Here is a 121896-nt window from a genome sequence, read left to right as displayed (position 1 = left end):
CTTTGTCAGGTATGACCAGAGATGATCTTACCTACTTTAAAATGAAAAACAAAGAAAAGGCAAAGAATAAATCAAATACACGCAAAGTCTAGGACTTTGAAGATAAGAAGTTGAGCAAAATCACAGAACTTGTAACAGAAGCAGAGAAATACATTTTTTTCCCTAATTCCTAACTTGGACACTGGTAACAGGGATGGGAGTAAAACAAGCAAAGGAAGTATTCATTCTCTCCCTTACTCAAGACAAGAGCATTCCCCAGAGCAGAATCAAAAGATAAATGTTCTTTGGTTTATGATGATTTCAGAAGAGAACTTAGCCCTCATTTCATCATTTATGAAAGAGTTCAGCTTTTTCTGTCAACTAAGAAAAACTTAATGGATCACAGCATCACCTATGTACATCTAGAAGCAAAAGTTTCTCCTGATTAAAAATGCTTTTAAAAGCTTTCTAACATATTTACATACCCAAATAATTTGTTACTAATAATTCACAAGGAATATCATTTTATTACTGTAATCACAAAATCATAATTTCTGTACAGGAATGTATAAGTGAACATTAATCAATGCATTGATAATTCACTTCATAAAGAGGGTGAACACACTACAGAATGTAAAGAAAAAATATTGTAAAATTTTCTGGCCTTGCAGTGCACTTTTTAGTGCAAGTATTTAAGACACAATAGTGTTCAATTCAGCAAAGTACTGCAGAACGTCATGCCACAGTCCGCTTAATTCCAAGAGGGTCAGGACATGCAGCTTGTAATAAAATGTCAGAGTATATATATATATATATATACACACACATATATATGTATATAAAAAAACCACATGTAATTCATAAAATATAGAGTGGTTTATTTAGATGGTTTTAAATGATTTCACTGCGGAATTCAGCATAACTGGAACAAACATCCAAGATCTTCGTAACAGAAATCTTCTTGCTAGGCAATGGCTTTGGCTTCAGGCAGGAATGCCTCCCAGTATTTTATCAGCTGCGGATCATAACCAGATATTCTAATTATCTTTTTGTGACTTACATGCATATATACCATACAGCATTTTTTAAAAAACCTAACAATGAATAACATTTACTAAAGTCTAGTTCTATGAGGGATTATTTAAACTTTTAATTCTGAAGTCTGTCAATGTAATTCAAGTATAAATTACTTAAAATGTTAATTACTAAAGGCTAATTTCAGTTTTTGATGTAAATGATAAAATTTTTTTAAAAAAACTTCACAACTTAAGATCTTCTTTATTTATGCAAAACTCTGTAAGCAGACTGTTAATGTAAATTAAGCGAGAATACCTTAAATAAAACTGCAATGAACTTTTCCAATTTAAAGTGATAACATATTCTAATTCAGCAAAACACAATGGCAAAAAGGTGGAAGAAAAAAGTATTAGGCAAGAAACGGACATGTGTTTGAGAGTAAAAGGAATCTGCTGCCAGTTTCTTCCGTAGTCCACAGAATTAATCAAAGTAAAGTTACATTTAAAACAATTCCTTTAAAAACGAATTCACATAAATTATCTTATGAAGTATTTAAAGACTAAATATAATTTTAAGGTATAATGTCATCTCTCAATTAAAAATCAATCTATTACATATTATATAAGCAACTTCCTAATCCACATATTTTAAAGCTGGATAAAGAAATTCTTCAGTTCATGACATCAAATAATCTGATTACTCAAATTTATATTATCTTATTACAGATTTTAATTAAAATCTGTGGTCTTCTGTTCTCTAGTTAAGGAAACAAATACCATCTGTGGCAGACCATTACCACCTACTACACACAAAATAAAATAAAAATCACAACAATAAAAAACCCCACCCCCAAGCTTAAAAAAAGCCAGTTTTTAAGTTCTGTTATGGAAGAGAACTTATTATAAGAATTTACTCAAACAGGTGTGATCACTAGGGAAATAAAACCTAGGAAGACTGAAAAAGGGAAACGCTGTTCAGCAAGTTTCTCCTCACCTTAATCTGGGAAAAATGTATCTCAACTGGAGTTTAGGAGTAAAGGCAAAAACGACCTGAAAGTTTCCAATTTAACTACCATGTTTTCCTCTGTGGTCATCAGTTTTTTTTCTACTCTGTTCCTTATTCCTCCATTAAATTTAAAAACTCTCTTTCACTGCTATCTTTAAAATGAAAAAGTATACCAAAAGTAAGTTCTAGAAGAAGTTTGTATGTTATAAAATAAGATATAAAAAAATTAGCTTACCTGTTGTTGTGTTTGTACTAATGATTCTAAGTACTTGATAATAACAGTTTTAAAATCTTTCACCCGTTCTTTCTGTAGTACAATAAAGAAGAAAGTCCATCAGTACAAAACTAAGTTTGATTTTACTACAAAATCATAGCACACTAGGACCATGTCATTATACTCGCCTCAAATCTTCCCACTTCTTTTCGAATTGTCTTAGAAATCTGTTCAAAATCTCTTTCTCCTTGTTGTACTTTTGCCTCCCACTAATAGAAACAAACAAAAATGCACAGATTTTTAATTCTTGTAAGGAAAATAGTATAGAACTAGCTGTCACGATCACTCACTTAATTTAATTTCTGTCAACCCTAAGGAAGCTCCATAAGGGCAAAGCCCAATTCAGGATCATTCAAACTTTTTTTTTTTTTTTTAAAGATTTTATTTATTTATCAGAGAGAGAAGGGGAGAGAGCGAGCACAGGCAGACAGACTGGCAGGCAGAGGCAGAGGGAGAAGCAGGCTCCCTGTTGAGCAAGGAGCCCTATGTGGGACTCGATCCCAGGAAGCTGGGATCATGACCTGAGCCGAAGGCAGCTGCTTAACCAACTGAGCCACCCAGGCGTCCCCAGGATCATTCAAACTTTTATCTAACTTTTCAATACTAGAAATGCCTATCAGCTTAATTTTCATTAATATTTCACTGTCAGACACATACTCAAGATTAGGATATTCTAGTACTTAATCAATTATAATCCTCAGAGCTTAATTAAATATGACTAAGACAGATGAAAAGATTTTTGAATATAAAATTCACTATCAACTTTGCAGTGTTGGGTAGTTTTATCATTTCTTTCTGATATCATTGTTTCATAATGTATCAACAACATTCTGCCAAGTTCAAGAATACATGTTCACCACAATTTATATGCCCATGGAAATACTTTAAATTAAGAAAACCGTACAACAAACATTTAAAAACAATTTTTATATTAAATGCTCAGATTAAAAAAAAAAAAACGTGGAATTATGGTCTACTGAAGACCTACTGGTAAACATTAAGTTCAGTACAGAAACAACAAAACATTATGATTAGTGACCAATGGAGTAGCTAAAATAAAATAACTGAAGACTTAAAGCAATGAAATGATATTTTCCCACTATGTAACCAAAACAGTGGTACATACTCTTCAAAGAGCAGGTACATTTACTTTTAGTAATATAAAGGTTATCCTACCTCTTCAATTTCCTTATTGAAGCATGGCAAAAAAAGTGTATAAATTATAATAAACTTATATAAATTTACTAAAATACCATATATAGTACATATATATGGGGGATAATGTTGCTTGGAAAGCTAGATGTGGGTAAGTCTATGCTCTAAAGCTATTCTTAGACATAAAATAAGCAACTGAAATCAAACTGACCATCTCAAAAGAAATTATTAAAGGTTAATTTAAATCTTTTCCTTGTGTGCTTCTTTATCCATTCCATAATCATGTGGAAATACCAAAGGGCTCTGGAGATTTTAATGATGATCAAAATGTTAAAGTAATTCCAACACAGTTCATTAAATTATGGAAAAATGACTAGTGTTGAATGGTTCAGAAAAAAATTTATGAAAAATTATGCATATATGAATGACTCATGAAAAATTTGAGTAAAGTGGTAAGTAAAGCATTTTATATTAATCACCTCTCTTATTTCATTTTTAGCTTGCTGTATTTTATCTGGTTTGTTAGCAACCATCATTTTTGCCTCAGTTTCACGTTTTTTGAGCAAAGTAATTTGAGCGTCTTCCCATTTCTGCCAGCACTTCATTCGATGGTCAAACACACCCTGTAAGTGAAGGACATAATGTTAGTAAATGACAGTAACACTGAAATACTTTCAAAACACGAGAAGTGCTGTGATACTACTGAAAACAAACACAAAAAAGCAAGTACTTAACACACTAATCTCAGATATTGGGATAATGAAAATAAACATGCTGATATAAAAGAAACATCCATTTTCATTTGCTCAAAAACAAAAATTAAAAAAGGCTCCTATGACTAGATAAAACAGAACAGCTCTGAATAAACAAACAAAAACCACATACAAGGGGCGCCTGGGTGGCTCAGATGTTTGGACATCTGCCTTCGGCTTGGGTCGTGATCCCGGGGTCCTGGGATTGACTCCTGCACTGGGCTCCTTGCTCTGTGGGGAACCTGCTTTCCCCTCTCCCTCTACTGCTTCCCCTGCTTTTGCTCTTTCACTCACTCACTCTCTCTCAAATAAATAAATAAAATCTTTAAAAACAAAAAACAAAACCCATATACAAGATGCATTTCACTAGCCTTTTGGGTTTTATATTTGACTAACAAGATTCCTAACAGAGTTTTATCCTTTCAACAAAGATTTCTTTAATAAGAAAAAGCCAGTATCATACCTATATTCTAAATTTTCCTACTTAGTAATACTAAAAGCAGATTTAAATGTTGGAAATAAGTCAGAAATTATTAAAATAAAATGAGAAAAACCCATAAACAAGAGGAAGTGAAGACCAAAAGCAAATAAAACAAAGGCAAAGTAATTAAGAATAGTATAACACAATTAAAAAAAAAAAAAGAAAAGCAAAGAAAGAAAAGAAAAAAGGAGAGATAGTCCTACACAAAAATAAACAGGGCAAACAAGTAGGGGTATTTGTGCATGGCTTTACTGTGTGTACACGTACACACACACACACACACACACACACCCCTATCTAGTAGGCAGGACCAAATGAAGAATTGGACAAAAAGACCATAACAGACCAAGTCAACCAAATCCACCAGTGCTTTCAAGGGGTTTGGTAGAACAAGAGGAGGTTGATGGAAGCCAAGAAATGAATTATGACCATTAGAGTAATTCGAATCTCAGGAGAAAAGGGGATGGACAGGATGGGAGAAACCCCATAGTAATTCCTTTCCTAATTTGATGCTGGGGATACATGTGTGTTCTGTCAGCATTTGCTAACTGAACACATGAAGCAAGTGTTAATAAACTAGGTGAAGCAGAAAGCACTACACCAGAGTTATTTTCATTATTCCAAAAAGAACTTTTTAGACCAAGAAACAGTAAATAAATACATGTCCTAATAAGAGAAAAGCATGCAGATAATTTGTTTTTAAAACGCAGGCTTTTGGGGCACCTGGGTGGCTCAGTAGGTTAAGCGTCTGCCTTTGGCTCAGGTCACGATCTCAGGGTCCTGGGTTGCCCACACTGGGCTCCCTGCTCAGCAAGCGGTCTGCTTTTCCCTCCCCCTCCCCCAACTCATGCTCTCGCTCTCTCTTCCTTGCTTACTCTCTCATATGAAACAAGTAAAATCTTTAAAAACAATGTAGACTTTGGAACAGATCAAATTTGGATTCAAATCCTAGCTTCGTCACTCTATGAGCATGGATAAATTAACTTCTATAAGCCACCGTTTTCCCATCAAAAAGGAAGAAAATGAGATCTATATTAGTGGCCATGAAATAAAATGAAAAAAAATGTAGCACATGAAATGCATCTTGTATGTGGGTTTTGTTTTTTGTTTTTAAAGATTTTATTTATTTATTTGAGAGAGAGTGAGTGAGTAAAAGAGCAAAAGCAGGGGAAGCAGTAGAGGGAGAGGGAAAAGCAGGCTCCCCACATAGCAAGGAGCCCCGTGGGGGAAGTCGATCCCAGGACCCTGGGATCATGACCCAAGCCGAAGGCAGATGCCTAAACATCCATCTAGTGGATGTTTAATAATTAGCAGGTACTATTACAGATGACTTCTAAACACACACATTATCAATTAGAGTTGATAAATTCAAGATTTATATTAAAAGTGCAAATAATAACAGCTTAGTAACATGGATAAAAAACAGTATCAGACTGCATATTTATATCATATTGCATATTTTAAAAATGTAGGCAACTGCACTGAAAACTTCAAATCCACCAGAAACAAAAGTATTTTTTTCCAAAGACTGTGCATATTTCATAATAACCATGATAAAAAGATATACTGGTCAAACTGATAAATCAAAACACTTTTATCTACTGGTACTTAAATCCACTTTGTTAGTTTTCATTTGTCGTCTCACATAACTTCTCTTCTCACATTACTAAGTACATCTTACTGTCTCCTTTGTCGGTTTTCTTAGAGTCATGAGGTAACATCTTCCTCAAGACCTTTCTTATTACAAGTTAATTTTGCTTCAGCCAAGTTAATTTGGGACAAAAATCACAAACATAACAAAAACAGCCACCATAACTAGATTGTGAAAGTCACTCGCATTTAGAACAAATCCTCACTCCTCACCCCTTCCACACACACACATATACAACACCAAAAAATAATTTAAATTCCTAATCTTTAGGGGAAGAGGGCCGTATCAGCTCCTCATTTATAAGACTCCTCTGTAATAACAATTTGATTACTAAAATATGTACCAGTACAAAAAGGTAACCATAATGCCCTCTAATTTTAATATCTGCTTAAGTTCTCAATATATATAAACTGGCTTTTTTGGTGATACACTAATTGAAACTAATTTGCTCCCTGTCCAATTTAGTAACTCCTAAGATTCCAGAATTATCACATGTTTATTATGGCAAAGATGTAGGAGTTATAAAGACAAAATTACTAAAGTCAGGTTATTTCAGAAAGAAAAAATTCATCTTAGCTCTGTAAGAAATAACTTTTTCATTTGTTTTCCTACCCTTGGAACACATAAACACACATACAAAAGAATCAAAAGCATACTTTATCTAAAAATGCTACCTTAAAGATCAATAAGTCATAACTGTATTTCAAGATGCTAGTCTGCTCTAAGAGGAGCCACTCCTCTAAGAGGGACAAACTTACACTGAGGACACACTTTGGACCTCCCCCGCCCCTGCCAATTTATGTTACACATTTGTATACAAACTGGTCTAGTTTAGACAAGGCTGCAGTTGTGAAACATTTTCCCTGGCCTATCAAGACACTACGACTGTAATTTTAATTAATATTACACTGCAATTCAGTGAATCTGAAAGTATGTTGCTCAGGCTCCTGGAGTCACGAAAGGATGCTGATTACTTACAGCTGAACAATGAGGCTTTTCAACTTCTTGGGAAACCCATCTACGGGGTTGGTTTAAAAACGTATTTGATATATTTTATAAATTCAGATTCCCTGCAAGAATTCTTTTTATCAAGAGTTCTAGTGCTAAACACATTGAAAACCATTATTGTCAACCCCTCTCCCTACTTTAGTGATTCACAGGAGGCAAATACATGAGAATGCAGGCAACGAGTTTACTATTTAATAGTGCTAGTCAAAAAATGGAGTCCTGGAAATGAGAGGCCATGTTCTGTACAAAGAGGAAAATAGGTGTTTCCTGTATATAAGGCCAGGCCTAGGTAATACTGTAAATGGCTGAAATTTATCTTTCTTCAGGGTCCAAATTTCAAAGGGTCTTAGTTCCTTCCCCGCTTTGGCCCTATACTCTAATTCTCAATACTCTAAGTTTCAAATTTATCATCAGAAAACTATTTTTGGATACATGGATGATGCAGATGGTTGAGCATCCGACTGGGTTTCAGCTCAGGTCATCTCAACAAGGTTGTGAGATCGAGCCCTGCATCAGACTCTATACTCAGCGAGTAGTCTGCTTGAGTTTCTCTCCCTCTTCCTCTGCACACCACCCCCCCACACCTGGTGCTTGGGCATATGCTTGCTCTTGCAAATAAGTATTTTTTTAAAAAAGTAAAGTATGTTTGATATGATTAAAAACAAAAGAGCTAAGTAGTAGTAAAGAGCTTTAAGAAATATGTAAGACAAAACACAAGAGAAAATTGGACAAAGGACATGAAGAGTTCACATATACACACACACACAAAATACAAATGGCTTATCATCTACACAGATGCTTAAATTCAAACTACCCAAAGAAATGTATGCTTATACAAAAAAAATACCTTCATCATTGGGTGAGAGAAGAAGCAACATGTATGCTGATGGGAGTACAAAGAAGTATAATCTCTTTGGACAGTAATATGAGAGTATCTATTGAAATTTAAAATTCATATACCCTTTGGCCAAGTGACTCCACTTCTGGGTATTTTATGCCCAAAGAGTTATTTTCAAAGAACAGTATTTACAACTAGACTGATTAAATAATGTAAAGTACTTTAATATGCTATCTAAAACCATGTAAACATAAAAAGAATTTAACATCTCAACATATCCCAACATGGACACCTCTAAAATATAAAGGATCAAAAAAGTAGGCAAAGTACAGTGCATATAGTATGTTCCTTCTTCAAGAAGGAAGAGATGGAGGGAGGGAGGGAGGAAGAGAAAGAGAGAAATGGGAAGAAAAAAAGAGCCTTCATACGTGCATAGCTAATTCTGTAAAGACACACAAGAATGTAACAGCATCTGACAAAGGAAAGAGAGTCTAGCAGTCTTGGGTAGAGAACTTGAACTTTTTGGGCTGTTGGATTTATTATGTCCATGTATCACTTTTTCAAACACAAACGAATCAGTTTAAAACAAAAACCAAACCAAATGTAAAGAGCATAAAAATTCCCTGTCACACTATTCCGTAACTTCTCAACTCCTTGGTGCAGCTGACCTGGGTTGGTTTCAGCAGAAAACACAAAGCCAACATGAAAAGAGCTCAGTCAACCTCAAGGTATAGCTTGAGCACAGCTCTTTAGCTTTTTTTTTAGTCAATGAATCACTAGTTCAGGTCTTTCCAAACTCTGTTCCATTCATGTAAAAAGATATTAAATGGAAAACAACTCCTGTTTGTATGAATTTGGAAGTCTCTAGATTAAACAAAGTTAAATGTTTTATTTTTTACTGAGAGTTCTGAGCATTTTAATGCTCTGTGAATCAGTAAGACAGGGATACTGTACATTATCTCCCAAACTCAGTTGATTGTGGTACTTCTTTTAGTGTCACTGTTACTCTGGGAAACATAAATCCAAGGGTAATTTCAGAAAATGTAAAAATACACAGCAAGATTTAGGCAGCACGAGGCCTGCCCAGGTCGGGGCTCACCACCCAGGACGCTAGCAGGCCATTCCCACCATGGAGTGTCCTCCTAGGTTAGCTCTTCTCAGCTGGCACTTCCCACAGACACTGCCCAGCTTGCCTTTGTAGACCCACAGTTATTTTGAAAGGCACTCAAACTTTTTTACAGCAGCCCTCATGATAGTGCAAATTCTGGAATGAGGCTGAGAGCGGGCAGGAGAGAAGCAGGAACCATTATTTGTGAACTGGATTTTTGTTTATCACAAGCTGCTGATATATAGCCAAGTATAATCTAATAACTGTTATCTATATTAACTTCTTCCTTTACAATATTTTATTTACTTGACAGAGAGAGAGAAGCACAAGCAGGGGGAGCAACAGAGGGAGAGGGAGAAGCAGGCTCCCCACTAGCCAGATGTGGGACTAGACCCTAGGACCTTGGGATCATGATTTTTTTGAAGGCAGAGGCTTAACTGACTGAGCCACCCAGGTACCTCTATATTAACTTCTTCAAATAACTGAAAAGAAAAGTTAACCATCAGGAATATAAAGAGTAACATCTAACAGTAAATACAGGCAAAACTGGTAATCTACCAAACCCAAGGTATCACCATTCTGAAGTGCTAAGAACCCTCTAGCAATAATTGTTACAATTAGCTTGAGAAAAAGATCATAAATGAATATGCAGTGTATCAATGTTCTGACTACAGATGAATACTAACTTGATCACAGACTTTAGTTGAAAAAATTCTGCATAAGAAAGCAAGAACAAGGTCTCATTAACTTTCAGTAAAAGGTGAATTCCCAATTCCTCCACCCAATGATGATTAATGCTCATAACAATAATTAAAAGATGCAACAAGACCTTAAAGTACCTTCTGAAACACAGAATAAAGTAATACTTGGTTTAACTGTCTGATTGCTGGAGATACTTACAAAGTACCAATTTTTACTAGTTAACTCGATTACTCTCCCAATTCTCAGAAACTGAACTGTTTATTCTTAAACATTACCACTAGAGAACACAATTTATTATCTAATCTAGTCCCATTCCATCTATAAATACACAGTAAATACACCCTTCCGTGTATGCACAGAATGTCTGCTTATAGTCCAAATACATGCTAAAAGCCACCATTAAAACATACTTGTGCACCAATCACCTCTGGTTTTGTTTTGCTTCCTATTATACCTTTACTAAGAGCCCATGGCTAGTTTCAGTTCATGCTACAATGAACAATAAATGCTACCACCTAGCTGTAAACTTATATATGTAAATATGAAAGTAAATGTTACCAGTTTTATCTTATTTGGCATTTCCTGGATCTCTTAAAAACATCAATTATATCCACTACACTGTCCAAGTCATAGTAGAAGAAAACATCTGGCTATGAATCATCATTTTGAACCCATTATATGTACTGGTAGAATACAGAACTTAAACACTTAAATACATGCCTTACAGCTAAGCAAACCACGGAAGTGAGAAGAACTCAAGGGAAGATTGCAAATAAAGCTTACTTTCACTGCAGCAATAAGACGAATGTAGTCACTAAGTAGTTCTGAAAACATGTAAAAGTCAGCAAAAGCTTGTTCTTGATGTAACTGGTCTATCTTCTCCTCTACCTCTGCAAGCTGAGACAAAGCTCTAGATAAAGCAGTGTGGTCCTCAGAGTTACCTAACATGGCAGCACTTTTCGCAAAGGCAGCTGTGTTGGCTGAAAGTTCTGAAACAGAAAGTATTCACTTTTAGTGTTCTCTAGTAAAGTTTTTAAATATTGCTGTGGTTTTTCCACCTTTCCCCTAAATTTTATCAGTTCCTATATCATTCAAATAATTATTTTAAAATAATTAACATAAAACACCCAGTCATTAAAATGCCTTTGGCATAAATGCCAAGTGCTCAGAGCTCTACTTAGAGTTAAGAAGAACATTAAAGAAAAACTAAGAAGAACTACTGCCTATATTCCCAGGGAAGGAACGATGTTTAATAATTTAATATCACAATCTGCCTCCCCTTTCTTTCTAAAGGGCTCACTGCTTTTACGTATTCTTGCAAAAGATCAGATTTATTTTTAATATGGAATGCAACAGGAACACTTACAATCAATTTATACTACATTTTTTGGTCTTTAAACATTTATTTGAAATTGAAAATGTCTATAATTTTTAATGAAAATATCATTTAGCTAACAAGACTAAGCCAGGTAAGTTATACATACAATTCATGGAAATCTCATTTTTTTTTTTGTATGTACAACAATGCTTAAACATTATGCTCAGTAGAAATACTAAAAATATCTGCAAGATTTTTGAACATTATCATTTCAGACACTTTGAATAAAGAAAAACAGATGTTTACAGAATATATAATGTCAATGACTAATAATACACTGCTCAGAAACTGACATTGCCTAGAAACTGCTCTGCATTACATAAAATTCTCTAAGAACCATAAAGCAATTCCCTAAGAGACAGTACAAATGGCAAAAGCTGTTATAAACTACTTTCAATAATGAGTGCACTGATGTATTTCTCTAATTGTTTTTACTAAAATGGATTACTGATAATGGCAGTAAATTACTTATTAAGTATTTTAGAAACCTAACATTAAGATCCTTGTATTCTTAAAAAAACAAACGTTTCATGGCAGAATTTATAAAATCACAACTTAAATTTTCTATCAGTTTTTTCAAACTTGTCCTCCCCAGACTTTCCAATATAGTTGTTCAAAAACGAAGAAAATAATTCAGAGTATTCTATGAAATACAGGTACACAAAAAAATTTTAAAGATAAATTTCAAATATCAATTTTTTAATTTGATATTTTTAATTATATCAGTTACTAATAAGACATCTTCATTAAACTCTAAGTATGCTTAACAGAGTTAAATGAACAACAGTTTTAACCTGAAATTCAAAATATATTTTTACAAGCTCAGGATTTTTCTATTTCTCAACTACAAGTGAGGCTAAAGTAGAACAAAAAAAAAACATTAACAAGATTCAAATAGAAAACCTTCTCTTAAACTTTTGCTCTCACTCTTCTATAGAAAACTTGGAATGTTCATTTTAATAAAATTTAAATAAAATATTTGAATTAACTTACAGTGTTAAACACATAAAAAACAAGGCAAACACACCTTTTCTATGACAGACCAAGGCTTCGACACTAGCATGAAGTTTCCTAAGTTGCTGATCCAGATTTTCAAATTGTTGCTGCTTTTCTTCAAACCACTAAGAAAAAAAATGAAAAATGGAGCTAATTTAGCAAGAACAAACCACTGTAAATTAGGTTACCAATAGCAAGGCACATTCCTTGTTTTAAAGCAACAAATTAACCATGTATAACCATGGTAGTCAACTGATGTGGCTGAGAACTAAACTCAATAAGCAAATTAATATCCTATTTTCTACTTGTACAGCTTTAAAATGCAATTGTTGGGCTCATTAATTCATCTCATTATTCAAGTCGAAAAATCAGCTCTTACTGCATCCGATTCATTCATCTTGATTGTCATTTTGTTGACAGCGTCGGCAGCCTTGTTCACCATCCTCAATATTCCTGCTCCACTCAGAGCCTGTGTGTTAACTGCTCTAGGCAGCTGGAATTGAATGACAAATAAGGGCAAACAAACCGGTTAAAAGGCTGGAGGTTTAACTGGGCACAAAAGGGACTGCACACCCCCACCAAAAAAAAAAAAAAAAGAAGGAAAAAAGGCGGTTGTATTTTCTTCACTCTCATACGTTTCAATAGTGAGATCTAATTTCTCAAATATACCACTTGTACACTCTCAAAGGAAAACTTAAAAAATAGACTTTCCATTTGCTTTTCTTCTGCACGTTTACATTTAGATGGAACAACACTCTGTTTGTCAAAATATATTAAGAAATTGCCAACTACCTTAACACTGGCCACCTGTTCGCTTGCAGAAATAAACTTGTTTATAAGAAAAGAAGAAAGTCTTGAGAAAAATCTCCTTAGGCTCAGTCAGGACAGTGTGATTTTGTATTTTTCAAAAATTCTGGGATTCAACTAAATTTTTTTTAAATTCAAAGGGTAGTAATTAAAATTCTAAACTGTGACAAGCCCCAAATGTACCAAGCAGCTCAAATATAAGGGGAAGCACAGTGATAATTTAAGCTCTTTCAAGTCACAAATCTGCATTTCAGAACCTCAGTAAGAATATTAGAATGTAGACAAATGAACACACTCAAATGTCTCTAAAAGAAGGCCCAAATAAACTTATTTCAACTTAATGCCTAAAGCAACAACTTGGGCACTGAGAATTAAACTACTTATAAGTCATTCTTCTAAATGTGGTTTAAAATTTTTGAAAAAGAAATTGATCATCCTACAATTATCAATGCAAAGAAGATATTTTGGTAGTAATTTAAATAATTAAAGCTAATTAAAATACTAAGCCAAAAAAAATCATTTTATTCCATTTACCAATCCAACTATTTACTGGACATATATTTTTACAAAAGTTAATAACAAACACAAATAATGAGAACATTCATATCATATAAAAATTTAAAGTAGAAATAATACCTCTGAACTTTCCAGGAATTGCCTTAAATCAGGATCCTGTAGTAAAGTTGGATGCTTTACTGTTCTTTGAAGATACCTAGATTTAAGAATAACATAAATAATAATAAAAATTAGGTAAAACAATATCCTCAGTCTGCCTTCACATTAATTTATTTTTAGACTCTTAAAAGCAATTTAAGGATTAAAAAGCTTTTTATCTTTTGCAAATTCGTAATTATGTAAAAAGAAACAGTAGGTCATGGAGGTGGGGGACATAGGAGGGTGATTAACTTACCAAACTTCACACTGCAAAGTATTAGAGTTGTAAAAGGGTACATGAATTTGTTGAATAATTTTATCTTTGAGTGGCATCACCATGTTTCCAGCTATTATTTCAGAGTTCCAACAAACATATCACTATACATATTTCAATCAACTATTTTTGATTATTCTTATTATTACCAAAACACAGAAGAGACTACCAATTTTTTTGTCAGGAGACTTAAATTATCAAATCAGCTTTGATCCTTTTTTGACAGTGGCTAAATTTTCTTTAATATTCTACTTTTAAAAGGTTTTTGCTAAAAATTTGACTCCTTTTTTTAATATGACACCACATAAAATAAAAATGATAAGGGAAACATCATTATTAATCACTATTAGCCCAACTTCAGTAGTTTTCCTATAGTAGAAAATGGAAAAGGCCAAATTTCCATCATCCATAAAAAATTAACATTCTTTCATAAAAAGAAAAAAGGCCCACCACTTAATGATTCTTGATTACTTATCTAATCCTATTTCAAAAAATACCATTCTTTCCTTAATGACTACATTTCAATTACAGAACTTTACTTCATTTAATGTACCTTTTTTTCTGTGGTACAAATATAAGCAGTAATTTCTTCAATCTCATTGTAAGATTATGAAATATGCCTAAAGTTTCTGAAAAACATTTGACTTCTATAAAGTCAAATTCTATACAATGGTTAAGATGAATATTTTATCACGGTTTACACGTTAACTTCTGTTTTTATATATTTAAATAAATTAAACTTCAAGTCATTAGCCCACACACAAAAACATTATCACAGAAATAGAGCATTTAATAGATACGTGCAAGACAACTACACTGGGGCTTAAAATAAACAACTACCTATATTACCAGGCTAAAAATGAGATGCAACAGGAACACTAATTTTGTGTTAAAGAAATGTTGGTATCTTCCCACTGGAACTTTACTTACAATTTTAAGATCCAAGTTCTCCAGTACTATTATTTACTTGTGTAGACTGCATACAGCTAAGAGCAGTTTGTGTAAGCTATTTGTCGTAGAAGACAAAACATGTCATACCCAAACATGGAACAATCCCAGTATTTCAAACCTAAATGTAATTACCTAAAATGACTTATATTCTAAAACAGCTTTCCAAAGTGAGTTCTGTGGAATACTAGTCTTATGCAGTATTCCAGGAAAAACAATGTTTCTACAATCAAGACAGCCTGGAATATACTAAATACATACCCCTCTGAGTTATAATGGACAGTAGCATTTTTTTTTAAGATTTTATTTATTTATTTGATAGACAGAGATCACAAGTAGGCAGAGAGGCAGGCAGAGAGAGAGGAAGGGAGGCAGGCTCCCTGCCGAGCAGAGGGCCAGATGCAGGGCTCAATCCCAGGACTCTGGGATCATTATTTGAGCCTAAGGCAGAGGCTTTAACCCACTAACCCAGCCACCCAGGTACCCCTGGACAGTAGCATGTTAAGTAGTGTGAGAAGTCCTGCAGGAAATAAACCTGGTTTAACTTTGTTAAACCATATGTTAACAAGACTCAACAGTCTACAGTGTTTCCTTTTTTCACCCTACCACATACTAGTATTCTGAGGAATCATTTTGGAAAATAGTATTCTAGAAAAAAGACAAAATTTTACTTCTTAAGGGTTACACAGAACAAAGAGGAAATAACCATTTCTTTAAAAGTACTAAATTTACATCAAAATTAAGAACAGAAACATAGAAGATTTTTTGTTCCAGAGAAAATTACCTTTTAATATTTTTTTTCTAGGAGTGTGAGTATCTACACACACACAAACTCAGATACTTTGGTTTTCACAAAAATATTACAGTTATGCTTGTAGTTGTGTATCCTTTTACACAAAACAGTATGTTGTAGATACCTTTCTTTAGCATTAAATATTGTTCTCTAATGCCATTTTCATTTACCACATGAATTCTATTATATAAATGTACTATAATGTCATTATTTTTTAATACCACAATGACCATTACTTGCTTATAATCTGCAAAGTGTGACAGTAGTCACATTCAATGGAACTTTAGTCTTCAAAGCGGTTGTACCTAATGTGTCTACTTTGCTTTCCTCAATTTCACATTTTAAATGAAAATTCCCTTTTTTAGGGTGCCTCAGTGGCTGAGTCATTAAGCATCTGCCTTCGTCTCAGGTCATGATCCCAGGGTCCTGGGATTGAATCCCACATTAGGCTCCCTGCTCGGCGGGAAGCCTGTTTCTCCCTCTCCTACTTCCCCTGCTTGTGTTCCCTCTCTCTCTCTCTGTGTCTCTCTCTCAAATAAATAATAAATAAAATCTTAAAAAAAAAAAAATAAAATTCTAAAATTCTTTAGAAAGTGGTGTGTTTTAAAATCTGACAATTAAAGGAAGAGATTTGCATTTTTTTTTCTTCCTTCAAATCAATCTTAGTATCATTATCAATTTCTGCATTTCTTACAGGCCATGAAACTATCCTTTATCTTCATAATCCTTATGTTCATATATTATGACATATGTGTATTTTTTCACTTACGTGTATCTTTTCATGTTTTTCATTAAGTTAATTCTAATTCCATTATAGTCTACTTACATACAGTGTTATAATACTTACAGGTGTACAATACAATGATTTGACAATTCTCTACATTACCCAGTGTTCATCATAGTTAAGTGTCCTCTGTAATTTCCATCACCTATTTCACCCATTCCCCTACCTACCAGCCTACTCTGCTAACCATCAGTTAACACAGAGTACAACAGTCTCAGGTATCCAATTCAGTGATTCAGTACTTCCATACTCATCAGGACTAGTGCACTGCCCGATTTCCATCACCTATTTAATCCATCAGCCCACCCACAACCCCTCTGGTATCCATCAGTTTGTTCTCTACAGAATCTGTTTCTTAGTTAAATTAGTTCTCTCATTTTCCTCCCCCTGTTTGTTTCTTAAGTTCCACATAAAGTGAAATCATGTCTTTCTCTGACTTATTTTGCTTAGCGAAATACTCTCTGGTTCAGTCCACATCACTGCAAATGGCAAGATTTCATTTTTTTAATAGCTCAGTAATATTCCATTTTATACACACACACACACATCCCTTCTTTATCCATTCATCTATCCATAGTTACTTGGGCTAATTCCATAATGTGGCTACTGTAAATAATGCTGCAATAAACATAAGGGTACATGCATCCCTCTGAATTAGTGTTTTTGTATTCTTTGGGCAAACACCCAACAGTGCAATTCCTAGATCATAGGGTAGTTCTATTTTTAACTCTTTGAGGAAACTTTGCACTGTTTTCCAGAGTGGTTGTACCAGTTTGCATTCCTACCAACAGTGTAAGAGTGTTCCTTTTTCTTCACATTCTTGTCCACACTTGTTTCTTGTGTTTTTTATTTTAGCCATTCTAACAGGTTTGAGGTGGTATCTCGCTATAGTTTTAATCTGCAATTACCTGGTAATGAGTGATACTGCACAAAAGATACATTTTCAAATTAATGAGTATTTGTAAATACTCACCAATTCAGTATTAAGGTCAGAGAGGTTATAGATATATAAAGGATGGATGCAGAACAGAGAGAGGAAAATAGAGGAAGAACACATGAAAAGAGGCATGGGGCGGAAGAGGAAGAAAGAAATGGAAGACATAAAGGAAATGATGAAATGTTAGTATCACACTCAACAAGAGGTAATCAGTTTATTATTGGTCTTCTCTTACTAAAATACAGTTTCTGCTGATACACTGAGTGTTCAGGACAGAAAGTGAAAATAAGACAAAATAAATCAGGCTATACAAAATTCAGAGGAAGAAAGTTAAAAATATTTCTCCTGCTTGAAACATGTGCTAACAATGAGATAACAGAAAGGCAGAAAGAGCCTGATCTTTGATGACATTCATTTGTTCATTCACCAAATATTTATTAAGCATCTACTACATGTCACTTTCTGTCCTGAACACTCAGTGTATCAGCAGAAACTGTATTTTAGTAAGAGAAGACCGATAATAAACTATAAATACAATAAACACATAAATTATATACTATGTGACAAGTTGGCAAACGCTGTGGGAAAAAAAAAGGATAGAACAATAGAGCAAATATGATCAAGTATATAAGGTATAGTTGGTGGCAAGTGAAAGAGAAGAGGTTAAGAATGGAGGCAACCATCAGAAAAGACTTCACTGGAAAGAGGATACTTGAATACCTGAACTTAAAAGAGATAAAGGAATCAGCCATGCAGATACCTGGGAACAAAAGCTTTTCTGGCAGTGGGAGAGGCCAGTGAGAAAACTAATAAGGTGGGAAAATGCCTAGAATCTTTAAGGAGCTGCAAAACATCAGCATGGCCTGGAGCAGAGTGTTCAAGGAGGTAACAGAGTGAGCAATGCATGTCACATGTCCCGTAAAGTTCTATAGGCAATTGTAAGGATTCTGGCTTTTACGGAGTGAAATGGGGAGGGCGATATATTATCTGATTTGTATTTCAAAACGATGACTCTGATTGCTGTATTAAAAGAACAGAGGTTCAAGGATGGAAACAAAGAGGCCAATTAGGAGTTCACTGAAGTTAATTCCAGCATTTGGATTAGTACTGTATTGGTTGAGAAATGGTTGTAATACAGATAGTGGAAAGAAGCAACAAGACTTCCTGATGAACTGGCTAATACTAAATATTTCCTTATATGAAAGAGTAGAGTAATTAACCTATGCTAACTGTTTAAGCCAAGCCAGTTGAATTTTTCCGTGCTTGCAGTGAACGCAATCCTGATACATTATAAGACAAGTAAAAACATATTCAAGTTCAGTAACTTGCCCCAAGTCACACAGATAGTGTATAGCGTGTAGTGGAGTATAGGATCAACAAAAAAAGGATTCTACAACTCTTTCATGCCACTCTATACTTCTTTGCATATATCTGTAGAACTGGGTCCTCACCTATGAAATAAACTCAATATGGTCTTAAGGTAAAATGTGAAGCCCTCTCCAGAAAACCAAGAGAGATCTTATGGACACTCTTCCTAGTAGTTTCTGGTTACTTTAGTAAGTCTAACTTTCTTAACCATTCCCCCTTCTCTTCCAGTATTTTAATACTAGATGGTCATCCTTTCACTCAAGACAGTCATCTAGATTTTCTGAGTGAAACGAACAAATGAATACATAAACTGGTATAGCATACACAAAGAGAAATACTTCCCTGACCCACTAGATTCAACTAGGTTGGGTATTCCACAGATAAGCCCGTTTTCTTTTAAAATTTTCTTTTAAATTTTAAGATATGCCACAGAAAATGCTTTAGAAGAAGCATTCCAATCTCTCTGCTTCTAGACCTTTACACTTACATTTTAAGTCATAATTTTTAATGTAAAATAAATTTCTCCCTCATATTACACCGTTCCCATTATTATTTTTTTTAACCTGCAAAGTCAACTAAAGTGGCATTTAACAAGTAACAAGTAACTGAAGAAACTACTCAAATATCCAGCAGGTCAAGTCTCAGTATTTCCTTACAACTCTCCTCAATGTTTCCTACTACATGATGTTATGGTAAATACTATGCAATGCATTCAAGTTGCAAGAAAGGTGAATGTAGAACCAAATTATATGTCCTTGGTACAATAAATCTTCATTAAGTTCCTTATCAAGCATGCCATCTGAAATATTTCAAATTTACTCATAGAAAAATAGGACTTGAAAGGTTTCTCAAAGGGTCATGGTTACACTTTCAGAAGAACTAAGCAAAATCAAAATGCAACATTATCTACCCTTTACTCTTAAAAACATTCAGTCTATGTGACCTCTTTCACAACATAAACAATTCTAATGCCTAACCTAAACTTCTCTTGATACAATTTAAGTCCTTTTCCTGAGTAACTGCAATCCTCACAGACATAATCTCATCTTTTAAGTCCTCTCTAACAGTAAGCTGCATATTTAGCTTTCTTATTATAAATTGTTCAAACCTGATTTTTCTGTGGCATTTTCTTAAAATGTATACAAATTATAACTAAAACCCAGAAATAAGATGCCTTAAAGAGTTTAAAAAATAATGTGTATTCTGGATATAAATACACTACTCCTTAAAATCTGTCTGACCTAACCATACCCACTGATATTAAGCAGAAAGAGAAAATAAAGAATAAGTAATTCAATTGAGATAAACAAATCTGACTAAAGTAAGAAACAAAAAAACCCTATGAAGTTAGAAAATTTGTATATCTAGGTGATTACCACCTTATGTTCTAAAAGCTGGACTTAAAGAGAGTTTCAAATTTATATTCTCAATTTTCAGCAAAGTAATTGAGGAATAAATGTTAAGATTCTGGGTTTAGGTTCCCTCTATTCATTTCTCTTTTTAGTCTGTGACACCCAAGTCTTCAAAACTACAGAAATGTGTCAAGTACTCTAAAGGAAGGTAGAGCAAATATATCAGATTTTAAGTATACAGTCAACTCAATAGATGACTAATACTACTATGCACTCAAGTCAAACAATTATACAAAATTAGAGGGAGCACAAACCCAATTTTTCATTGTGTTTAATAATGTTCATGAAGTAATAATTCAAAAGAAAAATTACTATAGATTACCTATAATAAGCCAAATTATCCAAGACAGAACTTGAATACAAGCAGAATTTCCTAAGAACCTACATCATACTAAATATTAAAAATCCAAATATTCTATCACTCTTTTCTTCCCATTCACAAGTGAATCTTTTTACAAGCTTGGCAGTTTCTTACTTTTCATGTGGATGACACCTATGACACATAAATTCTTTTCTTTCCTTTTTTAAAAAAAGATTTTAAGTAATCTCTAGACCCACATGGGGCTTGAACTGACAATCCCAAGATCAAGAGTTTCACGTTCTACTGAGCCAGCCAGGCACCGCATGATACCTCTATCTCTGACTAACTCATGCATTTACACTATTGCTTATGTCACAGCATACAAAAATAGGTATGATTTTATTAGATACACTATTGCTAAATATTAATCCACTATGAGGATTCATAAAAGCAGAACATAGTATTGTGTTGTTAAAAGAATTTTCTTAAAAGTCTAAAGCACTCTTAGTAAAGTCATGAAATGGTACTGTGAAAAAAATTAATTGTTAAAATACAGTGTGCCATATAATAGAATTAGACTCCTATTACTGAAGAAAAAACATGAGTTATAATGCACAGCTGTCCACAATTACCTTTCAAGAGCTGCTCTCCGTTTCTCTACAAATTCAGTGGATGAAGAATCTTCTTTACCCACTTTGACCTTGGTCATGCCTTTGAAAAAAATTGAATGACACTCATGATAATTTTATATTATTGTAAACATCTTTTATAGTCATTTCGGCATAATTTAAAATATATTTAATATTTGAACTTGACCAAAAAATGCTCCTAAATTTATCACTAGTATCCATACTTCTGAGGAATTAAAACTCATGATACACTAACATCTCAACTTGGTAAGTACTTACAACACAAAACTAGATAAAGCGGAGGGTGAGCTTTGTTTGCAGTCTTCACACCCGTTTGGGTTCCGCACCTGTTTGTTCGCTATACTCTTGGTAAATTAAAATGTGTTTGCATTTCAGTATGCACAGAGATTCACATTAGCAAGTTTAAGTTCGATTAATATTTTTTAAATATTTTATTTATTTATCTGACAGGCACAGAGAGAGCACAAACAGGGGGACAGGCAGAGGTAGAGAGAGAAGGCTCCCCGCTGAGCAAGGAGCCCTATACGGGGCTCAATCCTAGGATCCCAGAACTCTGAGACCATGATCTGAGCCAAAGACAGATAGATGCTTAACCAAATGAGCCACCCAGGCGTCCCTGTATTAATGTCTTCATTTCTTATAAGCAATAATTAAGGTTCTTTCATTTGGGGACTAGAAAAGTTAAGTGTAATCCATGAGTTTGGTATATGTTACACCAATGCAGAGTCTGAGAACAAGCTGTTAATCACTGCTGGTTCTGTGACACCTGAAAGAACAAATGCTTTCATATTTTAAGAAATAAAAATCATGTTAATTATTTCTGTAATGCAGATGATTTTTTTTCCTTGTTTGCTCTTTCAACATCAATTCTGTAGAAATGAAGTACTGACATAGGCTACAACATGAATGAACCTTAAAAATATGCTAAATGAGGTGTGCCTGGGTGGCTCAGTCAGCTAAGTATCTGTCTTCAGCTCAAGTCATGATCTCAGAGTTCTGGGATTAAGCCTTGCATCTCTCTGCTCAGTGGTGTCTCCTCCCTTTCCCTCTGCCCTCCCTGTGCTCGTGCCCTCTCTCACTCAAATAAATAAAATATTTTAAAAATGCAAATGACACTACAGACAAAGGGCTGATATCCAAGATCTATAAAGAACTCCTCAAACTCAACACACACAAAATAGGTAATTATGTCAAAAAATGGGCAGAAGACATGAACAGCCACTTCTTCAAAGACATACAAATGGCTAACAGACCCACAAAAAATGTTCATCATCATTAGCCATCAGGGAGATTTCAAGTCAAAACCACACTGAGATACCACCTTACACCAGTTAGAATGGCCAAAATTAACAAGACAGTAAACAACATGTGTTGGAGAGGATGTGGAGAAAGGGGAACCGTCTTACACTGTGGGTGGGAATGCAAGTTGGTGCAGCCACTTTGGAAAAACAGTGTGGAGATTCCTTAAGAAATTAAACATAGAGCTACCCTAGGACCCTGCAATTGCACTACTGGGTATTTGACCCCAAAGATACAGATGTAGTGAAAAAGGCCCATCTGCACCCCAATGTTCATAGCAGCAATGGCCACGGCCATGAAACTGTGCAAAGAACCAAGATGCCCTTCAACAGATGAATGGATAAGGAAGATTATCCATTCATCTTTCTCCATCAGAAAGGATGAATACCCAACTTCTGTATCAACATGGACGGGACTGGAGGAGATTATGCTAAGTGAAGTAAGTCAAGCAGAGAATCAATCATTGTATGGTTTCACTTACTTGTGGAGCATAAGGAATAACACAGAGGACATTGGGAGATGGAGACGAAAACTGAGTTGGGGGAAATAGGAGGGGGAGATGAATCGAAAGACTGTGGACTCTGAGAAACAAACCGAAGGTTTTGGAGGGGAGGAAGGTGGGGGATTGGGTGAGCCTGGTGGTTGGTATGGAACACTGGGTGTGGTACATAAACAATGACTTTTAGAACACTGGCAAAAAATTGTATTTTTAAAAAATCTTCAAAATATATGCTAAGTGGGCCCCTGGGTGGCTCAGTGGGTTAAGCCGCTGACTTTGGCTCGGGTCATGATCTCGGGGTCCTGGGATCGAGTCCCATATCGGGCTCTCTGCTCAGCAGGGAGCCTGCTTCCCTCTCTCTCTCTCTGCCTGTCTCTCTACCTACTTGTGATCTCTCTCTGTCAAATAAATAAATAAAACCTTTGGAAAAAAAAATATGCTAAGTGAAAGAAGTTTGTCACAAAGGCTCATTCATTGTCTAATTCCATTTATATGAAATGTTCAGAATAGGCACAACAATAGAGAAAGTAAATTAGTGATTGCATGGGGCTAGGGGTTTGGGGAAATCAGAGGATGATGTCTAAGAGGTAATAAAAGTATTCTAAAACCAACTGTGGTAGGGTGTACACAACTCTGAATATACTAAAAGCCTTATATAAAACACTGAATTATATACACTTTGTTATTATTATTATTTTTTAAGAAAGCTCTACACCCAACATAGGGCTTGAACTCACAACCCTGAGATAGAGTCACATGCTCTACCAACTGAGCCAACCAGATGCCTCGAATTACATACACTGTAAATGAGTAAATTATATGGCATATGGATTATATCGCAACAAAGCCATTAAAAATAAGATTACATATTTTATTCTTATTCAGGCTGGTACATCTGGTAAATAAACGTATCACTCAATAATGTTTTGTTTAACATAGTTCTTCTGAAATACAACTTTGAAAAAGAAAATCCAAGCACCTAAAATTATCTACTCTGAATGGACCAAAAGAAGTGGAGTGTTAATTATTACACATATTATTTCTCTGAAGATATTTTACCACCACGCAGTTCTTTGCATTTTTCCCTTTAAGGATCTTGTGCTCATGGTACTTTTCCCACAGGTAACCAATACAGGCCAAAGCGGCAAATAAAAAACACTCTGATCAGTTAACTCTTGCAACTTTTCAACTTTGTTTTTGCTCTTTTCTAAAAACTTAGTGAAATGGTGTTTTTTTACATTAACTAAACTTATAAAGGGGTAACAACTGAGAGCTAACGAAAGAGTCCTCTTCCTTTAGGGGTAGTTAAAACTTTTCAGCAATGAAGGCAAGTTACTCTTTTACTATTCCTTTTTTGCTATCCCACTTTAAATGTTCGTCACTTGAAAACCACTGCCTACATAATCAAAAAGGCCTCCCTTGTTTCAACAGTTTCTTAGACAACCTATTCATTTTGATTAAAAAACTGATGGTCAGTACAAAAAAAAGACTGCTTCTCTATTTGGTTGGCTGCCAGGAAGTTCACAGCTCATTTTTTAACCACGTTTAGTAATTGTTCAGACTGTATACATACACTGAAAAGAAAATGTTAAACTTGACTTCACCTTATTATTTGACTACGTTTATCTTTCCTGCGAATTTCTTTATTTTGATCTCTTTTTTCTTTTCTCTCTTTTTTTTTTGAACTGCACTATATGTAGTTGCCTCAAATCCTTTCTGCAATAAAGTGGTCTATCAAAAAATAATTTTGAAACAACTCAATCCACCTTAAGTGTACATTAGACAGGTCTACAATAACATAGCATTATATTATTTTTTTTTAATTGGAAAGTTTTCTATTTGGGATAAAAAATAAAAGCAAACCATAACTGTATTTTTAAAAATATCAAAATTAGAGGAGGAACAAAATAGTGATTAAAGGTGTTAAGTTCTAGAGTAAGATGGCCTGTTTTCAAAGTTCAGGCTCTACCTCTTAGTAGGTGAATGGAATGGGACATGTTATGTAACCTTGATGAATTTAGCTTCCTGACACCTATTAAATAAAGATAACAATAAGTTAACTTCATAAAATTTCTGTGACGATTAAATGACAGAATGCACATAAATTATTTAGTACACACCATAATACAGTAAACTCTCAATAAATGTTAATTATTCCTATAGTTTAATTGATAGCCTTACAATGTAATGGGCTATCTTGGCCATGTATGTGAGTAATTCAAACAAAATTGTGTCATTGTCCCTATTAACTCTCTGAAGCGTATCAGAAAAGGATGTGCTTAGGATTTAGTTTCTCACTTCTACTTTAACTTTACACATGCTACTTATTATATTGTAATAATTTGTGAAAGGCTGACTAAGGCAAAATATTAGTTTGAAATATAATAAACATGGGCATTAAAATTTACTTTTTTCAATTTCCTGTTTTGGGGGGGTGTTCACTGTTTGAGGACTAGGTTAGCATGTTAACAAAATGAGAAAAATATTTTTTCCCTCTTCTATATAAAAATAGTTATACAACTAAAGTCAAAGGAAAAAAGATAATCATTTGTGATACATGAAACTTAAGTTCCCTACACAGACAGAAGGATACCAAAAGATACCACTGCAAAAGTTTAGAAGAGAGAAGATTATTAACTAGGTCAGCAGTTCTCAAAGTATGGTCAGAATACCAGAAAGGTTTCTGAGACCCTTTTTGTACAGGTGTGGGGAAGTGTTCACCAAAGGCTATTTTCATAATAATATTAAACTACTGTTTTTTTTACTCTCTTTCATGAGAACTCAGTGGACATTTACCAACATGTGTACTATATACCAACAGAATGAATACAGAAACACACATGAGAACATACCTATTTTCTATCAAGCTGGAAATTAGAAATTTGGAAAACTATAAAAACTAAAACAAAAAGCAAGCCACTCCTAAACGTATTTTGTCTTACCAATATTGAGTTTATTATTATTTCACATTTTAAAAAAGTTTTTTAAAAATTTAATTAATTTAAGGAAACTACCACTAATGTAGGACTTGAGGTCACAACTGAGATTGAGTCATATGCTCTACCAACTGAGCCAGCCAGTGCCCCTATAAAGTATTTGATAATTAAAAAAAAAACCACAGAGAATATAACAAATGCATTTAAATGATCAGAATTCATTTTTATATTTTCTGAATAATCTTACATATAAAGACAAAGTATAGTAAATAAAAACTTGCAACAGAAAACACTGGGAAAGAAACTACAAAATTTTAAGAGATGACAGATGTCTTTTAATGGGACAATGGAGTCATCCTCTTTTGTAATTTTCTGCACATTCTTTTTAAAAATTTTAGAAGATTTATTTCTTTATTTTTAGAGAGAGAGAGAGTGTGTGTGAGCACACACAAGCTGGGGGAAGGGACAGAAGGAGAGGGAGGGAGAGAATCTCAAGCAGACTTCCCAATGAAAACACAGCTTGACTAGGGGCTTCATTTCATGACCTTGAGATCATGACCCGAGTTGAAACCAAGAATAGGAGCTTAAGCGACTGAGCCACCCAGGGGTATCCTCACACCCAGCACCCTTTTAAAAAATAAGCTCTATACCTAGTGTGGGTTTGAACTCACGACCCTGAGATTAAGAATCGCCTGCTCTACCAAATGAGCCAACCAGGTACTCCTTTCTGCAAATTCTTAATAAGCCTTTATTACATATGCAGGTAGATTTTTTTTTTTTTGAGATTTTCTTTTTTAAGGAATCTTTACACCCAATGTGGGGTCCAACTTATAACCCCAAGATCAAGAGCTGCATGCTCAAACTGACTGAGCCAGCCAGGCACTGCACAAGTAGAAATGTTTTTAAACATTAAATTAAAGATGAAATATACTAACATGATAGGTCTTAGAAGATCCAGACTGGATGGAATCTTCTTTTTGGACACTGAATTGAAAGTCAAATACCTCCAACCCTTAGACATTAATATGGTACTGATATTAAATATCTTTTGAGTGCTACTCAGTAGTAATATGACCCTAAAATGTTAGGGTGTTCAATTGCTTTCAACTTGATAAATTCTGTCCGAATATTTAACCTCATTAGATTATATAAATCAAATCCTAAATTGATCCTATATAAATCAAAATCCTACGATGTTAGAAAATACAACTATTAGCTTACACATTCCTTAGTTGATGAACGATTATCATAAATGGAATATTTATTAAACTCAGTATCGTTAGACATTATGAGTTATCACAATAATGAAAGATCATGATATTCTAATCTGTATAGTTAAACTACAGTAAAACTTGAACTAAGTAACAAGTTTCTTTTAGTCATTCATACTTACCTACTATACTCTTTTCTGGAGCTGGTGGCACAATATAACCAACATGTAAATACTTGCTTGCTAACTTGCTATGCAAACCAAGAAAGTCACTGAATCTTCTTTTCACAGAAAATTCACTCTTACTGAACATGGAAAGAGAGGTCTACAAGTGAAGAAGAGGTATTTCAGACTCTGAATACTGTCATTTTTTAGAAGTTAGTATCACACATAACTGTGAACATACATATATATATATATATATATATATATATATATATACACACTCACACTCTGGTTTACTTTGCAAAAGAATGTACAGTAGCTCACTAATGTGGTTGATATATTTCTAACTGAAAAAAACCTACAGTACCCTTGATTTTTGTTTTTTGTTTTTTTTTAACAGAAGCTTACAAGGACAAAATGTTTGCTTGATTCTATCCTTGACTCATCTCATCAACTCTAATTACATTTATGTTAATCACTCTTAAATCTTTTCCTCTGGTCCAGATCTCCTCTGAGCTTTAGTCCAAGTTATCAAAATGCCCAAGGTGCACTTGCACTTAAAATCTTGCTGCCACCTCAAACTCAACCACATCTCTTGCTGGAACATAACCTCCATGCAGGAAGGGCACTTGTCTACATTGTTTTCCTACTAAGCCCTGGTGCTTGGAACAGAGCTGGACCCCATGGTAAGTGTTTATCTGTTCAATGAATTAACAAATCTCACACCCATCCAAACTGTGCTGCTTTATCTCTGAGATCCCTCTAACAACCACAGAGATCCTCTAATCAGTGACTCAGGCATCTCTGCTTCACTCCTTACATCCAAGCCCTACTGATTCTACCTCCTCCTAAACAACTCAAGAAGCCATTATTCATTCCTTCCTTAGTATAAAATATTACTTCTCGCAGCTTGTACTGCTGTAGATCACTCTCGTTTCAAGATCTAAGGCCTACAATCCTTTAGGAATTGCAAAAGAATTATATGGAAATCCTGACCTCTACTTTGCATTCCCAACTTAGTAGTCAGAAAGATCTCTTTAAAACAAAAATCCAATTGTGCCACACTCTTGTTTGAATCTCTACAAACACTCTCCAATATATTCAGGATAAAGCCCAGACTCCTTAATGTGGCTGTTCATAATACAGGGAGGCCACCGCCAAACAATTTTCAGTAGGGACCACTTCCTGCAGATCCTGGAAAGCACAATGATTTCTTGACTCCTGGCCTTTGTAAAAGCAAACCCTTTTGCCTGGAAGTAGCGTTCTCCTCCTTTCTCCCTGTCCCGCCCCTCATGACTTTCGCCCACCTTTGTCTATATTAAGTCCCTGCCTGCATACAGTCACAGAACACTTTACCTCTACTTTAGAGAATTTACACTCAACAAACTGCTCATAACTCACTGTAACTACTTATTTGAAATCTCACTGGATGGTAACCTTTGTAAAGATAGGAAATCCTTAAACCTTAATCACTGTTGTAAGCTCATACTACACACGGTGAGGGCTCACTATTTTTTTAAAGGAGCAAAGACTCACCTTTGTTGTTACTCTATACGCCATGTAAGCATTCATGCCATCACCTATAAGAAAAGTCAAACAATACTACTAAAAATAATAAGCTTAACCACACACTCAAAAAGGCGACTATGTGAAGTAATATGCTGACCGACTTGTGATTGTCAATTCATAATGTGTACATCTATTAAATCATCACACTATGCATCTTATATATAAAATTATTTAATTATAAACTCAATAAAGCTGAAAAAGAAAACAAAAGAAAATGAGAAGCAAAAAAGCCCCAAACGCTTGAAAACAGAAGAACTATTTCAATATTTAACACTGCACTTGATAAAGAAAAACAGTATACTAACAAACAAGGTACTTATCAAAAAGAAGCAAATTTAAAATACAGTAAATATTGACCCACCAACTTTCTCTGGATCTGATACACCAATTTCTATATCAAAAACATCTCCATTTGCTTCTTCTTCAATCTAGAAAAGGTAATTTTTTTATGTTAAAGATTCCAATTTATGTAATTGCTATAACACTAATATTTTCAATTTTACCATCTATCTTTTATTAGGGTCGCTGTCATAACAATTTAAAAAGACACTCAGCACTCGGTTTCTGAAAAACAATAAAGCTTCCATATTTCCTTGACAACATTTAAACAAAAATAAAACTCGCACAGACAAGAGACAATAGGAAAAGGATCATCTGGAGAAGTTAAAGAAAATCTTGCGTTCTCACAACTCCTCAAATTTAGTTTTCTGTAGGAATACTGAGGAATTTTTTTGTTGTTGTTGCTATTCTCTAAACCGAGTCTTCATATTCAGATCATTAAATTAACACCTCCATTAATTTTAATATTAACATTCCAAAGTTGTAGCTCTACTCTTTAATGACCAGGAGGTAGCCATTATTTTTGCTGGTAGAACCCTATATATCTGTAGAAATAACTACACTTAGAATCTTTAGCACCATGATTTCTCCAATAACCTAATAAGCACATGCTGTTTTTGAAGCCAATGAAAGCATTATAAAGTTCATTGAAAAAAGCAGCAAGGAGGAAAAATGATAATCCTATGAGACTGCAGAGAAGCACTTTTTAATGCCATTATAAATAAGCAATCCCAGGAGCAGCTCTGCAGGAAAGTCTTGTTATTTTCAAGAAGAGAGCAAAGAAATTGTTAGAACTTGGAACTATTTTAGAGTAATATTAATAGCCTATGACTGCCTAAAAGAAAATGAATTTTTCTAACCACAATCTTTTCTTTGTAAATAACCTTTTTCTTGTATGGATTTTTAAGAAACTAAACCATATTTGAATTATAACATAAACTATATAAATCCTAAGTATACAGCTTAGTAACTTTCACAAACACCATCATTATTCACAGGAAGGCCCTCTTGTGCTTCCTCTCTGTTCACAAGCCATCCTATACCCTGCCAACATAACCACTAATATTTACTGCATGATTCATCAAAAAAAATTACTCAAAATGTTACTTTATTAAAGTTTTTAAAGAACTTTCATATATTTTTCTCATTTGACTAAAAGAAATATTGAGAGTCATAAATAAGCATCATGAGATCACAAATGATAAAATCCTTGATTTAAGGAGAAAGGTCACTGGGTTAAAATGTGATGAAGATAAAATTAGAAACCAAATCAGCTGACTTCTTAGTCCAATACCTTTCCCCCAAGGGCCTAAAGGCTTTGATTAGAGATGACTAATAGGAGAGTGATGCTGGGTAGGGGAACAAAAAGCTTTCTATTTACATATCAATTTAGAACAAACATTTTCCCATACCTCCTCCCTGGATCTATCGAAGATAACAGGAGCAGACATACTCTTGGATTCAATTCTCGGAGCAATGATTGTAGTAGGGGTCACAGGTGTGACTGCAGGAGAAGGTTCTGAAGACAGGATAGGTTCCCTTTCTGGACTATCCAGAGAAACTTCTTCTGTGGCTTCTAGATACAAAGTAAACAAGTTAGTTAAGGATACTGATAACAAACCCCAGTAATCTATCTGCAGTTAATGAGTTATGGAAAATATTTTTAGACTGCCCACAAAAAATATCAAAATAATGTTATTTAAAAATAATTACTATAAATAATTTAATGAATCCTTCCTTAGTTGTTCATCAATACTTTAAAACCAACAGTGAGGACTGTTGATTTTAGGAAGAATTAGAGAAAGTCAGCTTAATTATCTATACTAGTGGTCAGGATAAAGCTAGCAGGAAAGCAATGATGTGGATAATTCCACATTCATTTGTGCTGGGTTTGTAATATATCTTTTGCTTGGGGTAACTTACCTTTCAAAATTGTTTATTCAGGCTAACATTATGATTATTTTATACATACAAACACAAATTTTATGGCAATAGGCTGCCCAGAACTATCCCAGTTGGGATTAAAAATCTGTTATGGAAAATCCACAAAGTTAGTAATATAAAGCAATTAACTGCTAAATATTCCTTAATATTAGTTGAATACAGGAGTATGACACAAAGCAAACAGCTGCTTAAGTTTTAATTTAAAATGCTCATCCACTTGAAAAATTTAGTATTAAACATATTTAAAATGAAATCAAATCAATAAACTGATCGTCTACAAGCTATGTAACACTGTGCTAAATGCAATGGAGAAACACAAAGAAACATAAAATATCATACCTGCCCTCAGGGAGTTTATAATCTAGTTGGGAAAATAAGACACAAGCATGTGGAATGTTAAATAATAATAAAAGACAAATAATAGCCAAGAGAACAATAAAAAGAATGTTACAAGACATTTAACTGCTTTATGAACTACAGAACAAACAGTACAATTTGAGATGGGAGACGATACTTTAGGCTGGGGGAAATCAGCAATAGTTTATGAAACTGATCTGAGAGGATCTGAATGGGTAGACAAAAAATGGAGGAAGAATTCTAGAAAAATGAAACAACAGCACAAACAAAAAGCAAAACCAGAAAAATAAAAATTACATTCAGTGGCCATAAAGAAAACCACAGTTCTGCAGGATTATAGAACTGATAACAGGAAAAGAAAGGCAGGGCTATAAGGGAAACAGAATCAGACCGGTGGTTTCTAACCTGAGGTTCTTAGATTCCCAGAGGTTTGGGAAGGTAGTAATGGCAGTCAGTGATCCATTTTAATACCTCAAAAAGTATAGCAGTAACAACATATTTACCTGAAATAAGGTAAATAATGTTAACATTTTACATTTAAATGTAAACAGGTCAACATTTTATCAATCTACGCTCTTACTGGTTTTCTCATGAGATCTCCTTACTTGACATAGGTCTCTTTTTATTTTTATACTAAACCAGAAATCTTTCCAACTGTAGTAACCAGAGAAGAAAAACAGATGAAAGATATAAAATAGACAATTACACAATAAATGACCCTAATATAAAAAACTAAAAGCTTTCAGGCTGTTAAGACGGCAAGTATTTGTTTGTTTTTTAAAGAAATGAAATTAATGAGCAACATAAAATAAGAAAGCAGTGTATCAGAGGTAGGAGGTGTGAGAGCTATTATCTACAAACAAGCAAAACAACAAGGAGCAAACACAAAGAAATCTAAAATTCTCTAAGAGGTACGGTTACTGGCAACAGACCCAGAGACAAAGGGAAAGGCATATTAATTTGATTGATGTGTCAGGACAGATAATGTAACTTTTAAGTTTTCAATCCCATTTTAGTTCAGATACCAGATTTTGTGTTCTTTGCAAGGGCTCTGATAGGCTGTTTCATAAATAGTAGGAAATCTCAAAATAAAAAAAGCTAAATATGAATTAAGCTACTCTGGAGAAAAAAATGAAAATGGATATTAAGATTTAACATACAAATATACAGTCTGCCTTAAAGTCTTCTTATAACTTTTAGTTAAGTAAACGTACTACAAATTCAGAAATCTTAATTTAAACCAGACCTGAAAGTTCCAGGAGATGCCCCACAGGTTTTAACTATAAAGATGAACTTTTCCTTGGAAGAGATACTTGGAGGACAAGTATAAATTGATGATGTCAATGCCAGAGTAGAAATAGTTCACTCATTACATAAATACCAAAGAATTTTTTTAAACAAAGGACTATTCATTAAACTTATTATTTGCATTGTTTGCTGAAATGTGTAAGTGAAATAAGCTAAGGACCCTGGCAGAAACAAGTTTAAAAGTCCAGAACAATTTCAACACTGGCAGTCTGCTCACCCTCACTTACTCCTCTATGGTCGTTTCTTGGTGTACGGTAAAGCCTGGTGTGAAGGAGGTAACAAATAGTGGAGGGGCTGTGTAGTCAAGCTTACTTATGTGGTCAAGGCTCTCCAAGTAAGATGTCACACGCCAACTCTTTCTGATACGATGTCTCACAAAAGAGTTTCTGAAATGCTACCCAAAATGTACCAATACTCTATCTAATCTCTTCATGGTTTTAAAACCAAAATGGCTAGATCCTTAGAGGATATTGATATTCTCTCCTCTAATACAGGGGAAATAAATTAAGTACATGTCCTCATTACCTGAAAATTAGTCTTCACCATTCCTGATAACATATGCTACTCTTTATTTTGGTTTCTAAGAATCCTACTCCTCCACAGGAGGATGAATGATACAACTGCTTAAAGGCATTAAAATAAGAGGCAAGTGTAGTATTAATCCATTCACATACAAGTGACCAGATTAGGTCTTAGAACTACTAAAGATGTCATTTTGAAATGCACCTGGGTTTAATATAAAAGATCAAGCATAAAAGGTGCTTGAGTAGCTCTGTTGGTTAAGCATCTGACTGTTGATTTCAGCTCAGGTCATGATCTCAGGGTTGTAAGATGGAGTCCCCCCGCCCCCCACCCCCAGCAAGTTTCTATGTTTGTAGACAGCAAAGGAAACTGAAACAGATGACTATGTTTATTTTTTAATAATTTTATTTTTTCTCTCTCTTTTTTTTAAAGATTTTATTTATTTGTGAGAGAGTGAGTGTGAGCTTGAGTGGGAGGAATAGCAGAGAGAGGGAGAAAATCTTCAAGCAGACTCCCTGCTGAGTGTAGAGTCCGATGGGGGGTACAATCTCATGACCCTGAGATCATGACTGTGACCTGAATCAAAACCAAGAGCTGGATGCTTAACTGACTGAGTCACCCATGCAAACCGCCCCCCCTTTTACAAGATTTTATTTCTTTATTTGACAGACAGAGATCACAAGGAGGCAGACAGGCAGGCAAAGAGAGAGGGGGAAGCAGGCTCCTCACTGAGCAGAGAGCCCGATGTGGGACTTGATCCCAGGACCCGAGGATCATGACTTGAGCCGAAGCCAGAGGCTTTAACCCACTGAGCCACCAGGCGCACCGCCCCCCTCCACTTGTTAAAGCAAATACTAACACTGGTGACCATAACTGAATGACAGTATTTAGTATAGACTGCTAGGTAGAGTAAAACATGAAGACTTTTCTAATCAAGCCAAGTGGGCAAATATCTTTGTATAGTACTCACTTGGCAAACTGAATATTTGTGCATGCTACTGAAATCAACAACAAAACACTCACAACATTCTGTTGTTAGCTTTAGGATACTCCTTATATATTAATTCTGAGACTTCAAGATAAAAGGGTCTTTTATGAAATAGATAATCTGAAACTTCTACGTATTACTCTATACTATTATAGGATTGTACACAATTTTAGATTAGTACCCACTCAGGAGAGAAAGGACTCAGGTTGTCTTTTAGTTTAACACATAAATGCAATAAAAAAACTTTTAAGGGCTGCCTGGGAAAAAGTCCATAAAAGAAAACAAAAATGAATTTAATAACTTTGGTTAAACTATAAGTCGTTAGGTAACTACTAACTAAAAAATAAATGGGAAATACAATTAGAATTTGTACGGTATTTTAATTTTTCTGACAAGGTGAAATACATGAATTCATCTGTAGTAAAAACTTCTCATAAAATGAATCAAGCAGGAACTCACATGGACTTTTGTGATAGAGAATCGTATCTTCAAACACATTTATACAAAAAATAGAGAATGGTTCAAATATGCAACTACCATAAAAGCTGAAGACATACTACTGAATTTTAACGCAGTGAAAACCAGTTCAGGTAAATTAAGTTGTTAAGCAGACAAGGATTTACTACTTTAATTTTTTGAGTCATTAATTCTAAAAAGATTTGTTTCAATATCCAAACAACAATTTTTACCTAAGTTTTAATGTTAAAGTAGATGTAATTGTCTTGAAGAGAATGCTTTTTTTTTTTTTTTTAAAGGTAGGACTACACCAAGTTCTTCCCAGGAAAATAAATTCCTCAACAATCAATTTACTCACACAAAAGTAAGTCAAATACAACAGGTCATAAATACTGAAGTATTGTATTAAAACAAAGACATTTTAACAGATTTAAAAATCCAGAGCTTAATTTTGCTTGTGACACCTGTAAGGAATAAGATTACAATCCCTGGTATTACTCAAAATATGAATGCCATAACCACTAGTTTTTTTAAAGTAAGTACTGATCAAAACATGGAATTATAATATGTGACTTATTTTCAAATGCTTAGAACCAAAAAGGATCACGGGTTTCCTTCTCTCAACAGTTTATATTTTTCATAGTGATCTAACTGGAAATCTCCTGTCCTTCCAAGTTGCTAAGAAGAGCTACCACTCACACCTTACACAAAATTTCAGTTTTACTTTAGGAAATATCTTGTAACAGAATAGAGTGGACTATTCCTAAAAAAATAAAGATGTTCACAATTACCGGCAAAAAGGTCTTCTCTGTCATCATCTAGCACCACCGCTGCAGGTTTCGGGCCATTAGAGTTTGTACTGACATCTTCTGCATTAAAACTGGCTGGTTCTGGAGATGATGGACTCGACTGTTAAAAGAACAGTAACAGATGATGGATTAGTATGTTTAACTATTATAATTACATCTCTATACATTATAGAAACAGAAAATTCTTTTAATAAAAAGGGGAAAAAAGAACAAGAACAGCCACTCATAGTATCTCCTCTAAAGGTAAGAATAAACCAAAACCACATTTTTATTAATTTTCCTTCTTAACAAAAGTCACTTAAGAGTAAAAAAATCTTTTTCAGTCATCCCTTTGAAGATAATAATTTTGTCATGTTGTTATAATTAACAAAAATTTAATGCTTTACAGCCATATAAAATAACACTGATTATTTTATAAAAGTAAAAAAAAAAATCAGATCTTGAAAACATGTTGCAGGTATAAGAAGTTCAAAGTATTCCTTTACTGTAACTGAAAAGTTTAACAGTAGTTGAATTAACACTACAACTATTATAAAATTTCCATGGTTTAAAACTAAAAAAAATGCCCTCCTCCCCAACATTAACATTTCAACTGAACTTTCGGGCTGTTTTTTGTACTTCTTAAGCTTAAAGTGTAATGACCAACATAAGAGAACGAGACTATGAATCTTTTAGCTTTATTATAGTTTTCTTTTTCTTTCTTTTTTTTTTTTTTTTTTAAAGATTTTATTTATTTATCTGACAAAGAGAGATCACAAGTAGGCAGAGAGGCAGGGAGAGAGAGAGGAGGAAGCAGGCTCTCTGCCGAGCAGAGCAGAAAGCCTGATGCAGGGCTCGATCCCAGGACCCCGGGATCATGACCTGAGCCGAAGACAGAGGCTTTAACCCACTGAGCCACCCAGGCGCTCCTATTATAGTTTTCTTCTAATAGTTAAAACCAATCCTTAAAAAAAAAAATCATATAAAAATGACAGTGTGTATGTCAAAAGCATACAGCTAGGGATTTTTCGGAAACCAAAATGCCTGTGTAACCAGCATCCAGATCCAGAAAGATCATTATCATCAACCCCAGAAACTCTACTCTAATTCTTTATCCTCTCTCCACCAAAGCTTCTATCAGCATGCATCAGTTTTCCCTGTTTCTGTTCTTCACAAAAGTAGAATCATACAGAATACATTTTGTTTTTGTTCTTAATGTTATATATTCAAGATACGTCCATACTGTTGTGTGTACTAATGTATCACATATTCTTGTGGCTGCACAATATTCCATTGTGTAAATATACTTCAATCGATCCATTCTATTATTGATGGCTATTTGAGTTTTGTACCACTATCAGCAACACTGTATAAACTTCCTATTATATGTATCTTTTAATAAACATGTGAACAAATTTGTGTTTGGTATGTATGAGTAGAAAAACTAGATGACAGGGTAGGTGAACATTTTTGCTTTAGAAGATATCACTAAACAATCTTCTAAAGTGGCTGCCTATTTACACTCCTACCAACAACATATGAAAATACCAATTGCTCCACATGCTTGCCAACATTTTGAAAATATTCCATCTTTTCCAGTTTAGACATTATGGTGGTACACTTTAGAGTATCTAGTGGTTTCAATCTGTATTTCCCTGCCAAACAACGATGCTCAACAATTTCTCATGGCAAATGGCCGAAAGATTAACTATCCCCCCTTTTATTTATTAATTTTTAAAATTTTATTTATTTATTTGACAGATAGAGATCACAAGTAGGCAGAGAGGCAGGCAGAAAGAGGAGGAAGCAGGTTCCCTGCTGAGCAGAAAGCCCGATATGGGGCTGGCACCCAGAATGTGGGAGTCATGACCTGAGCCGAAGGCAGAGGCTAAACCACTGAGCCACCAAGGTGCCCCACTATCCCCTTTTTAAAAAAAGGTTTTATTCATTTATTTAGAGAGAGATCACACATGCATATAGATAGAGGGGGCAAGGGATAGAGGATCTCAAGCAGACTCCATGGAGCACAGAGCCCTGAGATCACGAACTGAGCCAAAACTAAAAGTTGGACACTTCACCAGCTAAGTCACCCAGGCACCCCTTGATAAGCGTCTTTTGTGAAAAGTCTGATCAAGTATTTTGCCCATTTTGCTATAGTTCTTAGTGACTTGTACAAATTATTTATGTATTCTGGAGCCAAGTTCTTTGCGAGATATGTAATTTCTCCCAATCAGTGGCTTGTGTTTCAACTTTTTTTTTTTTAAAAGGTTTTATTTTTTATTTATTTAACAGAGAGAGAAAGAGATCACAAGTAGGCAGAGAGGCAGGCAGAGAGAGAGAGGAGGAAGCAGGCTCCCCGCTGAGCAGAAAGCCTGATGTGGGGCTCGATCGCAGGACCCTGCAATCATTACCTGAGCCGGAGGCAGAGGCTTTAACCCACTGAGCCACCCAGGCGCCCCTCAACTTTCTTTTTTTTTTTAATTAAAACTTTTAATTTTAAGTAATCTCTATGCCCAATGTAAGGCTTGAATCTACAACCCTGAGATTAAGAGTCCCATGCTCCACTGACTGAGGCAGCCAGCTGCCCATCCCCAACCCACTGTCTTAATAGTGGACTTAGATGAACAGAAATTCTTAATTTTACTAAAGTAAATAATCAATCTTTCTTTTTATGATTAGTAAACTTTTTGTAGGATACTCTTTTTTTTTAAAAGATTTTATTTATTTATTTGAGAGAGAGAGAGGTCACAAGTAGGCAGAGAGATGGAAGCAGGCTCCCCACTGAGCAGAGAGCCCGATGCGGGCCTCGATCCCAAGACCCTGAGATCATGACCTGAGCCGAAGACAGAGACTTAACCCACTGAGCCACCCAGGTGCCCTGTAGGATACTCTTTTGAAGTCATTCCTAATTCTTAAGATTTTCTCATAAACTTTTTAAGTAATCTATCCCCTATGGCATAATGACATTTCTTAATAGCTCTCTCTCTCTCTCTCTTTTTAAAAATAGTTTCTTTATTTATTCGACAGAGAGACAGCCAGAGAGGGAACACAGGCAGGGGGAGTTGGGAGAGGGAGAAGTAGGCTTCCCGGCGAGCAGGGAGCCCAATGCAGGGCTTGATCCCAGGACATCATAATCTGAGCTGAAGGCAGACACTTAACCAACTGAACCACCCAGGCCCCTCTCAACACCTTTCAAAAAGTTTCAATTTTTTTTTTTTGAAACAAAAAGATTTTATCTATTTATTTGGGAGAGAGAGAAGAGTACAAGTGGGAGAGAATTTGAAGCAGACTTCACGCGGAGCACAGAGCCCGATGTGGGGCTCAAACTCACAACTGGGAGATCACACCCAAGCTGAAACCAAGTCCAACGCTCAACCACCTGAGCCACCCACTCCAGTTTCAATTCTTTATAGAATTTAAAGGAAAGGTGTTTGTTTTTTCTCTTTGGAGCCTCATTCCTACAGTCTCCAACTCTCACAAAGGTGGGCCTCCTAATTTACCATAGTAATTTCACTTGAAGAAATTTAAAAATAACTAAACTTATACATTTTTCTTCTGGAAGATCTTCCTGACAACCTCAACCTCACCTCTAGCTGAGTCTGGTTATGAGAATGGCCTACATGCTCCCACATTAGAGCTACTTCCCCTATCATAATTTCTCTTACCACACTGTAATTATTAACTGTTTATAAATTATAAACTCTATAAGGAAAGGAGACTATCTTTTTTTTTTTTTTTTTAGATTTTATTTATTTATTCGACAGACAGAAATCACAAGTAGGCGGAGAGGCAGGCAGAGAGAGAGAGGAGGAAGCAGGCTCCCCGCTGAACAGAGAGCCTGATGCGGGGCTTGATCCCAGAACCCTGGGATCATGACCTGAGCCGAAAAAGGCAGAGGCTTTAACCCACTGAGCCACCCATGCGCCCCGAGACTATCTTTTTTTGTTTACTAATTTTTTACTCCGTTCCGGGCCACAAACACTCAATGACTATCTATTAACTGAATTCCAAGAAAATAATTATGAATATGCCTAAGAATTGTTCCCAAGTTTGTCAATGAGATTATCTATAATACTGAAAAATTTGAAATAGCCTATAACACATCTACATGAAAATGGAGCAGAGTAGTTTCAACAACCATGCATGATAAAAACTCTAACCAAACTAAAAATACAGGGAAACGTTATCAAGTTAAGAAAGAATAGCTATAAAAACCTACATCAACTTTTTTTTTTTTTTTAAAGTACGTTCCACAGGATACCTGGGTGGCTCAGTGGGTTAAGTGACTGCTTTAGGCTCAGGTCATAATCCCAGAGTCCTAGGGCTGAGTCCACATCAGGGTCCTGAGCCTGCTTCTCCTCTGCTTGCCACTTCCGCTTTGTGTACCTGATTTCCCTCTCTGATAAAGAGAGAAAGAAAGAAATCTTTTAAAAAAAAGAAAAAAAAAGCTCCATGCTCAGTGTGGGGCCTGAACTCACAAGCCTGAGATCAAGAGTCACATGCTCTATGCACTGAACCAGTCAGGCATCCCCTACATCAAAGTTAATGGTTAGAAACTAGACGCTTTCCCACTAAGATCAGGAATAAAACAGGGACATCAGCCCTCACCACTGCTTTTCAACACTGTACTGAAAGTTCTACCCAATGTTGTAAGACAAGAAAAGGAAAATAAAGGTATACAAATTGGGGAGGAAAAAATAAAACTGCCTTTGTTCAGAAATTATATCAGTGTCTAAGTAGAAAATCCAAACAAAAATCCTCCCAGAACTACTAAGCACTTACAGCAGTGTAAAATTAGTACACAGAAAGTTAATCACTTTCCTACACAGCATCAATGAAAACAGAATTTCAAGTTCAAAACAGTAACATTTACATTGGCACCCCCAAAAATGAAATACTTAGGTATAATCTAAGAAAATATATATAAGATCTACATGAGAAAAAACTCTGATGAATAAACTCAATGAGCTAAATAAATGGAGAGATACTGCATGTTCATGAATAGGAAGACTAAATACTCTCAAGATGTCAGTTCTTCCCAACTTGATATAGAGATCTGATGCATTTGATGATGGAATTTTGATAATTCCAGAAAATTATTTTGTGGATATCAATAAAATCCTAAAGTTTATTCAGAGAGGCAAAAGACCCAGAATAGCCAAAAGAACACTGAGGAAAAAGAATAAAATTGGAGGACTGAAGCTACTTGACTTTAGCCTTATAGTAATCAACATAATGTGGTACTGGTGAAAATATAGATGAATCGAATAGAAAAGCCCCCAAATGGACCCATATAAATACAGTCAACAGATCTCTGACAAATAAACAAAGAGCATAATAGAGAAAAAAAAGAGTCTCTTCAGCATAAAGTGTTGGCCTAACTAGACACTTACATGCGAAAATATGAATCTGCACAGAGACTTTATACCCTTCACAGAAATCAACTCAAAGTGGATTACATACCTAAAAATTGAACACAAAAGTTTAAAATCCCTAGACGGTAACAGGAGAAAAATCTAGATGACCCTGGATTTGGCAGTTTTTAGATACATTAACAAAGGCACACTCCATTAAAGAAAGAATTGATAAACTTTATTAAAATTAAAATTTTCTGTGAAAAATATTGTCAAGAAAATTTTAAAAAGCCACAGACTGGAAGAAAAGTGAAAAGATGCCCCACAGCATTTATCATCAGGGAAAATGCAAATTAAAAAGGTTCCACAACACCTCACAATAGTGTATCTATACACATTAGAACGCTCAAAAATCTCTCATTGCCAACTTCCTCCACCTGAGTGGTATGGTATATTTGTTACAATATATGAGTCTACAATGACATATTGTAATTACCAAAGTTTATAGTATATGGTGTTTTATGTGCTGTGAGTTTGGAAACGTGTGTAATGACATGATGTGTATCCACCCTTGTGCTATTACATGAGGTAGTTTTACTGTCCAGAAATCACGTGTGCTCTGCTAATTCATCCCTCCTTCCCTTCTAACTTACTGATTTTTTTTTTTTTTACTGTCTTCACAGTTTTGCATTTTCCAGAATATCATATAGTTGGAATCTTATGATAAGTAATGTTTTTAGACTGGGTGCTTTAACTAGTAATACACATTTGAGTTTTCTGTGTCTTTTCATGGCTAGATAACACATTTCATTTTTTAGTGCTGAAGAACATTCCACTGACTTGAAGCACCGGTTTACTTACCCATTAACCTACGGAAGGACATCTTGGTTGCTTCCAAGTTTTGGTAGTTTTGAATAAAGCTGCTGTAAACATCGTGTGCTGTTTTTTGTGTGTACATGAATTTTCAGCTTCTCTGGATAAATACTAAAGAGAGTGAGTGATTAGCAGACTATGTAAGAGTTAAGTTATAAGAAACTGCCAATCTGTCTGCCAAACTAGCTGTACCATTTTGCATTCCCACCAGCAGTGAATGAGAGTTCCTTTTGCCGGCATTTGGTGGTGGTATACAGATACACTATCATACCTTTCTCTCCCACTGATTAGCACTAAAAGATCTGAACAGAATACAAAAAACAAAGACTTAAATTAAATAACGGCAGATAGATTGGGTAAGGAGACAAAATGTGAGGGTTAATTTTATGATTCTCCCCCCTTCTTTAATCTCTTTCAGCATTTCCTGAGAATGGCTCCAACTGTAGAACTAGACTAGTAGTGTGTGCAGCAACCACTCTGAGAAAAATCTTTATCTTTTAATTATAACACAAGGCCCCTGCTACCAAGAGTATGTTAGTGGAAAAATTTATTTTCTTCCTCTTCCTACCCCATTTTCTTTCCTGGCTCTTCCCTGAGGCTAAGTTCAGTGGCTAGATTCATGAAACCTGCAATGACGACAGCATTGACAGCTAAAATCCCAAGAGAAAATCTACTTTTCTGGCAAGCTGAACCAGGAAAAGAGGACCTACATACAAATGTGAAGAAGGGGGACAGAAATCGTCATTAGTATCTTCTCTCCTTTCTTTCACTGCTTTTCCCTAAGACTGACCTCAAGCTGAGTAAGAATATGTGCCCGGTGTAGGCAGGTACAACTCTGACAGAAAGCCACATTTCTAGGAAATAGCCTTAGAAAACAGAGGTCAATGTCTCTTTCCCAAAGACTTCATTTGTTTGGTGTCCATTCTTATAAAGACAATGTTTCCTCTGGAGCAAAGAATAGGCACACTTATTGCCTCTTTTAATGATCTGGGTTCCCTAAGCTCAGGTTCTATAGCTGCAACACAGACCAAAGGCAGATGTAATATTAATCTCCCCACTCCTATTCCTATCACACCACCCCATCAAGAAAGAGATAGGGGAAATTATCACAAACATGATACTCATGCTGCTTGCTATGTTTTAAGTGAAAGTGCTTAACCAAGTCTTCCAAGTTAATTTGTTAGCTTAGAAGGAACATACAATTTCAGACTCTACAATTCCTAACAAAAAAAAAGTCAGTGAACTTGAAGAAAAATCATTAGAAAATATACAATCTGAATAACAGAGGGAAACCAAAGGCAGGAACTGTGAGACAATTTTAAAAAGTCTAACACGGACCTCAAAAGACTCCTAGAGTAGAAGTACACAAAAATATTTCAATAAATGATAGCTAAAAGTCCCTTGGGGCACCTGGGTGGCTGGTTAAGCCTTTGCCTTCAGTCAGGTTATAATCCCAGGGTCCTGGATGGAGTCCTGCATCCCATCGAGCTCTCTGCTCAGCGGGGAGCCTGCTTCCCCCTCACTTTCTGCCTGCCCCTCCACCTACTTGTGATCTGTCAAATAAAATTTTTAAGAAGTCCCAAATTTGTTGAAATACCTAAATTTACAGATTTGAGACTTCAAAGAAAATCCTATCTAGCCACATCATAAAAAGCAGCTGAAAAAACAAAGAGTAAAAATAAAAAACTTATAGCAGCTAAAAAAAAAAAAATTACATTCAGGGAAACAATTACAAAGACTGTATATTTCTTATGAGAAATTATAGATGACAACAGTGGCACAGTATCTCTATAATGTTTTTAAAAAAAAAGTCAACATAATTCCTATATCCAGCAAAAATATCTTCCAGGAACAAAGATGGAATAAAGATATTCTCAAATGAAAGAATACTATAGGGCTCTATCATCACTAGGCCAGTTGTTTAAAAAAAAAAAAAAAAAAAAAAAAAAAAAAGGCGTAGTGGGGACCAAAAGACAATCTTAGCCTGAAGCTACATGATAAGAGTTAACATAAATTTGGGTCTTCAGGAATACAGTGAGAATCACAGAAAGAATTAACTAACTGGAGAAATATAACAGACCATTTTTCTTCTCTTACATTATTGAAAATGTGTATGACTAAGAAACCAATAATTACAACACTGTCTGGTAAGGTTTTCAATGTATGGAGATATATGTGAAAACTAAAAACATAGAGGAAGGTGAGGTAAATGGTTATAAGGATCTACATTTTATTTGTAGAGTATAATTTTAACTCTAATTAGATGATAAATTACTAGGTATGTATTTTATAATCCTTACAGTAACCACATACCTATATAAATATAAAATATAATATAGTTATAAAATATAGTTATATGTTATAAACAAATATATGTAAGTATATATATATTTATAAGAGGAAGGGAAGATAAAGCAAAAAAATCCAGTAGATAAATTAAAATTAAACACAGACATTAATACAAAAGAAGGAAAAAAGGGGAAATGGGAAAAACAGAAAACAAATATAATGGTAGATCTAATCCAGTTACACCAATAATTACATGAAACACACCAATTAGAAGGCAGAGGTAGCTAGATTAGATATAAAGATAGCAATACAGAACAATATGCTGCCTACAAAATATATATTTTAAAGACATAGATAGTTAACAGTAAAAGAATGGAAAAACTATGTCATGCAAACAATCAAAAAAGAGATGGAGTGCTACGTAATTATCAGATAAACTTCCAATAACGAGTATTATCAGCAATGAAGAGAGACGTCATATGATAAAAGCATCACCAATTTATGAAGAAATCATAACAATGTTAAGTCTGTGTCTAACAACAGAGCTTCAATATGAAGATGAAACTGAACTAAAAGTAATTAAATAACAAAAATCAACAATTATATTTGGAGACTTCATCACTCTTCTCTCAGTAATTGATAGAATAGACAGGTAACGCGATGCCTGGGTGACTCAGCTGGTTAGGCCACTGTCTTAGGCTCAGATCATGATTCCAGGGTCCTGGGATTGAGTCCCACATTGGACTCCTTGCTCGGCGGGGAGCCTGCTTCTCTCTCTGCCTCTGCCTGCCACCCTGCCTGCTTGTGTGTTCTCTCTCTCAATCTGACAAATAAATAAAATCTTAAAAAAAAAAAAAAAAAAAAAAAAAAAGAATAGACAGGTAGCAAGGCAAGATAGAGCAGACATGGAAAAACTTTTAACCAACTTGACTTAACATTTATACAACACTTCAAAAATAACATCAGATTATATACATTCATTTCAAAAACATACAAAATATTCACCGTAAGAGACCATATTCTGGGCCATGAGACAAATGTTGACACCTTTAAAAGTACTAAAATCACAAAACATTTTCTAACCATAATCAAATTTGAGTAGAAATAATAACAGAGACATATTGAGAAAATCCCCAAATTTTGGAAATTAACACATTTCTAAATAACCCACAGGTCAAACAGAACGTCAGAAGGGAAACCAGAGTGTAGTTTAAATTGAATGAAAACAAACACAGCACTAAAATTCGTGGGATATAGCTAAAGCTGTGCTTACAAAGAAATATATAGCTAATACTCAAAAACAAAACAAAACAAGCAAAAAAAAAAAAAAAAAAAAAACCAAGAAGTTTCAAATCAATGATTTAAGCCTCCACGAACAAGAGAAAAAAAATCAAGGAAAAGCGGATTCTTTGAAAAGATCCCAAGATATTCTCTAGAGAGACTAAAATAAATGAATAAATAAGTAAGCAGAGACATAAATTATCAATGCCAGGAGTGAAAAGGCAGGAGCAACACCCACAGACCTCACAAACATGGTCACAGGATAAAAAAGAGTATTATGAAAAACTTTATGCCCAAAAATTTCACAACTTAGACTGAATGGGCAAATTACTTAAAAACCCATACTACAGAAGTTCAACAAGAAATCACCTTGTATCTATTAAAGATAATGAATCTGAAGTTAAAAGTCTTCCAAAAACAAAACTACATGCTCAGATGATTTCACTAGTGAGTCCTATCAACCTTTAAAGAAGACAGTAAGACTAATTCCATTCAACCTCTTCCAGTACACAGAAGAGGAATGAACACTCTCCAATTCCCTTAATGAAACCAGTTATTTCCAGTACCAAAATCAAGGATATTGCACATAAAAGAAAATACTACACAAATATCTACTGTAACAGACATAGAAGCCTAAACGAAATACTAACAAACTGAATGCAGCAACATATAGAAAGGAAAATAAGTACATTTATGACTGTCATGGGCTTATCCCAAGAAGTCATGGTTTATTTAGTGTTTCAAATCAAGCAATATAATCCATGTTATCATTAAGAAAACTACACAATCATCTTAATAAACAGAAAAAGAATCTAGTATCTACCAGCCTCCATTCATGAATACAAAATACCAGAAAACTAAGAATAGAACTTCTTTAACCTGTTGGAGGACATCTACAAAAACAAAAACAAAACCCAAACCAAACTAAAACAAAACAAAAAAACCTAAGGGACACCTTTCTGCCTCAGTTGGTAGAACATGCGACATTGAATCTCAGTTTTGAGTTCAAGTCCCATGTTGGGTGAAGAGATTATTTAAACATAAAACCTTTAAAAATAAAAATAACTTAACAGATAACATCATATGTAGAGAGTATTTCCCTCTTAAGTTCATAAAAAGGAAGAAAATGGAACCACTTCTACCAATCCTATCCAATATTATACTGATGGTCTTAGCTACTACATTAAGGCATACAGTAAACAAAGAAATCAAACTCCAAACCACAAACAGTAGGATTAAATACATGAAAATCCCACGGACTCTCCAAAAAACCTACTAGAACTAATGAGCGTTTAGTACAGTTGCTGGATACAGGGTCAATATACCACCAACAAACAAATGTAAAAAGAAGCCATAAATATGAACTAATAAGTATGTGCTAGATTGGTATGCTGAAACACGGATGAAAAAAATCAAGTAAACAAGGAAAAAATGCAAAGAAATAGTAAACCTATGGCTTAGGGGCGCCTAGGTGGCTCAGTTGTTAGGCCTGTGCCTTTGGCTCAGGTCATGATCTGAGTGGGATCGAACCCTGCATCAGGCTCCCTGCTCTGCGGGATACCTGCTTCTCTCTCTCCCTTTACACACCCCCCCACCCCGCTTGTGTTTCCTCTCTGGCTGTGTGTCTCCCTCTGTCAAATAAATAAATAAAATCTTTTTTAAAAAAAAATTAGTAAACCTATGACTTAAAGGCTCAATATTGTTAATATGGTAATTCCCCACAGACTAATCTATGGACTCATCACAATACCACATCAAAATATGAGGTGGAAGTTTTGGTAGAATAAATTGATTCTAAACTTACATGGAAAGGCAAAAGAAGTAGAAATGAGAAAGCAATTTTGAAAAGAAAAAAAAAGTCAATGGACTCACTACTAATTTCAAGACTCAGTTACAGTAAGACAGCATACAACTGGTAAAGAGTCAGTAGATCAGTGAAATAGAATGGAGTCCAGAAACAGATGTATACACATATGCTCAACTGATCTTTAAAAAAGATAAAAAAAGATCAAAACCTTTAAAAAAGGCTCAAAGACAACTCATCAAGAAACTTTTCAATTCTAGCATAACTTGCCATAAAGCATATGAGATTCATTGACAATACTGAAAAAATTGAAAAATACAACGAAACAACTTGAAATAACATTTACAGAACATTCCACCCATCCACATCTGACTCTATATAACCTTCTGGAGTGCAAACATAATATTTACCACAAAGACCAGATTTTGATCCATAAAACAAACCTTAACGGGGTGATTATTTTTCAATAATTGGGTTGGAACAACTGGTTATCTATATGCAAAAAAACATAACTTGAATGCACATGTAAATTAACTGAATCCTAGGCCTAAATGTAAAAGCTAAAATTAATAAAGCTTCTAGAAGAAAACATAAAACCTTTGTAACCTTGGGTTAGCATTAAGAAATAATTTTACAAGTGAAATCTAACATACGATCAACAACCAAAGGGTAACTTGCACTTCATCTAGTAACAAACTTTTGGTCTGTAAAGGTGGTATTAACAGCATAAAAAGACAAGCCACAGTTTGGGTAAGCATATCTGCAAAACATACATCTGGCAAAGGATCTGTACTAAGAATACATGAGGAATTCTTAAAACTCAGTAAGGAGATCCAACTTTTTAAACAGGCAACAGATGTGAAAGGACATCACCAAAGATGATTTTCAGACAGTGAATATGCACATGAAGACCTCAACATCACTCATCATTACAGAATGTATATTAAAACTATAATGAGTTAACACTACAAACCTGTGAGAGGGCTAAAAATCATTGGTGTGCTGGTAAATGTTGAGAGAGGGAAAGAGAGAGAGACCATGTCTTTGAGAGAGAAGACTTCAACGTTATTTATTCAGAGAGAGTGAGCCAGTGAGTGAAGGGAGGGGCAGAAGCAGAGAGAATCCTGAAGCCGACTCCCCACTGAGTGCGGAGCCTGACACTGAGCTTGATCCCATGACCTGAGCCAAAATCAAGAGTCAGCTGTTTAACTAACTGAGCCACTCAGGCGACCCACCTTCATTTTTAATATAATTCATTTAAATATGTTTGTGGAACTTATTTTTAACAATGGCTGTGTTTAATAACCGGTTTCCAAATTCTTGACAATTTAACAATCACTTCTTTCAAGACAATGTAATCCCCCCTAAAGCTTACCACTACCTAAAATCAAAAAAGACACTAACAAGTGCACACAGGATGTCAACTAGTATTCTCATTCATTGCTATGGGAATGTAATAATACATCTGATTTGGAAGAGTCTGGCAGTTTCTTTCTTTGCTTTCTTTCCCTTCCTTCCTTGGATCTTTTATAATTTCATTAGATTTCAAAGATGGCATGCATAGAAACCTGACCAGAGACTAAAACAAATCTAGCTGCACAAAAGGTTCCCTGGGGCAAGCTTTCAATATCCAAACATTCAATAAAGTATGACTCTGGATAAGGGTAAAATTTCTGTATTAAAATAACTTATACGGGGTGCCTAGGTGGCTCAGTGGGTAAAGTCTCTGCCTTCGGCTCAGGTCATGATCTCAGGGTCCTGGGATTGAGTCCTGCATCGGGCTCTCTGCTCAGCAGGGAGCCTGCTTCCTCCTCTCTCTCTCTGCCTGCCTCTCTGCCTATTTGTGATCTGTCTGTCAAATAAATAAATAAATAGAAATCTTTAAAATAACTTTTACGATACCAGGAAATAGAGTGACATGCTTTTGTATTGAAGCATCATACTTTTTATAAAATAAAACCATAGATTAACGATTCTCAGACTTGGACAACAGTGTTCTAATGGATATGTTCTTGAGTTGTATTATTACTACAGCCATTAACTTATGGGACTAAAAGCAAGTGACTTCACCTCTTGCAAATCATTCTGGCACAAGTATAGAAGTTTCTTACAAATTCAAACGTATTTACCATACAACCCAACAATCCTACTTCCAAATATTCACCCACAAGAAATGAAAACTGTGTTCATACAAAAACCTGCACAAAAATGTTTATATTGGTTTTACTCATTAATGCTTGAAGCTGGAAACAACAGAACAGTCCTTCAACAACAAACAACTGTGATACACTTACAATGGAAAACTAAATTCAGCAATAAAAAAGTAATGAACTATTGATAACAGGAAACAACAGCTGAGTCTCAGATACTTTAGGCTAAATTAAAGAAGCTAGACTCAGAAAGTTTCACACTGTATGATTCCATGTAACTGAACAGTGGTTGCCAGCGATTAGGAATGGGAAGTGTTAACCAAGTGAGAGAATTTTTTTAGGTGATAAAAGTATTTTGTATCTTGATTAAGGTGAATTTTACTAAATTGAGGTTAATTTTGCTCCAAATAAAAACTACCATCGCAGAAGGGGAAAAAACAAAAACCAAAACCAAAAAAACCCGAAACAAAACCAAAAACCACAAATTCATTTCGTAGGAAAGTGGGTACTTGTAAAATTACACTAAAGGCCAATTTTATTCTTTTTAAGAAAAAGTCTACAGAAAAGTAACTCTATTTCAAGCAACTTCATTTAATAACATTTTTTAGAGGCACAAAAATAGTTCATTCTAAAATCCTCAAATTTAATGGTTTTTAAGGGCAAGTGGTCAACTAGAATGCTACTGCTTCAAAAAATGTTTAGTAATTTTCAGTGCACACCTCCTTTAAACTCCTGATCATAAAATATTTCTCTGAAACAAATGTAACTCACATTGGAATTTTTAAAAAAATGAGTACATTTAAAGTTGGAGGCCCACCCAGAGATCAGAAAACAGAATTAAGAAAACAACTTATGCACTATTACTACCTATTGCAAAAGCACAATACATACTAATTTAGTAGCTCTTCATCAAGAGTCCCTTGTCTTACTCTACTTCTTCTCTCCTCATAATTTCACCCAAGTTCAGGATATCAAAGATCATTTCTATGCAATTAAGTCTCTCCAGTCTTCCATACTATTTTTGTGCCATGTGCGCATTTCAATTACACATGTGTCACCTGGTATTGCAGGGGTCTGTTCACACAGCTATGTTTATTACAGACTCCTTTCCTATACTCCCTAGGGCAGGGACTAGATGTCCACAATCTGATTTAATGTAATGATTCAACAAATTCATGAGATTCCTAAATCAACATTTCTAGCTCATCCAGCATTTCTAACTGCTTGGCGTCCTCCTCATTGGTTTAATATAACCCTCAATGAAATGAAACTTAAAATTCCTTTGTCTAAGAATCACCTCAAGAGAGGGAGATATAAATGATGTCTTTAGATGTCTAACTTTTTAGCTACTGTTCCATCAATTTCCTTTTCTCCTTTATTATTTGTGCTTTCCTTCTTGACGTCTTTAACTTCAGGCTAAAAATAGCCTCCAACTCATCAACCTACCAGTAATACCTTCCACTCAAAATCACCTCTCAGACTGCTAGCACATTTATCTTCCCAGGTGATCATGGTAACAGCCATCAAAATCTTTCATAGATCTCACCAACCTACGTAACAAATTCCAAAGCCCTTCACAATCTCACCCATAGTAAACACATAACGCCCCATATTCAGCCACTCACACAACTTTTTATGGTTTCCTAGAAAATGGACTGACCCTCGAGTGAGACTTGCTATTCTCCCACTTTGAAACTACATCACCCCTTCAAGGTCTCTCTTAAATATCACCTTTTCAGTGAGCTTCTCCCAGCCAAGAGATGCATTTACTGTTCATCTACTATGTATCAGAAACACTGAAAGGAATTAGAATCTCCCCAATGTTTCATTGGTACTTCCACTGAAAACAAATGCATTTTCAGACCATATAATCACACCTGTATGAGTTTTCCGTACACCTCTTTCTTCTCCACTGGAGACTTTTTGTCCTCCAAGATTTGCAATAGTTCACTGATATTTGCACTACGATTATCACCTAAATGGTACCGCAGAGAGTAAATACCCAGGTATTTGCTGGAGTCAATGAAGTAAGATGTCTTCTGAGCACAATAGAGAAAAGATGTCTTCTGAGCACAACAGAATTTTAAGACCATCTAGATATTGAATATGAAATGCTCTATAATCTCTATCATATGACACAACTGACCAAACTATGGTCCTCATCTTAACTTCAACTGACCCTTGTATTTGAGGTTAGTACGAGAACCAGGTATGAACATCTATGGTCAAGCGATTTTCAATGGTGCCAAAACCACTCAAATGGGGAAAGGATAGTTTCTTCAACAAATGGAGCTCGGACAACTGAACTGCCACGTGCAAGAGTAAAGGTGGACCTTACTTCATGCCATATACAAAAACTAACTCAAATGATCAAAGACCCAAAAGTAAGAGCCAAATAAAAACATTCTCTTTAGAACACATACACGTAAATCTTCATGACCTTCGAGTTGGCAGGGGATTCTTAAACATGACAATGAAAGCATCAGAAACAAAATTTTAAAAATAATCTGGACCTTGCTAAATGATTTTAAAATTGTTAAGGGCACCATCAAGAACATAAAAAGAAACCCAGAGAATGGGAGAAAATATCTATGAATCATGCATGTAATAAGGAATGTATCTAGAATATATAAAGAATTCTTGTAACTCATTAATAAACCACTCAAGTAAAAAATGAGCAAAGAATCTGAATAGACACATCTCCAAAGAAGATATACAAATGGCCAAAAAGCATATAAAAGGACGTGCAATATCTTTAGTTATCAAAAAAATGCAATCAAAACCACACTAAGATACCACTTCATATTCGTTATGATGAACAGAACCAAAAAAAGTCATATTAACAGGTGTTGATGAGGGTATGAAGAAACTGGTACCCTTGCACATGGCCGGTAGAAATGTAAAACGGTGTGGCCACTTCTTTGGGAAACCAGTCTGGCTGTTATTCAAATGATTAAATGTAGTACAGTTACTATAGGACCCAGTAATTCTACTTGTACACAAACTTTTACTGCAGCATTACTCAAAGCAGCCAAAATGTAGAAACAATCCACATGTCCATCAATTGATGAACGGATAAACAAAATGTGGTACAGCCACGCAATGAGATATTATTCCATCCCATTCTATAAAAAGGACTTTGAAAACATTATGCTAAGTGAAAGGAGCCAATCATGAAAAACCACATATTATATGATTTCATTCATACAAAATCCAGAACAGGGAAGTCCACAGAGACAGAAAGTTAGTGGTTGTTGAAGGTTGGGACAGAGAGGCTTGGGGAATGGGGATGGGGGTCATAGTTAAAAAGTACGGGGTTTCATTTTGAGATGACGAAAATGTTCTAAAACTAACTGTGGTGATGGGTGCACATATCTGTGACTGTACTAGAAAACCATTAAATTGTACACATTAAATGAATGAATTGCATGGTATGTAGATTATACCTCAATACAGCTGTTTAAGATAGAGAACAAGGCATATAATATAAATTTCCCAACTTTATTTTTGTATTAAAGATTTTATTTATTTGAGAGAGCACGCATGAGAGAGCATGTGCACGCTCTACGAGGGGGGGGATGCACAGAGGGAGAGACAGACTCCCTCCTGAGCAGCGTTATCCAGGACCCTGGGATCAAGACCTGAGCCAAAGGAAGACACTTAAGTAACTGAGCCACCCGGACACCCCTTTATTATTTTCTTTAAGGTGTGATCTTACTACTCCATACTGCTCTAGGGCAAGTACCTTTTAAGCTTAGGGCTGTATCATTTAAGGAAAAAGCAGTATTCTTAAACATTAAAGCCTTGCCTCTCAGGTACCAAAAAGAACAAGTTTCACTAGATTCTTTCTCCTTCTCTTTCTCTTCCCAGCCCCCTATGCCAGCTCTGCCTACTTTTTGTTTCATAGTCACAACAATAACAAACACTAAGAGTTTTAAATATGTTTCATTCACTGAATTTGGCTTTATGTGACTGTTCTTAATTATGAAACGAAAGAAATCTAATACTATATTAAAAATATACACTAAGTTGTACAGTCATTACAAGCCTAACAATGATGACACTGAAAATGTCTATTATCTTATTTCACCTATATGGATTTCAATTGATTTTTTTCCCTCCAAATGTCCTCAAAGGAAAAAGTTTCTACATAAATGTATAATTTTTAAAACTCGGACTTACCTTTTCTTTAAAGACATTAATTTATATATCTTTCAATTTACAGCTTAGATAATAACTATTCAAAGCAGATGATCTACATCAGAATTATCTGGGGCTTGGGAATTTATTACTGTCTGTGGACCAGAAGCAATGTCATGAGGAGTCTGTTAGAAATGCATAATAACAGACTTTTCCCAGCTCTACAGAATCATAATTTGCACTTTAACAAGATCCCTAGGTAACTTATGTATAAACTCTGAAAAGCACTGATCTAGGGGCAACTGCATTTCAAACAAGAATCCCCTGGTTTCTCCAACACAGGAGGTTTGAGAAGCACTTCTAAAAAACAAAAGTGGAGTTACTGAAAAAGAAAATTCTCTTACAGCACTTTTGGTAAACTAAAAAAACAGTGCTATATATCCTTCCTGTAAGAGTTTGGAAAGCAAAAAACATTCTGAATTTATAAATCTCAGTTATACTACCTTAAAGTTAATAACCTGAATGAATCTATAACAAACAGGGTTTAGATGATCAATCAAAATCAAATTTACAACTTTCACTGTGTACTAACCAAGATAAATTGATTCATACTCAAAAGTTCTGTAGACTCTTATTGGGAAAAAAAAAAAAGGCAAAGACCCTATTAAAAAGACCCAACCAATTGGGAGGTAGATTATAGTTCCTTTTACTCAACTCCTAAAAGCCTCAATTAAACAGAATGCTTAGTGTTCACAGTGTCAAGTTTACTCTAGGTCAATAGTTTGTTTTGATCCTAGCTGGCGGAAAACCTCTGCAGCCCTCAAGGAAATACAGATCTTAGGATCCTGGACAGACACTAACTCTCATTACATTTTAAGATAGTTATACAATAAGTATAAAGGGCTAAAAAGATACTAAACCCAAAAGGTTAATCTGTTACGCAAGACAATTTTTACTAAATGTTAGGAGATGATGTTTTGACAATGAATCCAGCAAACATTTACCAAATGGAAATATTCAGGACTGGAAGGAACACAAAGATGATCAAGGTACTATCCCTAGCCCCAAGAAGCACATAATCTGAGGGGAGGTGGGGTCTGACTGAGAATCTGCATACACAATTTGCAGTGTATGGTCACTGTGGAAAGTGGTTCCCATAAGTTCCCAGTAAATGATTTTCAAATAAAAGGTCTTTTACTGTAATTTCCAATTGATTCAGTGTCTAGCTGCACAAGCCCCCAAAAATGCATACTAAAAAGCACTTTATAAGGAAAGACAGCCCAAGGTAAACAATCTTCTGGGTAATCTGCATACATTTTAATACACATACACGCATAAAACTGGGCTATGAGGTGTGGGCGCCCTCACCAAATGCAAAGCAATTCAAACCCGAAATGCATCTAGGAGGCCAATACAGTTAACAGTGTTTCCTTTCACAAAAACAGGAACACTCAACTTCAGAGACCGCTGACCATGCGAGAAAAGAGGAAAAAGGGAGTGAGGATCTGTTTTTACTTCTCCGAGATAACTTTAACACAGAACAGAACAAAACCAACAAAAAACCAACAACCAACCAGCACTTTCCTGGACTACACCCTCCCTTCAACTTAATATTTTATAAACCCTCATTTTTTTTTTTTAACACTCTTATTCTTAAAAAGTCTAGGAACTAAAGAAGACAAAACCGGTTAAATGCATTTAACAGTCGAATACTGAGGCACCTCCCTCAAGGGGAACCGGCAGTCCACGAAGGGTCGTAACTGGGAAAAGTGCATCCACATGCTCCCTGGACAGCCAGGGCCACTCAACACTCAGTTCACTGCTCTCTCCTTTCAGGGGCACACCCTCCCTTGGGAAGGGGAAAGCAAGCACCTCTTCGAAGCGGGTGCGGAGGTCGTCGGGAGGGAGGTGAGGTTTACCAGGACTCTGGGCAAGCCCATTTCTGGTCTGGAGAAGAGATGCAAGTGACACGGAGGGAGGCCAGCTGAGCCGGGAAAGGGCGCTGAGATGCTCGGGCCGGTCCCTGCCCCCCCAGAGAGGATCTGGTCAACCCCCGGCTGGTCTCCCGAGGAAGCCTAGCCGTCCAGGCCAAGCTCCAGCCCGCTGACAGGTACCTGAGGTGGGACCCACGTCACAGGTGTCGCCCCGAGCAGGTCCCTGCAAACCCGGGGGGGTGGGGAGGGACAAGTCCCGGCAGGGGAAAGGCACCTAAAGGTGAGACGCGCGGCAGTAGCGGAACGCAGCACCCACGGCGACGCGGTCTCACCTCGAGGGTGGACACAGTGCTGGTGAACAGGTCTTCTCCGTCCTCCAGCTCCTCAAAGTCGGTGGGCTTCGCGTCCCCCAGCGGAGGAGGCTCCCTCTCGGCCGCCATCTTCGCTCGTCCAGACGACTGCGCGAGCCGGGCCTCGCGGACCTGTCACGTGAGCACGCACGGCAGTGCTGGCGCGCCGGCCGCCCTGCTTCCCCCCTCCACCCACGGGCCTGCCTCTCGTGGCCCCGCCCCGGCCTCGTGACGGCGCCCGCCCCGAACGCGCTGCGCTCGGCTCCGCCCCTTTGCCTCTCCTTCCTCGTCTGCGTCTGGGTGGGTTGTCTTTCGCCGCCCACTTGCTGGCGGGACTTGGGTGGAAGGCTTTGGGGCTTTTATTACCCTTTCTTTCGTAGCACGTCGAGGTCAGACGATTTCTCGGTGTTACCAGTTGTAAAACTGGGGATTACCACTTTGCAAATCTGCTTTAGAAGGGGAAGAGTTTGGGCTTGGATTATACACACACTGAGGGCAAGACGGAGGATTGGTGAGAAATAGACACCTTTAGGTTGTCCAACAGAACTCTCCGACGTGATGGAAGTGTTCTCTATCAGCAGAGTAACCGCTGGCCAAGTGTAACCACTGACCCCTTCACCTGACTATGAGGAGCTGAGTTTTAAATTTTATTTAATTTAAATCTAGATAGCTGCATGGGGCTAGAGGCTACCTACTGGCCCAGAGCAGCTCTAGATAACAAAAATGCCCTGAATAATTTGTTGTGTGAGGTTTACTCCAGTTTCATCATGAGCCGCAACATACTTTTCCCGCATAAAAGAAGAGAAAGGCTGAGCAAATAACAGGAAAATCAGATGATTGGCAAGAGCGTGATACTTAAATGCCTCCGCCAGTTACTAGTGCTTCATCATGGGAAGATCTCTTGAAGACTTTCAGCTTCAACTTCCCCAACAGCAAAACGGAAGTGTTACTAATTCTCCACTCACACTTCACTGCCCAGGATTATTCTCAGGATCATATGAAAAAATATGTTAAAATATTCTGAAAGCTAAAAAGTGCTATGTTAATGCAAAGTATGCCCAAGGAAAATTAAAAGAGGGCATCACAAATAGCAACCTGAGGTTATAATTTTGCCAAAGGAATAAAAAACTTCGATGGGATTCTTTACAAATTAAGTACAAATTCTCAGCCCTCACTGGCCTGCGAATTATGTCTGGCTTCTACCGGCTATGCCCAAAACTTACTTAGCATCGCTGGCCTTATTTTTTAAGCTGCATTACAACAAGTTTTTCTACTTGGCTAAGAATTCTTTCGCTCCTACATTTCTAAATTTCCACGATGATTATCAAGAAGCATTAGCCCAAACCATGATTCATTTAAGTAAGTATACCAAGTCTCAAAAATTGCTTGGGTCATCTTACCACCGGCATCACTGCTTTACCTAGAACCATTGCTGCGTCCCTTTCTGGAAGAATCATGCTGTTGAGGCATATTCCTTGGCCTGCACCCCACCAGCTTACAGTTAGTCTGGAGTTTGTCACTGATCAGACCCTTCAACCTCTCCTGAAAGCTCACAGCCCCGGGTGAGGTGATGCTTCTTTGCATCTCTACTTTTTGCCTCTGTTTCTGCTTATTGCTTACTACTTTCTGTTTTCTGCTATGGTCATTTCTATACCCAGATTATTGTTTGTACTGCACATCTGAATTACTTGAAATATAGGTCCAGCCACTTGTGACAGAGAAAGTAGCTGTTTTGTAAAAGGAAGGTATATGCAGAACAATCTGCAAAGGCTGAAGGGACTGTAAGACCAAAGAAAAAGGCCGGACAAGTCCAGCTTGACACGAAATGGTTTTTTATTAAGGGGACTTACAGACAGAAGCGTGTCTTCGTGTCTTCGGTGGCAGCAGGACCTGTAGATCTCCGCAGCCCCGCCTCCCATAAAACTGCTTTTATAGCCTTAGAGGCAGGGGAATACTTGCTGGGGGACTACCCAGGAGGAGAATGTTTGAAAATAGTCATGTGTCATATTCATATCTCCAAAGCAGATCGGGGACATATGCCCTGAGGGTACACTTAAGGGTGTGGCTAAACAAAAAGAAAGAATGTGTTGGGGGTGGGTGTTGGTAGGGCTGTGCTCACAAAGGCTTCAGGTCACAGAGGGGTCATCATGGCAGATTTATCCAAGATGGCATTAGTCTGGTTCACATAGCAGCTTCAAAAATGTAGTTTAATTGTCCCTTCTATAGGACCATGAAAGCTCTATGAGATCATCCAGGGATTATAGCTTTGTTCTGTTGTCCTGTCCTCCCTAGGATGTAATCTCTTCCTCCTGGTCCACGTTGGCTCCCCACAATCACTTTCCAGCTGGTGGAAGAGGAATAAAAGGGAAATGGAACGCTATCCCCTTCCCTTTAAGGGCCAAGTCCAGAAGTTGTACACACGCTTGTGTCCACATCCCTTTGAGCAGCGAGTTAGTTACATGGCTCTCCCTAGCCACAGGAGGAAAGGCAGTTGTTACTTCACTTCCTAAAAACTAGAGGTTCTCATACTCTGGAAGAAATGGAAATTTTGGTAGGGAACCAGCAGTCTCTGTTATAAAACATTGGTTCAATCTTCATGGTAGCATAATGGCATTTCCTTCTGGTAACCATTCCTTTCCCACACTCGGCTGGAAGTCTCCTCCAACTCCGAAATGGAGGGCGTGCCCCGGGTTTAAACCCAATAGCACCCACTCCCTTAGTCCTAGGGATTGGTAGGAGGTCAGAATCAGCTGCATTTCCCACAGACTCTCAGCAGCTTTGGTTATCTCTCTTTCCTTATTCAACCTGAATTCCGTGAGCCAGAACTCTAAGAATTATCTATTTTTCTCAGCTGTTTCTCTTCATTGGCTTTTTGGCTCTTCTGTATAATCTTCTCTGAAGTCCCACATTCAACCACCAGCCTCTCTAGTCTTATATCCATAGTGCTAAGACCATCTGATACATAAACCCAATCTTGACGGGAGGTCCTGAAGTCCATGATCTTTGATCCCAGCTCCACACTGCCTGGATACCATTATTTGTTTCTTTGTCAAATCCTTCAGTGATTCTTCCCAGAAGAGGTTCTAAAACTTTCCTTTCTCTTAAGTGTCCTATCACCTTTTCTCCTCATTTTTATCAGATAAATAATTTTAAAAATTATTTATTTAGTTAGTTGATGTATTTAAGGGGAGTTAGGGGCAAAGAGAGAGGGAGAGAGAGTCATTAGCAGACTCCACGCTAAGCATGGAGCCCAGTGTGGGGCTCATTCTCACAACCCTGGGATCACAACCCGAGCCAAAAGCAGGAATCAGACATGTAACCCACTGCACCACCCAGGCATCCTGGGCTGTATATTTCTATAACACCTAGTATATTGTACTGTGATCATGGCCTCTTTTCTATCACCCTTAGTAGTCTAGAGGATTATTGCATCTAGGGGCTATATTTGAATTGACTTTGGATCCTGGGTAGCCCTGTATTAGTTATCTATCACTGTAAAACAAATTACACCAAACTTAACAACTTAAAAACACAGATGTATATTTTCTCACAATTTCTGTGGGTCAGAAATCCAAGTGCATCTTAGCTGAGTGCCTCTGATTTTGGGTGTATCACCAGTCTGCGATAAAGGCAACTACCAGAGCTGCGTGCAGTCCCCTCAGCACTCAACTGGAAGAGGATCTCTTTCCAAGCTCCCTTTCCAGGCCTACCTTGGCAGGCCTCAAGTTCTTACTGGCTGTTGCCTAGACATGTGAATTCACCACCACACAAACCCCTCTATAAGGCCTCCTACACCGGATATCTCAGCATCCTTCCCCAGAGCAACTACTCTAGGACAGAGAGTGGGGAAGCACCAAGAAAGGCAAGGGTGGGCAAGCGAGACAGAAGCCAGAGTCTTTTTATAACCAAATCTCAGAAATGGCATATTCTTGCTTTTGCTGTATTCTGTTTATTGCGGGATAAAGGGGAGGGGCAAAACAAGGGTGTAAATAACAGGAGGGAGGGGTCTTGGTGGCCATTTTATTTTATTTCATTTTATTTTAAAGATTTTATTTATTTATTTGATAAACGGAGATCACAAGTAGGCAGAAAGAGAGAGGGAAGCAGGCCCCCCACTGAGCAGAGAGCCTGATGTGGGGCTCGATCCCAGAACCCTGGGATCAGGGCCTGAGCTGAAGGCAGAGCCTTCAACACACTGAACCACCCAAGCACCCCATTGGTGGCCATTTTAGAGGTTGCAATAAACTGCCATAGTGTTTAGTACCCAAAATAGATATCTTCGATGAATAAATGAATGAGCATGTGACTCAAAATAGAGAGCTAAGTGGAAGATATAACATACAGTATGTAAAGCAACTAGTGCAGCAAGAATCCAGACAGTCAGGGCAGCACAACCCTAAAGACCACTTAAGAAGCAAGCAAAGGAAGAGGTGCTATGAAGAAAACAGAAAAGCAGTAGTCTAGGACTGTAGTCTAGAAAGGGTTACAAAGGAAGTAAAAGAACAAAGAGTGTGTGGTTGTATCAAATGCCTTCAGTATATTAATAAGATGTTAACTGAAAAGAGTGAATCATTGCTGAGTACAAAAAAAAAAAAAAAAAGGATATAGCAAGTTGTGATGGTTAATTGTATGTGTCCGGACCGTGGGTACCCAGATACTCGGTCAAACATTCTTCTGGGTTTTCCCCAGATGTAGTTGGGATGAAATTAACATTTAAATTACTAGACTGTCAGTAAAGCAGATTATCCTGTATAATATGTGTGGGCCTCATCCAATCAGTTGAAGGCTTTAATAGAACAAAGACTGACCTCCCTAAGCAAGAAGGAATTATGCCACCAGACCGTCTTTGAATTTGAACTGCAGCTTTTCCCTGGGTCTTCAGATTGCTGGTCTACCCATTTTATATATATATAAATATAAATATATATATACACACACACACACACACACACACACATATACACATACACACACACATGTGTGTGTGTCTTTCTGGACTCACAATTGCATAAGTCAATTCCTTAAAATAAATCTCTCTCTGTAAATATAGCACATCCTGTTGGTTATATTTCTTTGGAGAACCCAGACAACTATACAAGGATAGACTATTCTTTCAAGACATATAAATAGAAGGAATGCCAGAATAGGTCAGTAACTTGCTGAAGATACAGGTTTACTTTTTCATACATCTTTGTTTTATTTTAGAGAGATTTATACATGTTTACATATTAGGGAAAGTGAGAGCAGAGCAAGAGGTTCACAATATGGAGAGATATAATCAGAGAAGAAGAGATCTGAAAGTATATGGGTAGGAATGAGATAAACAGCAAGAAGTAGGATTTGCCTTTTAAAAAGAAGGTATACTTCTTCTGAGAACAGAGAAGGGGGGGGGTCAGAGTTTGTATTCGCTATTCTGCATCACGAACCACTCAAAACTTGGTCAATGAAAACAAAATCATTTATTCTTTCTTTTTTTTTTTTTTAAAGATCTTATTTATTTATTTGACAGAGAAAGAGATCACAAGTAGGCAGAGCAGCAGGCGGAGAGAAAGGGGGAAGCAGGCTCCCTGCTGAGCAAAGAGCCCAATGTGGGGCTCGATCCCAGGACCCTGAGATCATGACCTGAGCCAAAGGCAGAGGCTTAATCCACTGAGCCACCCAGGCGCCCCCCATTTATTATTTCTAATGAGTCTGCAGGTCCACAAGCTGGTTCTGCTGGACGAGATTTGGCAAGTCTGATCATAGGGGTTGTTTGTATTATATCTACGGTCAGCTGAGGGCTTGACAAGGGGCTGACAGCACAAGGCTGGTCCTGACTAGGACCTTTCAGCTCTGCTGCGTGTACTCTCATCGTTCTAGACTGGTCAACTTTTCACGGCTGTGGCAGGCTTCCAAAAAATAGAAGGTGGAGACACACAAGAACTTCTTCAAGCCTTCACAGAAGTCCCATAGCCAAGCCCAGGGTCACAGTGGGAAGGGACTACAGAGTTGCAGGGCAAAGGGTGTGGAAAAGAGAGGCCATTAATTTGGGCCATTGATGCAATCAGTCTACCATAGGGTGGATACATTCATAGACTTATTTGTAAATGCTATAGGAGCAGGAAATGGAAAAAGTCCACACCCAAAAGCAATATTTTTTCCTCCCTATGGGGAAAGAGAGGTTAATTTCCAAGAGAAAAGAGGTCAGTATCAGCACAGGTGGCACAAGGAAATGGAAGAGTATTTTCAGTAGATCTGTGAAGATTCGGATAGAACATTCACCAGGGACATATAAGGAACTGGCAAACATTACTGGAAGCATAAATGAGGTGGAGACCATATGTTTCTGGTGGCAATAATCCCAACATTTGTGTTATTTTCTCCTGTAGTCTAGCATTGGAGGTGTAGGAGTGGAGCTGGATGGTTGGATTGATTCAAGGCTAGACATTTTTAGAATGAGCTTGGTTGAGGGCTAAGGCAGCTAAGGATTTTGAGGCCTCCCAAAAGAGAGGGGTGTCCTTGGGGCACCTGAGTAGCTCAGTCGTTAAGCATCTGCATTCAGCTCAGACCATGATCCCTAGGTCCTGGGATGGAGTCCCATATCAGGCTCCTTACTCAGTAGGGAGCCTGTTTCTCCCTCTCCCTCTGCCTGCAGCTCCCCCTGCTTGTGCTCTCTCTGTGTGTCAAATAAATAAATTAAATAATTTAAAAAAGAAAGAAGGAAGAACTTTTCCCAAGGGTATTAAAAAAGTGGTAGCATAAAAGTAACATTTAGAACCCAATATGGGCTATGCTTTGGGTGAAAAGTGACCTATTACTCAAGGCAAGGAGGTCAAAGGAATTTTCTGGGAAAGCAATCGATGTTGTGAGAACACTTGTTTGCATGGAAATTGTGGCTGTAGGAACACAGCGCAAAAAGCGAAATGGAAGTCAGATGCGGATGGAAGGGTGTAAAGAGAGGTCAACAGATCAACAAGACTCTGGAGAGACCTTACCCTTGAGCAAAACTTCTAGTGAGTGCGGTGACATAAGCAGCTAGGAACACGTAAGATTCATAATGATCTTCTTTGTAATTATATCAGGAAAAATAATCCTTTGGTTGCTTAACCAAATAATCCTTTGGTTGCTTAACTTTAACAATTGTTCAGTGAAAATATTTAAGCTCCTTACTGAAATGAAGGACTTCACATTTGTTGGAGGAAGGAGGGAAGTTGGCCGGTCAAGCATGGTGTTCTTTCTTACAGATCATAAATGCAAACAAGCTACCATTACTCAAAGTGTCAGTGATCCCTTAACCTGTGACTTGACAAATAGCTATGAAATGGATATATGGTTGTAACCTCCTATGTCTCAGTCCATGAGTGGCATCGGAGTTCTAGAGACTAAACCATTCTCTCAAAATAACTATTTCATCACTTGTATCTCTTGAACACCATAAAGGGTCATAAGCAGGTCCTTACACTGACACGAAATCCCATTATCCCTTCCTCTCCATTTTTTCCCTCATACCAACTGCCCCTGTGCTTCTCTCACTCCACAGTACCCCTGTAAAACCCCTCCCCTTCTGTTTCTGGGTGGTATTTTCCTGTCACTCCCCTGGCCACTGCTGCAGTCACGGTCAACTTTGCAGTCATGAGACGCGTGCAGCCACACTGTATCTTGCACTCAGAAGTGCCCCACTCTAAGCTGAATGCTTTGAGGTCGTTGGCTGCAAATTCTTAGCAATTTTGAGCAAGGGGTCCTATAAGTTCATTTTACAATGGATCTTGCAAATGTTATAGCCAGTTCTGATTCCAGTCTGCCAGTTAGTACAGCATCAGAGAACGCAGTGGGATTGGGTATCTGCTGTTCCAGGGCAGAGGGAGACGAGCTTGTGTTCCACTCTCAATGCTTTTCCTAAGAGGATTGATTCAGTGGCTTTGGTGGCTTTGCCCTGGGCTCTCAACTTTCTCCTTCTGGCAGAAGCGAAGTGAATCCAGTAGACACTTCAATACTGATAATTCTTGTCCCATCAATACATTCTTTGGAGGACACAGTCAAGTTCAGAGATGCATGTTTATAAGGTTAGCCTTCCAAGGACTGGTGCAGGTGAAGAAAGACTTAAGGCAATTTCTTGGAAAAATAATATTGAGAACAGAAAAATAAGAGAATATTTTGATATTTTGAAGAGGTATATTTATGAATACAGAAAATGGAAACGATTAATGATGAAGGAAAGACCCAGGGAAATAAGATGGAGGTCAGGTAAGGAAATTGGGCTGAAATGAAAGCAAAACAAAACGAAAACCTAGTTACCGCAACTTCTTCTTCTTCTTTAAAAAAAAATTTTTTTTTTCCAATTCTTGTCATAAAACCTGTCTCCTACATCAGAGACTTCCCTGTTTCAGGGAAAGATCATGTCTTTTTGTCCTTCATGGCCCTTGATATGGTACCTTACACATCATCCTCTCTCAATATTTGCTGTTTAATTGAAAATAAATCTAAAAAAGAAACAGAGCCAATTCTTTCAGATCAAAGAAAGCAAACTGTCAGCTTGTAGGCCTGACACAGATGGGTTTTATTTGGATTACACTGTTTTTTTGTTTGTTTGTTTGTTTGTTTTACATTTTAAGGTACTGGTAATATTTTAAAATCAGGAATTTCACATAAAAATCCAGATTTCTGACTTCTCTTAAAAAAAAAAAAAAAAAACCAAACCTGAAAGATCTGGCTATGTATGGCTCAGATCTCTATGGGTATATGCTCTCCAGCTCTCTGAAGTTCCCAGTTCACCCTGTTGTCCTCCCAGAATGAAGGCATTCCCACGGAGCCCAGTACCTCTTTCCCCTTAACCAGGTGGCTTGATCCTACAAATCCAGGCCTGCCCCATTGTTCCTTAGTGGTAAGCATCGAGTTTCAGGGGGCATCACGGCAACCCAGGATAAAGAAAAACCTTCCTCCTTCCTTAGAGCCAGGAGTGGCCATGTGACTAAATTCTTGTCATCTTATTTGATGCCGAATTATGTAATGTCAACGGAGCTTTTTTTTTTAAGATTTTATTTATTTATTTGACAAAGAGAGATCACAAGTAGGCAGAGAGGCAGGCAGAGAGAGAGGAGGAAGCAGGCTCCCTGCTGAGCAGAGAGCCCGATTCGAGGCTCGATCCCAGGACCCTGAGATCATGACCTGAGCCGAAGGCAGAGATTTAACCCACTGAGCCACCCAGGCACCCCTGTCAACAGAGTTTTATGCACAACTTCTGGGAAATGTCTTTAAAAGGATGAGACATGCCCTTCCCCAACTATCTCCTTCTGCAGGCTGGAATTCAAACATAATTGCTGGCACCCTGACAGACATCCTGGACCATGAAGAAAACTTGGGACCAGGATAGCAATGCAGTAGAGGGGGCATGGGTCCCAGACTCTGAGAATCTGCCCTGCCAGCTGGGACATGCCTGCCTCCCAGCTTTTACATCAGACAGAAACAAACCTCTATCTTATTGTGGGGGAATTTCTGTTACCTAGAACCAAACTGAATCTTAAATAATACAACTACAAATTATCTTGATAAGCAGGAGTTTTCTACAGTTCTACTCTTATGAAAAGTTAATTACCCTGAAAACCCACAGTCTTGGGAAAGAAGGACGTATATAGCCGAGCCTGATCATTTCAGAATGGTGGGTGTACATTTCATGAATACAAATTGACAGGTCCATCTGCTAAAACTACATTGTGGTGGTAAAGCTTGGAGGCTTTGCAGTTTCTGATTCTTCTTTTCCTTCAACTTCCTCATCTGTAAGACGAAGGTAATAAAAAAGATTAGATGAGAGGAATGCACATAACCAAAGCAGTTTCATTCCTTAAATTCTAGGCAGATGAAGCAGCATGGTGGCCCAGAGCTGGTAAGGCATATGGAACTAAAGAGAGGCACTTTTTATTTTCTGCTTACTCTGCTCTTCCCACATTAAGAAGTATTACAAAGGGTGGGAGGGAGAGTGCAAAATTTTCACCAGCCCATGAAAGAGCTATGTTGTTAACTCCAGCCAGCATATACACGAGATCTTGAAAGTTAAGACTGATGAGGGAATCTCAAATCCTACCATTTTTATATCACACTTATATCATCCCTAAAAGCAGTACATCTGACACTGACATTTGAATCGGAATTATATTTTCTTTCAAAGCATCATTATTAGATGACTAACTTCTCCAAAGAGCCCCGAGTTTACTGAGAAACTTAATTCCCCCTGTTGGAGTGAGCTCCTGGTCAGAATCCCTCTCACGAAAAAGAAACATTGTACATAGAGAACGTAGACATTTGTCCTTCTGTTATAGAACAATTTCCATACATTTGTGTAACACCTTTTTGTGGGGGAGACCAATGTGCCAGCAAATAAGAATCAGAAGAAATTCCATATATTTGGTAGTTTTCTATAACATTTAAAATTTTTCTTTATGCCAGTATCTAACCCCTTTCTAAGAGAATCTCTAGTGAAGTCTAAAACCTTAAAAATATCTTTAGTTGAAAGTAAATATAGGGCTTAGAAAAAGTAAAGAAGATGGTGTTATTTTAAGGAAGTCATTTAAAAATGCTTTTATCTTGGCAAACAGAGCGTAAATGGAAAATATTTGCATAGACAGAAAAAGAATATTATACATACAGTCAATATGTTATTTACAGAGCTAGATTGTGACATTGTTGTTCATTACTCAGTTGCCATAATGAGAACTTGTTTTCCAGTGCTTTTATATTAAAGTTATCATTTTACCAATGAAGAAAGCAGGCTTCATGTATAATTATAATTCCCTGTTCACATATCATTCCCCTGCCCTCCACATTTAAAGGAATATTCTAATTAAATAAACAACCTAAGCCTGCTTTATATTTAATAATGATATGATGTTCCATGAAAAAAGTATACAAAACGGCCCTAAAAATCTGAGAAACAATTGGTAGAGACTATACTAACAATTTTTTTCTCACAATTTTTTAAAGTCCATGAAGATGTGACTGTGGGGACGTTCTCTTGTGACAGTTGTCTATTTGTGTGGGGCTAAGGTCCTCCAGGTAAATAGCAATTATTATTATTATTATTATTTATTTTTTTTTTTTTAGAGAGAGTGTGCACGAACAGAAGTGAGGAGGGGCGGAGGGAGAGGGAGAGAGAATCTTAAGCAGACTGCATGCTAAGCTCAGGGGCCAATTCAGAGCTTGATCTCACCACTCTGAGATCATGACCTGAACTGCAACTGAGAGTCAGGCACCTACCAGACAGAGCCTCCCAGTTGCCCTGGTAAATAGCAATTATAATGAGCCTTTCAGTCTTTGACGCCAGACTCTCAAAGTATTTAAAGCCTTTAGATATAAAACAGTCTGATAAAACTAGATTAAATATAGCAATTTAAGTTTGGCTACCAGTGATCTTTTTTTTTTTTTTTTTTAAGATTTTATGTATTTATTTGACAGAGAGAAATCACAAGTAGATGGAGAGGCAGGCAGAGAGAGAGAGGGAAGCAGGCTCCCTGCTGAGCAGAGAGAGCGATGCGGGACTCAATCCCAGGACCCAGAAATCATGACCTGAGCTGAAGGCAGCGGCTTAACCCACTGAGCCACCCAGGTGCCCCTACCAGTGATCTTTTTAAAATGTTAGTGGGTTACTGACTTTTTAGTCTCCCTTTGTCTCTGATTCTGCTTTCTGCAGTTACCTGAAGACAAACGTGGGTCTGAAGGCAGATGATACTCCTTCTAACATACTGTTAGAAGGTCGAAAGAATCCTAATGCTCCATCCCAGTGCCTATGCCATTCCCTTCCTTTATCTCATCATGTGGGCATTTTATCATCTTACATCACCACAAGAGGAAGCCTGAGTGCAGAAAAAGAAGATATTTTGAGAAAGGAATCACATTAACATTACTTTCAGTATATAATATTTCATATAACATTATATTGTTATAATTGTCCTATTTTATTATTAGTTATTGCTGTTAATCTCTTATCAGCTTAATTTATAAATTAAACTTTAACCTAGGTATCTACATATGTATAGGATAAATGTAAATTATATATAGGTTTCAGATCTTTTGGCTGTTTCAGGCATCTACTGGGTTTCTTGGAACTTATTCCCCCCACAAATAAGGGAGACTGACATATATGTTTTAAATGTATTGGGGGGGGGGATATCTTGGGTGGCACAGTCGGTTAAGCAACTGACTCTTGGTTTTAGTTCAGGTCATGATCTCAGGGTTGTGAGACTGAGACCCAAAACAGGCTCTGTGTGAGCGCCGAGTCTGCTTGAGGATTCTGTCTCTCCTTATGCCTGTACCCCCTCTCTCATGCCTTCATGCTCTCTCTCTCTCTCTCAAATAAATAAGTCATTTATAAATAAATGAGAGGGAGAGAGAGAGGTGAGGAAGCGGCAGAGAGAGAGGGAGAAGCAGACTCCCAGCTGAGCAGGGAGCCCGATGGGGGGCTCAATCCCAGGACCCTGAGACCATGACCTGAGCCGAAGGCAGACGCTTAACCGACTGAGCCACCCAGGTGCCTCAATAAATAAATCTTTAAAAAAGTAAATAAAATAAAAGAATTGGAGCATGCTGTTTGCCTGGCAGACTTTTGCCTGAATGAATGCCCAGCTCCTATTGATGTGACTGGGCATTCCTGCCCTGTCAGTAAGAGGACTACCCACGTCCAGCCAGCCCACTGGGAAGAAGGACCCAATGACCATCCCTCTCGGAGAGCATAATGCATTAGAGCTCACACCCAGTTCATGCTGTTGGTGTTGCAGCCACCACTAGTTCGTGTTGACCTTGTATGTTGGGGAAAAGGTCAAACTCAATTTTCCTGAAGAGTTGTTGACTACATGAATGTCTTCACCCACCCGTGTCCTCCACCTGCCTATGGTGACTAGAGAAATTAACCCTCAGCTGCATTTTGGCTGAACGATCCTTTCCTTTCTCCCTCACTTGGTCATGAGAGCATGGGAGATGACAATCATTTTGTTTATGCTTGTTTCACTCTCTGTGGGACTATGTCTTTGTGCAAAAGTCAACTTATGGACAATTGTGATTCTCAAGCTTGAGTGTGCACCAGAGTCTCCTGGAGGGCTTGACCAAACAGATTTCTGGGCTCTATGCCCAGGCTTTCTGATTCAAATGGTCTCAGGTGGGGCCAAGAATATGCTTTTCTAAAAACACCTCCATAATATTGATGCATTTGTTTAGAATAGCACATTTTCAGAACCACTGCTCTAGAAGAAAAAAGCCCATTTGGGCTGTACTTTTGGAACTAGAAAGTTACGTCTTTAATCATCTGATAAGTAGTTTTATGCCTTTGAGGTCTTTGGATATTTAAGTCTCATTCTGTTTGCTGTCATACTTTACATCAAATGGATTCCTTTGTGTTTTTCAAACAAGTGCTCTTTGATCATGTTCAAAGCCTCAGACTTTGGATACACACCTGGGTTTCTGTGTACTGGGAGCAAGAGCCCCTCTCAATGATCTGTCTCTCTTCATTGGCTTCCCATTTGGTTGTTGGCCAATAGAGTGTAAACTGAAATTTCTATAGTCATTTTCTACTTTATTTGTTTATAAAGACTTATTTATTTATTTTAGAGAGAGAGAGAGAACAGTAAGAGGGAGAGAGAGAGAAAAATCCTCAAGCAGACTTCCCACTGAGTGTGGAGCCTGACACGGGGAGCCACCTGGGGATCCATATGGGGCTCCATTCCAGGACCCTGAGATCATGACCTGAGCTGAAATCAAGAGTCGGGCACTTAATCAACTGAGCCACCCAGGTGCCTCACCACTTTATACTTTAAATAATGAAGGCCAGAGCATTGCCTCCGCAGAAAGGTAAGGTTAAAAAGGAAGAAAGAAGAGAAGGAAGAAGGGATGGAAGAAAGGAAGGAAAGAAAGAGGAGTGAAGGAAGAAGGAGGAGGAAGAAGGAAGGAAGGAGGGAGAGGGAGGAAAGGAAGAAAGAAAACTAATGCTATTTAAAAACATGCTCTTAAAATGATGCATTTAGAGAACCACCTATATCGACTTAATAATAATTAAAATAATATATATTATTTTATAATATATTATCTGAAATACTATATAATTATATATAATAATATATGTTATGATATGTATTATAATATATAACAGTTATAATAATAATTATAAAAATATCCAGTACATTTTAAATAATATTAAATAATATATAATATATACAATGTATACAATATACAATAATATGCTCTATATTAATATACATTATAACATACATATAAATTGCATATAATATATATTTAAAATATAATATAATCATATAAAATTATATATTATATATAATAAAATATAAATTAAAATGACTAAAATAATAAAATACTAACACTCCCCCCCGATTGTGTTCCCTCTCTCACTGTATCTCTGTCAAGTAAAAAAATCTTTTAAAAAATAATTAAAATAATAATAATAATTTTTTGTTCAGATTGTATTTATCTGTTTGTCAGAGAAAGAGAGAGAGAGTGAGGACGCAAACAGGAGGAGTAGCAGAGAGAGGCAGGGGAAGAAGCAGGCTCCCCACTGGGCAGGGAGCCCATTGCGGAGCTTGAACCAGGACGCTGGGATCGTGACCCAAGCTAATGACAGACGCCCAACTTACTGAGCCACCCCGACATCCATATAACAACTGGTTTTTACTGACTGCTTACTTGTGCCGGCTAACTACTAATTATTTTACATGTTATACTGCTAATCTTCACAAAAATCCTGTGAAGTTAAGCACTATGAACTACTATTTTCTCTGATGTAAATGTTTTTCGTGATGTTGAATCACATATAGAACGAGTATTTAATGGAAAAATTTTACTGTGTTAAATCAATGGGCAGGGAGCGTTTACATTCCATAGAAGCTGGGTACCTGAACAATAACGCTCAACGAACAGCTTATTTTCCCTGATCGTGTTTTTCTATTCCTGCATGTGTGCTTCTGCTTTGAATGTCTTTTGTTTCTTTCCTACCTTGCTAAAATTGGGTCCCTTCTTCTAGTCCAGCTCAAAAGACACCTCCTCCATGTTTTCTGTTCTTACCTCATCTTCTTTTGTTTTTTAAAGACTTTATTTATTTGAGAGAGAGAGAGTGCATGTGAGTGGGGGGGGGGGGAGAGAATATCCAGCCGACTCTCCGCTGAGTGTGGAGCCCAAGGTGGACGGGTTCAACCTCATGACCCTGAGATTATGACCTGAGCCAAAAACCAGGAGTCAGCCCTTTAACCCACTGAGACTCTCAGGCGTCCCACCTCATCTTTTGAACAATCTCTTTATAATGAAAAGATGAATGTGTTTGGAGAGTGGATAGCAGGGCATCATTCTCATTTCTGCTACATATTAGCCATGGGACTTTGGGCAATTAATGCCTCTGTTTCTCTGCTTGGAAAAAATGGGACCAAGAATGCACTCGTAAACTGAACTGTTTTTATCTTATGGATCTTATGGATTAGTAATTAAATGAGGTTCCTTTGAAACTCTTCTAGAAAGTTCAGAGATTAATTGGCAGTTTCCATCTAGAAAATGTACTTGGATCCTAAGGATGTCTTCCCTGTACTACTCATTTCCCAATGTACCCTTTCCCTGAGATGTATATGAAAATAATAACTTTAAAACTTAATTTACAAACATAACTAAACTCTGTGCATACAAATTGGAAAATACAGCACCCCCCCCCCCGCAACATGCACACTCACCCACAGAGGAATATCTTTCCAATCAATGGTGTTTGGAAAAATTGAGCAGCTACATGCAAAAGAATGAAACTGGACCAGTATATTACACCATGCACAAAAATACATTCAAAATGGATAAAGACTTGAATATACGACCTAGAACTATAAAATTCCTAGAGGAAAACAAAGGCAGAAAGCTCTTTGACATTGGTCTCAACAATATTTTTGGGGACCAGTATCCTCCAGCAAGGGCAACAGAAGCTAAAGTAAACAATTGGGGCTACAACAAGATAAAAAGCTTTCTGCACAGGGAAGGAAACCATAACAAAATGAAGAGCCAACCTACTGAATGTGAGAATATGTTTGTATATCATACACCCAGTAGGCAGTTAATAGCCAAAATATATAAAGAACTTTCACAACATTGGTGGGAATGTACACTGTTGCAGTCACTATGGAAAACAGGGTGATGATTCCTCAAAAAATTAGAAACAGAAATACCATACAATCCAGTAATGCCACTTCTGGGTATTTCTCCAAAGAAAATGAAAACATCAGTTCGAAGGGACATGTGCATATGCTCATTCTAGCTTTTACTCACAAAAGCCAGGATATGGAAGCAAATTTAAGAGTCAATAGATGAATGGATAAAGAAGATTTTGTGTTGAGATACACACACACACACACACACACACACACACACACAGGTGTATTTCCCAGCCACAAAAAAAGATGAGATCTTGCCAGTTGTGAAAACATGGATGGGCCAAGAGGGTATTATGCCAAGTGAAAAGAGTCAGACATAGAAAGACAAATACCATCTGATTTCACTTATATGCAGAACCTAAAAAATAAAACAAGTGAACAAACAAAACAAAATAAAAACAGATATAGGAAACAAATTGTCAGTTACAAGAGTGGGGAGGTGGGAGAGGGCAGATGAAGGGGATTAAGAGGTATAAATTGTCAGTTATAGAATAAATAAGTCATGGAGATGTAATGTACAACGTACAGAATATAGTCAATAATATTATCATAATTGTATGGTGACAGATGCTACCTAGGCTTATCACAGGGATCATTTTGTAATGTATAAAATTACTAAATCACTATGACATACACCTGAAACTAATAGCATATTATATGTGAATTTTACTCCAGTAAATTCGTGTAAAGTCCTACTGAGTGGACCCTTTTTACTCAGGTAAGTTCTTGTATGAGAATTACCAGTTTTCTGTCCTACTTCTAACTCCATCCTACTGGTTGCTCCAAGGACCCTGTCATTTATAGGTTGCTCCATCCCTCTCCAATTAACAGAGCTTACTAGGCATTAGACTTCTCCCTGCTCATAGAGATTCTGAAAAATTGCTTGAGTTCCTACTCTGTAGAGTTTAGAAGCCCTGGGCCCAGTGGCTGTGCTATTCTTGGCTGTCAGTCATGTTGTCAGGCCTTTTAATTACTTCCGGGGAGATGGCAGGAGGATTGCTTGACCTCCTTGTGTCTGGGTCTCTAGGCTTCATGTTCATCCTTGCCCGCTCTGCCAAGGAGAAAGTTACCTTTAACCCTTGCTAGCCAGCTTTCTGTGATATTTTTGCCAGCCATTTCCTGGGGAATGGGTTCTGATCTACCTCTTCCACATAGTGTATTTTTTCCTCTGACTTCCCCGGCTCTGTGCGACTGCCCAGCATCCCCATTGCAAACCCCAAAGATGCACCTCTTATCTGATCTTACATCACATCCTCTGCTCCCTACCCTACCATTATCTTCCTGATTACCTACCTGCCTCGAGATCTCTCCAACCACTCCCAAACTACAAAGACATTTTGGTAAATGGATCATTAGGGTGTGTCTAAAGTGCCCACCCAACACTCATGGGGAAAATTCAAAAGTACAAAAAAGAGCAAAAATAGGAGTGCCTGGTAGGCTCAGTCAGTAGCATATATGATTCTTGATCTTGGGGTTGGAAATTGGAGCCCCGTAGTGGGGGTAGAGATTACTCAAAAAAAAAAAAAAAAAAAAAAGAGCAAAAACATGAGACATATCAGATCAGTGAAGTTCATACAATCAGCAAAAGCCATTGGGTGGTTATGATCAGTTTTTGACAAGAGAATCTATTCAGAAGTATAGAGAACAGTGCAGTAATGTATGAAACACAGTGTTCTCCAGTTGCATCAGAGATGAAGATTAAAATGTTTTCATTAATGCAAAATTTAGTCTATTCAAGTTAATGTTTAAATGACAAAGGGAAATTTCCAGCTGAGTGAGGAAAGTCTACAGTAATAAAATGTACTCACCTTCTGTTTCTATAACATCCTGTGTTCTAGATGAATTCTTTCTGTAGATAACAATCTACATTGCTTGCTTATTTGACTTTGCAACTACTAGTTCTCAAGTGTAAACATGTGAGATAAACAGTCACATGGTTAAAAGATTCCAACAATAAAATTGCCTGATGCCATTAGTTCATCAGGTGTTACAATAAAAAATAAACATCAGCTAACAGATATGGATGTAAAGGTAGAACCAGTTTCCATGTTTATATATGCCAGTCCCTAACTAAAAAGGCTTGTTTATTTCCAAACAAAAGGTTCATTTTTGACATGTGAAAATGAGGAAAGTGTTACAATAAATCATTACATTTACATGTAAATAATTTAAAATTATTTAGATGTCATCTTCTAAATATAGAAGACTACTATGTATAGTGGGAACTTGGGAGAAGCCAAAAATACACTCTGGTTCTTGACCTCAAGAAATTTACAGGGGCGCCCAGCTGGCTCAGTGGGAAGACCCATGACCTTGAATTAAGCTCATGAGTTTGAGCTCCATGTTGGATGTAGAGACAATAAAAAAAAAAAAAAAAAGGTAATTAAATTTGTTTTTATTTATTTAAATATTTAAAAAAATTTTTTTATTTATTTGACAGAGAGACATCACAAGTAGGCAGAGAGGCAGGCAGAGAGAGAGAGAGGAGGAAGCAGGCTCCCTGCTGAGCAGAGAGCCCTATGCGGCGGGACTCGATCCCAGGACCCTGAGATCATGACCTGAGCCGAAGGCAGCGGCTTAACCCACTGAGCCATCCGGGCACCCTAAATTTGTTTTTTAAAAAAAGAAATTCACAAAGTGAAATTTGCAACATGTGAAGACTTAAACATTTAGAAATGCTAGGAAGTCAGCTTACTGAGATTGTTCAGGGAGGGCTTGTTTAGGGAGGTTTTGGGTGAAGAAATGATAGTGAGGGGGTGTCAGGGAATAGTCAGCAAAGGCTCTAAGTGTGACAGAGGGCAATATTGGACATAAACTCTCATGTAAGCACTAAAAGGTATTCAATAAGCATGCAAAAGTAAGTTAATATGTATTCATCTGAGAGTCATAAGACCCAGGGGTTTATACCTAGGTGAGAATGGGAATTTTGAAAGAGCCCAAAGGTCAACTTGCAAGACCAAAGAAGGAGCAGGGCCTTTCTGTGGAATTTTCTAGTACCCAGAAAGTATGTTCTGTCTCTAGCAATGTTACTATTTAAGTAAGTCCTGTAACCAATGAGATGTTAGAAGTAGAAGTGACTGATATTTTATAATTATTCAATTAGATTATTCAATTAGAATTTTATAATGGTTATGTTGATGGCATAATTTTGGAGTTAAAAAAAAAAGGAAGTACAAATTTTACTTCTTGGCCATTATACCACACCATCTCTAGTGGGAAAAAGGAATGGACAAAAGGCAAATAGAGGCCTAAACCAACAATATATAACGCCGCGTGCTTCTGAGTGGTCCCTCTTGTTGGGGAATGTCTGCAGAAAGCATAGCAAATTCTTCCTGAATGTTCTCCAGAAAGGGACACCAGACAACTTCCACTTACTGCTTACTGTGTACCCTTACCAGGTGGAACTGGGAGTTTGACTCTAACTCACGTTTCTGCTGTTCCTCAAGATCAAGAAGAGGATGTTGGAAATATGCACCCCAGTTCTTTATCTTAATATTTGGGAACCCCCCCCCCCTTCTCACTCTTTCAGTGTCAGCATCAGGGAGAAGGATCTCATGTGTGAATAACTTGCAATTTTCTTCACCTTGTCCTTGTCAGATAAAAAATCTGACCTCTTAAGTTGGCAAGGTCAGTACATACCTCCAGCATCATCTGGGAAGGGGAGGACAATAAGCTGAAGGCATCCAGATATTTGCCAATCTCAGCACTGCAGTGACACACCTCATTTCCACGGGTCACATTCCACTGGTCAGAACCAGCCACACAGTCCCACTTCAGTTCAAGGAGCCTTGGAAATGAAGTGCTTGGAGAAATGAAACCCCCCAAATCCATCCTCTCACATTCTGGGAGCATCCCGGGGAACCTCTCCTCAAAATACCACTAAGTTGTAGGCAAAACTGCATATCATGCAAATTTTATTTGGCCCACGTGATACTGGCCAAGACAATATTGAAACTTTCCCAGTTAGTGGTCAATATTTAAAAACAGGGATTTTGGGGTGCCTGGGTGGCTCAGTGGGTAAAAGACTCTGCCTCTGGATCAGGTCATGATCCCAGGGTCCTGGGATCGAGCCCTGCATCAGGCTCTCTGCTCAGCAGGGACCCTGCCTCCCCCTCTCTGTCTGCCTGTCTCTCTGCCTGCTTGTGATCTCTGTCTGTCAAATAAATAAATAAAATCTTAAAAAAAAAAAAAAACAGGGATTTTTTATATTTGAAAAAAATCTACATTTTGGGTTTCTCTTTAAAAAGTCAGATTACCTGGCAGTGTTAGGCCTGTATTTCTGTGTGGTACCAACCAGCTAGCTCTGGATGCTGTCTGCTTTCCCCTGTGCCTCAATCTCACGTAACTACCCTAGGTGGTCCATCCAGCTAGATTCACTGCTTTGGGTTACCTGCTGGCATTTGAATCTGTGATTCTGGAGCACAAAACCCAAATGATGACCTCTTTTGGCTGGACATGAAAAAAAGCTTATTGTTTAGCCATACCTATTAGTTTGTTAGCACTGCCATAATGAAGTTCCACAGACTGGGTAACTCAAACAACAGAGATTTATTGTCTTAGTTCCAGAAGTTTAAAAGTCTCCATCAAGGTATGGGCAGGACTGGTTCTTTCTGAGGGCTGGGAGGGAAAATCTGTTCCAGGCCTTTCTCCCTGGCTTGTAGATGGCCATCTCCATGTTCATGTGGCATTCTCTGAGGGTGTGTGTCCTTGTATCCAAATCTTCCCTTATTGTAAGAAAACCAGGCATACTGAATTAGGCCCTAGCTTAATGAACTTGCTTTAACCTTTGTAAAGACCCTATCACCAAATAAGGTCACATTCTAAGGAACTGGGAGTTAGGACTTCAGCATATGGATCTTGAGGGCACACAATTCAATTTTAATACCCTATTTACATATTTACCTTCAAATGCACAATTACATAAAGATATGGAAAAACAAATCCTAAAAATGTGCTTAGGTAGAAAGCTGCTCATCCTACCATAGTGTTGCAAAAAAAGCGGGGGGGAGGGGGTCGTAGGGGTTTTTCACAGGATAGTTGAGATGCAATATCAAAAGGGAATTCCTTTCTATCTAAGGAATGCCACATTCTAGATTTTCACCCTTTAGCTGAAATGGTCTATAACAGAGGCACAGAAGAATCTCTCTGTTCCATGGGGAAAGGCTTTTTTGTATGAGAAGAGTTGAGAAGATGTTGTGCTCCTTGGCAAAAGAAGAGAGCAAACTTATTGTCACAGCTCTGCTCAATCTTGCATGAACTTTTCTTTTCTCTTGGGCAGAAAAACATGTTCCTCTTCATGTCATTGTCTACCCACATCTCCTATCTCCAAAGTGGATGTGAAGCAACACTTTCAGTGGGCTGTCAAGTCTGTCAGTAACTGGAATCCCCCCACAGAGCAAGGTACAAAATGGCGCCAAAGTTGAAGTTGTGGTAAGTTTAACTGTTCACTGAAGTTAAGTGGAACAGTTCCTAACTGCCACTAACATGTTTTCAGCTACTCTTACAGAAGTGTTCAGTGACTTCTCCTTCTGGGTCAGGAGAACTTGCCAGGCAGAGGCAGGACAGGCCATGGTGGTTTGACCAATAGCGCTTTCAGCGGCCAGGGCACAATGTCATGAAGCGCTACACACCCTTCCTCTTATGCATCCCTTCACTCACAACACATCCGGGCAAAGGTGAAACTAGAAGGAAGTAGAGTAACACCAGTTCTCAAAACTGTTTATATATACTTGAGGGCTCAAAGAGCCAAACCCTAATGGCCTGATTTAGATACAGAGGGCTAATCAGCATTGAAAGTGAGAAAGAAGGCCCAATTTTTGCATCTTTGTTATGGTGGGTAGCCGCTTTAAAGAGATCAGTTATTTGGGGACTCATAATCATATTCCCATATAAAACACTATTTTTAAATCTTAAGTTGAATCAGAAGTTATGAGGATAAACAACAACCCTCACGGAAAAATTAGCAGAATGTTCTGCTTACTTAGACCAAAATTCAAAAATCCTTGGAGATTCTGAGACAAATCAAGAGCACTTGGTGTCAGAGCAGTCAAATGATTCATTTCCTCCCTCATGACATGAGAGGCCGATACCTTCTTTCATGAGGGTTGGTTCGAAAAAGAGGATCTGGGAAGCCTTCTCTGGCTGCTGAGGTGCTGAGTAGCTGAATGCAATGGAGAATTCTGTAACTCAGCAAAATGAGATACTCTATGACTTGGTCTTCTTAGGGACAATGTAGGAAAGGACCCATCTTTTTTTCTCCAGAGTAGAACTTTCTTTAAAAAGCATGTGGCTACATCCTCCTTTGACCCAAGCCTCTGCTGCCAGGGCCTTCCTAGCCTCTGTCCTTCTAGAGTCCCCCTTTCCTTTAATAGCCAAACAACATGGCCCAAGCCCCTAGTTCTGGAAGCCCAGAAGCCCCCCTGTGGGAGAAGCTTCTGGGGCGCTTCTGCATCTGCTCCCACTGCTGTCTGTGCCCATACAGCCTCCTGGTTCCTTACATCACTCTTGGTTATCCTACTCATCCTACTTCTGGGCTTCAAATGTAAGACTATCAGACCTCTGCAGGTAGGCAAGAGAGAATAAGTATAGCTCAGGATATTAGCCATTCCTGTCCTATAAGTCCTCAGCTATCTTCATCATATAAACACTCTTGTATAGCATTCCCTCCAGCCTCTGCCTGCTACCATAATGCTTGGGCCCCCTCTCTCTTTTAGGTTATCCCAAACCTCCCACTTTGGCTGCCACTAAGTCTCCAACCACCAATCTTCTTGTTATAGTACCCATAAAAGTGGACTTAGCTCGTTACTCATGGTGAGGAGAAGAGTTGTTTTGGGTGTCTCTGGTTCTAGACTTCAAACCCTGGCCAAAGCCTCTTGTTGGGATGCAACTTAATCTGGACGAAAAAATATATTCTCAAATTTGCTCTCGAAAGCAAATCCTAAAGTATGTTTATTTGCATAACAAAGTTTCTTTAGTGGTAGGTGTATTTTTACCTCTGGGAAGATTTGGAATTAAATGTAGAAACAGTGAAGTAGATAATTCATATTATTAAATTTTTTATTACAGAATACTTTTAATTAACTAATTAATTAAAGATTATTTATTTATTTAGAGAGCATGAATGGGAGGCAGGGTAGAGGGAAAGAGAGAATCTTAAGCAGATTTCCCACTGAGCATATAGCCTGATGCAGGGCTCAATTTCATGACCCTGAGATCATGATCTGAGCTAAAATCAAGAGTGGGACACTAACTATGGGCCAGGCCCTGTGCTGATGTGTTCATGTTTATCATTTCCATATTTTTCTTAAAATCATGATGGCATGTGATTTCTCTGAGAGCTCTCTTTCTCAGAATCCCCTTCTCTGGATTGTTCCAAGGTAGAGATGGACAACGAAGAGCCTCATGGGAAATTTTCGGATACGGTGATGGGCGCACGAAGGTCCTAGCGTGTCCTCATTGTCCTCCAGGACATGTTCCTGCTGCCCAGGTGTGGCCCCAGGCGTGCTCCATGATATGTAGCTGTGGACTAATAGCCCATGTCTCAGCTGGGAGAGTATTTTCCCTTCTGGCATGGCCTCACTCACCAATCACATTCCCCAAAGGTAGGGGGTGGGGATCCAGTGTAGTCTGGATTACTCACCTGCCTGTGAGCACCTAGATGGTTCCACGAAGCGCACTGTGCATTGGGAAATGGGGGACTTCTTGAAAAGAAAAGCAGACTTTGGGTAGGGCGAATGAGAGGGGTTCCAGCCTTCCAAACTTCCCTGCCAGGGCTTCGGACACGTGGCTGATACTTCCTGCACAGTTCTGCCCAGCTACCTTCTAACTGCAGATGCGTGAGCAATTCCGAGCGAGAGGAGAAGCAGAAGTGCCTCACTGACCCTAGTTAGGCCAAAGAATTCTGTCCAAACTGTTAAATTTTGGAGTGGTCTGGAGCAACGGAGAAGAGAAACAAGTGAGTGCAATAGCGGTTGGCTTCTGGATATGAGGTCCTCCTGCGCCCTACCCTTGAGCACCTGCTTCTCAGACCTGGACTGAAATACATTAAAGTGCGCAGAGGTATTTTTCACCCAGTCTACCAGAATGCAAGTCTCTAACCGCTCACTGCACTGCTTACTGCCTCAGCTAATGCTTTCCCCCTTAATTTTGTATTTTTTGCCTGGCGGCTTAGGGTCATTCAGAACCACACCCACTTTTCTGAGTCGCTGTCTTCCTGTTTCCAGATGACCGTGTTTTGAATTTTAGACTGCTCTCTTTCTTACACGGAACAGTCAATATTTCACTGGTAGCAGCTAATATTTAGTATTAGTATATTTCCAGTTTTCTTCAAGATATATTATTTTCTCTCTGTATAATTATGTTCTTTTCCAAGAGACTCTTTTGGAGAAGACAGTTTCTGGCAGTTAATTTGCCTTCTTGATACAGTTCTGTGTATCCATTTGTATTTTCCCCAAAGTTTTGGGAACTAAGTCGTTGACTTTTTGCCATATTCAACTTTTAACTGCCAATTCATGCTTTTAACTGCCCATGTTTGTAGACGTAATAACATCAGTGTTTAGAAGACCAGACTGAGTCAGGCTATTTTGGATTGGATTCAGGGTGAACCCTGTAGTAGTTAGATATACTCTTAGTAGTGTGTATCTTGGCCAAGATATTTATCTTCCATCAAATCCATTTTATAGCCTTGGGAGAACACAGAGAAAATAGCAATGCCTAACCTATGGGGACATTGAAAGACTTAACTAAAAAAACACACAGGGAATGCTTAGTGCATCAGCTGTAACACGGGGGGGCTTGATGAATGGTTGATGGTACTATAGCAAAACTTTAAAATCAGGGTTGATGACTTTAGCTACCACCTCTTATTATTTATCAACTCAGTGCATGTTCATAAATGAAACCTGGAAAACAGGTGGGAATAAAAAACCTCATTCGAAATTATGTCACTTAGAGAAAATTACCGTTAACATTTTGATGTTATTCATCTTTATGTGTAACAAAATGCTATTTTAATTTCCATACTACTTTGTGGCCTGTTTTTTCATTTGGTGTCATATCCTGAACATTTTTTTTTTAAAGATTTTTATTTATTTAACAGAATGAGATCACAAGTAGGCAGAGAGACAGGCAGAGAGAGAGGAGGAAGCAGGCTCCCTGCTGAGCAAAGAGCCTGATGCGGGGCTTGATCCCAGGACCCTGGGATCATGACCTGAGCTGAAGGCAGAGGCTTTAACCCACTGAGCCACCCAGGTGCCCCTATCCTGAACATTTTTACAAAGAAATAAATAGAATTCCACACAAGGATGTCTAATGACGACACAATATTGTAATAAAAACCAGCATAATTCCTTCCCTTTTTCCTTTTCTTTTGCAAAGGTGAATTTATGTTTTGTTTAAAGTGTCTTTAAAGCATACTAACTGTTTCAGGATCAGATTTACTTTTTTTTTCATATTTTAATTCCAGTATAGTTAACATGTACAATATAGTGATTCAACAACTGTATATATTTACTCAGAAATCATCATGATAACCATGATCATTTTCCGTAATTAACTATATAGACACCCAATAATTCTCACTTAACCAGGTCCCTGGGGCTCCTAGTGGCTCAGTCGGTTAAGCATCTGCCTTCAGCTCAGATCATGATACCAGGTCCTGGGATCAAGTCCCACATTGGGCTCCCTGCTCATCAGGGAGTAAGCTTCTCTGCCCCTCCCTGACTAGAGTACATTCTCTCTCTGTCTCTGGATCACTCTTTCTCAAGTAAATTAATAAAATCATAAAAAAAAACCAAGTAGGTCCTTGATTTTGGATATATAGGCTATATTCAGTTTTCCCCTCCTACAGATTATTGTGAATATCCACTTAATGAATGTGTTTGCTCCTACATCTGATTATTTTTTCAGGATAAATTTAGGGAAACTCAATTGCTCTAAGACTATCAAAAACTCATGTTACATATTTTTAAGTTGTTACCTATTGTTAAGAGGCATATTGTTATATGCCTCTTATATGACATATATCTTACTTGTAATAGCATTTAAGTTCCCTGTGGATAGGAGTTTTGGTCTGTACTGCTCACAATTGTATCCTAGCTGTATGGAATAGTGTGAATGAAAAAAAAAATTGGTTTTCAGTAAAGGAAACAAAAATAGTTTGAGTACATTTCAGTGAACTAATACGAGAGAGATGATTTTGAAGACCTCTGCTTACAGTACAGCACTTGATTGAGAAAGAAAAGGAAAAGGTATGGCTGTTGGGAAGGCAGTCAAGAGTATGTGCTATACAAATAAAAACACAGCTTTCCTTTTTAAAAAAAATTTAAAGTCAATTAATTAACATATAATATGTGTTAGTTTTAGAGGTAGCAGTCAGTGATTCATCAGTCTTATATATAACACCCAGTGCTCATTATATCACGTGCTCTCCTTGGTGTTCATCACCCCACTACCCCATCCCCCAACCCCCTCTGAGCCTCCAGCGACCCTCAGTTTAAAACATAGCTTTCCTATCTTGAGTTATAAGGCACAAGTTACTTCCAATTAAATTTGTAGCAATATTCTTGATTGCTCTATTAGAATGTTGGAGGACACTTGTTTCTGATTGAAAGGTGTTGTTTTTTCTTAACACACACACACACACACACACACACACACACAATTCTGGTCCTTGAGACTTGAGGAGAAGCTTGTTATGTGTGTAATGGGTGAATTCTAGGAAGTTCTTCCTTGATCTTAAAAAGAGACTCAGGGAAGAAAAGGGACTTGGCTTTGTTTTTCCTGTCTCTGAACATTGTATTCATTTCTCAAATTAACCACAGTCTGACGATGAGGCTGATGTGTGAGGAGGCAAAACAGAGAGATGGAAAAAAATCTGCATCTCTGGAAATGTCACTGAGCTGCCAACCTCACGGGTCTCGAACCCACCTTATCTCCTGATGGCTTATCACGTGAGAATCAATTTTCCTGTTGTTTCGGAGGATTGAAACAAGGCTTTCTAGTCCTAGAGCTGAAAGCATTCGAATTAATAAAACAAACCACAGACATCAAGCCACATGTTTAGGAGTAAACCATGTGTCTAGGACACTTGTAGTCATTTGATAATTCTTAGCACATAGTTTCCAATGATGAGAGAGGTATATATAGCTATGTATTTAGCATACATGGTATATACGGGTCAAAACATTTCTAAAACACTTATGCTATGCCAGCCTTTAGCGTCAACGCTGGGAACCCAAAGGTACATGAAACAGGGCCCTTACCCTCTGGGAGAAAAACATGATTGCTTCACAGTAATTTTTGCTTTTTTCGTGTTTCCAGGAATGAAAAAATGAGCTCTGCTTAATATATGCTTATATGATTTCTTTCTTACTATAAGATCTTCAAAGGATCATACAGAAATTATGCTATTTTAAAATCCTAGTAAGAGAACTAAGAACATATGTGGAAGGCTCACGGACAAAATCCTCACTTATGAAAATTGCCATATTTATAGGAATTTTCTGTAGTTCTGTACAAGAACACTGCTTTTGAAGAGACCAAAGGAAGCATGCTGCTTGGGATTCATAGCACATTTCACTGGAAAGGTAAATTTGTATATTAATGTCCTAATAAATTTTTAGCACATATTTTATGAGAAAGGTGAAATATTATAATATTTTCGACAGCTAATCAATAAGGTAGGCATTTAGTTTTACTACTTTCTGGGTTATTAGGCTGTTGAGTGAAAGCAATATAGCTAGTTAAAGGAAGTATCCATTTAATAAAAGGCATGTAAAATGCTAATTGGTCTTTAAGATATATGCCATGCTCCGAGTGGCCCTCTCCGATTTCCTTAGCTTGACATTTAAAAAATTAAGTTCCAAAGTTCCCAGGGACCTTTCTCCTTTCTTCATTGATCTTTCTTTATACCTGTCACCGATCAACATCTAAACCAACACATAAATCATGCACATGAAGTTATAAGCCTCAAAGAGTGATGTAACAAGGAATAAGATAAAGCTGTAAGACCCTGCTTAACACTGTCTCACTCTAAGGAGGGTGTTTTCCAGGGTCCACTGCTGCACTGGGGGGCCCTGTCCATGGATTCACACCCCTTCGCGTTGCACCACCAGGCACGCAGCTGTAGGAGTGGAGGGTGTAATTGTTGTGCGCGTTCATGGCACCATTTCTGCAGCTCCCATCTAGGGGACTGGGCTGGCCCACCATATCAGCATACCAACCAATCTATGATATTTCAGAAGCCCGTTCAGGACCTTCCTCTTGCATTTTTCTCCTGGTCTCACAAAAGGCTTAGTGAAGGATCCTTGCCTTTCAAACTGGCTCCTGGTTTTTGAGAGAGAATCTCAGGGCTCACTGGGGTCATCGCAGTCCAACTGTCATTCCTCTCACTGGCCTGACTGGGATCTACCTGACATTCTGTGTGAATGTTTTGAGATGGGTTAGTAGACCTCGTGCATTGTGTCTGTACAATGTAATTAGTAATCCATCTGTGAAAGGTGCTCTGGGGAATACAAAGGAGAGTGGGTGACCCTGTTCCTGCTTTCACTGGGAGGGCCATTCTAGGTTCATTACACGGTCTTCCCCAGCTTGATGTCTGTCTTAGGAAGTGGACCAGTAGAGATTCCATCAAGGAGTTCCTGTAGTTCCTGGCTTCTGGTTGGGGTCATCTGATGAGGGTTGTTGTGACAAGAAATTAGAAGAGGGGAAGAGAATGAGGTCAGGCTCTGTATGATCCTGGTCACCTCCCGGGAAGTCACCTTACAAGTTGGCCATCACAGAAAGTCTTGGCTCATTTGAAGGAGATCCACTGGCCACAGCTCTCCCTCCTTCTGGTAACCACTTCCTCTCTTTGTGTCTAAGGAGGTGACAGCACTCCTTAGCTAGCCCTTGGGGATCTACATCCTTCCTAGAGCCCTGGAACAAGTTCATCGTGAATTATCCCAATGTGTGTGTGCTGTTTCATTGGTTAGTGTCGGGACTCTAACTGTTCTAGTGGGCTTGTAAGACATAAAGAGCTGCCTTGCAGATGAACCGATACAATAGGATTTTCTAAAAAGAAGAAATTCATGCTACCATTGGGTAATGGAAGCGTTTTCTTTGAGGAGGGGGCTTAGAATAAGGTGCAGGTGAAAAGGAAGCTCTGATCTCCATTTCTCAGGGTCTTGCCTGAGCATAGGTTTCCCTACACCATGCTCATTTTGAAAAGAGTGGAAGGAAGGTAAGGTGATATGTTCAAGATAGCCATCAGTAACAGCCAAGTGTATTTATCAAGTGCCTAATTTAATGGGAGAAATCTGATAAGCAATCCTTTTTACATGAATAAAGCCTTATCTTCACTATTCCATACATTACCTGAAAGAGATTAGAAAGCATGTTTTTGCTCCTTCACTTTTTCTATAAATTTGTTCCTGGTTCCTAAGGTATATGGAATGGGAATAAGTATAACTCATTAGTTCTTAGCTGTCTCACTGTTTTGTATGTTGTAGGTTTATCATGGATACTCTAATTCTCAATTGGCCTTAGTTAGAAAATCTCTATGTGATTGTCCTAGGGAAAAATAATCATCATTAAAGATCCATTGAAAATGTCCATCAGAATGTTTCTTTAATTCACTAACTCAACAAATATGCACAGAGGGTCAACTATGTGCCAGGCACTCTTCTGGACCCGAGTCATAGAGCAGTGGACAAAGACCCCTGTCCTTCTGTCCTTAGGAAGGTCACATTTATAGGGGGCAAGACTGACAGTAGAGAAAACAAATAAGAAAAATATACAGAACGTTAATGATATAAATAAATGACATAAGGGAGAAGGACAGTGAGTGTTGGAGGTAGGGTCACAGTTTTAGACTGCGTGATCCTGGAAAGGCTGTAGCTTTGTAATGTGTAGTTTGAGCAGGCTGAATGACATTTCCATTCCCTGTATGTTTCTTGTGTCATATTTGGAGGGAGGAAGTGAATCATTGCGTTTTTTTATGCATGAAAGGCAAGGGCAGGTATTGCTGTAGTTTATGTAAATTGTAGCTTATCTGCTGTTCACTTGTAGCTTATCTGTAGCTCACTTCATTTATATGGGGCAGTGGCCAGGCCTGCAATTGCCCTACCTTCTTCCCCTGCATGTGCTTCCACTTCTCTGATCCCTAGGCCAGCTGGATGCTTAGTTCTAGAATGGAGGGGGCCAGCCAGGTCCTTTGATTGTGAAGTCACGAACACCAGCAAGTTGGAGGCCATGAGAACTGATACAGGTTCCAATGTGTCCTGCAGGGTTCCAGCTTCTCCTGGCCTTTCCCAGTTTTAAATCCATCCTTCTTCCCTACTCTGAGCTGTAGACTTTGAGCTCCAGCATCAGATGTGAAGAAAACAGCCTTCTGTCTAAGTCTGCTAGTCTTGTCATATTACTTCAATGAGTACTACAAAGATGAGAAGAAAAGCTAAGGGCTGAAAGCAAGCCCAACCTTCCGTGTTTTTATTCCCCATTAGGTTCCTCAAGAGTTCACACAAACACAGCATGGACTGTAACAACAAAAACCATTCCCTTTGTCTCAATAGATACTATGCAAAAGATCAAAAGGCAATAGCTATATATTATGGCAAAACAATTATTGTCAGCTACAAGGAAGAACTTTGGACAGGGTGATTGATATCAGAATTGTTATAAAGCATAGCTAGAAAATCTAAACTTCCAAGATTTTTCAATATAAAGTAGATAACTATTGGCCTAATAGAGTTAGCCTTCAAACCTATCCTCAGTATTTTCTAGCCCCTGACTCTTCACATGCAGTTATATGGCACCAAAATAATTCATTGGTTCAATGCAAATAAATTAATCATTTTATCTTATACATCTACAGTTTTAAAAAAGGAAAGAAAATAGCCTCATGGAGACTGCTAATGAGCTCTCACAATTGCGAAAAGTCAATCTTCGTAACAAATCTTTCTCATTCTGTCTATATAAAATCAATTTATCTATCTATCTATTTCCATGATTCTGCTTCTTTGATTGAATTGAGTCTGGAACAGAAAGCCTAACTTAAAAGGTGGTATATCTTAGCAAAGATCAAAAGGTGATGAGGGAGCCGGTATGCAGATAGACATCTGGCAAAAGAGCATGTCAGGTAGAGAGAATAGCAAAGGCCTTGAATCAGGAGCATGACTGTTGTGGTTGAGGAGCAGCTGGGAAGCCATTGAGGTGAGATTTCACTAGGGTCAGGGAGTAGAGCTGGAGGGCAGTTCAGAGAGGCAAAGGTTAGGGGACTGGGACAATGTTAGACTGGGTAGGGCTCTACAGGTCACTGAATGTGTTGGCTTTTACTTTGAGTGAGATAGGGAGCTACTGGATGGTTTTGGAGCAGAGGAGCAATATGATTTGGCTGAAACCTTAACTGGATGCCTCCGGGCAACTGTGTACACAATCAGCTGTAGGAGAGAAGGAGTGGAGGCAGGGGACCAATTATATTATAAGGCTATTGCAAAATTCAGGCAAGACATAATGGTGGTTGGGCTCCATATTGAGCATTCATGGTGATAAGAAGTGTGATTTGGAGATAGAATCAATAAGACATTCTGGTAGATTACATGAAGAAAGCAAGATAAAGAAGAAAATGGAGGGTAACTCTAGGGGCTGAGAACTGAGCAGCTAAGTGAATATAAGATGGGGGAATGGTCATGGAGGAAGGCTTGGGGGAGAAAATTGAGAAATTGAGGACTCAGGTCTAGATAAAATTTGGGGACATCTGTATTACATTCAAGCAGATGGTCTGGAGTTCAGCTGGAGAAAGAAATTTGTAAGATGTTGCAATGGAATTGAAACCATGGGGCAGACTGAGAAGCTGGTGACCTTGATAAGGACTGTTTCAGTGGTGTCATGGGGACCAAAGCTTACGGGGCATATATCCAAGAGAAAATAGGACAAGAGAAATGGAAGACAGCAAATCTACACAATGCTTTTGAGGAGTTTTCCTATCATCAATATGGGTTTATAACCATAGTCAAAGTATACTTAACACACCACCAAGCATTAGCATCTTATAGACCTTTCATTAGAGAATCAAGAATGACATTTTATTTAATTTTTGTTCATATCTGTGCCTTTCCCACTAGCCAACCAGCTCTAAGACAGGAGAATTTGTGTTTTTCCCATATTTCTATTCTTACCAATCCCAATGAATAAAGTAGACATTGACTGAATTATGACCTCTCATTAAATGTTGCTCTGAGTTAAATGCTTTGTCCAACTTTGCAGTTCATGGGAATATTAAATGTTCAACTGGGCATGGTTTTCATACGGTCACAGCAGTCCAAGAAGACATTAGCATCTAGGGATTTAGTGGAAAGTCTGTTCATTTTAAAAATAAATGTTGCTAGTCACAGATGGAAAGTAGGTAATAGCTCTTTTTTTTTTTTTTTTTAAAGAATTATATGCTTTTTTAGATCAGAGTAAGGGAGCAGAAGAATAGTCACAGTTGAATTCAAAAAGAGATGCTAGTCTGTATAATCTTTTTTCAAAGTCAATTTTTGGAATTCCCATAATTATATATTTCACCTGTTTTAATCTTGATTGAGTACAGGAAAATCAGTATTACTTACATTTCTGAGAGCTTATTGACTTAATCTAAGGCTTAAAGTTGCTAGAGGCAGAAAGTTAGGTAAATAATCGAGCAATCTGATGAACCTAGAAAAACCGGTAATTATTAGAGGAGAAATCCACATGAGGGTCTGTGAGTGAGATGGATAGAGAACACTTTAAAAAACACAAAAACTGAATGAGAGGAGCATGAAGACATTATCGGGCCAGAGAAATAGAAATAGTGTTGTTGTAATTGATGTAGATTTGTCCAATATAGAAAATATCTGTGAGAACTTTGCTGCCAGGTACTGGGGAAGCTGTGCGCTAATTGTGTCCTCTTAAATTTATATGTTGAAGCCCTAAACCCTAACTGTGACTGTGTTTTTAGAGAGAGACCTTTGAGAGGGCCTTTCAGTAAGGTTAAATGAGGTCATAAAGGTAGGTTCCTTATCTGATGGGAACGGTATTCTTATAAAAAGAGGACAATACACCAGACAAATGTCAGGACACAGCAAGAAGATGGCTCTCTGTAAACCACAAAAGAGTTTTCACTAGAAACTGGCTCCTGCTGGTACCTTGATCTTGGACTTTCCAGCCTCCAGAGCTGGGAGAAGACAGATTCCTGTCATTTAAGCAGACCACGGTACTTTGTTGTGGCAGCCCGAGCCAACTAAGACAGGGAACAATGGTTAGCAATGGAAAGAAATATAGTATTATTTTTTAAAAAATTTTATTTATTTATTTGAGAGAGAGAGTACAAGCTGGGGAAGTGGCAGAAGGAGAGGGAGAAGCAGGCTGCCCGCTGAGCAGGGAGCCTGATGTGGGGTTCGATCCCAGGACCCTGGGATCATGACCTGAGCTGAAGGTAGATGCTTCACTGACTGAGCCACCCAGGTGCCCAGAAATACAGTTATGATTTTATTAATATATGAGAAAATACCTAGAAACCTGAGGAGAGAATGGGTCCATTATGCCAGGTACATTTGGTTTCATCTAATGCTCAGAAATATTCTTTGAGAATATTGTCCAAGGAACAGGGAAGACTCACTGTGAAATCACCACAGAAATGGTTTTATCAAAACCTTTCTACTAAAAGGTTGTATTTTATCCCCAAATAGATTGGTTCCCATGTTAGTGAGACTGGAGAAATTAAGTCATTTATTCAATGCATTGAATAAATTTAGCCAGTACATGGAGGAGTCAGGCTTCATATTTGCCTTCATTTAATATCAAAGGCCAACCATTTTATCCATCCTTCAAATGGTACTTAAGTTTCTACTACATGGCAGGAGCTAAGATGAGTATAGACATGATTCTGACCCACTCCCTGCCCCCAAGGGGCTTGTAACTTGAGGAGCTAGGGTCTGGACCTGAATGCTATATCCGATGTCATGAAAGGCTGGGCCAGAAATGGAAAGGGAACATCTTAGAGATGAAAACCTCTAGTGGTTAAGATTTGAAGGGAAAGGTTAGATTAAGAGTCTGAAGCATTCTGACTCTAGAGCCATACTTCTCAAACCACACGGTGGATACAGATCACCTGGGTAGTGGGTTCAAATACAGTTTCTGGGAGGCTCCTGTGGCTCAGCCGGTAAAGCATCTGACTCTTGATTTCCGTTTAGTTCAGGATCTCGAGGTTGTGGGATCAAGCCCCACCCCTTTTGGGGCTCTGCTCAGTGGGGAGTCTACTTGAGATTCTCCCTCTCTTAACTCAAGCTCTCTCTCTTTAAAATAAATAAATCAATCTTAAAAAACAGAACAAAAATGCAGTTTCCAATGCAGGCACTATGGGCTGGAGCCTGAAAGTCTGGATATCTTACAAGCTCCCAGTTGCTATGAAAGGGGTTGATCGAGGGACTATGCGGGAAGAGTCATGAGATAGGGAACAGGCACAGTATTTGTTTCATGCGGTGCCTCCACCATTTAGCCCAGCAAGAACCCAGAAAAAGACACTGGTCCTGCATGAGCACCCGCATTCCATCTCACTAATAGGGTGGGTGAAGAGCCTCTTTCATAAGAAAATAGGCCTTCTTTTCAAGAATTATTCCTTATTGAACTCCATGTTGTAATTAAATCATGTTTTATGGTTTTCTATAACCCGAAAGCATTGTATACACAATGAGGTACTTTTCGTATGTTCTGAACAGTTGGTCATGTCATTAACTGTATTTCAGTGATGGAAACTGAGCCTTACTACTGTTCTCTTTCTCCACCTCTCCCCAGCTTCACCGAGATACAATTGATGACCTTTCCTCTTTCTTAACCACCACCTCCGATGACGAGCCATGTCCAAGGCTGACCAACGAGATGATTCCTTTTCTGAGCCATAAATAGCTAGGCAGCTCCAATCTATTTTGGGATAAAATACAACCTTTTAGTAGAAAGGTTTTGATAAAACCATTTCTGTGGTGATTTCACAGTGAGTCTTCCCTGTTCCTTGGACAATGCTTTATTCTTCCCCAGGAATTTCCGGTTTTCAAATTGCTAATATTTCTATCCAGGAAAGGCCAGAGCAGCTAGAAATGTTTGAAACAACCTTCTAAAATCCTCTTACTGAGCCCTTTCCTTCAAGTCACATACAAATACTTTTTATTTATTTTTTATCTTTATTTATTTTTAAGTACCTTTCAGGCTCAGGTTGGAGCCCAATGCAGGGCTTGAACTCATGACCTTGAGATCAAGACCTGAGCTGAAATCAAGAGTCGGACACTTAACGGACTGAGCCACCCAGGCGCCCTGACAAATACTTTTTCAATATGAGGATTAAAAATAGTTATAAGAAATTCATGTTTTTCTCGGTCTTCTTTTGTGACGCCTAATTTATCCTCATGATAATTATCATTTGGTCTTTCCACAGTGGCTTCCTCCAATTTTCTCAATACTGATCAACACTTAAAATATTGTCCCAATACCCTGATGAGAGATACAGATTGAAAGAAAGAGTAAAAGCAACCATTATCTTCCTGCCCTGATAACACCCTTGAAAACAAATCTTAAACTGCAAACAGAACAAAAACTTTTATGACGGTTAGGGAAATTTGAGCTGAAGTGATAAGCAATGTACTTGAAGGCAAAAATAAAACATCATCCCAGGGAGGGAAGTGACACAGGAAAGAGTGGTGATTGGACAGGAAGCAAGTTCGGATTCAAGTAGGATGTGGCCCCCGACTAACACAAGATTTTTTCCTTCCTTTCTGGTCTGTGACTTCCCTAGAAGAAACCATGGTCATCACAAAGTGCAGGCATTTGTACTGACTCCAAACTGATATCCCTGTCCCTTCCCCTACCTTCCCCTGCATCTGGGTCTACCTTCTCCCCGCCCCACACTTCAAGATCATGGAAGTGCAGAACCACAAATGCAGACCCATCATCGTCCCCCACTCAGCTAAAAATCATGCAGTCTCTCTTTGGGTACCTCCAGGTCATGCAAGCTACTGTCACTAACCCCAAACTTCTAGTGGCTCAAAAATATGGAGATTTTTCAAACATATTCAGAATGAATTTTCCTAAATCCATTGGCCAGTGTCAACAATTTTCAACTTTTTGGCCAATCTTATTTCATCTGTCCCCCAACTTTTTGTTACTTTTGTTGAATTACTTTAAAACAAATCCCAGACACCATAGCATTTCAAATACTTCCACATGTACTCATAAGAAATAAGGGCATTAAATACACCCACCCATGATGCCATTATCTTAATAAGGATTCTTTACTACCATCCCATACCCAGTCTTTGAAATTTTTAAAACTGTGGAAAAGAAGTCTTTTTATAGTTGATGTGCTTGAATCATTCATTTCATTTGGTTGTTACATCTCTTAGATCTCTTTTCTTCTGTAACTGTTCCTCCATACCACTGGCTAGCTGATGAAACCAGATCTTGCTCTTTATATTGTCCCACATTCTGGAATTAACTATGTCCCTTTTGAATTAATTTGTTCCTCTACCCATTCTTCACCTCTCCCTTATTTTTCCAAAATTGGTAGGTAGACCTAGGTGCTTGATTAGATTCTGGAATGGTTCTGTGAGAGAGGGGGCAACAATACTTCATAGGATTGCTTCCCATTTGTGGTAGTTGGCCTCCAAGATGGCCCCCAATGACCCCTGCTTTCTCATTCATGTCCTGTGTCGTCTCACTTCCTTCCCCAGGGAAGAGCAGGACTGACTTATGAAACAATAGGATGTAGCCAAAATGACAATATATAGGATATATATATATATATAGGATTTATAAGGCTAAGTCATAAAAGACCTTAGAGCTGCTTTCTTTTTCTTGCGTCTCTCAGTCTTGGGGAAACCAGATGTCATGGCAGGTACAAAGTCAGTGGCCCTGTGGAGAAGGCCTATGGTCCAAGCCATGAGAGTGAACCATCTTGGATGTGGGTCCTCCAGTCCAGGCAAGCCCTCAGATACCTATACTCATAGCTGACATCTTGACTGCAGCTTCAAGATTCCTGGAGCTAGAATTTCCCAGAAAAATCACTCGTAAATTCCTGAGCAGAGAATTTGTGTGAGGTGATAAATGTTTGGTGTTATTTTGAGCCACTAAAATTTGGAGTTAAATATTATGCAGCAATTGAAAAAATTTATCAGTGTATCACATCCTGTTTACCCGACATTCTTTTGATGATTGATCAATAGGTTCAGATGTTGTCAGCCTGACCCTTTCATTATAAAGTCCTCTCATTTATTTTTTTTTCAAAGATTTTATCTTTTTAAGTAATCTCTATCCTCAACACGGGCCTCGAACTCATGATCCTGAGCTCAAGAGGCTTTACTGATTCAGTTAGCCAGGCGCCTCCATCATAAAGTTCTCCTTGAACATTTTGCCTGATAGTGTTAACAGCCATTGGTGCTCACTTACTAGATTTACTCTTTTATTGGGGGTTCCATACATACACCTTTCACATTTATTAATGTGGATTTTTCTGTAAAGAAGGGCATTACCTTACCAACTACATGGAAGCACTAAAATACTCTTTGGACAGGAAAAGCATGATAAATACCCTATTTAGAAGGTTTATTTTTTTTCCTTTTTTTCCCCTCTGTGAAAGATTTTATTTATTTATTTGACAGAGAGAGAGAGAGAGAGATCACAAGCAGGCAGAGAGGCAGGCAGAGAGAGAGGAGGAAGCAGGCTCCCTGTTGAGCAGAGAGCCCGAAACGGGGCTCAATCCCAGGACCCTGAGATCATGACCTGAGCCAAAGAAAGAGGCATTGCCCACTGAACTCCCCAGGGGCCCCTATAAGGTTTCTAATGAGAAATGTAGAAAAATCACTAAAAAAGGAACGGATATTCAAAAGTGCCCTGGGGCGCCTGGTGACTCAGTCTGTTAAGTCAGTTAAGCATTTGCCTTTAGCTCAGGTCATGGTCCCAGAGTCCCTGGACTGAGCTGGAATCAAGCTCCTTGCTCAGCCGGGAGTCTGCTTCTCCCTTGGAGCCTCCCTGCTCCCCCTCCATTCTCTCAAATAAATAAAATCTTAAGAAAAAAAAGTGCTCAAAAACTTCGAAGTTTTATGTTGGTTAAGTTAAGTGACATTTTAAAGTTTTAATTTATTGGGCACCTGAGTGGCGCAGATGGTTAAGCTGAGCCAGCAGCTCAGGTCATGATCCTGGCCAGAACCTTGGAATAGAGGCCCACATTGGGGTTCCTGCTCCTTGGAGAAGCTTGCTTCTCCGCCTGCCTCTCCCCCTGGTTGTGTTCTCTCTCTCTCTCTCTCTCTCTCATGAGTAAGTAAATAAAATATGAAAATTTAAAATGATTTTAAGATCTCTACACCCAACACAACCCCGAGATCAAGAGTCACATGCTCTACTTACTGAGCCAGTCAGGCGCTGCTAACATTTTTCATTTTTACGTTGTTTTTAACATCTCCTTCACTGATTGGCTTAAGCAAAATAATTATTCGTGTCTTCAAATCAGAACATTTTAAATATAACTGTTACGGGGGTGAGGTGAGGAAGCATTGATGACACGGTACTAAATGGCTAGTCTGTTCTGTTTTTCAAGAATGTAACTGGTTGCTTCGGGGTCAGGTGGTAAGTGAGACGGGAAATTTGAAGAAAATGGCACTGAGTTTTGGTTGCCAGGGAGTGCTGACTTTAACTGGAGGAACAGTTCTAATATGACTACCAGTGTTTTCTGTTCTATTCAGGTTTAAAGAGTCTCCTGGGCTAAGTATTTTGCAAAGCAGCAAACACACTGCCTCTGTAGTTCTTATTATAATCACTTTAACATGATTTTATGTACTCACTTCTGGGCTATAAAGTGGGGCAATTCCCAATGCTATAAGGTCACCTGAAATTATGGCTAAAAATATATACAATAATTGTCCATGATTCCAGAAATTATTCCCCAGCCAGATCTGGTTATGAGGATGGATTCCTCCCTCTTCTTTTCAAATACATCACCTGCCACATATTATATTTTCTAAATAGTGAATCTGTTAAACTATTTTATTTCTCAGGAGCAAGAATAGTTAAATGCCAGTATTTTGCTTTAAATGGTTTTCAACTATTTCCTCAGGGAAAGCTTTTATATACATTAAGATTTTATTTCACATTTTGTGAAAACCCACTGTTTGGGGACAGGAAACTTTGAGTTCTCACATTTTAAACGTTCATGTTAGAAGTGTATATCCTTAACTCGTGATTAGCTTTGATCTGTCACCACGGTCATTAACTTACTTTTAGGTTTTGCCTTCCATTCAATTAAGTTCCACTTTCCAAACATTTATTGAATGTTTATGCTCGCAAGACGTGAACTATTAGGGTTACAAAGGTGAACGAGTGAGGATATAGTGCCTCGTATTCATCGAAAATGCCCAGAGAGTTTCATTTTATGAGCAATTTTGATTATTAGGTGCTTCTGGGAATGCTATATGGGTAAGTCTATGGCAACATTCAAGGTTAGTGGGCAAGAATGCCAACATCAAAGTGGTATCTTTCATGACCCAGACAGGGGACTTGGTGGTAAAAATGCAAATGGTAACCTAAAAATTGTGAGAAAATTTAGGAGGAAGAATCATTATTTCTCAATTGCTTTATAGAGAAAGCTATGCATTAGGCCATGGAGAAGGAAAATGTATTTATTTATTTAAAAGATTTTATTTATTTATTTGACAGACAGAGATCACAGGTAGGCAGAGAGGCACGCAGAGAAGGAGGGGGAAGTGGGCTCCCTGTGGAGCAGAGAGCCTGATGTGGGACTCGATCCCAGGACCCTGAGATCATGACCTGAGCCGAAGGCAGAGGCTTAACCCACTGAGCCACTCAGGCACCCCAAGAAGTAGAATTAGAGAAGAACAAAGAAGGGAAGTAAACTTCCAGGCATTAGGAATCTGGAGCATCAAGATACATAAGTGAGCAGTCTAGAACAGCAGATTGGTGAGGCTGGAGCAAAGTTTGCATGAATGAAAATGCAAGACTGGAAAGAAGAGTGATTTAGAGAGGAACAAAATCAATATCTCATTAGGTATCAAAGTGATCGAACTTGATATTTTTTATACTTTGTATATCAGATCATGGTGTCTGTGAGACTAAATGACTCTATTTCTTACTTTAAAGAATATACGCAAAATTCAAAATGTCTTTTCCTAATGTAACAGTATTATTATAGTGGACACTGCCTGTTGCCCAACATACGTTCCCATTCTTTCTGGTATTAAGTTTCCATGGAAACCATTCCTCTCCGCTCAGTTATTGTTTGTAAACTGGAGTGAAGGTTTCCCCTATTTCGGGGGGAAAACCAATGAGTATATCCAATCTTCTGATCAACTAATGGTGATAGGCATCTAACTCAATCAGAGCCAGGAGACACGAGAAGATGCTGGCAAGACTTCGAAGAAGAGTATTCACACCTCCACAGAATTTGGTGATGGAAGGATGAAAGACATGATACTGCTATAGCTGTCTTGGTTCTGAGAAGGGAGCCTCAAGGTGAAGCCAACACACAGGGTAGGACAGAATTGAGATCTGGAGATGAACTGAGTGCACAGAACATTGCGTAAGCCCCTAGATCAGGTTATGCCTGAAGCTTGAGTAATCCTTGAGACTGAAGATAGATGAATAGATGAACCAAACAAATTCCTTTCATTAATTAAGCAAGTTTGAGTTGGATTTTCCATCATTTGCACCAGAGAGATTCCTAGCATACAGACTATTAAAGCGTCACAATTTTCAGTTCTCTTTGGAGTTCAACAAAAGTTCTTTGTGTGGTTTACATGTGCCCTTGTTAATTTGCTCCTAAGATTATACTGATGGGTAGCCTCCAGGGAAACGGAGAACAGCTACTCCCCTCTGATCAGGGACCCTGATGCAAGGCTCAATTCAGGGATCCTGGGGTCATGACATGAGCATCACACAGTGACTTTTCTATCTTTGTATACTGATGGGTTTCTGTAAGCATTCTTGGAATGCTGGTTCATTTTTTTACTTTCTTAATGTAGCCTGGTTTCAAACCTTTTTGTTTGATTTCTGATGGACACAGTGTCAATTTACCCTCATTTAGTCAAACTGCTGTCAGAGCACAAAAATTTCAACTATGACCCAGTTTACAGGGAGATAAGTTCATGTTTCCTCCCTATGTGAGCAATATTTATAATCATTTGAAGACCACGTTTATCTTTTTAAGAAATAGCACCATGTAACACATTGCATTTCACCTGCCATCTCTTCTGACTCTTACTCTAACTTTTGGCAGTATTATAAGGATAAGAAAGTAAGAGTCAAATTGCTCATTGTATCCTGAAGTTGACTATGGTTCTACTGGGTCTGTATTTGAGTTGGTGGGCTACAGAGCATTTGAAACTGCTCTCTTTGGCTTCACTAAGGAGAAACTGATTTTCTTTACATCATGCAAATACTGTGGGTCTTTAAAAACCCTAAGAGATGGTCTCAGCAAGTGAGAAGAAACAAAGGGAAATTATTTTATTGTTTTATTGTCACTTTATTTTGAACATTTTGGGGAAAGGCTTACATGCAAATTTCTTTCAAAGAATTTCAGTGGTTTCAGCTCTGTTCTGAAAAATTTACCTCCTCTGGTACTACAATGACCATTAAAGAGTGTTTTTTTATATTATAAATATAAATATAAATATTTATGTATAAATATATATATTAAAATATTTATATATATATAAATATATATATTTAAATTATCTTCAGGACAACCATTTCACTGCCACTAATTCAAAAGGGTGTCTATGTACAGCTCCACTGAAGAAAAATATTTAAACATAAAAAGGTAAATCTATAAGGCATCTTCAAAGAGGTTTAGAAAAAGGCCTAGGCTTTCATAAAAATGTTCAATCATCTATGAAGAAGCCATACATTTTTCTCTTATGTCCTTTTTTTTTTTTTTTTTTTAGAGAGAGTTTGTGTGTGAGCTCAAGGGGAGTGGCAGAGAGAGAGGGAAAGAATCACCTCAGAACAATGACTATTTTAAAAGTTAATAGTACATATGAGAAGGGGTGCCTGGGTGGCTCAGTCATTTAAGCATCTGGCTCTTGATTTCAGGTCAGGTCATGATCTCAGGGTTGTCAGATCAAGCCCCTCATTGGGCTCCATGATCAGTGCAGGGTCTGCTAGAGATTCTCTCTCCCTCTGCCCCTCCCCCCTTTAAATATATAAATAAAATCTTTAAAATCAATAAAGAAAATAAAACAGTCACTGTTTTGGAGAAATGGTATGTTTGGATTTAGATGTATTGGCCTTGAAGTGGTGATGCGTGTATGAACCTCTTCCTGGAAAAAGAAAGAGAAGTTAAGGTCGATCCTGTCCTCACAGAGAATGAGGACAGAGAAAAGGCCACACTGAGTTTGGTACCAGGAGGACAGCAGATGCTGAGAGTAACAGGAAGGGAAGTAATGTCCAGCAAGTCCGGAGAAGGAAAATGCTGGCAAAATTTTGGCAGTGGAGGTGTTTGATAATTCTCCCAGGGAAAAACGTAATGCCAGGGCCAAGTGATTGAACTTTTTAAGACAGTTGGACAGATTATTTAATTACTCTAAGCCTTCATTTTCTTGTTCCATTTACCTATCACTGAATAACAAAGTAGCCCAAAATGTAGAGGCTTAAAGCAACAATAATTCATTTTGCTGACGCATGCAATTTGGGAAAGGCTCTGTATTCATTTCCCATTGCTGCTACAGCAAATGACCACCAGTTCAGAGATTCAAAAAATAAAAGTGGACTCTCCTCCAGTTTTGTACATTAGACAGCAAACTGTTCTTTCTCACTGGGCTGAAATCAAGGTGTGGGCAGGGCTGCATCCCTTTCTGGAAGCTCTAGTCAGGAATCTGCTTCCTTGCCATTTCTAGCTTCAAGAGGCTGCCTGCATTCCTTGGCCTTTTTGATCTTCAAAATTAGCCAAAAGGAGGTCAAGTCATTCTTCCACATATTCATTCTGACTTCTGCTGTCTCTCTTCCTTTTTTTTTTTTTTAAGATTTTATTTTTTTATTTGGCAGACAGAGATCACGAGTAGGCAGAGAGGCAGGCAGAGAGAGGGGGAAGCAGGCTCCCTGCTGAGCAGAGAGCCGGACACGGGGACCCCGGGATCATGACCTGAGCGGAAAGCAGAGGCTTTAACCCACTGAGCCACCCAAGTGCCCCTCTCTTCCTTTTTAAAGGATCCTTGTGATTGCATTGGATCCACCTAGATAACCCAGGATAAGTCTCTCTAGTTCAAGATCAGCTGGTTAGCAATCTTAATTCCATCTGCAACCTTCATTTCCCTTTGTCATGTAATGTAACATAGTCATGGGTTCTGGGACTTAGGATGTATGCACCTTCCTATTACTGTGCCTACCACAGGCTTAGGGAAGATGCTGGCTCATCTCAACTCCACACAGCATGGCAGCTGGACTGGGTCTGGAGGATTTAGTTCCTCTCTGTGTGGGCATCTCCATGGGGCAGCTGTGGCTTTCTCACACTATGATGCTAGTTTTTTGGGAGCTATTATTCCAAAGGACAGGAAGTGGAGGATGCCTGTCTCTTATGGCCTGGGTCTGGAAATTGGCACAGGGTCACTTCCAGGTTGGTCCAAGTCGTCATGGCTCAACTAAATTCAAGGGGGAAGAGCCATAGACTGTGAGGTCGCAATGAGAGGAGTGTCACAGAATTTGGAACGATCTCTAATTCTCCTGTATCTCTAATACTTCTCACTGATAAAATGGGGGATAATCTTCACTTGCACTATTGCTGTAATAGAAACAATACACCTAACATAGCTAACAACAACCCTACTACACGTGTGACACTAAGTGGAGGAAAAACAGCTCTCAGAGATGTCTGTTGAATATTTGGATATACACGAACACATGAATGCTGTGGTTCTGAGTATTTGTGGGTACAAATTTGTATCAAGATCTCTCTGCAGACTTGAAGAAGGTTGTGATCCCTTTCCCCAGAAAAATGTCAGAGGCACTTATGAATACCCTGGAAGACCACTTCAAGGGATTTTCAGATTAGGTGAAGATCCTAAGCACGGAGACAGAGAGTAACAGATAAAAATACTGCAGGCTGGAGCGCCATGTGATGTGGGACATAATTGGATCTATTTCCTTTTTAAATCTAGGGCCAGAGAGAGTTTCGGTATTTGCTTCCAAGACAGACAGCTTTGCTTCTTGCATTAAGTCAGAGATGGGAAGAAAAGATGTTCCACTGAAAGTATTAAAAGTGTCTTCATGTGTTCTTTTTTTTTTTTTTTTTCTGGCTCTCATAAGGAAACACTATTAGATAGCAATCCTCTAAGAAAGGAAGGACTGCGTATTTCCATCATTCTTCTGTTGCATTTTATCTTCTTTTTTTTCACTTTTTCCACTTCCACTCTGGCAGCATGTGTACGGGAATCATTGAACATTGATGCAATTAATCATTAATAGTTTCAAAAGTATCTTATTTTCTGACGAATCAAAGTCACAGATACTCCTGAGAATTTAAACAAGACAGAGGGAGAGGTTTTTATGTAATTTATATAAGGTGTAGACATAACCATGGCTAATGGTCTGAGAGACCTCTTTCCGGTTACGCTCATGTTTATATAAAACAGAAATGGGACCATATTGTGGATACTATGCAGCTGTTTTCTTTGTTCCCTTAATATAGCAGACATATCTTTTTTTTTCTTTCTTTTTTAAAGATTTATAAACTTATTTATTTTAGGTAGAAGGGACATCGTGCATGCACACACAAGTGGGGGGAGGGGCAGTGGGTAAGGGAAAGGGACAAGCAGACTTCCTGCTCTCCCAACATCCTTTCCCCCTCCCCAATTCATCGTCATGCTAGTTTCACTGGAAGATGCCACTAGGAAATGCCCCCTTGTCATTTATGTCTTTTTTACCCTGCCATAGTTTGCACAGGCTTGCTGCTGTGGAGAGAGCTCTGAGAGGGGCCCCAGCTGGCTTGAGGCATAGAGCACGTGATTCCCGCTCCTGGGGTTGTGAGTTGGAGCCGCGTGTTGGGTGTAGAGTTTATTTAGAAAGGAAGAAAGAAAGGAAGAAAGACAGTGAGCTCTTGAGAGCCCAGATATTCAGGATTGAGTCTAAATCTGCCACTCAGTGTATGCCTGGGTGATTTCCTTGCTGCGTGGGGCTGCACTTCCCTCATGTGGAAAGAGAGAAATAGGTAAGATGGCCCCCGCAGCTCTCTCATCTGTATTTGGATTTCTCGAATCTACTGTTTGCTGAGGCCCGCACCAGGGGCTTTCCAGGCTGTCCTTAACACCAAGTATAAAGTACGTAACAGAATTCTCTTTTCGGACACAGAGAGGGTGAGGGTAGGGAAATGTAAGACCTCTGTAAAATAACAAAAAGACAACTGAGGAAATTTTGAAGATCTAGTTGGGCAGCATCCCACCTAACAAGTAGAGGGGAGCTCCAAAGGGAGAGAGGGAAAGGAAAAATGGAAATTATTAGCAAAGAATCCATTGTTTTAGGTGAGGTCTCTGGCCCAAGGGGAACGGGAAGAGTCTATCAGTACATTTCCTAGTACTGACCAGGAAATTCCCACTCCAAGTGGTTAAAGGTCATGGTGGAGGGACTTGAAAGGAGTTAGGCTAGGTATTAAGTCTTGGTTTACTGACTTGGGGCCTTAACCTAACGGTCATCATTTTGGGCCTGTGGTCTTCTTTTCAACCATGGAAAGTCCAGATGGGAGCCTGGCATTATCAGAACCGTGCTGAGCTGGAGCAAGGGCTGGAGATTCTGAGCTCTAGAAGCAGCTTTACCTAAACTGAAAGGCTGGAGTTCACCAGGGCTTGACAGCTTATGGTACCAGTTCACATGGGTTTCTTCACTTCCGCTTCCCCAGTGCCTGTGTGTAGGTGGAACAGATTTTTACTTTCACTCGAAGCTGATAAAACAGAGAGGTTAAGTGGCTTTCACAAGGTCGTACAGAGAGGAAGTGGTATTAGAATTAATTACTGGTTAGCATAAAACAAAACTAGACCTTCTGACCTAACTATGGTGATCATCTTCATTATTCATACTGCATTACTTAAGTTCGCTGTGCTGATTTCCCAGTTACCATATGGAAAAGGACCTTGAAACTTAGAAATAAGAAGCATACATTGGGAAGAAAATACTTTCAGAAACCAATATGCAATATTTGCATAGACTGTTCCATTTTACATTCTTAAAATAAGAAAGGAATCTTTTACCAATACAGTGAATATTTAGTTTTTTTTTTTTTAAGATTTTATTTATTTATTTGACAGAGAGATCACTAGTAGGCGGAGAGGCAGGCAGAGAGAGAGAGAGGAGGAAGCAGGCTCCCTGCTGAGCAGAGAGCCTGATGCAGGGCTCGATCCCAGGACCCCGAGATCATGACCTGAGCCGAAGGCAGAGGCTTTAACCCATTGAGCCACCCAGGTGCCCCTGAATATTTAGTTTTGATTCGACTTGTCCTCCTCATCTTGCAGGGCTCCCACTTTGCTCCATGTGTATTTAAGACAGATACAAATTACATGATCTAAACAAACTCTCCAGTTAAGTAGAACTTAATGTTTCCATTGCAGGACTTTTAAAAGCCGCCTCTCACCTTAATTTCATTTCCATCCTCACATGTCAGAAGAAAGCTTCCCCACCATAAAAAGCACATAGGAATGTCTCATCTAATAGAACTATCAAACGGGATTGTGCTTCCTCATCATCCCCAAGTGTCCTTTTTGGGCATTACAGTGAGTCTTGGTTAGAAACAGGCACGAGATCTCTGAAGTCTCTGAGGACCAATATTCCATCTTTCTGTATCAACAATGTGCCTTGGTTTTATGATCTCACTTTTTAAACTTGTACTTTTGTCCCAACCAGTTCTGGTTTCAGTTACACATTTGGCTCAGCTTCCTTAATCAGCTCTCAGCAAGGCTCTTGTAGAGTCCCAGCCCTGTACCTCTCCCCTCCGTCCCCTCCCCTCGGGGCCCTCACCCATCCCTTAACCACCACTAGTCATTTCAGAAGCTCTTTGCTTGCCCTGGGCAGCACACTATTTCCTCTAATCTTATCATGTACTCCTCCTTCCAAGTAAGTTCCCCTACTCCCACCTCTCTGCTCTTCTCAAACCAGAATTTTTTTTTTTTAAACTTTTTGCCTCCTTAAACAAAGGGAGAATCTGCTGTTTAGTTCTTTTTAATTTTTTGAAAAGATATTTATTTATTTGAGAAAGAAAGTGCACATAAGCGGGGATGGGGGCAGAAAGGGAGGGAGCAGCTCCCTGCTGAGCAGAGAGCCCATGCAGCGCTCAATCCCAGGACCCTGAGATCATGACCTGAGCTGAAGGCAGACGCTGAACCAAGTGAGCCACCCAGGTACCCCTGCCTATGTAATTCTTTTTTTAAAATTCCAGCTTTATTGAGATATAATTGACATGACACTATATAAGTTTAAAGTTTACAATGTAATGATTACAAATATATGTGTATATATATATAATCAAAGATATATATATTCATACATATATAAAAATATATATTACTTATTAAAATAAAATTTATAGATATAGAGAATCAAAATGTTTACCACAGTGCTCGCTTCGGGAGCACATATACTAAAATGTTTACCACAATAAGGTTAACACACCCTTCACCTTACATAATTATTATTTAAATCAAAGATACATATATATATAAATATATATTATTTATTAAAATAAAATTTTTATCATTCTACTCTCTATTTCTATGAGTTTAATAATTTTAGATTCCACATATAAATGAGATCTTACAGTATTTGTCTACCTCTGTCTTATTTCACTTAGGATAATGACCTCACAGTCCATCTTGTTGCAAAGAGCAGGATGTCTTTTGTTTATGACTGAATTATATTCCACCATGTGTGTATGTGTGTGTGTGTGTATGTGTGTGTGTATCACATATTCTTTATCTATTCATCTACTGATGGACACTGAGATTGCTTCCTGCCTTGGCTCTCATAAGTAATGCTACAATGAATATGAGAGTGCAGATGTCTCTTCAAGACTGTGGTTCCATTTCCTTGGAAGTATACTCAGAAGTGGGATTGCTATGGTAGTTCTACTTGTAATTTTTTTTGAGGAAACTTCATACTATTTTCCACAGTGGCTGTACCAATTTACATTCCCACCAACAGTGTATGAGAGTTCCCTTCTCTCCACATCCACTCCAACACTCGTTATCACTTATCTTTTTGATAATAGCCATTCTGACAGGTATAGGTGATATCTCATTGTTGTTTTGATTTACATTTCCCTCATGATTAGTGATGTTTTCAGGTATTTGGCCATTTGTATATCTTCTTTGGAAAAATGTCTACTCAGATCCTCTGCCCATGTTAAAATCAGATTATTATTATTATTATTATTATATGCTATGGAATTGTATGGCTTCTTTATATATATTGGATATTAACCCCTTATGGAGTAAATAGTTTGCAAATATTTTCTTCCATTCTGTAGGTCGCCTTCTCCTACTGTTGATTGTTTCTTTTGCCATACAGAAGAAGCTGCTAATCTTGATATAATCCCACTGGTTGGTTTTTGCTTTTGTAGCTTTGTGTTTTTGGTGTTAGAGCAAAAAAATTATTGCTAGGATCACTGTCAAGGAGTTTTCCCCTATGCATTTTTCTAGGAGTTTATGGTTTTAGGTCTTATGTTTAGGTACTTACTGCATTTCAAGTTAATTTTTTGGGGAGATGCAAGACTGGGGTCCAATTTCACTCTTTTGTATATGCATGTCTAGTTTTCTCAACATCATTTATTGAAGAGACTATCCTTTCCCATTGACTATTCTTGGCTCCCTTGTCATATATTAGTTGACCATATATGTGTGAGTTTATTGCTGTGCACTTCATTCTGTTCTATTGGTCTACGTGTCTTTTTATGTTGGCATTATACTGTTATGATACCTATAACTTGGTGATACAGTATAGAATCAGGAAGTGTGATAACTCCAGTTTTGTTGTTTCTTAAGATTGTTTTGGCTATTCAGGGTCTTTTGTGGTTCCTTGTGAATTTTAGGACTGCTTTTTCTGTTTCTGTGAAAAATGCCATTGGAATTTTGATAGGAATTATATCAAACCTTTAGATGGTTTTGGGTAGTATGGACTTCTTAATTTTAATTCATCCAATCCATGAACTTGGGATATATTTCCATTTATTTGTGTATTCTCAATTTCTTTCCTTAGAGTTTTATAGTTTTCAGCACACACATCTTTCACCTCCCTGGTTAAAAATATTCCTAAGCATTTTATTATTTTTGGTGCTATTGTAAATGGCATTGTTTTATTTCTCTCTTTTTCAGATAGCTCATTGCTAATGTGTAAAAACACAACTGATTTTCCTTTCTCATGTTGCATCTTGTGTGAGCTGACCATACCTAATATGGCAGCTCTATGATGTCAAGAACAGTTCCCTTCTATTTTGTTGCCTTTAATGTATGACTTCTATAACATGTGATTTCCATGTTTTTGTCCAAGATGCCTTCTCTAGCCTTTGATACAATGTCCATGTCTTAGCCATGGAAAAGAAAAAAGGGGAGTTGGAGAACATGACCCTCTTCAACCAGGGAGTTATAAATGTCACTTTTACTTGGCCAGAATTTGGTTATACTGTCGCACCTAGATTTAAAGGAGCTTGGAAAATCTGGCTTTACTCTGGGTGGCTTTGTACTCCGCTAAAATTTTGGGATTCAACCAATTAAGAAGAGGGGAATGAATACTGGAAAGAGCTAGCAATTTTTGCCACATCACTTGAATCTAAATCATACTTCTCTAAAAAGTCTGATGTCTGTAACCCTCCTGTAATGAGTTATGTTGGCTCCTCAGTTTTCTTCAGTGGGTCTGAAATATTTTATCCCCCAAAACCAGCTAGCGTTTTGGAACTCTCTGAATGTTGAAAATGATCTCTTAAAAAGAGGGCTTTTGTTATTTTCTACCAAGAATCACATCATTCAATATTTTGTTGAAATGGTAGATGGAATCCTCCAGTCTCCAAGGAAACTTTATTTCTTGATGTATGAGGAACCATAATAATAAGGAAGCCAGAAGTTAGCTGGGAAAATTACAACCAAGTTTGTTTCAGCCAAAGTTTAAAATGCTCCTGTAAGACTGAAAAAAAATTTTTTTTTTGGTCAGATAACTTTTTGGCAAGTACTCTGTATAACTCAGGGTTCTCCAGAGACACAGAATCAATAGGAGATTATATATATATATATATATATATATATATATATATATATATGTTTATTTATTTATTATAATTAGCTGTCTCATGCAATTGTAGAGGTAGAAGAGTCCTTACAATCTGTCCTCTGCAAGTTGGAGAGCCAAGAAGCTGGTGGTGGAATTCAGTTCAAGTCTGAAGGCCTGAGAACCAGGATCATGGATATCTGAAGGCTGGACAAGATGGATGTGTCTTAAGCAAAGAGAACAAATTCATACTTCCTCTGACTTTTTGTTCTGTGTGGGCCCTCCATGGATTGGTTGGTGCCCACTCACACTAGTGAGAATGAGCTTTTTTATTCAGACTACTGATTCAAATGCTAACCTCTTCCAGAAACACCCTCACAGACATGTTCAGAAAGGATGCTTTTCCATTTACCTGGTCATCCCTTCGCCAAGTCAAGTTGACACATAAAATTAACATTACAGTCTTCAAGTATTACAATTGGAAAGAGACTTAAATATAAGGAAAAGCCTAGGACTGACAGTAGAGTCAGAAACAATCTGATGAACTCTCTCCCTTTCCATGCAACCAGAAAATCGTTATTTGGAGTAGCTGATTCTAGGGCTAGAGCAGGCAAAGTATAAGGTCAGCTTGAACATCCTGTGGTGCCAGAAAGTAAGGAAGTGTTCAAAAAAGTGATAGTGTAGCCACATCAAAAGGACGAAGGAGCCAATAAAAAGGAGTACCCAAAGGCCAAATCTGGGTCATCTGAGCAAAAATAAAATTTTTAAGTGATTAATTATAACCCGTAAGATAAAATAAATGTTCATGAGGCCATACAAATATAAATAAGTAATCAAATAACCAAATTGGAGAGAATGTCCTCAGAATAAAATTTCAAGAAATAAAGGTAGAAGCAATGAGGGAAATAGAGAATCGTCATATAACAAACACTTTGTAACAATTACTAAGGGCAAGAATCATTAATGGACGCTAAAAGAAACTAGAAAGTTTCTTGAGAGACAGAATATTAACAGAGGCTCAAAATGTCTCTCCATAAAATACTTACTAGTTATAGTAAGGAACTGATAGTGGGAGAACTTGGTAGACTCGACCTTAAACAAAAGATCAAAGTGAACATCATTAGTCATGAGACATAGTATATTATGTTCCTCCAGATAAGAAGCACTGACAAGGTCACAGCATAACTCTATGATATTCTTGCCCAAAGTGCATAACCTGAATTTAATCATGAGGAAAGAGACAAACCAAAATTGAGAGACATGACATAAATAACTAGCCAGTACATTTAAAAAATGTCAAGATGAAGAAAGACAAGGAACATTTAAGCAACATAAATATTTACTTCTGGCAAATTACATAGGAGTTCTGCTCCTTCTGGAATCAGATTTCTTTGAAAACCGATCAGAAGAAAAAAGCCCCACCATTTTTAGGAAAAGGATAATTGATTAGTTTCCATTAGGTCTGTGGCCTAATTCTTGGTCAGGCCTTTTGGAATCACGGGACCTTGAGTACAAGCTAATTTTCTTATCTCTAAAAAAGTTCTATAGAGCTACTTCTAGATCTCAACATCCTTACTGGGATCCAAAAAAATTGTATTTTTTCAGTCTCTCTATAGTACCTGGAAATGGCAAAGCTTCCACCTATGAGAAACCAAACTTCAAAGTGGTTACTTAGATTATAAACTAACAAATTTTACTCCCCCCACATCTCATTTTAAAAGAAGTTCTGGCTTGATAATATAAGCATGATAATTAAAGATTTAGGGACTTAAGTAAGTTACATCTGTAGGGGTAAAGTATTTTTTATCTAGAAACAAGTGCTTCCCATTCTTGTATTTTAAATTACTGTGTCATACACGGGGCACCTGGGTGGCTCAGTGGGTTAAAACCTCTGCCTTCTGCCCAGGTCATGACCCCAGGGTCCTGGGATCAAGCCCCACAGTGTCCTGCTCTCTGCTCAGCGGGGAGCCTTCTTCCCTTCCTCTCTTTCTGCCTGCCTCTCTGCCTACTTGTGATCTCTGTCTGTCAAATAAATACATAAAATCTTTAAAAAAAATTACTGTGTCATACAAATATAGATATTTATGGACTTAGAGTTGGTTAAATAATAATTTCTTCTACTTTTTGTATACTATCTTTTTGTTTATTCAAGCTCAGTGAATCCCACAAGGGCATTTTTTTTTTTAAATAGCATTTAAGGTAAAGAAGGATCTCAAAATAATTTGAGACAGAAGCTGATTCTTGGGGCACGTGGCTAGCTGAGCCAATAGAGCATGTGAATCTTGATCTCAGGATCATGAGTTCAAGCTCCACATTAAGCATGGAACCTACTTAATTAAAAAGAAAAGAAAAAAAGAAAAAAAGAGAACTGATTCTTGTTTAGAAGTTCAGTTACTAGGTATGTAATGACTGTTTTACATTTTAAGCAATACCGTATGATCATATAATAGCCTACTTATACATTTTTTTTTTTCAAAATGTTTATTTTCTCGGTTTTTATTTTATAACCTATAGTAAGAGACTGGAAATATATTCCTCCAAGGAAGGAAGTGCCGAACACTGCTTAGAGTCACATAAGAAGCAAACAGTATTCATTCAGTAGCAAATTCAAAATTTCTCATAGTGCTGACCCTAGAAATTCAGATATTTTGTTTTTATTTAGGGAAATTTACTTTTATTGGTTGGTAATCTATAAGAAAAGAAGGTACCATTAACTAGTACTACCATACATCTTCACCATATACTTGGCTCTTTCTGCCTTTGCTTGGCTTCTGGCATTTGCCAAAACCAAAAATATTATAATACAATCTGACTGGATCTTTAGAAGATGGAGGTATAGTACTTAGGAGTAAAAGTATCTTGGGCTTTTGTGGGAAAATATACTAGGGAAAACTTTGCCCATGCTCTATTTTTTATGTACAGCTACAGCATAAAATAGGAGATATAAAGAGATTATCAAAGCAAAACATACCAAAAAGAGACAGAGTCCCAAAGAAAGAGACATACCTTAAAAATTGCCTATTTCCTTTTAGGAGTTCATCACTTTTTATTGCTTAGATGATTTCAGGCACTGTTTAGAGAAACAGGTATAACTATTGGAGGAAAAAACCAATTTTCTCTTCTCCTATTTTTATTGCTAGAGTTATTAAGGCAATCCGTTTATTGCTAGAGATTGATCAGGAGCCATGGTCCTTGGGAAGTTAAGAAGAACAAGACTGTGATGTTATATAGAGTTGGACTTTTATTTATATATATAGGGCTAACCTTTTTGGATCAATTTCTTTTAATGATCCATTAGACAGAAATGATAGTGCTTTGCTGGTCTGATTACAATCAATCCTATTATCATCATTTTGTTATTTATGGAAATTTTAGACTGCAGTGCTACAACAAAGGTCTTATATTCATTTTTGGTCTGTAATAAAATCTTTGAATTGGAAAATATTTTAAAGATTATCACACCTTCCTTATTAGTATAGAATTTTTACTATGGTGTTCTAAGTAGATTAGCATTGATGGTTTCTCTTGAGTACCCCCTGAAAGGGACGCCTGGGTGGCTCAGTGGTTAAAGCCTCTGCCTTCGGCTCAGGTCATGCTCCCAGGGTCCTGGGATCGGGGCTCTCTTCTCAGCGGTGAGCCTGCTCCCCCTCTCTCTGCCTGCCTCTTTTTTGTAGAAACTCCTTACCATTCCTAGAGAGCTCTAGCTGTTGCAGATTTCCACAGCTCCCAAGCACAAAAAACACAACTCTTTTTCACGTCTACCTGTTAATTTTCTTTCTGTCTTCTGGTCTGAAGGATTTGTGGTGAACTCCAGTCAACATTAATAATACAGTCTAAAGTTACCCAGAAAAATCTAAGAGACTCTACCCAAAAATGCTAGAACTCATACAGGAATTTAGCAACATGGCAGGATATAAAATCAATGTACAGAAATCAGTTTCATTGTTATACACTAACAGTGAGTCAGAAGAAAGAGAAATTAAGGAGTTGATCCCATTTATAATTGTACCTAAAACTCTAAGATACTTAAGGAATAAACCTATCCAAAGAGACAAAGGATATGTACTCAGAAAACTATAGAACACTCATGAAAGAAATTGAGGAAGACATAAAGAAATCGAAAAATATTCCATGCTCATGGATTGGAAGAAAAATATTGTTAAAATGTATATGCTACCTAGACTAATCTATACATCCAATGCAAGGCTTATCAAAATATCATCAACTTTTTTTCACAGAGCTGGAACAAATAACCTTAAAATTTTCTGGAACCAGAAAAGACCCCAAATAGCCAAAGGAATGTTGAAAAGGAAAGCCAAAGCTAGTGGCATCACAATGCCAGCCTTCAAGCTATATTGCAAAGCTGTAATCATCAAAAAAATATGGTACTGGCACAAAAACAGACACATAGACCAATGGAACAGAACAGAGAACCCAGAAATGGACACTCAACTCTATGGTCAACAAATCTTTGACAAAGCAGGATAGAATGTCCAATGGAAAGAAGACAGTCTCTTTGACAAATGGTATTGGGAAAACTGGACAGCCACATACAGAAGAATGAAACTGGACCATTTCCTGACACCACACACAAAAATAGACTCAAAATGGATGAAAGAGCTAAATGTGAGACAGAAATACATCAAAATCCTAGCAAATACAGGCAGCAACCTCTTTGACTTTGGCTGCAGCAACTTCTTGGTAGACACACCTCCAAAGACAAGGGAAACAAAGGCAAAAATGAACTATTGGGACCTTATCAAGATAAAAACTTTTGCGCAGCAAAGGAAACAGTTGACAAAACCAAAAGAAAACCTACAGAATTGGAGCCGATATTTGCAAATGTCTTATCAGATAAAGAGTAGTTTTCAGGGCGCCTGGGTGGCTCAGTGGGTTAAAGACTGCCTTCAGCTCAGGTCATGATCCCAGGGTCCTGGGATCAAGCCTCACATCCGGCTCTCTGCTCAGCAGGGAGCCTGCTTCCTCCTCTCTCTCTCTGTCTGCCTCTCTGCCTACTTGTGATCTCTGTCGAATAAATAAATAAAGTCTTTAAAAAAAAAAAGAGTAATTTTCAAAATCTATAAAGAACTTCTCAAACCTGACAACCAAGAACAAATAATCCAATCAAGAAATGGGCAGAGGACATGAACAGACATTTCTGAAAGAAGACATCCCAATGGCCAACAGTCATGTGAAAAAATGTACAACATCACTTGGCATGAGGGAAATAAAAATCAAAATCACAATGAGATACCACCTCACACCATTCAGAATGTCTAAAATTAACAAGTCAGGAAATGACAGATGTTGGTGAGGATGTGGAGAAAGGGGAACCCTCTTACACTGTTGGTGGGAATGCAAGCTGGTGCAGCCACTCTGGAAAACAGTATGGAGATTCCTCAAGAAGTTGAAAATAAAGGTACCTTATGAGCCAGCAATTGTAGTACTGGGTATTTACCCCAAAGATACAAATGTAGTGATCGGAAGGGGCACCTGCACCCCAATGTTTATAGCAGCAATGTCCACAATAGCCAAACTATGGAAAGAGCCCAGATGTCTACTGACAGATGAATGGATAAAGAAGATGTGGTATATAAATATACTGGAATATTGCACAGCCTTCAAAAAAAGAAAGGAGAAATCTTGCCATTTGCAATGATGTAGATGGAACTAGAGAGTATTATACTAAGTGAAATAAGTCAGTCAGAGAAAGGCAATTATCATATGATCTCACTGTTATGTGGAATTTAAGAAACAAAATAGAGGAGCACAGGGGTAGGAAGGGAAAAATAAAACAAGATGAAATCAGAGAGGGAGACAAATCATAAGAGACTCTTTCTTAATCATAAGAGGGTTGCTGGAGGGGGGGGGGCGGAAGGGGGAACTGGGTGGTGGACATTAAGGAGGAGGGCACATGACATAATGAGCACTGGGTGTTATATGTATCTGATGCATCACTGAATTCTACCTCTGGAACTAATAATACACTGGAAGTTAATTCACTGAATTTAAATAAAAATGAATAAAAAATAAAGTATTAAAAAAACCCAATAGTGAAAAACACTGATGAACTTTAATTTCTTTAAAAATAAATTTTAGTTTTATAGCAAATGTAAAATTAAGAAAATAAAGTTCTACAGATTTTGGAGGAGTTTTGATACTCTTTTTTGATTTCCTGGGATTAAAGGTAGATGTAGGACCTTGGGATAGACTGTGTTCTTGGGGTATATTATGTGTACTTACTGTGTTCTCATAGGTCAAAATGGAAGAAGTTAGCCAGAATAAATTATAAGATCAAATTTATTAATCTGATTATACCTTTTGCTGTTTGCAGCAAGAATGCTTTCCTTAAAGTGGATTAAATGAGAGATACAGAACTTTCAAGTCAGAAATGCTCTTAGATTTGGAGTTCAAATTCTTCATTCAGTGGCTGGAGGAACTGTACCCTGAGCATATGTTATTGTCTAACAAGTTCCCAGGGATCTCGGGATCTCTGGGGACCTCTGTGGCCTACAAGTGGTTTATAGATAGTAGTGTGACAGTTTCAGGAGAACTAATGGAACAATTTTGTTCACCTACATTTTCCAAATACAGAGATTTAACGTAATTTACTATTTTCAAGAAGTCCGATATTCTTCAAGTGTGTCTATAGGACAAGGACTGTGTTGGTCAGTTCACCTAGTGTGACATACTTACACAATTTGCTTGTTATTTCTATGTGTTAAATTGGCCTTTTAGTGTTATTCTTACATATTGCTAAAAACCCAGTTCACAAGAATGAATCAATGGAGCAAGGTGACAAATAGCCACACGAAGGTTCCAACTCTGTGTCACCGTAAAATGTGACTCTTATGGTGAGACAGAGAAATTAATAATGTGATGATTCCACACAGGCAGCTAGAAGAGGCAAGGGTCAAATCTGAAGTTAAAAAAATAAGTAAATAGCTGAATATTGGGTTTAATTGGACTGGCAGTTATTTTGTCCCTAATTTCAGTCACAAAACTTTTATTTATTTATTTATTTATTTAGTCACGAAACTTTTATAGAGTGACATAACGCCACTGAGACGTGTGTGCAATGTTCAAGCAAAGCAGAGTGATTTCACTGGTAAACTAGTAATAATTCTAACAAGAACAAGTAAAAAAAAAATGCTTTCCAGGACAGAACTGCCAGAGTTTAAGGAGAGGGCAGACATACAAAGGTTTTATTCAACGCTTCAACTCTTACAGAAAAAAACCAATATAAATTACACCAGTCTTAAGAAAGTTATAAAGGCAGTTATGAAAGTGAAGATAATTATTATACTCAGACATAACACAAGCAAGAAAAAAAAAGGGGGCCATTGCCTGAATTCCTTATCAAGTGACAAGGCCAGGGATGGTATCATATCACTAGCGAACAATACAGAAGAGGAATTCCTGTTAAGAACATGTGAACAGCTGGGGCACCTGGGTGGCTCAGTGGGTTAAGCCTCTGCCCTTTGGCTCAGGTCATAATCTCAGGGTCCTAGGATCGAGCCCCACATCGGGCTCTCTGCTCATCAGGGAGCCTGCTTCCTCCTCTCTCTCTCTGCCTGCCTCTCTGCCTATTTGTGCTCTTTCTCTGTCAAACAAATACATAAAATCTTAAGAAAAAAAAAATGCAAACAGCTATTTTACATTAGAATTGGGTAAAATTGCCTTCAACGGATGGGAAGCACAGACACGAAAGGAGAGGTGTTTGAGGTCTGCTTGCTTTGCTGATGCTAAAAAATCAAACTTTAGAGAAAGCCTTCTTTCCACTTAGATAACAATGACTGTCTGAGCATCATGGAGCATAGAAAAGGTTCAGTGGTTTAGTACTGACGGAACTCTCAGTTCAACAGGAAAGGGCATCACAAAGGAATAAAGAAAGCCACATGAAATACCCATCCGCACAGTTGTCTTAGTGGCAGAACATAGTTGGTGGTTGACTTAATGTTGAGTGAAAATGTGAAAGATTCCCAATACAACTAAGTTGTAGCCACCCTGCGATTATGTATTCTCAGAAACGTGCAGGAAAATGGGTAACAAAAGATGGGCTGCTTTTCGGGACAAGATGCTTACAGATTTTCTAAGAGAGGGAAGATATAGAATATATATGTATTTTTACCCGTGTAGATAGAGACCGCTTTGGTGATTTCAAAAGGCTTGCTTAAGTGATGTTTCTCAGCAGCATTTCACTATATTTCTTTATCTAAAAGATTTTTATTTATTTATTTATGAGAAACAAAGAAAGAGGGAGAGGCAGAGGGAGAAGCAGGCTTGTGGCTGAGCAGGGAGCCTGATGAGGGACTCGATCCCAGGACCCTGAGATCATGACCCGAGTCAAAAGCAGACACTTAGCCGACTGAACCACCCAGGTTCCCTGAAATATAATTTTTTTTTAATGTTGGGGATAACATATCCAGGTTTTCTCAGATCAAACTGAACTGTGAATGGCTGATAACCAAGAATTTTACTCTTTCTCAGGGACTAACGATGTTTTTCACTCATTGGAGACAGAAATCAAGGAGGCAGTATCATCACGCATATTTAAAAACCAGCAACTGTGCCTGAACATGAAGAGTAGATTTAAGAAACCATGGCAGATGTTGCTAATTGCTCTCCCCTCCCCTCTGCTAAGAGCTAGTCTTCCTTTTCCATGTTATATAGAACCAATGTTTTGTTTAGGCCAACCCCAGATATGGAAGGCAACAGTTGTAAGTGGGACCACATAGGTTTTTCATGGGTTGTGCACAGTACAACTGTTATGGTCATTCTCCACTGTTCTGGGCTAACATAATTCAGTGTTTCTAGTCCCTTTTGCTTATGGGGATGCCTTAAGGCATTGTTCTAGAAATGAGACACTGTAGGGGCCTCTGGGAAAGCCGAAGGATGAAAAGCCAACACAATAAGGAAGAAAGACATAAAATTTGTTTCCTTGATCACATCCATGAGCCATGAAACCAAGATCAAAACAAAGTGTCTAAGGACTTCTTGTTACAAGAAAAACAAACCTCAGTCTGGTGTTATTGGAATTCATCACTTGCAGCCAAAAACCTTCTTAATGGATATATAAGTATACCCATTCTTTAGGAGAACAATACTTATCTAACTGTGTAAATCTAGCTGTTATTAATATTTTTATTTTTTAAAAGATTTTATTTATTTATTTGACAGACAGAGATCACAAGTAGGCAGAGAGGCAGGCAGAGAGAGGAGGAAGCAGGCTCCCCGCCCAGCAGAGAGCCCGATGTGGGGCTCGATCCAAGGACCCTGGGATCATGACCTGAGCTGAAGGCAGAGGCTTTAACCCACTAAACCACCCAGGCTCCCCTATTTTGATGTTTTTTACTCCCAGATTTTTCTGTACATGGCACATAAAATTAGGTTCATTCTATATGGACATGCAGTGTGGTGTCTGAGGACTGAAATGGAAACAGTACACCTGACGTTACTGTATTTTAAATGAGAAGAGCAGGGGTGTCTGGGTGGCTCAGTCGTTAAATGCCTGCCCAGAGTCCTGGAATTGAGCCCTGAGTAAGGCTCTCTGCTCAGTCTGCTGCTCAGTCCTCTGCCTGCCAATCCCCCTGCTTGTGCTCTCTGTCAAATGAATAAATAAAATCTTAAAAAAAAAAAAATGAAGAGGGCAAGCCAATATGAAATAATTTTTGTTATAAGATTAATTTGAGTGACTCTCCTTCCTTATTAGAAGTAAGGCAACATGTTTACATTGCTCTACTAAAATTCTGTACTGACACACTCTGTCTCACTGTGAGGAAGTCTTTGTCTGCAGTGAACTCCAGAATATAGAGCATACAGAGGGAGTGCCCTCCTTTGCCTGGGGATACAGAGGCTCTCTGAGAGGGGAAAGTATCAAGACCTCCAATTATTTTGCCTGAGACTCAAATTAGGGAAATCTGCTGGGAGGGATTCAGTTTGCCCTGAGCAAGGTCAGGAAAAGGTAACACAGTCACTAGAGTGGAATGACCACCTGTTTAAAAGACTCAGTAGCTATGTCTAGGACTAGGGTGGTGGGGGACTGACTGTAGAACCTTCCTGGGCCAATCCTCTTGGGAGTTGACTCACACCTGGGATATTAGCTGTGCAAATGAATTCATGTTTCTATAACTTTGGGAAGAACTGTGCCCACGTCAACAGAGAGCTATTCTGACCCAGCAAAAAACTAACAAATGAGTTTTGCTTCTTGTGAACACTTACAACGAAGGTGGGAATTTGCTTCTGTACAAAGAATAACAGTAGGGATAACAGCTATATCAAACTGGGGAAGTCTGGCTACTTCACCAGAGCAAAACTGCTCCACGATGGAGAAACTTATCTGCTATATACAAGAGGTTTCACATGTAAATGCCTATGAAGGTCAGGCTGATAACGTAAATGGGGTGGCTTGATTCAATCATTAATTAATTAAGTCAACGGTTGTATGTCAGGCCCTGTTCTAAGCACATGGTAGATACCAGTGAAAAAACCAACCCAGCCCACCACGGTCAACAAAACAATGTCTTTGGGGAGCTGAGCTTCCAGGAAGGGGCATTTATATACAGTTTGGGTTGTATTAAGATAAATGTCAACTAAGAGTCTCAGGGTAAGCAATACAATAGAGAGTAGTGAGGTCTGTGCCAAGCAGGCTTGAACGTGCCCTGCCTGGAGGAAGCAACCATTGTCAGTCCCAGGTGATTCCTGCAGGCAGGAAGGTGGCCCAGGTTTACCAAATCTAATGGCTTTTATGGAGCCATTATAAATCCCTATTTTTTGTGTGTTTGATTTCCTGATTTTTAAATGTAGTCATCAATTTCGATGTAAAATACCATAGGGACTATGTAAGATGTCATTGGGGAATGCTGGACGAGGGTACATTGTAATTTCACTATATTATTTTTATAGCACCGTATGACCTAAAATGACTTCTAAATAAAAATTTTAAAAGAAATTACTGCTTGTACTAAAATGGGCTAGATATGGCTCATAAATTGTCAGTTACAAGTTTTGCTCTATACATGGATATTTGGTAAAGGAAATTTTAAGGAGCATAATATCCATTCTTTTTTTTTTTTTTCTTTTTCTTCTTTTTTTAAGAGGGCTCCATATAGAGCCCAGTGTGGGGCTGGAACTCGGGACCCTGAGATCAAGACCCAAGCTGAGATTGAGAGTTGGACACTCAATCCACTAACCCACCCAAGCGCCCCTAAAGAGCTCTAATATCCATTTGTTTGTTCACTCTTTATCCATCTATTCATTCAAAACTACTCATTAAGAATCTATTATTTGTGGGTACCTGGGTGGCCTCTGCCTTTGGCTCAGGTCATGATCTCAGGGTCCTGGGATCAAGCCCCGCATTGGGCTCTCTGCTCAGCAGGGAATCTACTCCCCCCCCCACCCCCGCCGGCCTCTCTGCCTACTTGTGATCTTTCTGTCAAATAAATAAAAACAATCTTTAAAAAAAAAAAAAAGAATCTATTATGTGTCTTACAGGTGCCAGGGTGTATCAGTGAACCAAAGAGATACTTGAACACAGTCAATGAGTTAATGACACAGTATTTTAAAAAGCAGTGGAGAAAATGAACGGCAGATGGAGAGAGGGAGGCAATGTAAAATAAGTCAGTTCCCAGAATAAGAAGGCAATGGAGTTTTGTTTGGTACCATCCCAACAGAACATGAGCAATGGATGTTGTTTGGCCCTGAAGACCGTGCCAGGGACTAGTGATAGATGGAATTTTTGGCTGGCTTCCCTAGTGGCATTGTGAACCCCACCCCGCAACCCGGCAGTACCGTGAGCCGACTGGAAGTCTCTGTTGCTGAGGGTGCTGGTGGTGGTCTCCAGACACACATGGGGAAGGTTGTTGAAGATTCCAGTGAAGTTAGTAGGAAGTAGCTGGGTGGCAGTTGCTCCACTCACCTTCCCCAGTGGAGAACCAAAAGACTTAAGGAGCTTGTTCACAGTCACCTAGAACACTGCGAACCTCAGGGAGAAAATTACTTGGAGTGCCACAGCTAAAAATAACCCCTTTCATTCCACACCCATACACACCTTCGTGCATGAGCGCACACATTTCCACATAAGTAGTATATTTTATGCTAAGTATATTTCTTTATATTCCTGAGTAGTTTTCAGAATAATGACTTTTTATGGCTATATAGAGTGCTATCCTTTGGATGTGCATTATACATTTAAGTGCTCCCTGATTGTTGGACATTCAGGTTTTATTATTTCATTATTATATATAATGTAGCAATGAACATGACTGAATAAAAAACTTTGTGTCCCTGCATACTTTAAAACTTTTCATTTTTCTTGCTTCCTTATATTCCAAAAAATACTGCACTAGGTTATACTTAGACCAAAATAAATGAGAAAGACCACTTCCTTGTGTATTTGCCAACACAGAATACTATCACTTTAAAAAATTCCAAATCTTTTTCATGGCAAGGAATGGGATTAATATTTTATTTTGTTGTTTTACGATGTACTAATTCCAAGAAAACTTTGTTCCTTGGGATCTCATCTGCTGAGTGAATCCCTAAATTGTTAAAATGTTTCTCTGTTCACTTAGAGGAATGTTTTTAGTATGGGTCTATCTGATAGGTGGATATGTGACCTTAGATCATTGGTGAACTACTCTGGGCCTCTTTTTCTTCGACTACAAAATGATGATCACTAACATTCTTTCTGGAATTTTTAAATGAGAAATGAGATATATTTAAGACATGATTTTTGATTGGATAGTTCTAAAATAACATCGGGATTGGGCTGTTGACTTAACTTGGGTTTAGTTGTTTTTTATGGTTGAGGAGCACATACTGCTGTAGATTCCTACATGTAGTTTCAGGGCCTGTGTCAACCAGTGTTGGAACTTTGCTTTGGTGTGATGAGAAATAACTTCATTTTACATATTCTATACAACCTATATTTTTCTAAGTATTTACATTTTTTTTAACATTTTGAATCTTCATCATAAGATTTATGCTTGTCAATGAAACATCCTAATTCAATTTTTTAGCTATTTCACTCATACCTGGACTTGTTCCCCTTATTGGTTCAGGCTATTTAAAATATTTCTTTCAACTTTCCAACTTAGTGTGTAGCTGTAGCGGACCAATGTTTAAATTTTTACTCTCATAGATTCTTCATCTATCCAGAACCACGGTTGTTTTTTAATGCGTCATTTATGGTGAAGGTGGGGGAAAAAAACACCATGGGACAATGATTTTTGTGGCATTTCAGTGTAACAGAAAAGGAAATAAAGTAACCCACTAAGTCAATTCAAATGAAATTTGTGGATTGGTGTGTATGGGGTACTAGGGTAAACCAAGGAGGACAGGGTTCTGTCCTCAGAGAGCTGACAATCTAGTCGGTGTGTGGGTTGGGGACTGTGCTTTTCCTAGTCTTTTCCTCCTCTGCCTGGCATGTAACCTTGGGAGCAATGTGAGGCTGGCCTGGGAGGGTTTTTCAATGACCCTGTGGTCATGTTTCTAGTTCCTGTCTCCCATCCTCAAGAGTGTCCTCTGAGGGGCACCTGGGTGGCCCAGTGGGTTAAGCCTCTGCCTTCGGCTCGGGTCATGATCTCAGGGTCCTGGGATCTAGCCCCACATCAGGCTCTCTGCTCAGCAGGGAGCCTGCTTCCTCCTCTCTCTCTGCCTGCCTGTCTGCCTACTTGTAATCTCTATCTGTCAAATAAATAAATAAAATCTTAAAAAAAAAAAAAAAAAAGAGTGTCCTCTGAGATGTCAGTGATCCCGCTGGGTTTCCCATTCCACAACCCATGCTGCTCTTCACAGCTGAATACTTTCAACACAACCATGAGACCCCTTTGGATCTTACCATTTTCCCTCAGTACTTCTTTATCTCTCTGGTGGAAGGGAAATGGACATTTCCGGTTGCTTTGTTTTACCATCTGGGTCCTCAAGGAAGCTTTATCAGGGGGTTGTGTCAGCCAACCATGGCTTCATTTCCACGTGAGAGCTATTAAATAAATCTACAGATTCTACCTTGGCCTTGATGTTTTAATGGGTGCAGGTGGGTGGGTGGGGAACATATTCCATGTCTCCCTCCAAAGCTCTCCTGTACCTAAACATCTTGTATCCCTCTCTACATCTCTTCTCCCCATCTATGAGAACCCAGTTTGGGCAAGAGGTTGAGGAATCACACAGTCTTCTACCAGGACTTTTGAATGAAGGGCCAAAACTCAGATGTAGTTCCTTTCTGACACTTCCATCTTGTCCCTTAGAGCAGTGTTAAGAATCATACGAAACACATGTCAGTCAATTCCTCCCTTATATCAAGATAAGGAGAGCCTACCTTTCATCAACATGGAGTCCATCAGTTATGAACATGCTAGTGACAAAGCCACTAAGATGTGATAGGAAAAACATGGAAGACAGAAGTCCACAGTCCAGAGGGGAATTGGGAGAGGGGCAGAGATGATGCAGCTTCCTGAGGGACAGCCTGGAGGAAAGATCCCAGGGGAGCACTGAGAGATCCTGATCTTGAGCTGGGGGGTTAGTGGCGGTGGGGGCTCAGGACAGCCAGGGAGGGAGGAGGCTATGAACCATTGGCAGGATAACTTTGGTTTTCTCCTTGGCCAAGAGTTAGAAGCAAGACTCGGAATCTTAGAGCTCCAAAAGCTGTTTGGAGTAGCTTCTGTGGGGAAATCCAAAGAGAAAGAGAGGAAATCTGCTGAGTCACACTGAAGTGTTGTTATAACCCAGTTACAAACCAGACACTATACTGTGTGTATTATATACCCTTCACCACAGGACCTTTGCACGACAGAGATGCTTACCCTGATTGAATTGAAGAGGGGAATGAGAAGCAGAGAATTGAAGCAATTTGCTCATGGTTATTTAGCTAGTAAGGGGAGGAACTTATAATCAAATAATCAAATACAGGTGTGAGGAAATTCCCGGTACTTTGCAGCCCAGCAGAAGTAGCTGGAGGGGCTGTGAGAATGGATGAGGCCTCCAGGGGACATGGCAGAGTGGCGGAGATAGGGACTGGTCTGGGGTCAAAGTGTTTCTACTACTAGTGGTAGAGTAGAAGAAACCTCTAGTAGCCTCTATCAGCATTCTCTGTGCCTTTCACATGTAAGTCTTGGCAACCTGAGAGTAGAAAAAAGTAGATGAGAGGTACCCAGAGTTGGGGGCTGATGTGGAGCTCAGAGCCAGGGGGTGTGGCCAGGGAGTGGGTCCAAATAATGCTGGAGGAGAGTCCTGGTAACTCCAGGTCCACTTGAAGTGTTAACCAAATCTTTAAGTCCATTTGCAATAAGCAACTTTGAAACTTAAATTTTTAGTCTCAGTTTTTACATCTTGTAATGTCTTAGCACTTGAGATCTCCTTCTGTGAATTTTTGAAAACCTGCCTTTGAGGACACACTGCATAGCAGGAGGTCACATGTTAATTTGCCATGGACATTCTTGGGAGAAAAGTCTGAATATTCAGAACTGGTTTGGAGCCTGTTTTTCTAAAAATTCTGTTGTTGATGTCTATTTCCTTCTCATGGCCATGTGGAGGAATAAATTCTTACCCTTTCTGTTATTTTTCAAAACAAAATAAAATATGATATCTGTTCAAAAACATTTAATAAGGTAAAGGAAAAGCCAGTTTGAAAAAAGGTCACCAAGACACAGGGACGTGTGGTATTTGCTGAAAGCGCCTGTCAGAAGAGTCTGAGAATAAC

At 38.0% G+C, this 121896-nt stretch overlaps 1 protein-coding gene across 1 annotated transcript; it reads right to left on the bottom strand.

The window, feature by feature from the left end:
• Nucleotides 1-486: 486 nt before the first annotated feature.
• On the bottom strand, nucleotides 487-56036 carry SNX2 (sorting nexin 2). Its single transcript, XM_082724853.1, has 15 exons — nucleotides 55810-56036; nucleotides 35656-35773; nucleotides 30702-30865; nucleotides 29312-29378; nucleotides 28918-28961; nucleotides 27400-27541; nucleotides 21255-21333; nucleotides 13788-13863; nucleotides 12724-12837; nucleotides 12376-12469; nucleotides 10754-10959; nucleotides 3910-4053; nucleotides 2404-2484; nucleotides 2237-2308; nucleotides 487-994 (listed from the first exon to the last, which is right to left on the bottom strand). The coding sequence occupies exons 1-15, from the start codon at nucleotides 55915-55917 to the stop codon at nucleotides 944-946; spliced, it is 1560 nt and encodes a 519-aa protein (XP_082580979.1). The 5' UTR covers nucleotides 55918-56036; the 3' UTR covers nucleotides 487-943.
• Between the last annotated feature and the right edge of the window lie 65860 nt (nucleotides 56037-121896).

The sequence above is a fragment of the Mustela nivalis genome, assembly GCF_964662115.1.
Source record: "Mustela nivalis genome assembly, chromosome: 3".
Taxonomy (NCBI): Eukaryota; Metazoa; Chordata; class Mammalia; order Carnivora; family Mustelidae; genus Mustela; species Mustela nivalis.
This window is presented reverse-complemented; position numbering and strand designations above follow the sequence as displayed.

Bases quoted from the DNA above. Each gene is read 5' to 3' on its own strand.
- SNX2 (XM_082724853.1), bottom strand. From the start codon at position 55,917: ATGGCGGCCGAGAGGGAGCCTCCTCCGCTGGGGGACGCGAAGCCCACC. The intron at 21,334-27,399 runs GTAAGTATGAAT...TTTTTTTCAAAG, and splicing joins TCCAGAAAAGAGTATAGTAG to GCATGACCAAGGTCAAAGTG. The intron at 10,960-12,375 runs GTGTGTTTGCCT...TTTCTGTTTCAG, and splicing joins CTTGGTCTGTCATAGAAAAG to AACTTTCAGCCAACACAGCT.